Source organism: Anas platyrhynchos, chromosome 1 (genome assembly GCF_047663525.1).
Source record: "Anas platyrhynchos isolate ZD024472 breed Pekin duck chromosome 1, IASCAAS_PekinDuck_T2T, whole genome shotgun sequence".
In the NCBI taxonomy this organism is placed as follows: domain Eukaryota; kingdom Metazoa; phylum Chordata; class Aves; order Anseriformes; family Anatidae; genus Anas; species Anas platyrhynchos.
In genome coordinates, this window is record NC_092587.1 from 123,932,658 (window position 1) to 124,076,836 (window position 144,179).

Consider the following 144,179-nt stretch of genomic DNA (forward strand, 5'->3'; position numbering starts at 1 on the left):
ATGGATAAGAGTTGATGCCAGATCCCTTGTCACATCCTACAATTTATCTAGCCCCCTCAGGCTTGCCCAGGTTCCTGACCTTCATCTCTGCTGGTCCCTGATGCACTCACACCATCTTTCCACACTGCAAAAAGTCTGCTCAGGGGTAGTCCATCCATTATGGATGATATATTCCTTCCTGCGCTGTGCCTAAGAGCCTCAGCGTTCACTGCTCAGGAAAGCTCGATACATGACCCCGTGCCCTTCTGTGACTACCCATTAAAGCACTTATCCTTCAAATGAAATTATAAAGTTATGTGGCTCCAAAAATAGGCAGCGTGATCTAGCTTCGAGCTGTGAAGCTTAAAGCATCATCTGAGCAAGCAGCAAGCAGCCTGCTCTTCTCTATCAGCATGAAAAAACAATGCCCAGGGTGGAAGCATACGCAGAGCAACTTGGCCCAGAGGAGCCCATGCTGCACTTCTCTTTGAAAAGTAGATGATTCTGTTTTGAGTGTTGCTAACACAGCAAATTTGAGAAGAAGGAAGTAACAACATGTTGTTTCATCCCTTTTTTTATGTTGCTGATAGAACAGATTTTCAAATTACTATAGCAACTGGCTCAAACAATGCTCTGGAACTTGTGGGTATTTATCCCATAATCTAACAGCACGGTGTTGACTGTGCTACTCAGCAAGGCGAAGACATTAAATCAGGACTTTATTCGTTTAACATACGGTCCCCAGAAAAGAGATTTTCTCTTGTGCTTTGTACTATGCTCTACAGTTAAGTGCACTGACAGTACGATTCATAAAGAGAGGCATTAGTTACCCGTGAGTAAACCCCAAAGCCTAGGTGTGGATTTAAAATTTATGGAAATAAAATTATAGACATAAAAACGAGGTTGCATAGATCCAGATGAGTGTTAACAAGTGTGAAGGCCTGCAGGAGTAATGTGCTATTTTACTATTATTATAACATATGTTTATCTTTAAAGAAGGCGGCTGTAAAAGGTATCGCACGGGACTTTAAGTCAGGTGGGTAGGTGCAAGTAGCCCTGGATTAGGTGTCTGGGGGACCAGGCAAAGATCAAGGAAATTACGTCATTCCCAAATTCTGAAAACTCAGCAGTGAATCTCAAGGGGGCTTGGGAGAATTCCACCAGAAGACATTTTAGGAGAGGTGAAGAGGAGAAGGCTGCACTGTGTGGTTTTTATATTTTGGAGGAGCTAGCTCTCTATGACATGTCTCACAAACATGGCAAGAGACAGCAGTCCTTCTGGCCAGGACAGGCATCGTTCCCTTCTGAATCAGTGTCCGGAGATCCTCCTGCTGTTGGACAAATTCAGCTCCCATAATTAAACAGCAGATTTTGGTTTATTTGCAGCAGCCTTTCTTCCCGTGACACCATGCTTACTGTGTGCTGGAGTTCAAAGAAAATTGATTAAATTAAAAAAACCTGACCTGAAATCAAGAGGATGAGACTCAGTGAGAGGCACGTTGAGCACAACATTTGGGAAGGAGAGCGCTGATACACGTCAGACGGACAAGCTGGCAAGACAGACAGCGCTGCTGTGCAAAGCGATCTGGGGCTTGGAGCAAACCAGGGAGCGAGTATGAATCAACAATGTGATACTGTTGTAAAAAAGGCAAATGTCATTCTGGGACATATCAGCCGGCCCTGTAAACAATCGCTCCGCTCTGCTCAGCATCGATGGGGCCGAAGCAGCCGCGCTGCGCCCAGGGCTTGGCACCAGGCCTCGCAGGGGAGCGCGCACCGAGGAGGGGCGAGAGGAACCGCAAGGGACTGACACACATGATTTATGAGGAAAAGCTGAAGGAATAATTTGTTTAGGCTAGAAAAAGAGTTCCGCCATAAATGCTCGGCAGAACAATATTAAATGCTGAAATTCACGAGCTTGCTGGCACGGGGCGGATATGCTGGGGAGCGCTGAGAGGATTCAAGCACTGAAATGAGGAGCTGGTCCAACACGCCTGGGAGCCAGCAGGCTGCCAGGGGTGATCCAGATACACTCGGGCTTACTTCAGAGCCTGGAATAACCCTGATGGCCTTCCGGGCTGCCCCCAGTGTTTAAGGCCCTGCGTGTCCCACTCTTTCCTTGACTGAGATCCAAATGTATCAGAGCCACCAGCTTCCATCAAACCACTGCTCTGAGCTCGTGTCACCAGTGGAAGGAGCAAAAGGTGCTGTGCATTGTGCCGTGCCATGTGCTTCCATGCGTGACGCTTGCTGGCAGCACTAAGGGTGCTGTCGGAGCGGGCTTTGGTCATGCAGAGTAGGAAGGAGAGGACCCAGCTGTCTGTCCAGTACTCTGGGGGGCCGAGTAGGCGTGGAGCAGACGTAGTGTACCATAAAACAAAACCCAAATGAGCAAAACATCAACAGCAACAAAGACAGAAAATCACTTCTGGCTGTAGGGAAGTCTGCGGATGGGTTAGCACTACAAAAAGAGTGAATCCATGCAGTTGAGAAGGGTTGGGGCCAGGAGTGGGGGTGGTTGCCGATGGTGTTCAGGGCATTCTTCATACAGATGGAAACCAGTCGGGAGCGTGGGGAGAGGGGGGTTATTAACTTCCCCCACCCCAGCACTGGCTGCTATCCATAGTGGCTGGGGATGCCTCTGCTGAGTCCCACTTGTTTCAGGGGTTAGGAGGAGGAGGTGGCATAGCAGTTGCCAAAATCGTGCTTGCTTGTCTTCCCTGTGCTTCACATGGGTGTGCCTCTCTGCCTGGGTCTTCTTTTTTATTTATTTATTTATTTTTTTTTAATTGCACATTAGTTGACAGGGAATTCTGTTTATTTTGTTGCAGCTAATAAAAAATGCATGGTGTAGTAGTATGGCTGGGTGCTGTGCTGTACAGGCTGAAATGTCCAGTGATTTGTTACTTGCACACTGCACCTTGGCTGCTTTCTTAATGTCCGTCATGCCTCCCTTACCCACACACTTCTTCCCCTTATTCTTATGGAAGAAGTATTTTGCTAAAGCACGTCAAGACTTCAGACACACTGAGAGGTGAGAGGCCACAGTCCCCAGAGATATCCAGCATACACATTACAGTGCCACAGGTCCTGCTTACAGGCACAGGGCTTCATTCCGCACAATGGTACCCATGAAATTAAGAAAACAATCCTTGCACAACACGTTGTCAGGCATGGTCTCCCTCAGCCAGGGTGAAAACAACATGCCAAAGCTGTACCTTGAGCAATTTTATGCCATGGTACTTTACTGTAAAACTGCAAAAGCTTACACTAGTAGAAACTGCCTCTCTGCAACTATTTTCTGTACCCTCTGCTCGACTACTGGCCTGGTCACTGTCACTAGTTCTACCACTAGTGTGCCAACCACATTGCCACGCTGCCCTCCAATACCTGTCCAGCCTAAGTCAGGTGTATACGTTCCCCACCTCCGTAACGCCATTCATACCAGAATACTCAGGCCTTTCCACAAGTAAATCTGCAAAACCTAAGAGATTATTTTATCCAGGGCAGAAATGTCCTGTCCATCAATGGTCATGATTTAATGCATGTGCCTGCTATGTGTCTTCAGTTGTGCAAGGCAGCGTATTTTACCAACAATACATCCCTCTGGAACTATGTGTCCTTTCAGATCTCCTCAGAGTGTTCCCATTCCTACATGGAGAAGAAAGAAGAGAGAAATTATTTCCTGAGTGTGCTCAAAGACCTTCCCCTGCCCTCTCCCCCATGACTGCTTCCTTGCAGAGAACAGGCAGTGCACGCTACCAGGGTTTCTGAGAATGTAAAGGGAGCATGTGATAGTACTTTCAATGTCTGCTGCTTTTCCGTGCCCTCCTCTGTGTTTGTTTCCTGGGGCTGTACACAAGCCAAGCCAAGAAAAGACTTTGAGCAACCCTCTGAAAATCCTCCTCCACTGTGTCCAGGGAGCTGGTCCTGTGGGACAATGCGGAGAAAAAAAAAAAAGCACTATGGGCCTCCTACTCAAAGGAATGCTCTTAGCTTGAACACACGTATCCATGGATGATAGAGATGAAAAGAAAAGGCAGACAAGCATCTCAGTTATTCTAATTAGCACAAATGCTGACATTCACAAAGACCTTATCTCCATTGACTGAGGTGCAACCTCAAACTCTGGGGGGGTGAGAGGGAGGGGATCCTGCACAGCTCTTTTGACAGCCCTGGCACCACCACAGTGTTCATATTCTGAGTTACGAAACATTGTCTTTGCTCCAGGCTTAGTGGGTTTGCTTTGTTGTTGCATTACAACTATTGGACTTCACAGTATGCCATGCAGAGGAAACACACAGGGCCCAATCTTCAGTGAGGTAGCAATTGAGGATCTCACCCTGTGAACTGTATTAAAATGCCAGAAAGAAATGAGAAGCTGACAGATACATTCATTCCCCATTATATGAGTCTTCAGTTCCTGTACTGGCTCTCAAATGCCAGACTGTCATAGATAGGAAAGCACTGTCTCTTCAACAATCGTATACACTGCAAATTAAAATAATAAAAAAGGGGAATGTTGCTAAGGTTGACTTGCATTTTCACATATGTTTTTGCAGAGCAAATACCTTAGAATATATGCTGCACTTAAAACATAAACATTCATAAACATTATTATGTAAAATAATATTTTATGCATTTTCAATATATTTCTGCATAACTTCAGGATTGGATAGTAAAAGTCTGTTGAATGACATATTTCAGATAAGAGCTCATTCAGAGATGAAGGTTTTCCAACCATTAAAAACACTAGCTAATTACAGCATTCAATAACTTGTTCACTTGGGTTTTACAGGCTTCTTGGTGTTGTGAAGCTGTAGTAGGTCCCACAATTCACATAGGTGCATGGGAGATGGAGGTGACACTTCAGAGAAAAACTTTTCTGTGCCTGGAATCCCCCAAGGAGATAGCAGAGCCCAACATTTCTTTCTTAGTTTAGTGCAAGATTACCCTGAAAGAATGAAAAACAGAGTTTGCTGCAAGACTGAGAGTTCTTGGTAATTTCACAACAGTTGCATGTTATTGGTGAATCTCATTTATCACGCAAATTAGAAGTGGGTAGCACATAATGCTTTCTGGCCTGACAGAAAAATGACATTTATGGCTATAGTCCTTTTCCCAGAAAATGCATATTAACAAAAACAAGAACTATCTTGTTTTACTTATTTTCTACATTGCTTGGTTGGACTGGTCAGAAAAAGAAAAAAAAAAAAAAAAAAAAAAAACCACAATTAATGAAAAAGAACTTAAAGTCCCTGACAAAGGGAGAAAAGAGAAAAAACAAACAATCAAACAAAAAAACAACATCATTCAAATGTTCATATTTTTAAGATAAAATGCCACAATTTTTTGAATGAAAGCAGGGTTCCAACATTCATTTAAATATTCAAAACACTTGTTTTTAGACACAATAAGCCATTTTATTCAGATACAAATGATTTTTTTCACTCTTCTGTTCATCCAAAACACTTCGAATATTCTCATTTGGGGACAACTTGAAACAAAGTGTGTTGTGGTTCTTTCAGTACTGCCAATGAACTGAAAAAAAAACCCTTACTAGCCAATCTCTATTTGCAGGTTCCATGCCCTGTTTTAATCCTTCAAAGCCTCTCTGTGTTTTTGAATAATTGCAGGTGCTTCAGGCAGAACATACATATATATCTATCTGTAAAATTAATTCTGGCATGAAGCCTTAGTACGATGGGAAAAGCTTTTTGATTTATGACACTGAAAAACTTAGTTTTGCTTCTTCATTACCTGAAGACTAACTTAAAGAGGAATTAAGAAGGATATTTTATTTTAATCTAGGATTATCGTCCCTTTAGCTAATGGCATATAAGATCAATGTTTAAAGACGCCTTTTCTGTTTCCATCTAAAATACAAAAAACAACTAAATTAAAAACAAAAACAACAACAACAACAAAAAAAAAAAAAAACAAAAAAAAAAACAATCCTCTTGTTGTTGTCCTAGAAGTGTTAGTGATGTCATGGACTTTTTTTATTTGTCATTTCTTACACCTTCCTTTGTAGGGTCAGATGGTTTGAGTCTTTAGTAGTTACTTTTTTGTATCTTCAAGTAGTCATCGAGGTATAGGGGAGATGATGGAAACCAAAACCAAAATTCTGTCACCTTAATGGAATACACTTTTAGTTAATATTGAGATACATGTTCAGCTGGGGAGAAATTGTGGCCCAGAGAAGCACAAACCATCTGACTAAGCATATCCTTCCTTCCCACATGTCCCTTAGTCACTCCCTGCCCTTTGTAACATCACCACTTTCCTAGCTGTCCCCAAATTGTAATATCTTCCAGGAAAGTAGGACATAAGCAATTATTTTTTTTTTCAGCCCTGGCACTGCCAAACCACAGCTCTGTGCTGCAGCTCTTCTTGGTCTCCTACATTTGGGCTGATGCTCCAAAGAGCTTAGAAGAAACAGAAAAATGGTGGTGCAGGGCACTGTAAAACTTGGCCACAGAGAAAAACACAATGTATAAACCAAATCACGGATGATGTTAAGAGCCTTGGAGGATGTCTTTTGTAAGTAGGGAAGGTTAAAAGAGAAATTAGGTATGACTATGTCTCACCTAACTCTTGACCCATCCAGGCCATGGACTTTCTGCAGGATATTTTGTATGCAGTAAAAGAAGGACACAAAAATGGAAGGTAGAAAATAAAGTTTTAAAGCACTGGTGCCCAGCAGCATCTGCAAGGACATCTGTATGGGACATGCATCCCACCCAGGCAGCTCTGCTGGGAGCATAGATTAATTCACTCATCTCTTTCACTAACAGATAAAGAAAAAAAGAGTGCTGAAAAACATAGTGATATTTCCTAAATGGTTATCCCGACATGGAAAATATCTGATGTGTCTGTCAGTTAATCTCAAACACACCTCACATTCCTTGAAATCGCCAGCTGAAGAAAAGGAGTAGATTAAAATGTGATTAAAACCCACACACATATGTATGTTTTGTCCAGCCATCACATTTTAATGTGATGTGTGTATATATATATATAGGTGTGTATATGTTTTATACATGTATGCATATATATATATATATAAACATATTTTTCTTTATCTTTTTACAAAGATACTTTCATAGAACTTATTTGTACTAATTCCCTACAAACTAATACTCTGTGTATTCATACTGTGGATTAACATTTTCCTTTCTCTCCATCACAATTCAATGATTGTAAGAGCAGCAAGAATGTATTTTCTTTTAATCCAGTTCTTCCTCCAGTTTGACTCCAAGGTTTACAGAACTAAATCTCCTGCATCTGTCTTCCAAGTACTTCTGCCTTGGCAACATCAGCTGCTGCATAAGAGCACAGGCTCTTCAGTGAAACGTGGTTGTGGCTCTGAATTTACTGTCTTTACTCTGTCTTTACTGTCCAAGAACCCATTTCAGTTACTACTGAAGTCAATGGAAAACGTATGGGACCTATTGGGTGAAAAAAATTTGCTTAATTTGTGTTTAAGTTTTGTGAGTTTAATCCTGGTTTTACAAAAGTCAGCAGGAAACCTCTTACTGTCTTCTGAGGGGCCAAGCTTTCTTTCACTGTGGTTTTTCTGATGAGCAGATTGGCAGCATCGCTCAAACCTTTCTGCCCTTCGCTAACTCCCCCCCTAGGAAAAGTCCTCCGCATGCCCTCAGAGTGCTACACAGCCAGCCAAAGACAGGGAGCTTACTTGCCATTTCTTTTGACGAGGCACAAACTCAGCTATAACTCATTTCACTGCCTCCCAGTTGTGCTGGCTGCTGGGAGGTGGCTGAAGGAACAGCCACACGGTCCCCCAGCTCAGCAGGCATGGCTCTGAACCGACATCGCCAGCATGGGGTGACTGCTGGGAGAAGAGCTGCACATTACCCTCCAGCCGGACGAACACACGAGGCAGAAAAGTTGTTCTTGATTAAAAACAAATATCGAGCATGGCAAGAAAATGAGTAAGGATAAACACATTAAGTGTGATATGTCTGAAGGCTTCCCACAGTATAAAAGCCATATGTGGGAGGCATGAGCCTAAAATTAAACTCCTAGCAGTGTGAGTTAAGGTTTTTAAAAGAGGCACCTGACATCAGAGGGGGAAAGTCTGAGTAATTGGCTTCTCTAGGGAGGCTCTCACTAGCTTTTCCCATGATCTGCACCTTCTTTCTGCTGCTGTGCTCATCCAAACAGAAAAACACCACTGGAAGTGAGACCAGACAAGCTGACCTACGGGGCCATCCCGCCCTGCTCAGCCCAGGGCGTCCCCATATGAGATAGCAAGGCCAACACGGGCGGCCCAGGCCAAGTCATGGCCCCTCCAGCACCCTCCCAGGCCCACACAGGCTGGAGCCAGCATGAAGGCAAACGCACTAGCAGCCTCCGTCTCCCATGCCCCAAGGCCCTGCACCACAAGCTGAAGTGTGAGAAAAGGGGCCTTTTTTTAGAAACAGGCAACAGATTATTTTTTTTTTTACCAGTCAATAAACCACAGCAAACAGTAACACGAGGCCTCCCTCACAAACAATGAGTGGCTGATGGCTGTCCTGGTGGCAGTCATCACGGACCATAACCTCAACGTACGCACAAGCAGAAGTGCCAAGTGGCACGTTTCTGAGGAACATAAATCTTGTACAATTTCATTCTGCTCACCAAATGGTTTTCATTTGAGGTTGTCACTTTGTGTTCACTTGGCCATGTTGCAGGCTTGGCTTCCGTGGGGTGGCTGGCACCCTTGGTGTCCTCGTCACCCACCACCCTTCACCACATAGTCGCCTGCTCTCCTGGCTAGATTTGCATGCCTTCCCCACGCAGATGGGGTTGGCCAAACTTTCCATCCCTAGGTCCCCAGCTCTCACACAGGCCTCCCCACAGGCTCTCTACTCATCTGTGAGCATGAGCAAGCTAGCAGAAAGCCAGCATCTCCCAAGGCTTTATGACAAAGTGCTTGCGCTGCCAGCGAAGCCACTCAAACCACATGTTTTCCAGTAACTGTGCAATCAAGCGGTCATTCCACCAGACCAAGCTCAATAACTCTGTCTTGCTTTAGATTGCAAGCTGCTCAGCTCTGATGGTTTCCTCCTGGTCTGTCTTCTTTATGGACCCTGTCAACCGTGTCTTCTCTTATCTTCACTGAGGAAAACATAAACCAGATCCAGTCAAGGTATGTTTGTGACTAGGAAAACCTGAAGCAGTGGTTTGCAGCTACTCCACTGAGAAAAAAACAGTGGTGAGACCTCTCCCAAGGGGGCAGCTACGGCTCCCAGAAAATGAGCAGCACTTGCCAGCCTTCTGTCACAAAACCCTTTTCCAGTTGTATAACATTTTCATATTTTTGAGAGACTGTATACACAGGGTGCACTGTACTCAGCCCATATGCCTCTCTGCTGGTTTGGTAGTCCAAGGACCAAGCTCTGCACCTCTCCTGGTGCTCAGAGGCCACGGGAAATGCACACAGCATCTCAGCCCCTGCTCTGTGACAAGTTCTTCCATCAGCTCCCACCAGCAAACAAAATAAATTAATTTGCTAGTTAAAGCTATCAGCCACTCCGTGTCAGGCACAAGATTAATAAATGGTTGGGAAGGGGAGCTTTTCCTCTTCTCCCTCTGTGGAGGAGCTGTTTTCATCCAACTCTGCACTGCTCCAAGACAAAAGTAATTTTGGCTCTCTTTGTTTTAGCTATTTGATATAACAAACTCAAATTTCTTAGACACCCAAAGGCAAAACTATCTTTACCTCTTTGCTGGTGTTATGGCTTCATTTTCACTGCAACCTCTGCTCTGGGTGCAAGCATGTGAATCAGCAAGACACAGAAGCTGCTTTTTATTAGTCAAGTTTTTTCTAAATGAGAATCCATCTAGTATGAAATGACCTGGAGCAGTGAGAAATAACTAGCTCTGAATTTTAGAAGTGCAAGAGGTGAAATTCGACCATTATCAATATCATTTCTGTGCAGTGTTCACACAACTGTTCATGGAAGGCTGTAATTTTTGAAAGGATAACCAAAAAAGCCTGATGAAAGGAGTGCCAGGTTTGGCATAGTTGCTCAAAGGCTTCACTATAAACACCATGGGCCTGAAATAACCATGTGTACCCATGTTTCCTCCCAGGAGTTACACAAGATTCACACCTGAGGGTGCACCTGTATGTTAGTAACAGCCAGGAGACAGTCTTCCCAAGAGTGCCCCAAGAGTCACTCTGCAGGGTAACATGTTTTCGAAGCACTTTTAAATGCTAAAAATTGAACTCTTGGCGGCATGTTGTTCACCTCTATGGATTTATTTATTTATTTATTTTAAATTTCCAATGCAGGGCAAAACTTGTCTCCAGAATAAATGCTTAATCATAAGATAAGAGTATGTGGGTACTTCTGACTGGACTAAATGTTAAGTGGAAAAAGCACTAGCTGAAAGCTACACCTGTGTAAAATGGCCATGCTCTGCACTGCTTGGAGCTGGAAACCAGTGGCTCATTACAAGGGCTTCCTTTTAGTTTATTTATTTGTTTAGAGCACAGTCAAATGTTAGGGATATGCAGACAAGTCATTGTGGAGGCAAGAGTTATTTCACACACCTCCCTTAACTACATCTGCTTATAGACAATGGCCACAGCAAGGAGACTAAGGGAAAATGTTTTCCAAGATTTATCTTCTACTAAAAACAAAGAACACCATCATGCTCCCAAAGCCAAAGGGGCATGTTTTTCACCATCTATGTTGCACGTAAAATTTTCTTATACAGGTGAATGTAACTTCCTCTATGCCAGATCATAGATAGAGCCGGGAAATAGATATAGTTACTAGAAACCTCATTCTTTAGTTTGCACTTCCCTAGGCACAGACAGCAGAAGCATGTTAAATGGCTAAGCATGTAACCAAAGCATCATAAATATCTGTTACTCACCATGACCTGCTCCAGGCCAAGAGATTAAGGAATATTTTTCAAAAGTTATCCAGAAAGTATTGTTGATTAATGAACACATTCAAAATAATGAGCTCTCTTGGAAACACGTTAAAAAAGAAAAATAGAGATGAAATTAATCAGATTGATTTTTGCTGACGAGTTATTAACCCCACTTTGTTAAGTAGCAGTCTAACCAAAAAAGGATTGTATAATCTACTTTCCTTTAATTGTCCATTTATTGTCTCTCTTTTTTTTTTTTTTTCCAACTATATAGAGACTCTTTTCTCTTCATGTAGACTTCCAAGACTCCTTTTCCTTCGAAATCAATACATAAATAAATAATGGGTGTGATTTGGCTGGTGTGAGGATGACTAATTTCTGTCTAACTAACCTTTCTTGATCACAGTGGTCAGCCAAAATTTGAGCTCCGCAGACTGTCTCAAATTAAGAAGATAACAATCCCAGTCAATTCATTGATGGTATCCCGTTTATTTACCAAATTAAGGAAAAAAAAAAAAAAAAAGTGTACAGACCTATTCTTTTGGAGTCAGAAATAGTTAATATTGGGAAAGGAGCTCCTTGCAGGTACCCTTCACAACCTTTCTGGCCAGCAGCTGTTCCTAAAGCTCTTGGTAAGAGCTGCACTACCTTTCCATCCTCATCACCTCCTTCTAGGATGGTGTCCTGGTAGCCTCTCTCATATACTTCAGTTCACCCAGAAAAGTCCATGTATGTATGAAATTCACATTCTAGATAGCTATGGTTCCTCTGTGTGTCATAATTGATATATCCATTGTATCCTAAAGAAATGATACCATACAAAACATATCTTGCTATTTCACCAAAAAGTTGGCAGGCTTGGCTTTATGGAGATCTACAAAGTCACTTATCTAAGATATCAACAAAGACAGGGGTGTAGTTAGATGTCAGGTCAGGCAAACTGAATTTACTTAGATTTATTTTACTCATATGAATGTGCACTAAACTGTGTGTGTATACACACATGCACACCCACACCCACAAATGCACAGAACCTATATGCATACTTAAATGAACACATATATCGTGTTTTCCTACAGATACACCCATATACACAAAACAGATGAGTTCATCACTTTCTTCTTTACTATATTACCACCAGTTAGAAGTTTGTTGAAATCTGTTAAACCCAGACAAGAAGAAAATGATGGATACTGAGCAGATGCCTATAGTTGGCAAAGAAGGTGAAGGTTTGTGAGGATGCTGCTGCCACTCAGTCTGTTTGGCGGAACAGAGAGGGTGGGAGATCATACATAGGTGTGACCCATCACAGGAACATCATCTGAAAGAGAAAATTATTCTTCCAACTGAACAAGATAACCATCCACCAATAATCTTTTAACCAATACTCTCTTCTGGGGAAAGTTCTTCAATTTCCCAATCTGAGATCTCCTGTTATGAGATAGCTACAGGGTTTTATGACCAGCAAATATAGTCCAGGATGGTAAATGCCCATGTTCCTCACTTTCCCACCATTTCATTTCTCTGTCCTAAGGAATCAGAGCATGGACAAATCCCATTGACGTAAATGCTGTGGGGTAGAAAGAATGTTTGCCACCAGGCCATGCTCTGGAATGGCAAGTATGCAAGAATTAGCATCTATAACTCTCCATAAACATTGGGGTTAATCTCTAGGGTTTACAAGACTCTTTAAATGTGTTTTAATAGGACAATATGCTTTACACAGGACCCATCCAACACTTCGCATATCAGCAAAGTTTACAAGAAGGTAAACTGAGCTGGGGTAATAGTTCAGATTTGCAGCCAGGGCTCTAATGAGAATGCCAAAGTCAAAGTAATAAATGGATTTGCAAGTATAATATCTTCCCAAATGGCCGAAGAGCATTCCAGTCTGGCAGAACAGTCAGAAGGGAAGAGCTGCGAGAATTGCATTGTTCTCTCTCAAGCTCTGAAATCTAAATAAATGGATCAAATTACTGCACATTCAGTGCAAAACGACGGGCCTGCATTCTGCCAGCCTCACTCAGCGTGGGTAGGACATCGTTCCTGGGGCAGTCTGGCTGAGGGAACCAGTGCTGCCCACAGAGTTTGATGCTGATGAGAATGAGTAAATGCTGTTAATCAAAACTGAAGACTGTAAAGAACCAAAGGAGCTCAGTGGGGTTTATACCGTGTTTCCTTCAATCAGCTACCAGGCAGCATGTTCCAGAGCTTATCAATATCCTCTCATTTACACCAGCCCTTCATTAAGCTGATAGTTGCTAAAGATTTCTTCAAGTGTTTGTGGATTATGTGCAAACTGTTATCCCAAGTGAGAATTCAGGTACTATTTAAAAATAATAATAGTCATGAAAATGGAGGATACACTTTTAAAGGAGTTAGAGTAGCATCCTGGCAATCAGCAAGACAATGTTGGCACATCACAGATAAACTGAATGGACACGGCCTGTTCTACTACCCTGATACTGGAGAGAAAAAAGCATCATGAATTATTTGGACACCTAATTTCGGAAGAGAAGACTGAGGTCTGACAAACCCGCTCTTCTCCACTGATGACAACAGCAGCCTGCATACATCACCAGCTTGCACATGGGTACCTTCTAGCTACCTAAAGCCAGGTGAGATGAATACTGTCCTGGGTTTATGAGAGCCTTGAGTGACCACTTCATACAGACTCTACCTCTGGGGTCAGAGAAAGCCATCAGCCCCAAGGACAACTTGTTTCTGTTTTGGAGAATGGTGTTTAAGATGGCTGGCCTGAGCCTCACAATTATCCAACACACTCATACAAAAGGCCACATCAGACCCTGTTAGCAGTTGACCAGTTTCTTTCTAACTAACTTATTCTTTCTGTGATTTTTCACCCAAAACCAAATATCAAAGAAAATGAAGATGGAAATCTTAAGAAGTGACAGATTTCCATTAAATCAATATGAAAACCAGCCAGACTGTCCTAATAAATGTAATGAATGAATTAAGCATTCAAAGAAGAATGACATCATGTTTCACCTCTTTATCCTCATCCTAATAATCAGGGAACATTTGCCCAACCTAGGCTCTATTTCCGTGCTTCCATAAAGACCTGAGGGGACTTTCTGGATGGAGTCAGCCAATATCTTAGCTTCATTTTGCTATTGTCTGTGTTTATCACTTGGTGCAAGCTCATCAGAGTATGGGTAGATTGGCAGTAAAAGGATGATTGCTTCATTATAATAATTCAATCTGCACTGAGACAGGCTGTCTCCCTTGCTACATGAGAAACAGCTAGAAACTTTATTTCATAAGCAAAATTACCACTGGCCATTTGAAATGCCAAGAGCAGCTATCATTAGATTGTGGTTCGGCTGGCTCTGCTCTCTGGTGCAGGCTGGAGAGCTTCCATCTCAGGAAGGAACCAACCTTCCTGACATGCTGGAGGAAAGGGGTGTCACACAAGAGAAGATCTGACCATTTCTTTAGCACAAAATCAGAAAGTTCAGGAAAAAACATGTCTATAGACCAGGAGAAGAAATTCTGTAATTGCCTGTATAGTGAATTGGAAACATTGTTTTCACCTTTAGAAACAAGCTTGACCTGATCAGTATCACTGAAATCTGGTGGAAAGATTCCCATATCTGGAATGTTTAAATCAATCATCATTGATCAGTTGTGTATTTCAGGAGGATCAGCTGTGCAAAAACTAAGGACTTGCACTGTTTGTGAAAAAGGCTTTGTCCTTCTTCCAAGTAACTCCACAACAAACATTCTCGTATTGTTAGAAACGGGGTCTGAGATGGGTGCAAGCAACATCAACTCTAAAGCCAACAGGAAGACTGAGTTTCATTCACTGAATTATGATGTGTAGGGACAAAAAATTGCATTTTGTGGATGCTGCAGCCTGTGCAGTAAAAGCGAGAGATCTCCCATTGCACCTACCAACCCATCTATGGAATATCCAGACACACAGAAGACACAACACAGCTTCAATAAATGTGATGTATAACATGCAGTGAGTAAAATCTGGTGTGTAACATAATATCTACTAGATTTTTTCTTTACAGGTTATCAGCTGGTCATACATTTTAAAATAGCGACTGTGTAGATAATAGCCATCATGGCTGGATAACGTTTATTGGGATCATCACTATATACCCCAGGACTGGGTGTTTTGAAGAGCCTAGTTTCAGAGAGCTGAATATGTCAGAATGAAGAATTTAAAAACAGAAATGTGAAGGATTGAAAACAGCTTAATGGTAGCAGATCAGTAATCAGTAGGATTAATGAACCCTTGTTTGTGAGAACTCTTCCACCACCAGGTGACTCTTTGTGTCACATAAGGCTTGAGTTTAGCCAGAACTTTGCTCATTGCCAGCTACTCATGTGGACTCTTCCTGGAATGGGTCCTCTGATGTCTAGTAAGTAGCAAACCTGTACAAAAGACTTTCATCCAGAGAAGTCACTAACTGAAAAAGGGTAAATTGATAGCAATGAAAAAGAATTACAGGCTGTAAATTGTAGCCGTATGGTAAGGAAAGGACACAAGTAGAAATCTAGGGTCAGTAGGAGTGTTAAAGATATGTTAGCTACAAATAAGATTGTCACAAAGGTATCGCGTTGCTACTAAATGGACATGATAAGCCTGCCAATAATATACCCAAAGGAAGTAAAAAATGTCAAGTAAATATTTCCCACCTATGTTTAGGAAAAAAAAGCCAGATAATGTATTGCAACTTATGGAAGAAAAACAACCTTTTTTTTTTTCTAACAATAATTTCTAAAGTTAGAAATTTTTAATTAGCGGTTCCTGGATAACTTGTATCCAAGAGGGAAAGATGTTCACTGGACCCCTGCTGCTGATTTTGAATAAGTCTTGGAACACTAGAGAAGTTAGAGATGTGAAGGAAAGATAATGTTGTGCCAGCACTTAAAGAGAGTAACTAGGATAACATGAATAAATATAGCCTGTCAGTCTGACATCAATCTGAACAAAATAATAGAATTGTTATTTGGGGACTCTATTAAGAACTACTGGGAAAATAAATAAATAAATAAATTTTGAAATTATCGGGAACTTTTTAAAAATAGATCCTATCCAAAAAAAATGTATAATGCTGGAGCATGTACAAGTTCAGTTGGTAAACCTAATAGCACTGGTCTAAACACTATTGTTGATCTAAAGTCCATGACTTTGAGTCATCCCAAATCTATTTAAAAAAAATAAAAAATAAAATAATAATAATAATAATTTTAAAAAATTATTCAGACTTAAAATGGTCTATTTTACCAACAAAAATGTCCTTAAATAAGACTGTCTTTGGAGTGTCAGCCAATCTCATGTGTTGTGTTCCTGGCCCTTTACTCTATATCAAACGTTCCCTGCAGATGTAATTGGAAGATAACACAAACACTCAGGGAGGTCTGGTGAATGGTGAAGACATAACAGCTAATCTGGGAGACCGTTCTCATTTGCTCCATAACTGTGACACAGCACGAGTAAGGGACAGCAAAGGAGGCAAGATATACCAACTGAGGACATCAGTGATTTTGAAGAGACTTCCAAGGCCTCGTAGAAAGTCAGCCAAATATGAGCTCCTCATGCATCTCAATAGCTAAAGATACCATGAGTCTTTGGTTGTGCAAAGTAGGGTCCAATAAAGGGTGAGGTACCCTCTGTGTTTCACAATGGTGTGGTGGCTCCTACAATTGTTTTGGTGTTCAGAAGAAGGATCTTAAAAAAAAATAATTGGACAGGATTCAGAAAAAATACATGAACTTGATTAAAGGACAGGAAAGCATGCCTTATTCTGAGAGACTCAGAAGTTGAATTTTTGTGGCATGTCAAAAGGAGGATTTGAGGATGATTTGATACTAATGCATTACAGCCAGAGAGCAGAGGAGAAAGATTAGCTGCCAGAGTTACTAACCAAAAGGCTCCTTGCTATTGATCAGTTTCTCATAAAGATTGGAGGTTTCCAGAGAGAGAGAGAGAGAGAGAAAGAGAAAGAGAGAAAGAGAGAAAGAAAGAGAGAGAGAGAAAGAGAGAGAGAAAGAGAAAGAGAACGAGAGAGAGAATGAGAGAATGAGAGAGAGAGAAAGAGAGAGAGAAAGAGAGAGAGAAAGAGAGAGAGAAAGAGAGAGAGAGAGAAAGAGAGAGAGAAAGAGAAAGGAAGGAAGGAAGGAAGGAAGGAAGGAAGGAAGGAAGGAAGGAAGGAAGGAAGGAAGGAAGGAAGGAAGGAAGGAAGGAAGGAAGGAAGGAAGGAAGGAAGGAAAAGAAAGAAGGAAATTTAGTTCTATAAAACATTGAAAGCTGGAAATTTCAAGCAGGAGATACCCAGGTAGTCCCATGGGCTGTGTAACCATGAAGAACTGTTTAGAGGAACCTCGGGTCTATTCTAAGCTTAAAAATATGCGAAAAGAAATTGTCAGTGATATCATGTATTTTTGGTGAACATCTTAGCACTGAGACACCCAGGAAGACCTCCCTTTACACAATAGAGCATTCAAACATTCCCAGAGTTATTGTTTATTTTTACCAACTAGATGTTCTTACAGATACACAAAAAAAGACATCTTGGCTAATCCCGTCACCAATTTTAGTCACTGTCAAGCTTTCCCACAGTAGTTCTTTTAACAAAATCTTGAGAGTGTAGCAATTTCTCCATCCTAAAAGGACTTTCAGATCTGCAAAATACTGAACATTTAATACAAGAAAACTAGAGATTCAAAACCGTTTATCTCTTTTCCTCATACTCCTCCATTCCTTTTGTGGCACTGCAGAACTTCTTGCAGACTGAGTTTACAAAGAAGCTGAATGCATCTCTTGCTGTTTATCAGCTGAAGAGCTGATACAATGGGAAGTATCTCTCTCTGCAGTCTTGGTATATTCAGTGGGAAAGTTTCTATTTGCAGGACTTGTTCCTTTAGCCCAGCACCCCATCAGTTTGACCACTTCCAAAGTTTTAAATTAAGACTTCAGCAAAATCACCATGGTTTTCCCCCTTTTCCCATTAAAAATTTGTGAAACTACCAAGTTTTCCATGTCTTTTGCCAAAAACCACAACCTGCTGCAAATTCATTCAAAAGCAATTCCAAACTTAACCCAGATTAATAACACTTCCAATTAATATGGCCAAGTTTTTAAGTTCAACAGATTAAAAATTGTCAAGTTTCGTGTCTTTTTGTGAACATTTTGTTCCACTCAAATCACGATCCCACAACAGCTTATTGCTGCCAAGTTAAAGCCATTAAAAAAAAATCTACCTTTGCATTTTGAAAACTCTGTATTTTGTTGGAGTTCAGATTTGCAGTTTAATTTTGTCCTATTGTATAAAGATGGGAGGAACCAGCTTCTAGATCCAGAACAGTTTCCAAGTCATAGCCCTACCCAGATTGGGATAGTTGGAGCCATATGCTTTTGTTTGGATTGATCGCTACTTTTTGCTTAAAATGGAGGACGTGCTCAGATCATCTGCAACTGTTTCAAGCTAACATGTTTTCAGACATCACCTCCCTTTAACTGAAAATCATCACCCCTTGACTGAAGTGTAACAAGTAGCCATAGTTCCCCACCAATGCGCAGCCAAACAGGTTTGCTGGCCCACCTTCATGAGGAAGGAGATGAGAAGGGTGAACACCTATGAAGATGCTAACTCAATTGTTTGTAATCACATTAACTACCCTCTATGATTTCCAGAGGTTGGTTTCTTCCCTTGGCTTCTGCATTCTTTTCCATAGGTACGATATTTGGAGACAGAAACATGGGCTGATGGTGACTGAAACCACACTCCCTTGAACAGGATGGCCCTTGCACTTTCTAGACCAAAGCACTCTCTGGGACCATGCTGAAAAAAAGATTTATAGTTTTTAATCTCCTCATGAGGTATGACTGTTAAGTATGTTATAATATATAGGACAGGAATTAATCCTGAATTTATTTAGATTTTTTTATTATTTCATCTGTCAGAGGATTGCCATTTCAATTATTTATTAAGAAAATTATGTTTTTCAAGGTAAATGCATTACTTTTGTTATCTGCTTTCAATTAGCTGGGAATTCACTATGTTCAGCCAAATGTCCATTCATCAACAAATTCCAGATTCCTGGCAGTCTGAACAAATTCCCAATTTTCTTCTTTTATGGTTAAAATAAGTGAAGATATTCATGCCTCATGCTAAATTATAGCTGGGCTTAGATTTGCCTGGAGGGAGGAGAAAACAAGTATGGAAGGTCTCAAAATATATTACTAGATGTTTTGATAGGAATAGAGCTAAAATATTTCATGATCTTTTTTTTCTCCAGGTGCTTTGATAAGTGTCTAGGTGCTCTCCTTCATGGGCCACTTACTGAACCGATCTGGTCATCCTCCAAAATGCATGCAACAGGTTGATGAGGCCATGTGTAGCTGCAGGGCTCTGTCTTCCACATAGAAATGTGGGAATAAAAGGAAAGTGAAGTGCAATTTGTGCCACTGAAACCCCTCGTGTCCTGTCCAACCCTTCCACTTGGTGAATTCACTTGTTCAGCGCAGTGTGGTGCAAAGGAGCTCCGGTGGGGTGGTGTCATGGGCAGCACCAGGGCCATCAGCACGCCCTGGAGCATCGAGGGAGCAGTGACTACGGAGAAACACAGTGGCCAGCCATGTGCCATGGCAAAATAGGGTCCAGGCTTCTTCCAGGTCCTCCTGTCTCCTCCCACAAAGCAAGGCTGCCTAGCCTGTGGCCAGCCATTGCTGACGTGGCTATGTGGCTTGTGAGACCCCAGCTGGTTTCTCAGCCCAGCACCATGCCATGATGTGTAGCTGCATCCATCGCAGCTGGTTCCCCCTCCAGCCAGCCATCTGCTGGAAAGTGAAAGAGCTGGGCTTCTTGCAGAGAGGCTCTTTATCCCCAGAAGGGAGTATGGGTACTTGTTAAAATGCATGGTGTCAAAGGCACTTCTGCTTGCAATTGACACTTCATATGTTGCTGAACCAAAGGCGTTTACTAGGAATCTCCTGGACAAAGCAGAGAGAAAGGCTTGACCTCTGCTAGATGTGGGGATTGAGGGCAACCAGAAACGCTGCCCCAGTCTGGGTGCTCACTACAGCTCTGAGCGTTATTCTAGGCATGGCTTTGTGTACTATGCATGATGAGACTGGCCCCAAGCTCTGCAGACAGCAGAGGAGCCAGGATGAAGCGATCCCACTGTCCTGTATGGCTTTATCAGCCTCCTTCATCTCTGCAGGGCATCAGGCTGCATGCCTAAGGTCTGCTTTATGTCTTGGGCTCGCCACGGCTCCCTGCTGGCCCCCGTGGCCACGTTTCCTTCCCAGCGGGCAAGGAGACAAGGAGGAGACTAAGTTCCCAACAGGGAGTTAGGGCCTAGCAGAGATGTTCAGTTGGTCCCAGGAGCTTTAGTTTGAGATAGGCACAGGCTTTAAATACAAGCAGTATCTAAAGCTCAACTTTTTCCTTCCAAAGTAGTAGAGATTTTCAGTAATTTTAGTCATCCATGTTATCTTCTCCTCCCTTTGTTATGAAACTGCTGTCTCCCTTGGCTGTCTCAATTGATGTTCTCAAAATTCCTCTGTCCTGATCATCTCCTCTGGGTCATACTAAGTTATCTGGGTCTTGTGCTGCCCTTCCATTTCCCAGATTAGTCATCACTGGCTCTGATTATGTTTTCTTGGTCACCTCTTCCTTCCTCCTTTGCACTCACACTGGGTACTTGTTTGTTTTCTCTTTCCCATGATTTTTGGCCAGTAACGCTTTCATTGCACTGTGAAGCAGGACTCTTCTTCCTTTTTTCATCATATTCAGGTGTTCATAGGTGTTCATGGTTTTTATCATGTCAGTAAAGACACAGAGTCATCACTGTCTCTCATTTCCCGGGCTGTGCAGAAAGCTAACAACCCTTACATGTGCTGCTGCTTTCCCAACCAGACAACAAGAGGCAGGAGGATGGGATTTTTTTCCTGATATCATCTGTGTGCATCTCAGCCATACACCACTCTCAGTGTGGCAAGGTGATCAGGCTGAGGTTTTGGGGTATGTCCAGTGTCACCTTCACTTCTTGGTGACACAGAGCCCTGAGAGCCACCCTGCCATCTGGCAGCCTGGCCAGTGGTGTGTGCTCATTGTGAGGGCTCTCCCAACAGATGAAATCATCACGATCTCTTCAGCATCTGTCTATCTTCCTATAGCACAGGCAACTGTGAACTCATGTGTTTATTTTTCTAGTAGAATACACCTGCAACTTAAATATTGTATGATAAGCAGATGTTCGCTCCTATAAATTGAGCAGTGCACAAAGATTTATAGACCCCAGAGATTCGGATTTAGTGAGCAAGAGCCAAGGTCACAACTGGACCTTCAGATTCAATAAATCTTGACATTACTGGGGCACTGGGGGAGGGGAGGAAGGCGTCATCATAGACGTATCACAATTTTTGAAGGAAGCCAGTGATGATCTGTGAAGCAGATGTAAGTCAAGCTGATTTTGATACGTTACACTGACCCTGACAGGCAAGAGATGAAATAACTCAGGGTTTGATTTGGAGTCACATACGGAACATAGGAGTGGAAATTAAGATAATAAGTCCTTGCTCACATGAGAAGCGGGGGTGGGGGGAGGGGAGGGAATTCCATTAAAAAGAGTAAATGCTTTTCTTCTTTTTTTTTTTCTTTTTTTTTTTTTTTCTCAAGATATAATTAAGCTGTCATTTATACCATCAGTGGCAAATTTATTCCAACTAAGGTATTTTAAATGACATCTATGTGCTATACTTTTCTTTCAGTAATGAAAACCAGTGGTTTAGCAACAGGGGAACCAAAGTCCTGTGGTCCTGTGTGAGCAGAGTAAGTACTAGAAACACTCCAGTGGTATCTCCAGCTCTGCTGGTTGGATATGGAGAGCTGGAGAAGAGAACAGGTTATTGGAAGTAATTTGGTCTCTAATATCCCTTTTGACCTTGATCTCTTTGCTCGAACTTTAAACACAGGCTGGCAGCAAGGATGGAGGGGAATGGAGGTGAGGAAAACTTGTATGGACAGTCAGTGCCAACGTCACCGCAGAAGAAATAGAAGCTGGAAATTGAGAGGGTTGAGTAAGAGGAAAGGAGGAATGTTTTTAATGAGCACCAAAATATCCCAAGGGCTGTGTTTAAAGGCCTTCATATGTGCAAGCGAGTTGCCATTGACTCGTGATGCCTGCAATGAAATAGCAGAAGTAGATAAAGCCCGAAACACCAGAGGCAGCCTGGACATGCCTCTGTCCACCCACGACTCAGCCTGGGCTGTGAAGCCTTACAGAGAGGTATCAGAAACCCATGCACTCCCAACCCCATGCCATACCCATTGGCTCCAATGTTTCTAGGCTCAAAGCTGCCTTCTTCCCATCCTCACAGGGCCACAGCCAGGGCTCAGTGAAGAAAACCTGTGCCAGGCGGGTGAATGTGGCCACCCCATCCCTGCAGGCACCAGGCCCCTTCCACACCTGCAGTTTTGCAACCCTCCGCGCCGTTTTTAAACAAACAGCTCAAATGGCCCATTGAGCAATTCACGGCTGCAAAAAAAAAAAAAAAAAAAACAAAAAAAAAACAACACATGAAGGTTGCGAAGGTTTCCAACGAGCGATTATAAATTACACTGGTGTTTCTGCCTTTCTGTTTAGACTAGCTCGTAGCGGTTTAAGAGAATCATCTACCCAGCAATTTTTAGGGACTTCCAAAACATGTAGTTCAGCCAAGAGCAAAACAGAAGAAAAAAACACCACCAGTAAGGAATTCCCCAGTTACTGAATTATAACAAATAAACGCATATACCTGTTAGAGCAGAAAATGGAGGCAGATGCAAACACAAGAAAGCAAATGTGAAAATGTTGTACTGATTTTTTTCTCATTGAGGTAAATACCCATGTGAATACCTTTCTCAAACTCATGTATCTGAAAGCAGAGCTGACTGAAACAGAAGTAGCCAGGAAGACGCAGCATTTGATGGCTTCTGTGGCAACTGAAATGAAAATCTGGAGCCAAAGTGAAGTTATTACTAGCTGTCAGATACAATCTATGCAAATGACTGTGCTCCCAAATAAGACTGTGGGTTATATGCTGGCTGCCAGCTGCAATACAGACAAATAGTCAAAAAAAAAAAAAAAAAAAAAAAAAAAAAAAAAAAAAACACGAAATCATTCAGAAAGCACAGCAGACTGTAGCACTACTTCAGGATTTCAAAAGTGCTTGCATCGTTCTAGATGTCCATGCACAAGTACTGGCATTGGTGGCTCAGCCCTCCTGCAAGGAAATACATTGGGAAGAGCTGGAGGCAAGCAGGGGCAGGAAAGACCCAGGGCACTGTCCTCACTTGCTCTCATTCTGGCTCCAGTTTTTCACCTTTGGGGACATTTTAACACTCACACTCATGTATGGAGGACACGGGAAAGTTTTCCTTCAGAGGATGTAGTGAAGATCACCATGCTTAGTAAAGGGTGTCATAACTATCCAATTTGCAACAGAATTTTTTCTTTGCCAACTGGTCTTTCATGATGCTCTGCTCCAGCCCCCAGGTAGCCCCAGGGAGGCACAGTTACTTGCTGTAGGGCCACCCTGCAGCCCCAGCCAAGAGCCCACTGCTGTGACCCCTCTCATCACACCCCCACATTCAGAGAATTTCCACTCTGGCCACAGGCTCTGGAATCATTACAAAAAGGTATTTAACAATGTTTTCTCCACTGCTCTATGTACAGCAAAAATCCTACACCATCAGGGCAATCAAGAGGTGTTTGCATTACCCGGCCTTTGTTCCAGTATCTGTTAACACTGTCTCAAAATCATTCCTGTTTCCATACCAGACAGGCACATTGTAGATTCTTTACTGGTAAGGCACAGATTGTGAATTTTCCTGCCTTGGAAGTTGGGAAATACAGCTCTGGTATTAGCAACATCTTTTAAGGGAGTTGCTGGCGTCATTAGTGAAAAAAAAAAAAAATCATTTAAGGGAAATCAATTTTCTGCCTCCCTGTCATCCTGTGTCAGATCGGGCTACAGGTGAAAGTCAGTTTGGTGGTTACTATTTATTCCCAGACGAATACTAATCCCATTTCCCACTGCTGAAATAAGGCGTTAAAATCAGTGTACTCTTTCGTTGAAAGGAAGACATTCCAAACAGCTGTATCCTTCAAAAGCTTCGGCCTTTTCTTTCCCCTTACCATCTCCCTAGGTAGCCCTCTGAGACACACTGTTATGTGGGATGCCAACTGCTCACTATTCATCACGGCCCTATTCTCCAAGGACCCATTGATTCTGAATAATTTATCACCCGATGTTTCATGTGTTGCTGCAGAAATAAATCAGAACTGGGACCGCCAGATGCTCCTGGGTCCCATCGTACTAAGTTAATTTATTAAAGAGGGGTTTTCTCAGCACAGCCATGGGGTGCAGGAATCTCCTCCGCAAGGAGCACTGAGGATCGGGGTTTTGCCCTGAGCCAAGTGTGAAGAGCACTGAGAGAGAGAAAGACTTCAGTGTGGAAGCACACGAGCCTGGAAACCCTCACAGGGTGAGCAGGCGGTCGGCTTTCCAAGTAGAGCTAGTGGTGACAGCGCTCCAAGAAAAATACATTTAGTCCTTAAGCGTGTAGCTTTTGTTCTGGGCTCACAGTCTCTTTTTTGTTTCTTGGACTAGGTCTCGCACCCGGATATGGCAAGTAAATATCAAGCCATAAATCACAGATGTGATGCTTGCTTTTCTTTCTTCAAGGTTGTATAATATAATGAAAAAGATCAAGCAAACGCAAAGCTGTTTTACACTGCACATGCACAGAGTGCAAAAGGCCTTGGGCTTCTTCCAATGACCGCGCAAGAATGATAGGCCTCCTGCTAACACGAAGATCTATTTTTCTGAGGCATGGTACAAATCCTCTCATGGATTGAAGTATTTCTCCTGTTCTTGTTTTCTTTAATGGTCTTGCAATACAGTTAATTGAACATATAATGACCCTTCATTCAAACCTTCTGCACATCTATATTGTGGTAGTTTCATCAAATGTGCCTCTGGCAGAACAGGAAACTCAAATTTCCTATGTTCCTTCCCAGAGTCCTGAATGCATGTCAACAGCTTTTTGGTACTTACTACCCTTCGTTGTTTCTCTTCCCCATGTCAGAGCCTTTGAACCATTGCTGCTCAGGCAAAATTTTGCCTCTGATGTTACTGTTGGAGCACCAGGCTGACCCTACCTGGAGGACGGGAAGCTTCTGGAACTTCTCCTTGAACTTCTGGGGCCTTGTCCTTGAAGTCACTCAGTTCCAACACTTCCTAATTCACCCATGCCTGAAGTCACACTACTGGTGCTCTTCTAAAATCAGTTTCTCATCACCTGCAAGGGGAAGAAAACACCTAGATTGTATCATTCCACGTCCCCAGACACTCTTCAGGGTAATTCCTTCTCTATGTCTGTGCCCCCCGCGCAGGAACTACCTCACAGGGCAGCAGGATTTCCAGCACTGCTGACACATTAGCAACCTCTCTGCTAATCTCCAAGCATGTAAAAACGGGACTTCAGAGCATCATATATCTTAGCTAACTGACAGCCCGTGGTGACAGCAATAAAATGCGCTTTCCTGACACCCGTTCCTCTGCCAGGCTCCAGAGCTTTGCCACACCTCCAAGGGGATTTAGCAACCTTCAACAGAGCGAGTTGGCAGGTGGGTTCAAGTCCCCATTTCTGTCTCCACTCTCTTCTCCTGGTCATAAGTTTCCATTTGTTTTGACATTTTCCCAAATTTGTAAGCTAGGGAAAGATATCCTATGTGCATAATTCTAGCCCAAACAGCTAATGTTTGCCAATGTTATGAGAAAGCATAAGCAACAGCTTATAATGGGAAGTGTTGGGCAATTCCGTCTTCGCTGAAGGCAAAAATCCCCGCTGTGCTGCCACCAAGATTAGTTCCAGATTTCCCCAGGTCCTGTGACGTGCCGAGAGCCTGTGTGAGGGGCTGCTAAGTGCGGTCAGGTCTAATGCCCTCTTGCAAATCTCTCATGAGCAATATTCTGAGGAGATTGTATCCTAAAATCTTCAGGAGACCACTATGGGAAACCCTGATTAGTCAGTAAGACTGTTGTTTATCCTTCTGGTGGAACACAGCTTCCACTAAACCAGAGCCATTCTCTCCTTAAAGATAAGCAAATGCTAGCAAAATTACTGTAAATCATGGGATTACTGGGTAAGGTTGCAGCAAAACATAATTTGCATCTTAACCCTGTTTTCTCTCATTTACAGCCATCTTCAAATGTCTTCTTTGGCACTGATAACATTTGTCTCAACCTAAAAGTGAACTTTGGAGGAGTGGGAGTCTGAATAAAACCTCTACAGCTGTTTCTGAATTAGCCAGGAGGAAAAAAATGCACGTTTCCCAGCATAAACATTATCTTGGTTTTATTTTTGTTTCTTTTCTGTTGTTTTCTTTTTTTTTTTTTTTTCTTTTTTCTTTAGTTCAAGGAGAACATTTGGTTTATTTAGAGTTAGATTATTTTATGTTATTTAGATGTCAGCACGGCACATCTGTAGTTCTCAGTGAGACAGAGGAACATCAGAGCAGCTCTACCAGGTCAGACCAAAGGTTCATCCAACCTCGTATCCTGCCTCCAGCAGCGGCCAGTAGCAGATGCTCAGAGCAGAGGAGCAGAGGGAACAGGACCAGTGCCAGGAGCCCTCCCTGGTGTGCCTCCTGTGTTCCCCAAGATCAGCAGTTCGGGGACTTCCTGAGCTGGGAGCTACAGCTGGAACAAGGCGGTTGACGGCCACCAATGGCCCTATCCTCTCTGAATTTGTCTAACCCCTTTTCAACCCCTCTATCCCCCTGGCCTTCACAGCTCCCTGTGGTAAAGACTTCCACGAGGCAGCTATGCTGTGCATGAAATCAATACTTCCTTGCCCTCATTTTAAACCTGGTAATGTCCTTGGAAGGCTCATAGTTCTTGTGTTATGAGAAACACTGAATAGACTTGTCCCAGATCACTGTTGGTGTTCCTGCCTTTTCACATAGGCTATTTATTTCATCACTCCTTTTGTACAAGCTTGCTCATAGCCCTCGTCGTTCTTATTTTTCTTGTCTGTACCTCTGCCTCTCCTGGATCCATTTTAGGAGGGTTAGAGCATGCAACATCTTGGTCTTGGGATTTATGATGACTTCCTTTCCAGGTAGGATCTAGTACTCGATCTACCTTTTTTATTTATTTTTTCCTCCATTGCTGAGTACCAGGACAATGTTTTAAGAGAATTTTCCATCATTATTCCAAACCTCTTTCTAAAAGGCAATAGCTTGCCAAAAGCCAACTGTTGGGTAAACACTGGTAGCTTTGTTAATTTCTCTTTGTTTGATTACCTTGCTTCATTACCAGTGCCGAATTTTTTATTTTTTTTTTTCTCCCAGTCACTGAGTTGTGTGAGATGTTCCTGTGACTGTTTCATATTGGCTCTTCTGAATAATTCTGTATCATCTGCAAACTCGATTAACCCACTGTTTATCCCCCCTTGCCAGATTTTTGGTGAATGCATTGGATTATACCACTTAAATCTACACTGTTTTCTAGACTAGAGGAGCTCTGAGAAAGGTCTTGGGCCTTTTTCTCTCTGCAGCTTGGCTTTCCAACGAGCTGGGTGTGAAAACCACTTTTAGGAATCTGGATCCACTTATTGGTGACGCCTTGATTAGTCACATACCTAATGACTTCTGCAAAGGCTGCCAACAAATTTGCAAAGCATGGCTTTTCCTTACAGAAGCAACATTTATCTTCTTCTACTACCCCATGCTTATGGGATCCATCCGTATCTATTAGTTCTACCCTGTGAGACAATTTTCAACACTTTGCCTGGTATGGAAGGCCAGCATACTAGTTCATAGTTCTAGGGCTCGTTCTTGAATTATTTCTACCTACAGTTAATATATCTGGAATTAAAGTTTCAAACATGAGTTTTAATTAATAATTAGAAGGACAACAAATATCCCCTATAGGTTCATTCAATTATCCCTATTGTTTTTCCTTCTAAAAGCATTATTTTCTCCCACAAACCGGTCCAAAGCATGCCCAAAACAGGGGATTTTCCAAGTTACTCTTTTCCTTGAATAAAGTGTTGATACAGTTTTTGCACTACAAAATGCAATAGCAGGTTCTTCCCTAAGAAACTCCATTTTTTTGCATCCACAGTTTTGCTCCTATAGTCTCATGTGAGTCAGACATTGTACAACAGTGACGGTAAATGCATCAACAGAGGCACATGTATGGGAATTGTGCCTTATTTCAAAAACAAACAAACAAAATAAACAAGAACCAGAGAGGTAGAAGTTACCTATAGCAGTGAAAGCAAGCCATCGAGTATTTAATCATGAACATAATTACAAGCATGAAAGCACCGCCTGTGAAATCAATGCAACCCATCAGGTGCTTTAGAAATAGGCTCACCTAAATCTTTTGCCCACCTAGAATTTCAAGGGGTATCATCGTGGTACCACCTAGGCACACAAATGCAGATTTGTGGAGGGAGTCGGGGTGCTCTCACCTCTCTCCCTCAAAATTAGCAGCACTGCTGCCCCGTGCAGTCCCACATGGTAATACACTGGGGCTGTGCAGCCCTGCCTCCACCCCCGAGTCAGATCAGGGCTGTGTTTGCCTCTGGGTAATCTTAATTTTGGGCCTGCGTTTCAGAACTACTCTTCTTCACTTCGCAGCCCTCTCAGCTGCAGTATATCACTCGCAGACCAATATCCTTAGCACACAGGGGGGTATCCCCCGTGGCACACACTAATTTATAAATGAGAATGATATCTGAGTACGTCACATTTCACTGAAGAAAAACAAACCTTATGGACTCTTTTAAGGCTGTGATAAATTAGAATGTGCACGGTACAAATATTTATCTTGCACCCTTATTACAAGTATTTCCTTTCCACTGGTTAATTTAATTAAGAGGTGTCCCTTTGGACCTAAAACTTTGTAAGATGGATATATTTCTCTCCAAAACATAATTCATTTTGAATGAAGAGGGGAAAACTCATAGCTCCTGAACTTATTAATAATGATCTGAATTAAAATACATTCCTGGCTTCCTTGAACACTTACGTATGTTAAGGGATAGCTGGGAGGGGAGGCAACAGGGATTATTTTTGTTTTCATGAGAAGGCCCTGATCCCAGAAACACTGTCAAACACATATGACGAGGAGTTAGTCACAGTGATTTCTTTGGCAAGGGGGGAAAGAAACAGAAACAAAAACAACACTAACCCAGCTTTCTGTCAGGGGTGGGGGGCTATCAAGGGAGCCAGTGAGGGACCATTCTTCTTCTATCCCAAAACCAGCAACATTCAAAAAATAAAAATAAAAAATAAAAATAAAAAGGCCTCCATATGCTTGGCAAGTTCTGCCTTTGAAGCAGCCCAAGAACACAAGCAGGGGAAGCAGTGAAGCATGTCTGGGGCATCCCACAGCCCAGAGCTGGTCACCCTCCTGTGCAGCCCTGGGGTCCATGGGGGCCTCCCTCGCATGACCCAAAAACCATCACCCAGCGCAGCACACTAGGCCCCCAGCAAAGGCAAAGCCCACAGAAGACACCACCCCTGATTGAGCTCACAAGTTCTGGGCAAGAGCAGCCACTCTGAAGAAGTTACATGGGCTGTAAATTAAACGAGAAAAATATTGAGCCTGCTGGAGAGAAGAACCCCAACCTACCTGGGGATTCAGGACGGCAGGATTTTGACTCGAGTCTGCTGTGCTGATTTTGGATGTGTCATTTCGCTTCACATCTTGGGTCCCCTTCCCAACTTTTGTCTTATCCACATCAAGGGAGGTATCTCTGGGTCATGACCTGACTCCTGCTGTGTTTCTGCAATGAGACACTGGGGCTTCAACTTTGCTGAAATGCAGGCATTACGGAGAGATAGCGACAGAACTGCAATTGTTTTCCCAAAATATCTGTTTTGCCTCTGCTCACAGAGTAATTCTTGGAATTGTCCATTAGAAAATCAGTCCTCAGCTCAGTCCCCAGATAGGGTGAGAGATTTTGTGCCCGATTGTTTCTTCAGGGGAGCATTTGGGCATACAAATGCCTGGGAGATGCACCTATTCTGAGATGCCTCTTCTTCCACAAAGGTTGGTGCGTACAACTCCCATCCTTGCCTCTGTAGCACACTGATAAGAGATGATTTTAATGATGTTCAAGGTTGAAGGATACTGAAATACTTATAATTTCATTTCCTTTTTAGAGGAGATTTTTTTTTTTGTCAGTTTTTGAGTATTGTGTCAATACTCCTATTTTCTTTCATTACAGAGCCTACCAATACAGTGCTAGCAGGCTCCCTAACAAAACAAGGGACACCACTGCCAGCAGAAAAGGATATTGAATCATTGCTGGAGGCATAACCAAATAAGTTTCTCGGAACATTATTCAAATTCGTATCAATGCTGTTTTGATTTTGCAGCACCAGCACCTGCAGAAACCTCTCTGCTGGCCTTAAAAGCCTTGGTAAGATTCAAGCCAGAGCGCTTGGTCAGTGCCAGCTCTTACATCAGTGATTGGCACCCCTTCATGGCTCACTTGTCCCACTTTTAAAAGAACAATTGCAGCCATGCTGCGAGTTGAATGACAAAACTCAAAGGAAAATGAACCTGAAGATGTTTCCCTAGCAACTACATGCAACAGAACAGTGTTCCCATCAGCCCAACATTACAGCATCATGCTTCATATAAAATAAAAAAAAAAAAAATACACACTGAAATCCTTAACACCTGAATGGGGAGCACTGCCTGGCAGAGACAGCAACCTGTGCCTAGCTAACAACGAGAGCACTCACCTTGGGGGGAAAGCCACTGTGGCCACTCAAGGTGAGGAAAAGGAACAGAGGCTCAGGGAGAATATCAACCTCAAGAGATGGCCCTGAAATATAAAAAAAGCTTAATTGCACTATTGTTAAAAGAAAATGGGTGTTGACCGCCCTTTTGTCCCCACCTTCCTGACCCTTCTCACTACAACTCTAGTACAATTTTAGCATATGCTGTTTAATGTGTCGCCTTCAGCCATCTGACATACGTTGGCTGTCTCGAAGCAAAAGCCAGGAGCTCCCAGTGGGCAAAGGGAGGTTTACACGCCTAACTGCAATGATCTGGCAAGTCTTTCCCAGTCCTCCCTGCTCATCCTTCCTAAAATGGCTGGACTCTCAGAAACGACGTGCCCTGGTGCAACCTGCCCTTTTTCTCCCCACAGAACTCCCTTCCTCTCCATCATATTCCACATGAATAAATAAATAAATAAATAAGCTATTGTGGTATGAATATTTAGGCACACAGATGAAAGGCTGCTACAGCGTCACAGTGTAAAATCAGTTTGCAATGGTATACTATCTGTGAGCTGCACCACTAAATGTAGCACTGTACCACATTGCTCCAAGAATGATTTCCACTCACCTGTGCTGGAAACTTCCTGCTCTATAAAAGCAGGTTCCACCTTTTGAGCCTGAAAATACTCTGAAGCTGTTCCACAGAGATGGCCAACAAAGTGCTTTCCTTAGCTGATGCATGCTAAGCGTCACTAACGTGGATTCAATTAGCAGTATTAAATCCCAATAATTGTAACTCACACTGTGATTTACGGTTTACCTCCCACAATATGAGAGGCCTTTGGCACACTGAGGCAGAGAGACCTCAAACGCCACCAATGGGACATTTTCATACAAAGAAGGTGAGAGGAGGGAAGCGTTCAGCAGCAGCCACGTGTTGGTGGTGCAGCTCTTCCTCCTGCTGGTTGGGTGCTAACACTCATCCCATTCAGTTTTCAATAACCCTGCACATGCCACCGGTAAGGGAAGCTTGGACAGGGGCTTTGCAGAGCAGGGCTGAGCAGCCTCAGGATGCCTGAGAGCCTCTGCTGGCCAAGCAGGAGGAAGGCTGTAGCTGCCCTGAGCCCGGAGAAAGGTGGCACTGCTTCTTACTGAGGGAAGGCCGAAGGTTTGTGTGACTGAGCTGAGCAATCCAGCAAGGAAAACAGCTCTCCAAAAGCTGAAACTTCTCCTTAGTGAGGAGGCAATCCTGCAGTCTCTGGGCCTATTTAGGGAAAGAAGCCTTCCCATTGCCTTCCCAGCTACACCTGGGGAGATGGGTGGCTCACAAGGCTCACAGTCACCATCAACTTCAAATAACATCTCCAACCTGAGAGAAGGGCCTGAGACTGCTCACCCTGAATCCCCAGTGATCTGTCAGGAGGCTTTGGAGCATTTCCTTACCGTATACAATGGGGGTCAAAGACTGGGAAGCCCAGTTGGCTCCTCCATAATTCAAGTAACAGCCCAGCAGCACACTTGGATTAAGCTGTACTTTAGGATCAGTCACAGATTCTGTTCTTGTGAGTATCTCAGTCCCTGTCCTACTCATCACCGTACCCACAAGCCATTAGGGACATTACCTCACACCCAGGAATTGTTCAGCTCCCTCAGCTGTCTTGCTAGCAGCATTTGCAAAACCTCCCTGGAGCCAGCACTAGAATCGGGATCTGTCCTTCCTGACTGCACATGGCCTTGATCCAGCCTCTTTCCTTGCTGGGAGCCAGGGCATGGCTGCTCCATCCCAGCAGGGGCTGGGGGCCAGACCCGCTAACACTGCGGCCCCAGAGGTGGCGGCACGAGGCACCTACACACGTACCCGCAGGGCTGCGTTGTGAGGAGCTGGTCCAGTACAGGACCTGGCTGCTGAAACACACGGACTTACCCTGAGGAGAGCTGAAGATTTTGCATGCAGGGGTAAGAAAGCAGTAGAGCACATTCTCTTTCCCCTAAAATAAAATCAAACCCTGCTCCCGCAGAAATCAGTGGTAAAACTGCCGTGACTACAGCAGTGCTGGTTCAGGCACTTCGTGATTGTTGCCTCTTAAAAGTTTTGCTTCATTAACGTGCCGAGGCTTTCTAATTGGAATATTTAATTTCCTCCATATATTGGGTTGTCTTCACAATGTAGTTGCCAACAGGGAAGTGAAAGGGAACCTGCTGAGAGACCATGAAACATCACATGCAGGGAGGCAGCGGATATACAGGCATGTTCCCGGAGGGATGCCTCCTGTGCGCTGCTGTTGTTATTGAAACTCCAAACTTGAGGATGAACCAGGAAGGCTAGTGAAATGCAAATGGCCCGAAGCCCAGCGGAGACCGTATTTGCTCACTACGTGCTTCCTGAAGGCCAAGCCTCCTTGTGGGCGTAAGGGTCACGGATCCGACAGCAGAGAGGTGAAAGACGTGGATCTCAACAGGCCCTTGAGGTGCTTCCTCTGGAAACAAGCTCTCCCACAGAAGTGGCAGAACAGAAGACGTGATGCAATGGTGAAACAAACGCACACAATGTGCTTTGTCCTCGGGATGCGTTACTGAATGCGAGAGGGAGGGTGAGAGCAGCTGCCCCGCTGCACACCTCTGGCTCTTCACGTCCACGGGAACACAGCTGGCTAGCAAGGACAAAAGCTTCGAGCGTTGCAGTGCACTCAAAAAAATATGATTTTAGCAACACAGGAAGAAACGTCCTTCAGCAGAAAAGTCAGTGAGCAGACAGAGGTGGTTTATTGTGCAACTATCTGCTGAACAGAGCGGAGCCCTACCACACTGCAAAACAAAGCTTTTAGGCAAAGAAAAGGGTCGATTTTTGTTGCAAATGGCTTAATTAATCATTTTCCTCAGCTCCAGAAGGAAAGAGACTTGAGCTACAGCTACAAACGCTCTGCTTGCATTAACCTCCAGGCACAGAGACGTCCTTTCCCAGAATTCATTTAGCTGTCAAAATGGGGAAAAATAATGCCAGCAGCAGAGAGGTTCAAAAATTGTGAAGTCCAGGCACTTTGATGGTGGTTTTTTTTGTGTTTTGTTTTTTTTTCCTTAAAATAAAAATAAAATAATAACACTAATAGAAAACTACACTGAAACCTAACTCTAGAGAAGATTGCTCCAGAAGGGAAAGGCGGGGTGAGGATCCCACCAGCACTTTTATATGCAATCCTTTCATGTAAATTATTTCAAATGGGAGTTCTTTCTCTTGCCTGCAGACAAAAGCAGAATGCATCGCTGCTGCCAGACCACCTGGGACATGGGGAGGATAGGAAATTTCCAGATGGGTTTTAAGACAATTCAGTTATATTTATACAGCCAGAATAAATGTTTTTTTTTTCTGAGATAGCTTTTCCTTTGCTCTATCTAGACCACCAAGAAATGAGGGAGGCACAGAAATCCCATTGCATTAATAGTCTCGGTGTTTATGGTTTGGGCTTTTATTAACTTGTGGGAGCTGTTTATTGAGCCATAAACTCTACTAATGGGGATATTATCTCTAAATTATATAAGTGCTACAGTATTTTGGTTAGTTAAAAGAAAGGTTTAAAACAGTTACACACTTACAGTTTATCTCAATTACCAACATGATCCCATAATGGGAATTTAATTGCTAATTGCTAGCTTATATTGCAAAAGAACTACAGTAACAACACACAATATATAGCCTGCGTAAACATGTCCAGACAATTCCATATTACCTCCTTTCGCTGCTACCTTCTCATACGGTGGTGGGGGGGGGGAGGGTTATTATCGTGATTTAATTCCTAACTGCCTCAAATTCGGAATCCCTCTTTGTCAGGAAGCATTCCCACCCGTGCTTCGTTAGACCGATTCTGGCAAGCCTCCTGCACGCCCTTGACTGGCTTTACACAAAAGGGGCAGACCTATGCATACGCTGAAATATCTCACTAAATTAGATTCTCGGAGAGCTCTAACCAGAGAAATCCCATTTTCATTGAAATCAACCCAAGTTTTCCTGTTTACGTAACTGGAGCGAAATCCGACCGAGGCCCACTGGCCAGAGCCAAGCTCACTGAGGACAGTGGGGTCAGCTTAAACCCCGCTTAAACCTCATACTAATACAGGGGAGGCTGCAATCCAATTGTTGTAGCAGTTCTGTAAAAGGTCTTCCTTGTGTCTCTCAAGAAGATTACAGTCTTCTAAAAGATTTGTCTTTGAAAGTGGGAGCTCTCTGAAGCAGGGTTAAGCAATATGATTAATTTATGCTGTTACAGATCATCCTACCCTGTTCCTTGTCTGAGATCAGCATCAGGTTTCAGAGTTCATGAATCAGCTCCTTCGCTTCTCTTTGTTCGTAGGACATATTATGAATCTAGTCTGATGGAAGAGGAGAGCAAAGAGGATGGATGGCTAGGCTGAAGAGCAGATGAGGATAGCTAGTTTATGTATGCGTGATACAGACCAGAAGAAAACTCCAGGTGATTCAGAAATGCCCAACTGTGCAGAGAAAGAGTTTATACGATCAATCTATAACACATTATACCTACTAACTTCATCTTCTTGGTTATTGCTTGGTCATTGGCTTTAAACTTTACTTTGGAAATAGGCAGGGATATGGACTTGTGCCCAAAACTCTGGCTGGCTTGTTTGGCCACTGCCTAAAACCAGAGTACTGCTTCTGTCTGGGTTAAATTAAACCAACCAAATTAAACAACATCAAGAAATTAATTAAGAGAAAATAGTAACTTGCAAAAGTTTTTGGTTTTGTTTTTCAAGACATTCTTTCTCAAGCATTATCTATTCTGTCCTCTAAAATCTAAAAAAAAAAATAATAATAAAAAAAAAATCAAAGTCAGATTGAGCTCAGATCACAGCATTTTCTTCCTCCTGATATTCTCACTTCTTTCTTCCCAAACATGCTACTGTTTTGTTGTTCCCATTGTATTTGGGCTTGCTGCACCCTTGGCTGAGCCAGAAGAGGCAGAAACATCCTGTAAGCATGCAGTGGATACATTGCTGAGGGAACGGGACATTACTACTTAAAGAACTAATCTGTCTCTCCACACCACTGAATAACTTATACTGGACTACGAGATATTCAAGCACTGGTAATTTTTTCTCGTCTCAAACCATGGGAACATACAGAAGGCTCCAGAAGTCAAGAGGCTAGTGAATTTTTATGAGTGGTATATGGACTGCTGTTCTCTGAATACTGCCAAGTGATTGAAAACTCCCATTATTTTGGTTATTGTGGAATTGGGATCCCTGCAGTTTGCACAAGGAAAATCAGCCTTTTGGGAGGGAGCAGAAGCATTTCCTGGGCTACAACAGTGAGAGCAGACTTAGTATTCAGCAGAGCCTTTTTTTTTTTTTTTTTTTTTTTCTGAAGAGCTTTCCTGCTGTGAAGTAGGATCAAATCCCATCGACACACGAGGTACAAATGCAGAAGTAGGCTTTCAGCATCTTTTCATTCATGTAAATGAAAAAGACTTGATCTGTCTGATGCCAGTATGAATGACTCTGTCTAGGAGAATATACTTGGGGCAGGACACAGACAAATATTGCTTGCTGAGGAACTTTATTTCTGTCTGCAGTAGGTTCTGTTGTCTGTTGCCTGTATGATTGTCTGTTGGCTGCTTGGATCTACCATGTCTGAGGGACCCACCTGCTGGTGAGCCGAGCAGGTTCTCTTACTTGGACACGAGCAGAAGCTGGTGCAAGGCTGCAGGCTAACTGCACCACCTGCACACAAGGACAGGTCCTCATTGCTGTTCACAGCCAGTCACTTGCTTGTTGCAGCAGCTATTCCAGAGAAGTTTAAGCTTTTTATTCTCAAACGCCAAGTTGAGGAAATAAAAATTAACATCAAACACATCCCAGTAGTTAGATGGGGAGCCAGTACCGTAACGTGAATCTCTTCGCTCCTGCCATGGACAGCACAGATACTTGTGGAAAGAAGATATCTTTGGCTCCCCTACAGAGATCGAGGGCTGAGATTAATGGCAACTGTGAGGGCTGCCTTCCCCTTTATGCGATGCATGCTTTAAAGCTGTGGCCTCCTGCCATCTTGAAACATAATCTTGCGGTATTGTCTTCATTCAGGCCCCTCATCAGCAATGTGAAAAGAGAGAAGAAGCTGGTGGCAGGATTAGAAGAGAGGCTGAAATATTCTGGGCAGCACATGCTGCAAGTCACATTATACAAAGAGTATTATTGGACTGATCATTGGATGGGGCTTTTCCTTCTGGAAGCACTGCTGCTTGTAAAAAAGAAACCCTGGTGAAATGTGTTTATTACACATCAGATCACAGCATATGACACTTTGTGAGCACAGTGACAAGCACTGAAAATATTTTTCAGGTCCTGTCTGCTCCACTTGAGATCCTTTTGTACTCCTCAGGGTTATGAGAAAAGAGGAGATGAGAAGTAGGAAGAAGAATTCAGAAGGGTATGAATAAAACTGAGTATCAACAGCAAATACTGAAACAACATAAATCAGATAATCCTCTATTCTTTAAAAAAAAATAAAATGCTTTGCCTCATTCCATGGGCTCAGACCAGGAGGAGTTTTTTGATACCAGATACAGTCCTCACTCTTACAGGCAACACACCCTATAATTAGTCTTATCAGATTATCCACCTCAATGTTAAAACTAACTGGGTATTTTGCTCCTGGAAGATTGTTTGAGACTCTTACTATATTAGAAGGTAGAAACCTTCTTTTGTTGTCCAGTTTAAAATTATTTGTGGCAAACCATAACTAGGTTTTTCTTAGGCGATCCAAGTCCGTAACTGAAAGATTATTTTCCTTGCCTGGCATACACACCCATAATGAATACACAAAGAACAGCCATATTCTTTTTGAGCCTTCATTTCATTTGCCTAAATAATCCATACTCCTTCAGTCTTCTTTCTTATTTCCATTTTACTGGTCACCTGTCTAGTTCTTCTCTGCGCTGGTTCCAGTTTGCAATTGCCTTTCTTGGCCATGACCAGATCAGACTAGACCATGATTGACAAAACCTATACACAGGGTTCCAAACAAAATGATATGAAATTATATTTGTTATGCTATTTTTTTGTTTTAAATCCAAAAGGGCTCCTCTTCATACTATGCATATTAAGAAAAACAAAGTAAAGTAAATTTGCTGCTTCTAAAAGCCACTTGGGAAGTTCTAAATGTTCAGGGTCATTCTTCCTTGGAAACCATCAGCTGAGCAAGTTTTCTACAACTGAAAGATATCCTTCTGAAGTCTGGTGAACACTACAAATTTACAAGGGCAATAGCATTCATTTAAAGTGTCAAGCTCAGTTGTGGTGGCATGTTTAAAAAACCTTCAGCTTTCATCAAACTGGCTTCAAACACAAGTTGTTATTATTTTGGCTCCTGATACTATCTCCATGGTCAGATGATTTTCTTGTCATGTAAGTAACTATTTTCCTCTTTTGGATCAAAAGCAGTACACGGTTGTCTACAAAAGCTTGTCTACAGCTTGGAACAAAATTTCACAGTTTTCTTTTTGACCCTCTGGACACAGACCATCACTAATTCATTTTATTGCAAACACCTTCCTAAGTAGCAGCAACACACATAATTAGGCCTTGTCTCAAGTCCTTTTTTGCTAACAGAAAAGGTAAGAAGCTGCCAAAAGCTTCTTGTGTTGCCATATGGCGTGAAAAAAATTTCTTCTCAGGAACTGAAGGGCTAGAGAGAAGACATACAATTAGAAACTTCATTTACACAGCCACACAAAAGTGCAGCAAGATGTTTCTAAAATGGAATCATAAATCTAAAAAGGATCTCAAGTTTCAAAAAAACATACAGACTGACTGAATTAAATTATTATTTGAACTAGTGTCTTGCCCTCGGTTTGGGGATTTAAATACGCTCAGTTCTCATCTTCTTAAATCAAACACTTTCTCACCAAATTGCTATTTCAGATTACAGAAAGCACAGGCTTCTCGGTCTAGTGAGTCTGTGAGCTTCCCAGCAGCGGGCAGAGGTACACTATCTCATGCCTCTTCCCCTTCACCTATGGAATCACCATGGATGAATCAGCTCCCCCCTTCACCGCAGCTCTTGCATTCTTTAAACGGAGGTAATTACTTCTCTTGCAAGCACACGCAGTAAATTGAGATCTAACCACAGCTTTGAGCTGGCACAAGCTTAGAAAAGATATAAAAATGGTAACTGGAGCTCCATTTAGTCTTCACAATTTTGAGCAAAGAGAAAGCTATCGATATTCAAAGGGCAAGTCCAGTGCTACCAGAGGAAAGATGCTGATGATACCAAAATACATGTACCTTCTCCTCACTCATTTCACCTGAGTAAAATTGGATGGTTGCTAATCTGAGTCATATTTAAGACAAAAAGCAAGAGTTGATAGCTTCTTGCCTGCCAGATATTTACTTCCACATTGGTAGGTTATAATTATCTCTGATAATAGAGCAACTTCATACCGTGCTAAAACTACACAACTATGTCCACCATAAAATAATAAACTTTGACACAAACAGCACTTAAACATCACCATAGAGATATAGGAAAACAGATTGGTATAAGCTAAAATGCAAGAGAGGAAATTTGAACAGAATTATATAATTGTGCTAATTTTAGGCTAATTGGCCGAATATTATATGAGGTCACCCAACAACCTGTTTTGTTTGCAGAACAAAATAGGGTCAGTCGTATTTTGCTGTGTTTGACTCATATATTCCTTGGTATTTGCATGTTCTCCATATGACCAGGCACAAAGTTCACAGGATAGTTTTAACCACGCTTGTATGAGTACAAAAGAGTACCGTTGATTTAGGAGTTAAAAAATACACAAAGATACATATATGTTAGAATAAGAAACTAAGTGTAATAAAACCTACAGCCAATCTATTTTTGTTTTACAAGAAATATCTTCAGCAGCTAATAAGTTTTGGAGCTGAAACAGTAATCCAAAAGCTGTAACTTGTGCAAATCAAGTCATTCTTCCTTGCCAAACAGATCATCCAGAAGAGGCAAGTATTTGATTTTTTTAAAAGGAAGGGATGGTGGCTGTCCATTCCAGTCATCTTCATTCTGAAATCAGTAATACAGAGAACATCTTAGAATATAATATTGAAAACAGCAACAAATAAAAGCCGGTCAACATAAGATTGAATGTGCTGCTTAACTTGCAATTACAATCATTCTGTGAACACGTGGACCTATATAATATAGTGCATCTATATAATAATAATAATATAATAATAATATATAATAATATAGTGCACTATATAATATAGTGCATCCTCCTAAAACATTACTACATGCACATTTTTATCAATCTTGCAGAATATTTTATTGAACATATTGAGCACTTCTGCAGATATTTTCAAATCAAAGAACACTGTATTTTCTTCATTAAGACATTTATACTTGAAAACCTTACAAGTCAGCTATGCTTCAACACCAAAACCATACAAAATAATGACAGAGAGAAAGAAGAAAAGTCACCTAAGCAAGCACAATTCTGCTACTGGAATCTATTGATGAAATACAGATACTATAGCCTCAAAATATCACCATTAATTCAAAGTAAGTTAGGAACAGAATGACAATTGGGTTCTAAAGCTGGAAGATTCAACAAGATTTAAATCCTTTCCTTTCACTGATCTTTTCCAAGTCTTAGTATTTCTTCATTAAAATACTCGTGTATTGTACCGAAGACAGTCTAGGTATTGCAGCTACTAACAGAATAATAAAGTCGATAAAAATGAATAAACAATACCGAAACCAATTTGGATGCAGTTCATTAAAAACAGCACTACATGTCACTGTGACAGTCAGAGCAAGGCTCTGGAGCCAACAAGGAACTGATTATCCCAGCATGCTGATGAATGATTATAATTACTCTTGATGCACCTTCTTCCTTTCTGGCCTCAGCTGTAACCTTCCTCCCCTAACTCCCATGTTCTGCTCTCAACTGGGGCTCTTAAGGATCAGCCACTCCCTGAAAGCCCATCCACTGACAATCTCCCAAGGTAAGATAACATCTCCTTCATACCCAAAGAAAACCACGTCTCTTACACTGATCAGAACATACATTTCACCACAGATGTCCACTCAACCTCCAGCTTGTTTCACAAGCACCTTGTCCTCTGTGCCTTCAACTTGTGAAGACCACTTTTTGTGCCACCACCACTTGCACCCCACCTTCCCTGCATAGGAACCATCTCCTTCCCTCGCCTGCCAGAAAGCAGCTCATGCTCAATGGCTAGATAAGCCATGCAGCTGTGAGGAGAAAAATGGTCAAACAGATTAAACAGCAACCATATCTGTGCAGATATCTGCTTCTTTCAGCCTTGATTTTTTGGTGCGGAGCTTAGCACCATCTTCAAGGCAAAAATCCTCAGGGCACAGGCTCTGACCTTTTTTTGCTTGCATAGTACTATAGTACTGAGGCCCATGAGGATCCTTATCCTGGCAGACTCTCCTGAGAGAAGGCACTGGTTAAATACCAAGTTATACATGTAGCTTAAAGATGGAATTACTCTGTAAAAACAAAGAATAGCCACTGAACACAACCTACTCTGTAAGAACCACAGGACTGCTGCATAAAACACGTGAAAGGGCTTTGATTTGATCTGATTTGTGCAAGGAAGAAAAAATTGTCTCAATCACAGAGTGAAAAAGAAACCACCAGAGAAAGCAGAGTGAAGCAGCAGCACAGGGCCCTGGTTAGACATCCCAGACAGTTTGAGATGCTTCAGAAGAAAGAGCTCGTAAGCCAATAAGAGAGAGCAGTCAGGTTAATAGCACAGTACTTGAGGAATATTGATTTAAAATATGTCACTGCTGAACTCAAATTCAAGGGAATGCCATGTTTCTAAGTGGTCTGAACACAATCAAACACATTCTGTACAAGCACAGCAACACATGGACTAGGCCAGAACAGCGAAACTACACGTTGGCAGAAGGGCTTCATATTTATCTGTTACAAGATTTTTAAAAATCAGCGTAATTGCCTTATGTACCATCTATTTTAAAATGTTCCGTTCAGCACAAGATGGCGAGATCAGATTAATCTCTGCAGTTTGTTGACACCACATTTTTATTTACCCTAAGTAGCAGGCTGGTGGAGATATACAAAGTTGATCCCTCAATACTGCTCCTGATTTACGCCTACCAGTGATGTGTTGTATTAAATACAAGTTTCCACAGAGTTATAAAATATATGTAGCTATTTTCTGTGGTGCCAGTGGTGTTTTAAGAATTTCTTGGCTATCCCAGCAACCAAACAGATCATCTGACATGTGGCAGAAATATTTGTGGGTGGCATGGTATTCACACCTATTGTTCAAGGACAAATACACCTGTTTTCCCCTCTTTTTTTTTTTTTTTTTCTTTCAGAAAAATGTCACAGAGATGTAACACCTACTAGGCACAGGTGGGTAGTGGATCTTCTATTCCCTGTGTGACTTCTCTGGTTCATTCTAAACCTCCCAGAAAAAGATAATTACGTAAAGAAAATAGTCACAAATATACTAAGATGAAAGCTGTTATTGGCTTTGTTGGACGAAGCACTCATGTTACAGTTGGCCAAAATGCAGGAGTATCTGAGGTGGTTGGCTGTGCTGTTCCTTTGCTCAAATATAGTGGTTTTACCTTGAGAGGAAGCCTTATTGTCTGGAATGCAGGTATTTGATTCTCTCTCCAGTTCAGCCCATCCAGAAATTTTTTATACTCCACTTGCTTATTGTCATCTTCAAACCTAAGCAGAACATCCACAAGATGACTCATGGTTAAATGAAAATCTTAACACAGTTATATCATGTTATCTACGACATACTAATACATTGTGATTTTTTTGGACTTCAGCAAGGCTTTTGACACGGTTTCCCATAGGATCCTACTGGACAAAATGTCCAGCATACAGCTAAATAAAAACATCATACGATGGGTGAGCAATTGGCTAATGGGCAGGGCCCAAAGGGTTATGGTGAATGGGGCTGCGTCAGGCTGGCGGGCGGTCACCAGTGGGGTCCCTCAAGGCTCCATTTTAGGGCCGGTACTTTTCAATATTTTTATAAACGATCTGGATGTAGGAATAGAAGGCATTTTGAGCAAGTTTGCTGATGACACCAAACTTGGAGGAGTTGTGGACTTGAATGAGGGTGGAAAGGCCTTGCAGAGGGATCTGGATAGGTTGGAGAGCTGGGCGATCGCCAACCGCATGAAGTTCAATAAGAGCAAGTGCCGGGTCCTGCACCTGGGACGGGGAAACCCTGGCTGCACGTACAGACTGGGCGATGAGACGCTGGAGAGCAGCCTAGAAGAGAGGGATCTGGGGGTCGTGGTAGACAACAAGTTGAATATGAGCCGGCAGTGTGCCCTGGCAGCCAGGAGGGCCAACCGTGTCCTGGGGTGCATCAAGCACGGCATCGCTAGTAGGTCAAGGGAGGTGATTGTCCCGCTCTACTCTGCGCTGGTGCGGCCTCACCTCGAGTACTGTGTGCAGTTCTGGGCACCACAGTATAAAAAGGACATGAAACTGTTGGAGAGTGTCCAGAGGAGGGCTACGAAGATGGTGAAAGGCCTGGAGGGGAAGACGTACGAGGAACGGCTGAGGGCACTGGGCCTGTTCAGCCTGGAGAAGAGGAGGCTGAGGGGAGACCTCATCGCAGTCTACAACTTCCTCGTAAGGGGGTGTCGAGAGGCAGGAGACCTTTTCTCCATTAACACCAGCGACAGGACCCGCGGGAATGGAGTTAAGCTGAGGCAGGGGAAGTTTAGGCTGGACATCAGGAAGGGGTTCTTCACAGAGAGAGTGGTTGCACACTGGAACAGGCTCCCCAGGGAAGTGGTCACTGCACCGAGCCTGACTGAATTTAAGAAGAGATTGGACTGTGCACTTAGTCACATGGTCTGAACTTGGGTAGACCTGTGCGGTGTCAAGAGTTGGACTTGATGATCCTTAGGGGTCCCTTCCAACTCAGGATATTCTATGATTCTATGATTCTATGATTACTTTTTGGATAATCATTTTTCATTCCTTTAGAACCAAAGCCTGGTAAGAGTATGGAGAAACACTGCCAAACTGCCAGGCCTTGGTATTGTATGTTACATTCCATATACTTACTGCTCAATATTGTCTCTCATACTAGTATTCAATTCCTTTAAGGTTTAATTTTTAACCATTGCCCAACTTTTTCCAGAACTAGGATCCCACAGTTGGTGACAACCATGGAGCTAGGATGGTCGGTGTGTAATTCCTTTATGTAGAAAAGAAGCTGATAGTATGATACAAGAGAGATGTGCTTTAACACAATTGACCTGCTTTATACAGTTTCTATAATCATTTCCTGAAAATAAGCAATCTCTCAAATATGCTGTTTGTACACACCTTGGGATCAATTTACAATTGACAAACGTGCAGCTCTCTAACCTATAATTTAATAGCTAGATTTAACAATATCAATCCTTGTCATTTGGTAGTTGTTTTATGGTATTATTCTTCGTTTCCATGGAATAAATATATATGTTTGTGTCTGTTAGAAAGGTTCCCTAACTGAATGAAGAGATATAACCTGCCAGTTAGGTTCTACAGCTACTATTACACATGGAACATGCTACCTTCCTCCCTCAGATTTCTAAAATCATTACCCTGCCCTAATAAATGCATTGGAAGCATCTCTGTAAGCCATGCCATCCTTCTGCCATTTTTTTGAATGAAGGAGCTTCAGAAAAAAGAAAAAAAAGTCCTCGGTTCAGCAAAACACTTACTTGATTAAGGCATGCAGAAATGTGCTGTTATATGAGTGGGTCTTGTCAAATGCTTGAAAGATACTTGAATTCTGCAAGCTGAAGCACCTTGCAGAATTGACACTACCACGCAAATTGTTCTTGAAATGAACATCTTAACTGCTCTGCTATACATACATACTGCCTTAGCAGCTTCTGTGAATGACATCTGTCTCACTTAGCACTACCCACATGGAAAAGGGATCTGGTTTAGGCATCTAAGCACACACTGGGAGCATCTGTGCTTCACTGCTGTCCATGGAGAGACATATATGACTAGCTAGATTCAGTAAGTATTTTTTGGTGGCAAACATCAGGTTAAATAATTCTACCATGTAAGCCGGTGAGACAAATACTTCTGCACATGTAGGAGCCAGATCAATTACACATTGTCATCTCTGGAGAAACATGTTTTTTAGAAAATCATTTTATTCCGTTCTTGGAGAAATAGAACTGCACAAAATACAGGCCTCAAATCCCCTCGGTTCTCCAAATTACTGGAGAGGGTTCTGGTGAAAATTAAGCATGAAGGTACTTGAAGGAAGACTTTATAACACAAACTGGGAAAACAACACTGGGGAAGAGGAGAAATAAATCTAGTGACAAAAATAAACTGCAATAAACTGCAGCTCATCCTCTCCCTCTCCTCCCCCCACACCTTTCATTTAACAGTCAGCAGGAGAGATAATAATAAAATATACTGAGAGCCATAAACAGAGATGCTAGTGATAAACTGAAATGTTAAGTACAATGAGTTATGCTGAAGATGAAAGCACAGTCAGAGAAGAATGCTACTGTTACTAGAATTAAAGAGGAGCCTGAAACATTGCCATGAGAAAACCTATTGTGGCTTTCTTCTTTTTAATACCTCACATGCGAGTTAACATTTTCACAAAGCCTCACTTTTTTCTTTTTTTTTTTTACTTTTTTTTTTTCAGGTGGCAATTGGGGAAACAGGAGTTTTGCATTGGAAGTAAGAAGACAAAAAAAAGCTCTTGTAAGAACAACTGGTGCACAGATTTTGAATTTCAGTACAATCATGACTATTTATTATTATTATTATTATTATATTATCATTATCATTATCATTATCATTATTATATGCACTAGTGTATATGCATTTAGCTTTTGCTGGTTGCGAGAAGTCAAAAGATAAGGTCTACTGTCAAGATGCAGAGCTGTACAAGTAGGAGTTTTAAATAAAGAATAAGTGAAGGCGTGTAATTACTTCAGCATCAATTTTATGTTGAGGCAATGAAGTCATGGAAAAACATTGCTTCTGCATTTGACGAGCATTAACAAGGAGAAAAGTCCTTTGAACTGACAGCACTAGCAGACCGAGGCAACAACATGGACATGAAGTTAACTATAACCAAAGATTTTAAGGTGGGCATGGGAAATGGGACTCCTAAATCCCATATTTAAATAGCTACAGAAAGCAGCTTAATGTATTACACCAAAATAATCCAGAGGAGAAAAATCCACTCTTTAGATATTTTTCCTACTGTGTCTTATTGTGCTAATCTACTAAATGCACATACTTATAATTCGGTACAGAGTATCCAGATGGAATGAAGAGATGTTATCAAGTTCTGCATTATTAGGACAGAGATGTCATACATTTCAGAGGCTGGAATTAATATGACTGGAACTGACAGTGCTCTTCAGCAAAGGAAATTAGATTTGCCTTATCAAGAAGATGCAACAAAGATCTCTTGAAACTATGTTTCTCTTCAGTTTTGCCCTATGACTTCACCATTGCGTACAATTTTAGACTGTGGAAATCACTCCCTCATTCTTACCATTGTTTGCAGAGCTTCTTTTCCTTTTTGACATTACAGAGATAATCACACAGTTTTTCTCGTAAAAATATATTCATAATGGAGTATTTACTCCAGATACATGAAAAATCTATTTAATTCACATTAAGATTGTTCCTGAGGATGCTTCACTGAGTAAAGGCTACTTATAAATATATTTTCTTTCCCATCAAGAAATCTGCAACCCAAACATTCATGTAAAAAGATAATGTACATATGCAGATTTTTACTTCCTTAGTTTTGAATAGCATTTGCTAAGTAGTTAATCTGATAACAGTAGAGGAGAGGCACTATGCTGCTTTAAGCTTAGAGAAAATGCTGCAATTCTTCAGCTGTTTGACAGTCCCTGTGTAACACTGGTATATATAAACACCTAAATTTTCATAAACTGTTCTTATGAAAAGATTTAAAATAGCAAACACAGACCAGTTTATGCAGCTGATCATTATCAGTTAAGTAATGGCTACCATCTTGTGCATCCATTTATTCTTGTCTTGAACAACTATAAATTGAACCATCACTTCCTCAAGATACTGAATAACAGAAATAATGTCTTTTAAGAGATCCGTATATTCATGCTGGAGTCTTTTAATCATAAATGGCAAAGTGAGTCTCAGGCATCAAAGGCAACAAGCAGAATAGAGAGTGTAGGAGAACGATCTCATGGCCGTTTCCAATTGCTGCTGCTACAAGGGCACTTGCCGGAGTAGGAAAAGAGGGTTACCTTCCTGAAAGAAACAGGTCAACCCTAAAAAATGTTAAAGGTTGGCAAGTAGGTAAAAAAATACATATATTACAGTGCCACAAGTCAGGGAAAAGCTGGACAGGGAGAAAAGGCTACCTGAGGCACTAGGAATTACCTTTAAAAAAAATAATATATATATATATTTGTATATATATATATATATATATATATATATATATATATATATTATTTTTCATTTATATTTTATATATTATATTTATATTTATATTTTATTATATATATATATTATATATATATATATATATATATATATATATATATATATATATATATATATAGTACTTCTTCCCCACTGGCTGTGCTTCTACAGCTTAAAAACCATAAATGCCAGACTCTGAGACTCCACGGTCTAATAGACTGACCCTGCTCCTGTCAAGAGGAGAACTACAGAGCCAGTTTCAATAGAAATTAAAAGACTTTTTTTAAAGTAGGGACATATGCTGAACAACTAAACTAAATTAATGCAGGATCATCCACATGCAATACTTGTAAACTTGTCATCCATGCCTTCTTCACACCATTTTTTCTTTTGTTATCTGCCAGCTGTTTATATACCCTCTGGGGAAAGGCTGTATCTTTTTAAGTTCTTGTTAGCACACATTTAGCATTGTAATAAATAAAAATATCGGGAAGGGGGGGAATCTAAATTCATTATTTCTGCATTTTTACAACATGTATTTATTAAACAAACCATAATTGTTCATTATACTTGCATAAATTAGAAGAAATGCTTATAATAAGCTACCTCAGTTTACTGGCAGAAGCAAGTGTGTACCATATGTATTGCTTAATACATTGTGATTAAAAATCTGTATTGTCCTGTAATTGAAAAACTATGTGAAATAATGCTGATGGAGAGAGGAAATATCTTTTAATAAGACAGCTCAGTGAACTGCAATAGTGGACACCCTGTTAGGTACCCAAATCCTACTATTTCACCATCCCACAATTGAAAATATAAATTTTCTCTAGACAGACAATTTAAAAGGGTCTTGCAAAATCTCACAGTCTTTGTGCTAATTCTCCCTGTTCTTTATGGAAACTGAATGCTCCTCTGTTAGAGTAAACAAAGTCCTGGATCATCTAGAGGTGACTGCAAAATTAGACAGTAACTTCTAGTTCTGTCCTGTGCTTTTAATAAGTGACAGATCATTGTGGTGTAATTTGAAAATGTAAATAGTAAATATTTTAAGGACATTACCTTTTAAAATGGAAAAATAGAACCATTAACTCCTACTGAAAGTCTTTGCCACCTAATCTCAGATAGCAAAGCTGAATAAACATATAGGTCCAGTCTTCAACCATTATCTGATCCACATCGTCTACGATCATTTTATAGCTGAATAGGGTCCAGCTAGTGCATTAGCTATATATACTGATTCTGTGGGAATCAGTCCAACAACTTTTATTGTACTGCTTTCTTCCATCATAAATTTGGATACATACATTAGGAATGCTACCACTGCTTCCTTCAGAAGGCATCAATGGACACAAAGGGGACAAAATTACAAACTTTGTCATCAAAAAAAAAAAAAAAAAAAAGCAGAAAAATAATACTGTTGTCAAACTTTGCCCACACTGACTTGCATAATCCCCAGGAGCCAGACTATTCTGCACTAACAATAAACCTGCCTGCTTCTTGATTCTTCAGTCTCAAAGAGAACCAGAAAAGAAGGATGAATGGAAAAGTCTAAATCTCATTCAGCCAACTCTATTTTTCCATTTCCAGATTACTGTAAATTAACTCTTCTAAAATACACTTCACAAAATCCTTGACTCTGCACCTTCCTGCAACGATACTCTTCCAAGGCACTGCCAACTGCACACATCATTAAGAAAGCAACGTTCTTTCTTATCTGCAGCACAGTGACTCACCACAAAAAACACCATCTTTCAAAGCAGCTGCTACTGTAACTTCGAACCAGCATTATGCATAATGCTCTGTACTTCTCCCATCTCCCACTGTACACACAGTACACACACAGTACTTCTCCCACTGATTTCTGAGGCACAGCTTCACACCATTTAACTTTATCATACAGAAATCTGGAATAAAAGTTGGCCACAAACCCTTTTACAGGAAAATGGAAGGTAATTCTGAAATCCAGCTCTTTCACGCGTTGAGATGACTGCCTCTCCTTCTCCATCGCCTACAGAAAGAACCTACAGTGGCTGAATCCTAAACTGGCTGTCATGTTTTCTGCTGGGTGAAATCCAGGCCTTAGCTTCTTCTTTGTCTTCTAAGCTCATATCTAATTCTTTAGAATTAGACCCTTTAAGAGAAAATGTTCATCTTGCAAAAGCTAGTATAAATTCACAAACAATAAACATGTCTCTGGAGCCTATGATTTGTCAGGCCTGTCTGTTTTTCATCAGCATTGAGTTAGTACTTAAAGGAAAACCTTCAGTCCCTTGTCTGTGCATCTATTCAATTTCAGCCTTTATGAAATGGAAACTATGAGAACTCCTTGTTTAGTCCAGGATGCCAACTGTCCTCCAACACTCTTTGTGTTGGGCAGCTTAGCAGGAGTTCTAAAAATGAGTTTTAGATTAATGCTAAAATTCAGACATGTTTCTGATGACTAACACTTGTAACCTAATTGTCAGAATTGATTAATAGCCAACCAATTACCAAAGACATCTATCTGGCTACTACAGGGAACTATTCTGAAAGATTTTGGTTTGGGGAGAACAGGGCTTTGTAGAAAATATCCCTTTAGGCTTCTAAAAGCAGTCTTGTTGATACTGATTGAAGTAGGAAGCCTTGCTTGCTGTATATAAATGTTTTAATAAAATGGATTCCACCTTTCTGCTTGACAAGAATCTTTTCATTATTTGATAAATCCAAATGTTTAGTTTGAATTTCCTCTTGAAATCAAGAAGCATATCTACATGAAAACACCCAAGCATGACAAGACCTGCTCCTGCATTTTATACAGTGTGAAGGCACAGACAAAGTATTTAATGATTTCCCCCAAGAGAAAGAAAAGACCAATGAGCATGTACTTTATCTGTTACCAGGAAAGCTGGTCATGAAAACCAAACTCATAATGATATGAGCATTCAAAACACCTTGGGTTACTCTGAACTTTAGCCTTTTATACAAGTGCATTGAATACTAGTTCTTTTTGCTCCTGTTCCCTTAAATACAACTAGCCAAACAATTTGCCTCAAAAAAGCTAAATGTGCTATGGGAAAATACCAAAATCATGCAATATTCCTTTTTCTTTTTAATAATTACAATAGAATAAGTGTTGCAGATGAGGTTAATAAGAGTAGGAAACCGCTTTTTTTTGTAGAGTAGTACTAATGCTGTTGACTTGATTCAAAGATACTTCATTGTATTCATCTAGGTATTGTATTCATCACGTGCTTCTATGAGATTAGTGTTTTTACCTTATATATCTTATATGCACTGGAACAACTAATGCAAATAAAGTGAATCTCATTGATAATGGTAGGTATCATTAGCTGATTACCATGAGACTAAATCCACGGAATTCTGGCAAACCCCAGATGATCTATTGTGCCAGACAAAAAAGAAGATACATTGCTAAGATGGATGCACCACGGTTGACTATAAATATTCTATAAATAGGAAAATCTGCACCTGTACATGGACAAAATCAGCACTATGTAATGACTGAAATTACAAAGATGACAAGTTCTTAAAAAATGCATCTGTAGTAAATATTTAACACTGCTTTGCACCCATTCATGCAGGTCATACTATCTGCCTTTAACTTACACGGTCAGTACAGCTTCCAGAAGGTCATCAGCCAGTGGCAACTTAAAAGACTTGCAAATAGTCCTGCACATCTGATAGGGCAGCACCCCACATCTACACAAACAGAAAGAGAGAGGGGAAGTGTACATTAGGTATTAGCCAGATTTATTTCAAGTTAATGTTAATGTGTACAAGAAAATGTGTCAGAGGCAATTAAAATATATTTTATGAAATTTCACTGTTACACAGCTTAGAAACTCGAAATGCATGTAGTAGCCTGTCTCCACCATTCTGAGGTCCTTAGTGATTCTGTTATTCTGTGACATCACGAACAAAAAGGGAAAATGATTAACATAAAGGATCAACAATAAATCCATTTTTTGTTAAATAACTATTTTAGTCTTTCATTTAATATACTGTTTTGCCTGTGAACAGACATCTGATTATGTCAGTGAATACTCAGTATGGCAGCTATTAACAAAAAGTACATGAACAAAATGAAACGGACACAAAAAGACTATCCTTTTCTTGTCCACTGTCAAGTGCTGAGAGTGGCTTAAGATTCGAAAAAATATTCTTTGACTGTAATATATCATTATATATCATCAGCAACAAACAGAAACTAGGTAGGTTTGGAAGTAGATTTTACTAGAAAGCAGCTTAGGATAAATAGAGGAAACTTACTTTTCACGATCATTGTATACAAATACTGCAGACAGTTGTCCAAAATCCTCAAAGCTATTTTTCTTCAGTTGTTCTTGAGCCACTGCAAGGAGGAGGTGGAGGTCTGTTTCATATTCTTCTTTCACACCGTAATAGCGCCCAATAGTCATAATTTCATGTTCTGAAAATGCTCCATCCGTGATACTGACTATCAAATTTCTGTTTACAAAAACAACAGACTACATTAGTTTAAGTAAAATAGTTAAAAAGTTAATAATTGCTAAATTTCCGTGAAAACAAATATTAAAATGCTGTATTTATTTATATTTACAATCTTTAAAGAAAGTATTCAGTTAAATCTGAAATCCAGGTCTGTTCAAGGAGGTTTAACAGGAAGTACCTGAACTCTTAACTTTTGGAAGATGTCCATGTTTCCTCTGTAGCTGACTACTCATAACAAAATACATAATCATTATAGAAACCTTTTACCTGGAAATGCTGTACTAGCATGGAACATTAGTAGAGATTAGCTTTGTCCAACAATACAGTGAATTATACAGGCTATTATCCTGTTTTGTTCCTAATTGTATTTTGTATTCTGCAATGTATGATTAATTATCTATAAACACAAAGCACATACAGCAGTTGCATAAAACATCATCGGAAGAGAAGTGGGGCAGAAGATACCAACAGAGGATGATGGTATTAATCAAGCGTCAAGCCACACTCCACAAATCACTGTGAAAACTGGCCCTGTTGGGCAGCTTTCATGGAAAAGCTGGGGGAAGGGAAACACAAATCAGCCGCACAGAAAGGGCAGAAAATTACACCCAACTTGTAATCACAAGCCCTCCTGACAACAAAGAAATAAAGGACACAGCAGCAAGACCAGCTGATGCTTGGGTACTGTCAGTGGGGAATCAGATCCCACAGGGAAAAGTCTGAGATGCGCTCTCCCAAGGTTGCTCGTGCTGCTCAGAAGAACCAGCCCAACCCAAGGAAGAAGAAATGTTCCTAAGATCCATCTGATGGGCCAGTACTGGCATTGAATGACTAATCATTCCTGTTAATATCAAGGATTTGTTGCTGGTAATAGTACTGGAGTAATTTAGAGTAAGCTCCTGAAGACACTTATTGTGTACCAGCAAATGGAAACAAGCACTGAGACTAAATTATAGTTTTGTTATACGTAAAACCTTGGTTTATATTTTTGGGAGAGGGAAGAGAAGGACTGAGTGAGAAGATGGTACAAGCTTTGCATTAGGGATTGTGCCACCTCCAGTGATTACAGAGTTCCTCCTACTATGTCCTGTGTGTTGACACAACAGGAAGGAAGAAAAATGCCAGTAGCAAGCAAATGTAGGAAGCTTCCAGCTTTCCTGAGAAAACTGAACTGTAGTTTACCTCAATAGCTACAAGACCACTTGTCAGACAAACCTGGGTTAGTGTAACTATACCTTGGCATTATGATTCCAAATCTGTCTCAGGTGAATACATAATCAGCAGGATCTTTTAACAGCAAGCATGAACACCGGCCTGTGTGTCTCAGTCAAAATTAGATTACCTATTTATGATGCAACTGGATAAACTGCACTAGGAATAAACTTCACCATAATGGCTTCCGTAGTTAGAACTGTACCCCAATGTGGGGTACTGCATCACTGTGATGCAATTTCAAGGATCACCAATCCTTGCAAAGAAATTGAAGAAATTGTTAGTGATAGAAAAAGATCAGACGCGAGACTCAAATGGCTGGCTGAAGAGCAGTTAAATTCCTGAACAATTCTGACAGTGGATCTTTTAGCATCCACATCTGAACTGAAAGCACAGAAATTTAGTACCCCTTCAAATTAGAAAACTTTATTAACAAATATAAATTTTCACTCACTTTGTCTCAGTAGCTTGTGTGGCCCTGCTCAAATGAAGATATTGCTACAGAGAATAGGATTGCGCTCACACAGCTATTCAAAAAAGGATACTAAACACCATATAGTGTCTACAATGACTAAACCGCTGTTTTTTCATTGTTTGTTTTGTTTTGTTTGTTTGTTTGTTGTTTTTTATTAAATAAATAAGCAAGATTTCTTGTATTCTTTTGTATTAAATTTCTTTTGTATTAAATAAATAAGCAAGATATTTGCGAAGACAGGAGATAAATATAAGGAAAAGACAAGCTGGTGATAGTACCAAACCTTATTTTGAGTTCATGCAAGCTCAATGACCAAAACTTGGTCCATTTAGTAATATTATCTTACCACACACACTGAATATTATTATTTATGTTGTAGCAGCATACAGAGACCCAGTCAAAATCAGATCCTCTTTTTTCGGTATTACTGCAAACATGAAATAGTATTGTCTTGTAAGACTAGCACTAAATGCTTGGGTTGGCAAAGCTGAAAGCATGTAGCTAGCTTTACCCATGTGAACATGAAATCCACAGGCTGGATTTCCACACATGGCATGAAATTTTCCATAGTCAGTATTTTTTAAGTCTTATCTTTTTTCAAGCCAGTTGGTGACAATTAAGTCATCAAAACCCTACAGAAAATTGTCTCGTTTGGGAATTAAGGAATTTTCTTGTGATTCCTAGGGACTAACAAGTAAGACCCAAGATTCACACATTGAATACAACTGAACTCTTCCCGACAAAAATAAACAAGCTGCAACTATTGTTCCCACAAGTTAGTTATCTTTTTTTTGTTGTTGTTGTTCCAGAAGAATAATAGAGATTGCAATCTGAATTTGGTAGAGAAAGAACAAATAATAATTAACTGCTTAAGAGAGCTATTTCTCAAGCTAAATTAAAGATAGGCATCTTTGCTAAACTCACATGGTTCTTTGTTTCTAACAGCAAATGGTCTTGCCAGCAGCTTCTGAGAAAAAGCAGTCTGGATAGAACCATGCGATATACAGACTTCTAAGTTATAGTTATTTTCTCTTCCTCTCTCTTTAACAAAGCTTTCAATAGTTCTAACAATAGCATTGGGGATTGCTTCTGTACGCACCATATATTTATTTCCTGGATGATGTCCCATTGATGTGGGTTTTGAGAATACTTCAAGTAAATTGTATAATTATAATTCTGCTTCACTACATCATACTTACAGGTGTATTTTTAAATTTAACTTGTATGAAATTATACAGGTAGAAAGGAAGAAACCTGAACTGCAAAATTTAGAGCACAGCAAAGCTTTAGCTGTATTTAAGATAAGAGGATTATTACGCTGGTTGAAGCTGTCACACAGATAATTGCCTGTATTAAAAATAATCATTTGTAGTTAGTTTTAGTCATGAAATGCCATGACAGATTTAAAATAAGCAGTGATGTTAACATGAAAAATATAAAACTCAAGGAGAAATACATATTCTTTTTGTAGAAAAATATCCGTGATTTATCATAGATGCAAAGAAGGGCTCTCTTGCCTTTGTCATTAAAAATGTTTCTTTCCTAAAATATGTGGATTTTAAAAAAAGAAAGTAAAAAAAAAAAAAAAAACATTAAATATGAACAGAAACAAAATCTACTCTTCACTATAAAGCATGGAAGTCAAATTTGCCTTAGAGGCAAATCCTTCCTGTGGCAGTGTGTGAATGATTCCTGTTAAACCGCCTTAGATCCCACCAGAGGAGGGATGTGGACCATTAGTAGGTGCTCAGACTCGCCTATGTGAGCACTGAGGCTAAAAAACATCATTATGTGGATTCCCCTGTTTTCTGTCTTGCTCATGGAGAGAGCTACTGTATTTTTATTGCTGAAACCAAGTGCCTCCATACATGCCAAGAAACAGCACCAACCTAAATTAAACAGCTGGGCTGTAATTAAATTTACGTGCAACCGAACCTCTGCTTGATAAAATAAATTTAAAAAAAAAACAAAACAAAACAAAAAAAAACCTGCTGTAAACATGGAACGCACAATCAACCCTTCTAAAAGTGTGCTCCACCAATTTTGTCATGCAAATGTTCTGAAGCCTTGATCTGTTCTTAGTACATGTAAGAAGACAATTTTGCAAATAATTATTTCATAATTTTAATTAAAACCATAATTGTTCGATTTTAAACAGTTACTTGACATGTAAATTAAAACCCTTTTACAAGTGCCATAAAGCTTCTCCACATACACATGAACTTCCAATTTTCTACTCTTCTTACTCTAGAAATAACATTTTCCCTCTTAATGCAGTTAACAATTCAAAATCTTGCTTTTGTTGAGTAAAACATCAAGGAGTTTAAGAATATTTTGACCAAAAACTTCCACTAGCTCTGGCTTCTCTTAGATTGAATCCTACTTTTTAAACACTCTTTTTTGATTTCTGAATACCAGCTTGTTTTCATCTGTCACTACTTTCACTTTGAATCACTGGAAAAACCTTCTTCAGATCTATATTTCCTCTGAGATATTTCACAAGGATTTTTCTGCATTGGTTAACATTTCTATAGGGATGACATTCCATGCAATATACATCTACTTACGCACTTCAGTTATTATGACAATTCCTAAATATATAGTTTATTACCACCGTGAAGAACAAAATGTTTCTAGGTAAAATCTCCTCCTCTGTTCCACATCATTAATAAGCATTGCTCTCACTACTGCTTTCCAGTATGTTTTCAAGATGCTTATCACTGTATCCTGTAATTTCAGTACACCTTGGTTCATTTATCAATGATTCATTCATTTACCAATCATTCATTTATCAATGATTCAAAACCCAAATAACACCATTTCAGAAGGCAACTCAAACCTTCTTTCTCAAATTTCAAAACTACAATTAATTTGTTTCACTTTCTCATGGTGGGCTTTTCTTTATCCTTCGGTTAATATATTACTACTTACTTGCCCTTCTTCATAATACCCTGCGCCAGCTCCATAAAAAGTAGGCAGATTTTAGTTGTGCTTTCCAGATTACTTGAAAAGCTCTCTCATTTCTGTTTTTCCCGGGCATGGGTTCGCCTTCTTTTCCCACAAAGTCTCCAAGTAAATGTAAAGAAACATACACCATTTGTCAGCTAACATGTGCAAAAGGTGTCAATAGTAATTCATGCCCTATACTTTCTGGAGGAACGTGCCTCCATTAAATATTAAAAATCAAAACCCACTGTCTTACCTGAAAGGCTCATACGCGATCACCTTGGTATGCTCCGGGTCTGTGGCTGCAAACACCTGTCTGATTTCTCGTGAACGAGGTTCAGCTATGTCTTTCAGTTTCTTGAGGATGAAACCAGTATCAGCCACAGAGAACTTAACAAAGGAACACAGAACACAGAGATAAAAGAGAAAAGCTCTATGCGACTTATGTAACAGCAAGAGTTATCAGGATGCAGGGCAATGCTGAACTGTTAGTTTCTTCATTGTTTCATTTCAAATGCATAAATCTGCAACATGTTAACTCTGGAGGGAAGCTTGCTACTGAAAAAAACTTGCTTTCTACTGAGAATTAAATAACAAAACAAAAATCATCAGATCATGCATTCTCAGAGAGCTTATTGCAGACACATGAAAGGACATTCACTTTTGCTTCAAGCATTGTATTGTTAAAACTGAAGCAGTAACATTTGAATTCTAGATCTAATAACTTTGTCCTCATTTTGTGTTGGTGCATGTGACTGAATTCTCAATAAATTTTACCAGGTTAAAACTAATCTTTTCACCATTGGCTCTGATCAACTGTTCCAACAGATACACTCATTCATATTATGTAAAACATACTCAGAATTAGCAGATTGGAAATCAGTTAGGAAACAATTTTCCCTGTCATGTAACAAGAATGCTTATTTCTTCCTAAATAGACCATTAAAATAAAATTGGATTCAGATAAATAGAAATGGAGCACTTAGGCTTTCACCTTATAGTCGAATTACTGTATAAGAGCTCTACCAAAGATTTATTTGCTATGTTCACCTTTACCATTAAAGTCTATGTATTTAGTCATTAAACTGCAGCTGAGTCCAGATATTAATATCAGATATGCCCTTACATCTATCATGCTCTACCTCCTTTATAAAGCACAATGAATGGTCTGAAAATAGTTTTCTCTCACTTCTTCCAGTAAGAAGTGTACTTTTAACAAGCAATCACTTAAAATTTGGTATGACTGGTATTGAGGACTTCATCACAGAAGAGATGAGGCCTCATTCCCTATCCTGCTAAAGTCTGTTCACAGAATTGTATCTGTTCAAAGAGATCTAGAAAAGTACTTGAAGTATTGGAAGTCCTTTTGGCACTGCCAGAGCAGTATAAATTGATCCACGTTTAATTAATAAATCAGTGGTTGTGGGTAACGCGCTCAAATTTAGAGAAGACTGCCACTGCATATGCAAAAACTGCTCCAAGTACAACACTGGCATGCAGTGCCACACAAGCCAGTGGTGTGGAACAGCTTGACCAGCAATCAAAAAGACTTAGAGACAGCAACTTTTTCAGTCCTCTTGTCAAGACTTTATTGTCTGGTCCATAAGCCCACAGCATTTTACTGAAAAAGAAAGGAGCAGAGATTATGAAAAGGTTGGGCAGTTGGAATAGATCTGCAGAGTATTTACAGATGGGCAAAGTGTCCTGGCTACTTAAAAAAACTGCCCTTTACATTGTCAAAGCAGTTGCTTTTACATCTTTTTTCTGAACTATATATTGCAAACAGCTATGTAAACATCTAGTATCCGAGTAGCCTGATGATAACTCCTCACTCAATTACCCCACGTCTCTTGTAGCTGTTGACATTTCAGTAGTCACAATCTAGTTTTGTTTGGTTATCTTGCTTATGCCTGAGTCAGACTTCATTATGTTGGATTCAATGCAAGTAAAATCAACCTTCGTGCCTGTGCCACAGAAGACTATGAAGTTTAAGCAACTGAAACTGCTTCAGAGTTGATGAATCCATTTCCAAGGAGGCACAGCAATGCCTTGTTTGAAAGAACCCTCTTCAGACCTTGATAATACCATTAGAGCTGTGCACAATGCAAATGTTCTGTTCAGAAGCAAATTCAAGGTTTCCAAATACATCTTTTTTCATCAAATTGGAAAAGAAACTAAGGGTTGAAATGTTTTGAAAATTAGATTCTTCAAGTTACTTTCATTGCAGGCTGTGATCAAAACAAAAAGATTTATTGATTTCTTTTTGCCCCTTAATTTAAGTGCAATACAACAAATACATCTTTGAAACAGAAAATGTATCTCATTTTCCAAAAGAAAAATATTCCGTCTAGATTTCTTTCACCAGTGTTCAGAAAAGGTACTGATGTGTTGTTCCAAAAGGAAACCTCTGTTGATTCAGAAGGAAAAAGATTTCTAATGCTAGAAATAACTGAAATATAGTATTTTTCCCCTCTTCTAACCATCTTCTGTCTCTGCTTTTCTCTGATAATTGCTGAAGTTCTTGTGGGTTGAGTATGCAGTGCCAATGAACTGAGGTAAACAAGGTGTATCCTTACTTCTGGAACTGTTGCCAAAGGATCTGAATAAAACATGTGTCCTTGGGAGAATAAAATGGTTTTTCCTACCAGCTGTTTTGAACTCTTCACTATGCAAAGAACATTTCAAAATTCACTTCAGATAAGTGTTTTTAGCGCTGTTTCTTCCCATTTTGCAGATTTTATTTTGGTAATATACAATCATTCAGTCTGGAAAACTACGATTGCATTTATTTGCTTGAAGACAATCAATGCAAACAGCAGTTCCAAAGACCATTTACAACCTAAAGATGCAGACTGCATTTTGGAGAATAGCTTTGATTTTTATTCTACCAGGAGTAAAAACAGTCCATCAGTAAGAAAACATAAAGTATATAGCTTTGTATTTTACTGCTTAAAGCATTTAGCAGTAGTAACATTTTACATCAACAAGCATTTGTAGACCTTCCTCATTACTTCAGGGAAGGCAGGGTGGTGCTGACTCCACGCTGAAAAGGAACTGCGCTGTGTTCTGCTATTTGCAACAGAGCAAGCACAGTACGTGTGGCCAAAAGGCAATAATGCAGAGTCAGACTGAATTTACCTCTACCCTGGCAGCACAATGATGGCAAGTCTACTGGCATGTGGGGAATCCTGCAGGTTCACTCACTGTGGTGAGCCAGCAGGTAGGGAACAACTAAAACCTGCACTAAACCTTCTCCCTTCCCCACTCACAGAGGGTGTGGATTAAAAGGCAGAGAACATCATCTCATAGCTCGATAAACCCTCCTGGGTATTCTAACAAGCCTGAATAATGGGCAGCTCTGCAGAAGATCTGCTGAAGGCACAATTCAGGCTGTGACCCCACCACGGGCTATGAAGCATATACAGTGCTCCAAAGGCTTCAAAACACTTTCTAGTCTGAAGGGTGATGTTCAAGATCATATGGTGCTGAAACAACTATCAGAAGAGGGATTGGGATGCTGAAATGCCTTGGCTCCTGAGCTGCTGCATTGTTAAGATGCATCTCAAACCAACTGGTTCAGGACTGCACACAATAGGAATTCCCAAGTAAACTGGGGTAATTTTCTTCAAATATTTCAGCACGAAGTTCATCATTTAAAAAAAATCTGCATTTTTTACCAAATGAACATAAAATCCCACAAAATGCTCTGGCACTCTTCTTTCTTTTGATTTTCCATCCCTGTATCCGTTCGTTTTTTGACCTTTGTGGCAATTGCTGGAGGACAATCTATTTCTTCCTATTGGATATATTTCAGGTTTTAATGAATGAGGGCTTTTTACCAAACATCTGTGTAATGACTGGTAGCAAAATGTACACATAAACAGAAGCAGTCCAGCTCTTTCTTTATTACTGCTCTCCCCTCTGCAGGCAACTCTAAAAGACAGTGAAACTCAGTACAAACTGTAAGCCCCAATTCCTGACTGTGATTTGAATTTCTAATATTAAAATGGAAATGCTCAGTAAAATAAATATGTATGAACACAAATAAATCAAATTAGGAAATTCTCATCAGTAAGATTCTAAAGCTCTCCCTAGCTAGCATCTCCTACATCCACTGCTAGAGACAGAGCACTGGGCCATGAACTTTGGGTGAAGAAATTAGGTATAACCAATTCTGACAAATATAATATAGATAAGATATAGTTCTTAAAGCCAACAGAAAATAACGAGAGCCTGCTTCACCTCATTTGCATGCTTCTCCATATAGTTGATAGTGTACTCATCAGCATCCACCAAAAGAAAGTTGTGGCCATGGAAACAAACTCTGGCTCCAACAAACAGATCCTGAGCCTTGAAGTATTCAGATGGCTCACTCTTAAAGAGCTCCTGCCCAGGCTTCTTAATGCGACCTCTTTCCAAAAACTTCCCACCGAGTATCCCTATGGGAATAGAATTGTAAATAATTAATAGTGGCTTTGCTCAGGAAAAAAATAAAAAATAAAAAATGAAATAAAATAAAATAAAATAAAATAAAATAAAATAAATAAAATAAAATAAAATAAAATAAAATAAAATAAAATAAAATAAAATAAAATAAATAAAATAAATAAAATAAAATAAAATAAAATAAAATAAAATAAAATAAAATAAAATAAAATAAACAAAAAAAATGACTCCAAACCAGTCAGTTTATATTTATATATTAGTTTTCATCCTTGAGTTTCGTGTCTCAAAATGTGTCCCCCCTCCTTCTCATTGCTAAAAGAACAGCCTCTACCAGTGTCCACAGCAACAGTTACACTGTGCATATTCTGTGACATGTCTCATCTGAATGCCTGCCAAACACCTTCCCTTTTTTCTTTTCTCTAAAATGTGAGAGAAATTTGCCTCTTCAAATGGTTCCCATAACCCTGCTGCCAGCCTTGGGACTGACCCGTGAGAAAAGTAAGATGCGAAATGCAGGCAATTATCCTCGAACTGTTAAAGTAAAAAAAATAATAAAAAATAATAAAAAAAAAAATCCACAGCTTAGTATAATACAGTCCTACTAAGATCACGAATTCTGGTGCACTGTAATTCTAACTTGCTTTTAAGGGCTTTTGAATATGAAAAAGGAAGGAGTGACATGACACTATCTTCTACGTACTCTTCTGCCAATGCAACTTACCTGTGATCTGTTATTTCCTTTCTGAGCACAGTATGTCACATTATTTCTTCTCACATTATAATGATTTGATTCATGCCACTGGAAACTGTACATTGTGCTCAAGGGTGTGTAAGATACTAAAAGGAACATTTTTCTTTCCATTAGTATCTTCTGGTGCACCACAAGATTACATCACATTTACCAAGCTTTCTAGAAAACAGTCTGTTAAATGTTTAGTTTCATCAGGGTATGTGTCCTACAACAACTCTGGAGTGCCTGGGGTTTGTTTCCTGTTTATATTTGAGCTTCCAAGCCAAAAGCCAAAAAGCATACTTCAGTAACATTTAATGATGCTTCACATATTAGGTAGTGATGCGAGTCCAATAAAAGGCTGATGAACAGTGTAATAAAATGCCATTTATAGTCAAAATTATAAATGAATGTGAAACCCAAACTACTTATTAAACCAGAGTTTGGATCAGATGTCTTACTTAATTGCTTTACTTGTACCATAAAGGCAAAAGACAAAAAAATACACTAGGGCAATGGTCAGGTCTAGCTTAAATCAAAAAACGATTCTAATCACTAATGTAACTCTAATCTTAACACATTCCTTTTTACCTAGCTATTAAAACAAATATGAAATTTTACATTGTAAAATCCTGGCAACTGTTTGCAATATTTAAACAAAATCGATCACTGTAAGACTGAAATTTCACTCCTGTCTCTGTTTTTCCCTGCAACTACGCATTTGGATTGTAAACTTACCTTAATACCTCTGTCTGATAATTGTTTTTTAAATATTATGGGTGAGTACATTTCAAGTGGTATAAAGAAAAACAACCCCCCAAAAAACTCATTAGGTTAGAGATTTTACACTGAAACCTGATGAGAAGTTTCGATGGAAATCTACAAGAGTCGGGCTCAAAGCACAAAATAAACACCACAACCAAAGACCCTCTTCCATTAAGATCAGATCAGACTTTGCAGGTGTTTGTACAGCTGCTGGTTTGGTCTGGGGTAAAAAAGGGGTTGTGATCTCCTACATGGGGAGACAAAGTTCTCTTGCTTTGACCCCCACCTCAGCAAGTGCTTCAAGATGTCCAACCCTGTGTATTTCAATTAGTGTTTCACACTGTTACTAACAGTACGAAGTACTTCTCAGCAACCTTCTGGTCCCTGGACTTAGAAAAGCAAGAGCAACTGAGGTCTGAAACATTTTTATTTGCCAATGTGTATCAACTCATACAAATAAAACAGGAAGAGATAGCCATTTGAACCTGTGCACTGGCCAAAATGTTATTCTGGGAGCCATTTACCATTTTAACTCATTCACTTTCTAAGCAGTGCCCAGCCTTACTCTTCTCACACCCTGTTCACTTCAACAGCACTTCTGCTCCTCGCAAGAATGTTCCTCTCACTCCCATTTTGCACGCCTTACCCTTTTTCCTAGCCTCTCATACCTGACCTCTGCAAAGCCTTCTCATCCTTAACCTCAAAGAAACTTGGTCTCTCCTCCTTCAGACGTGACTAAAATGAGGGAAGAGGAAAGCAAAAGGAATAAATGAAGGGAATGGGAACAAAGAAACTTCTGCAGTCCCAGACCTCTTTCTGCTCTATCCCTTCATCTCTATTTCTTATCCTGCCCCTTCACGGCTGCTATCGCTAAATGCTCCAGAGGGCACTTCTTAGTCATATCCTTCCACATAGTTCATCTTTCTGCCCTCTCTGAAACAGGCAGCTTCTCCATCCTCCTTAACAACACAGGAAAGTTGAAAACCAATTTGCTGACACTTGCCTTTCGTACGTGTCTGAAGGCATTTCTTACTCTTGGTGTGCAAACTTGCTCATTTAGTTTCGTGTTCTGTTCAACTAGCAATAATTAATGGGGCCCCAGCTGCAAACCTAGCATATATTCTTACTCCAAAATAAAAGGAAGCCAGGGAGTAATCTCTGACCTTGCAACCACGCTGCTGCCAACCCGAGTGACTCACCACAGCTGCACTGCACAGCGCGTGGGTCTGCTCCGGGTCCTATGTGATAAACTTGGGGTCTTAAGACACAGATAGCACTTTTGTGTGTTCAAACTGCTTGGAGGTATGCGAGGGCTGTGCTGTGGTCTAAAGGAGCAGCGTTTTACAGCAGAAAACCAAGGGCATGTCTTGCAGCACCTGGGTGTGGCAGAAGAGCCTGGGAAGGGTTTTTGAGTGTGCAAAACCTCCTGGGACAGTGTTAGATAACGGATAAGGGTGGAGTGAGCCAAACCTGATGCAGCCTTGTCCTCACTGCCTTGCAGACGGGTTTTCTGGAGCTAAGCATCCTCCAGGAGGGACCTTGGGCTCTGTGGGACCATGTCTAGTTGGAATGGTGCAAAGGAGATCCCAGAGTGACTGACAGGCAATACAGATGACAGGGATCCAAGGTTCAAACTCTTCCCTGGCCTCAATTTAACAGTGCAGCTGTACCCTTAGCATCCTTTGTGTCTCCAGACATGAAGCACACCAATCAAACATATCATGCTCTAGTGCAGAACTGAGCTGCTCTTGAGCCTCTCGGCAGCATCACTTAACAAATACACATACATGTGTGTATAGCTTTAGCTGTATAAAAGAAGTTGTATACATTAAAAGCTACTGCATGGAAGAAAAGTAGTTAAATAACAATGACAGGACACTGCTGCCATAAAGCAGCGTTAGATCTTTAAGCTACTCTTGAGCAGGGCGACCTGCAAAAGGTCAGTGAAGCCTATTCAAGGGCTCTGCATATTTTCAAAACATTCCTCAGAGTACTGCTTGTATTTAAATGGTGGGTGGGGTCTCTGTTTATGCATTCATAATATAGTTTGATACAAGCAAATATGCAATCAGAAGTTCTTGCATTGGAAAGGCTCAGGTCTTGCCTGAGAGAGGGCACCCTAAATGACTTAGTAGCACCACTGGCATAGAAAAAGTTGTCTAGGAATACAGAAGGATCTACATATTCACCACACCTTCACTTTTCACTAATGTGATGTTCATCACAGGTCTGACATGGATTAATATTAAAAAAAAACACAAACATTTTCAGTAAAGGCTTAGAAGTAAGGATGCAAGGACACTCAGCCCTTAACTACAAGCTGAATAACTTAACCTCAGCAAGTCAACTGCTGCCACCGGAGCCTGAAGCTAAGGAGAATGAAGAGCCCTCCCTGAGACAGTCTTTGCTGTAGACAGTGAGCTGTACCCCCTCTCAGGGCACAAAGCAGGTACCACTAAGTGCAGTGAGCTGGTCACCATTGCAGAGTGTACCTGAAATAACAAACTAAGGCTCTCTGTGCCAAGAAGGTGGTAGAGAACAATTCAGACAGTATCAAAAGAGCCAGTCAGGAGGTTTCACAAGAGCCTTACAAGGTAACAAAGGAAACCTTCTATTACTGTTTTTGTCTCATCTTTGAGAGAACATGACTTCCTGACTTTTTTCTCCCAAGGATTTTATCAGTGGCTGACAGCAATCACTTCTTCAGCTGCACATCTTGAGAATGGCCAGAGCTCTTCTGGATGTTAACTGATGTAAAACTGTTGCTACAGATGTTTTGTGGTCTTCACAGAAATAGGCTCATCTCTCTAACAGAAATCCACGTAGCCAAGGCTCCCCCACATCTCTGAGGTACAGCTTGACTTCCTGCCATCCTTCCCAGTGCTGTGCCAAAAACATACCCACAAACACACACACGCTCTTGTACCACAGGGCAACATTCACTCTTTAGATGCTCAACACTGCATGATTAATGATAATGCATATTAGAAGTTGTCACAGCAGCTTTGCCTTCGTGAGCTGATTCTATATGAAGGATGTTATATAGGTGTCATAACACCATAACACTGCCTTGCAAAACAAACGATTTACTCTTTCATTCTTTATGTCTTAAATTTCCTGTTCCTTTTTCACATCAATTACAATACAATTCCTGTATGTTATCTACAACAAAAGCAAATGCTTAAAGGCCAAATTTGCAAATTAAAATGTAATAAAAGTCCTAATACATTAAACTTCCAGTTCCCAAAGGACATTGTGAAGTGCTGTCATACCATGAACAGCATTATTCTGAGCGATGAAGATTATAAATTATTATGACATACAGCTATGCAAGATAATGCAGAAGAGCTGCTGATGTAATTCCCAGTGCATTTAAAAAGCCACATCCCTGCTTCTGCTAGTGCTGACTCCAGCCACAACGTTTACTGTAAACTGTAATCAAATGAGCAGGGCAACTGAGACCGACTGCAAGCTTACCTGAGTTTCGTTGTGTATATTCATAGACTGAAATGGTGTCATCACTCAGGAAGTAGCAAATAATGAATTTCCGATCCTTGTCGACAGGACTATCCATAACAAATTTTGCAAGAAAGCGCAGTATGTTACTTTCCAGACCACTTCTAAAAAAGATGTAAGAAATTAAAAGCAGAGTGTGAGAAAAGTTTTCAACACTTAGAGATGCATTCCCCTGAGATTTTAAAAATATATTAATTGTGTTTTTCCTGGACCAAGGAGGGAAATGGCATAAGGTTCCCTATTTTTCTAAAAAATAATTTTCAGCTTAAATTAACTGAACCAACAAGACTCAGCCAGATAGAAAGGAATTATTTTCAGGGAAAATTGCTTGTCTGCCAAAGCTCTGAAATGAATTTGTATTCAAATTCAGTTGCAAATGAAGCTTCAAGTTTCTTTCCAGAGCATTTTTGGAGGAAAAAATGTATTTAATGTGTATATTTTCGAATCAAACTCTGAATGGCAATACATATGAGGACCTATCTCCATGAAATCAGGCCTATCAGATGATCTTACTAGTTGGATATTCGTTATGTTTTACATGATGTACAGTACCACTGTATGCACTACTAAGTCTTTTCCTAATAGCTTTCTTTTTTTTATGGAGGTTTTATGTGTGGTTACTGTTTCTCTAGCATGTCAATTTGCTGTTTTGTGGTCTTCACAGAAATATGCTAATCTCCCCCACAGGAATCCACTTAGCCAAGGCTCACCTACCTCTCTGAGTTACAGAATGACTTCCTGCCATCCTTCCCAGTGCTGTGCCACATAGCCACGTTTCCACTTTGGCCTTAACAACCGTTGCCTGACAAGGCATTTCATTATGGAAAGTAAAGGGTTAATGCTTTAAAACATTGTTGTAGCAGAGAACAAAGCAAATGCCAGATAGTCAAACAGAAAAAACAAATCAGTGTTGGACTGCTGTAGCATTAAAAATTCCTGGCTAATTCCTGGACTACTACTTCCATGAAACTGCCACTGAAGACTTTTGCTGCGGTCCAAGAAAACTGGAGTTCCATGTCAGTAAACTAGTCCTCATGCACCTGTCCCTTAAAACTCATATGAACTCCATATTTTGCCAAAAAAAAAAAAAAAAAAAAAAGATATCTGCACTTAACATCCGTTGCCTTCTCAAAAATAAATAACAACAAAAAAAAAAGAATTATTTTTCTTCAAAATACCTGTCTTTCTCCAGGAATTTCTTGAAATCTTTTTGGGGAGGCTTGGGAAGCAGACCCTTACAGGAGCATAACGAATCTTCTTCAGAACCAAATCCGGTATATGGTGGAAACGTTTTTTCTGGTTTTGGTGGTGGTGGAGTTTTATATGCAACTGGGGTAAAATCCTCTGCAACAAAGACAGCAAGAGTTATTTATTATTGTGCTTATGAAGCTGTTCTACTAAGGATTTAAACTTCCAGCATGAATACTTATTTCTGTGTTTATTTCTGCCTATTTCTGTAACAGAGCACTAATCAAAGTCTAACCAGGATCCCTCCTACTGCTACAGAGCAGAAAAAGACCACAGAAGCCAACAGCGAAATTATTGTTTCTTCATGGGTTGCAGAATTTTACCTATAATCTTAAAATGTTTTACAAAAATCATTAACATACACAGGCAAAAGAAATGACAGATGTAGTTTCAAAATGGGATAGAACAATAAATTAGCAATTCTAAAATTATTTTTTAGTTTTATCCTTTGAGACCAGATTAGTGAGTAAATACTTGGCTTATGAGTTTCTTGCCCTCTGCTTATCCCAGGAGGAAAATAAATACATAAATAAATAACATTTTATTCATTGTTCATATCATGCATATATGAGAAGAATTTTTAAAGTTTATGGACATCTTGGTACACTGACGCCAATAGCTTCAGTCCACATCTCAACTTCATCCAGAGTTGGGGAAGGTTCGTTTTCACTCATTTTCCCCACTCTCAAAACTTTTTTCACTTATTTCTTCCCTGAGCTGCTTCATAACATAACCTCCAGCTTCCAATGAGGTCTGCATAAAAATTCAACAGAGTAAATATAGAGTCTTCTGGTTAAATATAGTGAATGGAAAATGGAAAAGGTGAGAGGAGAAAAGTAACTGATAGATAGAGGAAAACAGATGGGCAGACTTGAAGCAAACGAAACCATAAATCAAAGGACCTCAGTACAAATCAGGCTGGATGAGACCTCAGGAGTGTGGTCTCCTACTCAGGACAGGGTCAGCCCCAGGCTGGACCAGGCTGCTCAGGGTTATGTCCAGGTGGGGCATGAAACATCCCCGGATGGAGCCTGTGCAGCCTGCCCTGGGCCCAGCTGACCTTGGAGGGGAATTTTTTTAATACCCACTCTGACCCTCCCTGGTTTACCATTTATGCCCATTGTCTCATGCCCTCCTGCCAGCAATATCTCCATGGTTGGGTACAGGTGGCTGTTTGTGCCCTGTGTCTGTTCCCCAGGCTGAGGAACCATGATCCCTTGGCTGTTCCTCCACCCTGACCATCCTAGGGCTTCTCCCAAACTCACCTTGGCTGCTCCATGCCTTTCCTGTACTGGCCAACACAAAAGAGAACACATTATTTTGATGAGGTGCAACAAGAGCAGAGCAGAGAGGGATAGTCACCTTCCTTGATTTTCAGACAGTTGCTGTCCATGCTACCACAGCTCTGGTGCCCACCACAACCTTCAGGGCCTTTCCTGCCCCAGCACGGGTGCAAAGAGAAGGTTGGAGAGCTTGCTGCGGTCCAGCCAGTGCAGTATTGCCCACGTGGAGCAGTGCCACCTCCACGTCTGGGCTGGCCAGAGGCGCTGCCCCAAGGAACCAAGAGCTACCAGGGCTGCCAAGCATAGGATAAACACATGGGATAAAGTGGAGAGGAAGCTGGATCGCAATTTGTAGCCCAGGAGGCAAAGAGTGATGTTAACTGACCAGTGTGTTAAACTTCAACCCACAAAATAAAGTTGTTTTTTTCTCTAAAACTTAAATTTGCAACAGAGAACTGAAGAGAGATTAAAAACTTACACTTGTAGCTTGGGTTTCAGTACAGTCGAGGGGAATGATAAAACTGGTGTTGCTTTAAATGTTTTCTGAAGTGGTTTGTTATTAAAATGTTTTAAACAGAAATATATCAGCAGATCAAAGCAACCTACTCTTTTAAACTCTGACTTGCCTAGCAGCAGTATGAAGCTGAAAAATACAAAAAGAATTCAGATGCCAGAGTTTTTCTTGAACTTGAAACACAATGTGATTTTCTTTGGCCTTTACCTGTTACAATATGGTCTAATGGAAATGCCAATACCTTTCCCTGAATCAGGAAACAGGGGGGGTTGCAAAAACATGCCAACTTTTTTTTTTTTTTCCATGAAAACTATGTGTGCCCTTTCTGTCACTCAGAAGTACAAAGGCCAAGCCCATATGCAAAATTCCACTCAGAAATTTTCAAAGCTTCAGAGGCAAACAATAAACGTATGTGTAAACATGCAGCAAAATACGATTTTCTCAATATTGGTCGTGACAAAACTGCTTCTCAAGACATTCTCAGTGTGCCGGGTTACGTAACCTATACACGCAGCTCTTGGTACGATAAATGTTACGTATGTAAATCAACATATTGAGACAGAAAATAAAAACTATACCCACTGGTATTGATTCTGCATGCCCAGTTGGCGCATGTTGAGTTACTCCAAAACTACCCATGTAGTTACCAACAGAAATATATATAGAGAGAGATATAGATATTGGTTTCATAATACAGGTTTTCTTCTGGGATGTGGCACACGCACAAACCCGAAACCTCGATGAAGATCACTCTTGCACTCCAACAGTGCCACCTAGTGCGTGTGCGGCAGATGGGACAGGGAGAGCCACGCAGTGTCACTCGCTTCTCTTGCTCGGGTGGCACGAAGGCGGCAATAAAAGCTGTGATCTGTAGGCAATGCAGCCGTACTAATAAGGCGTGATGCAAAGAAATGCAATGGCTTTTAGCTGTGTCAGACTGCAGCTGGCTCCTTTACCACCTCCCAAGTCTCTTCAGGTGGTTGCAGGACGTCGGTAAGCCAGCTCTCCTGATCAGCTCATAACTTAGGCTCTTCGTGTTATTTAGAAATATAAACAATATTTTCTATTACGCACTATGTTAAGCTGCATTACTATTTCCCCCCTCGGGGTCTCGATGCTGGGAACACCGTGTTTTTAGCAAAAAACAGAAACTCCACTTCGTGCAGCTCTAAATAACACGCTGCCTGCCAGCACCGTTTGGAAAGGCAGGATGTCCAGTTGAAACTGTAAACTTAAAAGACAAGCAAATGCATTTACATGCAGGTCACAGTATATGCACATTAACACTCATGCATAAGGCATTCGTTAAGAAATGCTAAAGCATTTCCCTTTACATGCATTTTAGCATATATTGATGAAAAGTAGACGGATAAACAGAAAGGAAACTACAAATTAAGAGGAATATTGTGTTAGTCCCAGAGAGTATGTTAAACAATCCCAACCCAAGCATGGGGTAAACTAAATCCAGAGAGAAATTCAGTGCTTTGTTTCTCATCCTTTCCCCAGCGTAAAACAATCTTACTTCATTCAGATTCACTAAAGAGAATAATGCAAACATCTAGTCTTGTGCCACCTACAGCTTCCATGATTTTAAAGGCTTATGTATGCAGATTCTCTCCTGTGAACGAGGAAATTCAGAAAGAATTTTACATAGAGAAACACAGTTTAGCAGACTAGTTAAAAACTTGTTTCTGCAACTCTTGAACAGCCAGGAAGGTGCATTAGACTAAGAGCTATGAACACGTTCCAGACTGTTTTCATCTTTGCCCTGCCATGCACCATGAGCGTAGTATCAGACAGACAACTTGCACTTACAGACAAAATGCACCCCTCTCAAGGTTATCACTGTTTCTTAAGAAAATGACTTACGTCCATTCTGGAAAAGAAATCAATGCTCTTTTCTTCTAGGCTGTAACATTTTCAATGTGAATTTACAGCGGGTAGCTGGTAAATTGAAAGTCTTGGGTTACAAATTTCTAGTTCCAGAAAGAATAGTAGAGATATTTTCCCCATGGACTGTTTCACCCCTTATCACTGCCTCAATTGATACCCAGCAGGAGAGATGCTGCCACTGTGGTGTTTATTTCACCTAGTATATCAAATATTTATCACACACTACTAACTTTTTCTCATGGCATCAAAACCTGTGTGAGAGTTGAACAGGCACAGGAAACACCAAGAACCAAAACCAAATCCAGTCTCTTCTTTAGCATACAATTTGAGGATGACACAGCCTCCTCAGTAAGAAAAACTAAATTCCTCAAAAATGATTTGTTGCCACAGAGGCAGCATTAAGCTGGCTTGAATGAGATTTTGTCTGCTTTCAGTTTCAATAGACACTGTGAGATCATAATATACACTGTAAGATTACCTTCTGCCCTCGGCTGATGAACCGTAGGAAAACCCTCACATGTTAGATAAAAACACATTTCAAGGAAGAGTAAAGTGATATATATTTTGGATCACAGTGATAACCATATTGAATATCAGCATATAACTGGCAGGCAAGAAATTCTACCTTCAGAGGAACAGGACAGTCACATCTAAGCATTACAGCCAGGGACAGGAGAGAAAAATCCCACTAGCCTTGGACAACAGAGGTGGAGTTAACCTGGGGAGCTGACATTGCTAACATGATGTTCCCTATACATAAGGGGTATAAGAAACAGCCGACACTTGGTTTTCATGAATGTTTCATGACTTAGGTAAATTAAGAAAGCAGAACCAACATCTTAACAACTTTTACATGCAGCAATGAAAGCGAATCCAGTCTTTGCAAAATCATGTGTGCAGCTAAAACATTAGAGTGTTTGTTTTGCTTCAAAGAAAAACTCCTCTTCGGGAGTCCTACTTCAAGATTATTCCGGTTACCTGAGGGAAAAAAAAGGCATCTGCAAATGCCTGTAGCACTCCCTGTGTATATTTAGATCCTGCAGCTCAGCCTCAACCACACTTAATGGAGAGGTTAGACGCCGGAGAGATTCTGATCTCCAACGAGTTCACTGAAAATTGGCAGCAGGCTTTAATGCCCCCACTGAGGGAAAAGCAAGAAGTCAGCTGTTATCCAGCAGCAGCTGCCTGGCCAAAAGCACACATGTACTGGCCAGCCGCTCACGCTGCTCTGCCCAGGCAGCAGGTCAGAGAGGGAGCCTGAGAAATGAGGGGGTGGGAGGGCGAGGAGAACCGGGACACGAGAGGGATCACAGGGTGCCGCGAGAAGGCGTAACAGGCAGGCCTGGGAGGTGCTGGGACGTTGAATAAAAATCAGCAGGAAACCAGATTTCACTGGTTTTGTTCCTGAAGGAACAATCTGTTGTTTAAGAAAGGACAATTTATACTCAACTCAGTGCTGAGATAATGTATTTGGTTAGAAGAGCGAGTATCAGCTTCCCACCATTGCACTTCAGTATATTTCACGTTTCAGCTGAGTGACCACAACATCTATATGTTGGCCACAACACATGGCTATAGAATATTTTTCTCCTTCTCTGCAGCTTCACTAACAGATCTAGACAGATAGTATCACGCATTAAGCTATTTTTTTCCTTGAATTCACAGCACTGTTACATGACAGTAATGGCATTAGCTTCCTACTGAAGGGCATTAGCCATGTTTACCCATGGAAAAGCTCTCCTTCACTTTTCACAAACAGTACGAAGAGCAAAACAGGCAGAAACAACATTGGAAATACATCAGATACCATAATCATGCACTTCAAGGGAAATCCAAACTGTCCTTAATTCTCCTAAAGGGCAAATTCCATTGGCAAGCAACTGATGCTGAAACTGCAGAGTCAAAAATAAATGTCAGCCTCTTTAATGACTTTGGCAGAAGAGTATAAATTGAAAGGGGAGTAACGTGAAAACACAGTAACAAACAGCTGGATTGATGCTGCGAGGTGCTGAGAACTGCGCCTTGATGTAAGAACTCATTTATCCTCTTGCTTACTCTTACCCAAGTAAATGGTCTCTCCGGATTCAAACTGCAATTAAGTATGTTTCAGTGTTTAATTGGACTGGGGCAGATTGCTGGGCACTTTGTGGGATCAAGCCCAGTGAGAGTACCTTGTATGTCCACCAGAAGCAAACAAAATCGGTAACACACTAAGAATAAAGGGCCATCTCTTTTACCCTCGAAATCTAACTGCTTCTAAGACAAAAAACTACCCCGATTCCACTCCCAGATCCTACTAACTAAAAAATCGTGCCAACATTTTCTTTAACCCTGATGGGGAAAACAAGAAATAACTTCACAGCAAATCATGAGAATCTCTTAGCTCTAGAAAGTGTGTATTTTCTGTGAACACGACAGGCATCAAGACTGATTTTTTTTTTTGTTAGCCACACTCTCTGCCACCATATATCTTTAAAGTTATGTGCAAAACACTACCCAGTGTTGTGAAAGTTTCAGCTAGTGCATGTCTTTTTATGTCACATATTGAGGAGACAGAAAACCTAGAGGGAGCACTGAAAAAAAAATGATCACAGAAAAAGATGAATGGACTATGGAGACACTGAAAGAATTGGGTTTCCCCAAACAGCATGGGAATAGATAAAATATGTACAAGGTTTTTATAAAAGAGGATATTGATCAGTTGTTCTCCATGTCCAGCAAAGATAAGGCAAAAAATGTTACTCTCTCAGTTTACACAAACCAGCTTCAGAGTAGTTATTAAGCATCTTTTCTAACTATGAATTTAAGACAAGGTACCTCAGGAGGCAGATGAATCTCCCCCGCTGGAGGATGTTGATGAAAGGCTATACAAATATCAGTCAGTGACTGTCTAATATACGCTGTCCTGCCTCAAAACAAAGGGAAAGGACTAGATCACCTACAGTCCCAATTTTCAATAACTCTTCATATCAGCAACTTCTGACTTCTCCTAACTTGCAAAGCACCTAACTGTAATATCCAGAGCCATAACCAGTAACTCATGAGCCAGCATTATAGCAGAGGAAGGGCCTTTGGGTTTGGTAGCACTGCTTGGTTGATACAGAATGATCAGCTGCATTTCATTTATCACTCTGCTGTGAACAAGAAATCCCCATTCACTGTTCCAGGATATTTCACTCAGACAGCTGATACGGCTGCCAAACAGAGGCAGCGGTCTTGGCTGAAAAAATTACGAGGCAAGAAGCCCCTGTTTTGCATCTCCAGTGTTAGACTCATTGTTATTATAGATAATACTATGGTTATTGAACGTGGTTTCTTCACACACTGGCTAGTGTACGAAGAGATTTATTTTGGCACAGACATTCGAAGCTATTATTTAAAAAGTTATGAAACATGTTTTGCCAATTATGAAATTTAGCATTGCAATGGCAGCACTACATTATCTAATTCCCTCAATGCAGCAAAGAGGCCCTGATCGAAACACTGCATCCTATCAGATCATAAGTCAAGCTAAAAGAAATAGTCTACCAATGTATTTTGTTTCTCAATGTCAGAGAAAGACCACAGTAGGATTCTTTCAATCATCCCTGAACAGTCAGACACTTAGCTATATTTATTGAATGAATAAACTGCCAGAAATTAAGTTATTTTTGCAGAAAGATGTCTACAATAGAACCATTAGCAAGTCCGACTGAGGGAATTCAGATATAGATAAGCGAAAGACCCTATTGTTACACATTTCCAAAATGATTTTTCATTATGGACATAGTTGCTAAATGCTTCCAGAATTCAGCACTGAAACCTCACAGAATAAATACTCTGATGATTCAGAATACATAAAACAACACTGTAAAAAACAATAATGTAATAGACTACTACTGTTGTGTCAGGAAATCTTATTATGTGACAATTGTGACATCCATATTAAATGAAACATAGTATAATGGGGAATAATTGAGCCTACTCACCCACTCACCGCTTGCTCTTTATTATCTTCTGACTGCAAACATGGCTATTGGAATGGAGGGGGAAGTAGAGGAGAAGAAATGGCAGTCTATTCATATGACTATTTTGTCATTCTAGTTTTAAAATAGAGGCAGTTACGAACAGAACATGTACATTATGTATTGTTTTTCAGCAGAGCAACATACAAGAAAGCACTTCTGGATCACCTGAAAAATTACCGCTTTGCTGTTCACAGCCTACAACAGATTATTATTGCTAAAGGTTTTAATGAACAAGTTTTGTCAGTAATAAAATTCAACGACAGTTCTGTCAAACTCAGAGGTATAAAAATGCTTGTAAGGAAAGGATAAGTATCACAACTTACCAATTCCATACTTTGTTCTGTAATAATCTTTAGTGAATTCATCACAATCACAGAGTAATATCTTCCTTCCCCAAACATTAATTACTTCCCCTATTTTCAGGTCACTGTCTCTGTAAAATTCCTGATGCACTGCTCCTGTCTAATAAAATTGGGAACATTTATATAGCAACTCTATAAACCCAGAATCATACAACTTTTCTTAAAATCCGGATCATTTAGTGTGTGTGCTTTAAAATATAAAAATATAATCTTCATACTTCATTTGCACTCCATGCTAAGGTACCTCACCTTCACATTAAACCTCAGTAGTTTTGATTTGAGCTACTCTCCAGTGTCAACACTATTTTATAAGCTCTCCTTGTTGTAGAGGATAACAACAACAGAAGTTACAAAAACTACTATAAGGACATTCCGCTGCTTGAGGTGTTCAATAATATCTGACCTTACGATTATCCAGAATGTAACGGCCTCTGTTTCCTACTAAATTTCCAAACACGTTGAGAACAGTGCGAGCGGTGATTGTGCCCGGCTGATACAACCCGGTTGGAGCATACTGCAAGGAAGGAGACAGGCTGTTAACAAATGCAGTTAACAGTGAAGAAAGAGAACAGGAACTAACATTTTTTTTAAAGACTGACTATTATTACAGTGTTTTCTTGGGAGAATTTTTAGTAAATTCTGAGGTAACTTTATGCCACTGAACCTAAAACCCTGCGTGTAGGTAAAAAGAAGCATTCAGGATCTCACTGCATATCCAAGAGTAAAGTTTTCTTTTTTCTTGGAAGCAAATAGAAAGCAAAGATTAGCACACCCAAAGTAGCACGTCCTTGTCAACATCTGCTCTCAAGGCTACCATTTTGACTGGTAATAATAACAAAAGCATGCCAAGAAAACACTCGGGGCTAGTCCTCCTGGGCTGAACACTGTGCAAATACAGGGGATTCAAGTCAGCATAATTCTATTGGGAGAAAAGTTATTTTTTGTTTGTTTCTATTGTAAGCTTCAAAATTAAAATAGAAATTTCTACCAATAATATCAAGTTATTGTACATTGAAACATGCACTTCTCTAGTAGAAGGGGTCTGTCAGCACAGAGTCATTGCTAAATTTCCCTGAGATGAGCCTTCGCTGATAAGCACCTGATTAATGCCTGACAAAGCCACTTCGTGAATTCTTATTGACTTTAACTAGCTTTCCATAAGGTCCCAAATTTAGGAATTCAAATTTAAGAAATCACCCTTGATTTGCTACAAAGAAGTAATATTACTGAATACTTAAACTGGACTTTTCCAAAAGTTCCAAATATTAAGTCCTATGAATCAAACCTGAATTCATCTCAGTTTTATTTTAGTTTATCTACCAATATTAATTAATTTTCTGAACTTACTCTACTGCATAGCTTTATTTGTGCATTTACATTAAGACACTAATATGGGAGAAGGGAAATTTTAGGATATCTTTCTACCTAAATACTATCTCCTTTTAATTTAAGCACAACAAGCCTAAACTTAATTTTTTCCATTCCTTAAAGTTATATGAATATTGCATAGAAACTAAATCATGCAATTATGATTTATGTTCTGATAATACTTTCTAAATATAATTACAATCCTAGTGGAGGATTTTCAAGAAAAAGGCATTTAATATCTCTTTATTAGGAAAAAAAAATTGAAATAAGATGAATTTTTCATTTCTTACCTTTGGAAGTTTATCTCTTCTGAGAAAAAGTGGAACTGCATCCCGACCTGAATTTGCTGGTGTAATTTCTTTCATATCAATTGTATCATCAGACAAGTAATAGTGCAGAACCAGTTCCCGCGGGTCATGAAACATGGATTCTGGGTCATCCCACACACAGAAAAAACGTAAAACATGTCCATCATGCTCCAGGAATTGTTTCAAAGTGTCAATGCGCTCATAAGGGCGCAAAGGGTTCATACTATCAAGAATCTGTAGATGAAGGAGAAATCAAGAAAATCACCTTTTTAATGACTTGCTCTTAAAGAGAAGATACCAAACTGCATGGTACTACCTGATCTTAGAACAGCCTTTTTGGATTTTCAAATGAAACTACACAATTACAATATATGAAATTATTTATGCCATTAGCAAAGAGCTATTCACAGTGTTGTTGTGCCCTCAGAAAATAAAGGAGAACAATTTTGGATTGGTTTTGACCCTTATTTTTCTTGCAGTAAGGTCCCTTAGATCAGGAAATTGTTAAATTATTTTTGGCATAGAGTATTTGTTGCTTTCAGTGTACTAAGCTAGATCTACCCCAACTGGATACATTCACCAACAGTCCTAAAAAGTCAGGAGAAAAATTCAGTGCCATCTGCCCTCAGATTAATCAAGAAAAACAGAAGCAAAAGGCGCTGTCATTATCCCCTGTATAAAATAAAATTATACTCTCCCTACTACTCATGGAGAAAAAAACCCAAACCCTGCAAAGAGGTTTGCAAATCCTTATAGCATCCAGCAGCTCAACAATGGGGATTTTGGGAGGAGGTATGCATTTTGTATTATGCATACTCATAAAAGTGGGAAGAGTTTTTATTCAAATAAAAACTCACGTGTATAAAATAACAGCTGTAGAGTATTGGGTTCTGTGTGGCAGAAGAATTTGCTTTACACATGCAAAACACTGTTGATGACATGGGGTAGAGATGCAAGATGACATATGAAGAGACCAAGTAAACAAGTCTGCAGGAAGCCAGAGACATGTTTGAACCACAACTCCAATTGTATCTCCCTTTAAACACTTGCTTGTTGTCATTCATTCAGCTCGAGCAAAATTGTAAGTAGAACATGTAAGAGTTTGATTTTTTCTTTTAATACTGTGTGTATCCCCAGCAGCTGGCACTGACAAATTCAGCCATAAAGGAGAGCAGCTCAAGTGCTCATTTAAATTAGTTTAGCATCTTAACCAAACTAGGTCAGGAATATCCCTAAACCTCCCTGTTTTCAAGTGGCTAGAGAATGCCATTTCCACCCTATTTTATTTTTTTTTAAATTATGTGATGACCATTGACTCTTGGGGAGTTTTGTCCAACAGAGATCACAGAGTCTGACGTGCTTAAGGAAATGATATAATTGTAGTCACAGAATCTGTAGCAATACAATTTTTGTTTTCAGCAGATTTCCTGTGAGAATAAAGATTGCCATTCTAGCTCAAAGATCATTTATTTGATGCATTTTCTCTATTGTGTAGCATTTATTTTCACTGATCCACCAACTAATGTTTACAGATGAAAGTCATTTGTCTATAGTAGACATCAAGTAATATATAAAAATCCATGACAGCGCTATGCCCAGTCAATACTGCTGGTTAAAGTCTGAGGTGACATGAGAAAACACAGATCAACATTGATTATTACAAACCTGATTCATGTATCTAAGGCTGAAAGTAACTCATTCTATATAGATCGTAAATTTAACATTGTACAGCTATACTAGACACAAAATTTAGGGACAATTTTAATTTTGTGGGGTTTTTTTTGTGTGTTCTTTTTGCTATGAGAGACAAGAAGCTCCATCAGTTTTATCAAATTGATGTACAGACACACACAAGGCAAAGATTATTTTATTTTTACCTTATTTGTTTATTTGAAAAGGTGTGTGAACACATCAGGCGAAAATCAGTTATATTTGAGCCTTCACTATGTTTGTACAATGAACCATGTAATGGAATTTAAAAAGCAAGTATTTTCTTGTGATTCATTACATTGAAATAGCTACCTCTACATTCTTTCTGTTTGCCATTAGAGAAATATTTTATATTACTAATAGCAACAGCACTCTTATTAAAACTACGTATTCACCATTACAGCCTCATCTGACCTTTTGCCGCTCTTTGGTATATGGGTCATCTGGACGACTTGCTGGAGGATTCAATCTAACTCCCATCTTCCTCAGGAAATTTTTTGTGAACTGGTCACAATCGGTAATCTTATATCTTTGGGCATAAAAGATTACTTCTGTGTTGATGTTGAAATGATGTATAGTGTAGTACTCATCTTCGTTAGGAGGTGGGAGAGGAATCCGGTGACGTCGAACAATAGTTCCTGTACAACAGTTACAATACATTCATAGAGTGAATATCCTTTGCTCTGATGATCGTTTCACTCACTTGCTAATTTCCTATGCTGGTATGACCGAGGCAGATGAAGCCATATGGGACAAGCAAAATTATCCTTCATTCAAAAACAGAACTACGAGGTAGGGCGATCCTGCTTTGGTAAGTGCACTACATCGCATTGATCACTTTCTAGAACCTCGAATTCTACACTCAAGTTAATACAGGAAGTTACCACCTTCTGAAACCAACATAAAACTACAGAAAAAAAAAACAAAAAACTATTTGTTGGAACAAATGGAACAGGTCAGTACTTTTTCCAACAAGAACAGCAAAAACCTTTGCTTTCGTTAAGAAAAGGGATGTTTTCCACTTTTACTGAAAAGCAGTCTCCAGTACTCATTAGTAAAATTATTTTTCTTTTAAAAAAAAACGAACACAAAAGGTTGTGCAAAACAAATGTGGCAGGAGCATATGGGACAGCCAAGGTTTGTCTGTACACCCTGCAGGGTGAGAAGAGTCATACATAATTAAGGGTAGAGAAAAAGCTTGCCCTACTAAAGGAAAGGGTCTGAACTATCAAGCTTGAAGACAGGGGCATTCAACCAAGTTTCCTTAAAAAGTGGAGAAAAAAAAAAAAGTAGAATAAAAAAGAGAGAAAAAAATTTTAACTTCATTAAAGTCAGCATACATTTAAGTTTTCTTCTTTAGAATATTTAAATGAAAGGAAGCACTGTTGTTCTGTGCACGTTGCATTTGTTTATATTCACCATATTAAAAGAGAAGGAAACTGCTATATGTCTATGAGCTGAAAACTCACATCGATGAATTGGTTAATGCTTCAAAAGTACTCATTGCTGATAATGAAGGGACTGGAGCATCTTTCCTATGAGGAAAGGCTGAGAGAGCTGGGACTGTTTACCCTGGAGCAGTAAAAGCTCAGGGGGGATCTCAGCAACACCTATAAATTAACCTAGATGATTCTGTGACCCTTTACTGAAGTGCTAGATACCTCTGGTTGCAAGAAGCTCAGCAGTATCAGCCAGGGGAGGTTTAGGTTGGATATTAGGAAGAACTTCTTTACCGAAAGGGTTGTTAGACATTGGAATGGGCTGCCCAAGGAACTGGTTGAGTCACCATCCCTGGAGGTCTTTAAAAAATGTTTAGATGTAGGGATATGGTTTAGTGGAGGACTTGTTAGTGTTAGGTCAGAGGTTGGACTGGGTGATCTTGGAGGTCTCTTCCAACCTAGATGATTCTGTGATTCTGTGAAATATGTGATGGGAGGGAATGAAGAAGACAGTGCCAAGCTCTTCTCAGTGGTGCCTGGAGACAGGACAAGAAGCAGTATGCACAAATTAAAAGATTTGACATTTCATCCAAGCACAAAGAAATGCTTTTTTATTGTGAGGGTGGACAGATACTGCAATAGGCTTCCCAAAGAGGTTGTGGAGTCTCCATCCTTGGACATATTGAAAACCAACTGGACATGGCTCTGGACAACCTTCCCAAGCTGTTCCTGCTTCAAGCAGGATCAGATAATTTTACGAGGTCCCTTACAACCTCAACCATTCTGTGATTCTGAGACACCACAATTATTTCAAAAATAACCCGTAAGCTACAGCCTAAGTAGCTCAAACAAATACATAACACACACATTAAAGGAAAGCTATGCAGCTGCACATACAACAAGCTATGATTTATTCTGAGCAAAGTTAAGAGTTCACAAAGAACTGCAGACTGTCAAAGCTGGGACTACTGTTTTTTTCACTATGAGAGAATGAAGAGGACAACAGTGAAAGCTTTGCCACATCAATACATTAGTATAGTTGTGTGAAAATAACCCACAGAGAATAAAAAGATGGTCCAGTCTTCAAACTCAGCATCTTTGCTATGCTTACCAACTTAGATGTCCCTGTAACAACAGCTTTATAACGCAGATACCCTCTGGCTAAAACCATGCAGAAACCACCAAGCCATGCTATTAGAATAATCCCTTGCCACCATAGGTTCCTAACAACTTTACAATTACAGTAATTATAAAAGGTGCAACTTTAAAACAAGTGCAGTAAACACACAAAAATTCCAAAACTAAAAATAGTTCCCGTACTAACCTACCACGACAATAGTTTATTAGACACAATTATCTGAAAGGTCTATCTCATTAGCTCTCATTACAGAACTGGATCTCTTTCCAGTGCCCTTCAGCTGTGCATCTGGTAGTGCTTCCCACTGAGTCCCTTTTGATGATTCTCCAGCGCTGCTTTTTTTGTTTTGGGGGTAAATGGGAGTGGAGGGGGGATGAAAAGAGGCAGAGGAGGAGGGAGAAATATATTGCTGTGTATTTTTGTTTGGTGTTTGCGTGGCCTCATTTCCGAGTTAGCCCATGGAAATTCTTTATTGTTCACTTTATTTCCCTAGGGACTAATCTGTATGAAGTATTATCAGAGTTGTTTGTTACATTCTAACTCCTATAATGAGTAGTCTCCTATAATATAACTCTTGTAATTAGTCTAACTACCTTTTATTTTACTTTTTTTCTTTCTTTTTTTTTTTTTTTTTGCAAGTGTGGGGAAGAGGAGAGGGCAACAAAGAAAATTTACTTTATATCCCTGTTAAAATACTTATTGAAGAGCTGTTCAATATCTTGATGTTTCACATGTACCAAATCGGCCGTTCTTGTTACTGACCTTTGACTGTAAAATAAATGTGAGCTTGTATCTGCTTAAACATACATACAGTTAAGATGCATCTTCATGGAAATATTAGTTAGAAAACATGGCAATTAGCACATTTTCACATGATGCAGCACTGCCTAACGCTACCATTAACAAAACCATGTATTTTGAAAATATATTACCTAATTTTGTCTAATCCTTGGGTTGCTCCCACAAAACTCAACAGACAATGTGCTGAATTGGAACAGCCCTCCACATTAATACAAATGCTGTTGAATCATCCTTTTAATTACAATATAATGGTTAACAATTTTCTGATAGGAGGTGCTATCTGAGGGTATATCCACCTCAGAAGTGGTAAATAAGCCTTCAGCTAGCATTTCCTATCACTTTTCAAAGTACAATACACGTGCCCATTTTGTTTTGAGGGGATAAGAATTTCTTTCCTAATGTAAAATGTCTTGTACAGATAATATCAAGCCTAGCACTCCTTTATTTTTACTAGGTATCACTGTGCCCAACCTACACGTGTAGAGAAGGTATTTTATATTGTTGAACTTGAAATTTAATAAAATGTGATCAGCTCCGGTTAGGTCTCAGCATTTTTTAAGTTGTCCCTTCTTCTGGAAAATAATTACTTTTCTCCTTATAGAACTGTGCTAGAAATCATTAGAGGAGGATCTGTGCACCTGCAACAATCCTGTTTCTGAGAAGGGATGGATATTCTTGATGTTTCATTTGTCTTCTGTCAGTGTCTTGAGCAGGCTATCCTACTACACTACCAACAAGGATTTTAAATATTTGCATCTGGTAAGTAAGGACAAAGTTTTTCTACGCTGTGTTCTTGTAAAGGGAGTTAGTGTATTGCTTCTCTCTGACAATGGCGGTGCCAGCAAGTTTCCACGTCACAATTTTTATCTTCTCTTTTCTCAGGGTTTCTGGTTATTTGACAACTACAGTAGCAGCTTAAGGAGACCTTAATTGTAGTGGAGGACTTCTGCCTATGGGGTAGCTCGTGCAGCTGGGCACCACATGGTTTCGGCTTATGCTGCTATGCTGCTCTGCGGAAGAAATAAAGCGGTATCAAGAATTTCCTCAGCACAGTTTACTGACTCCCTCTGCACTACTTAGGAGTGCATCAGAGAGGAGAGGAATGGGTAGCACCTAGATTTTGCACACTCTCTGCTTGTGCAGAAAGCAGAAGCAGCCACCACCATTCCTACAACACAAAGAGTTCACCCCAAGAAAGAAGGGGGGCTTCTTCATTCACTTATTCGCCCGCCTCAGAACGTAGCAAGGTCAAGCTTTGGCCACCATCAAACATGGCAAAATCACAATTATTTCAAGGTCTCGGGGGAGGCCTCAAACTCTTAGATAATCAGTTATATTGGAGAAGCTGACTGCAGCTTCGCTTTCCTGATTGTGCTTTCCTCTTCAGCCAGCCAGCCTTGGGAGCCCCGCCAGCAGGCAGCCCCACTCTCTTTTTCATCTGGCTGACCTTGGGGAAACCAGCCAGCTGCTCTGCTCTGCTCCAGCTCTCAAGGCCTGGGTTGCACTGGAAGCTTCAGTTAACCTCATGGGACAAAAATGACCTTTAGATAAGACAGTATCAGCCAGATACAGTCCTTTTAACTGGGAGTTAGAGCTACAAACCACTTGCACCGCCCTATCTAGCTTGGCAACCTAAGGGGAGAATTTCTTTTTATACTGGGAGAATAATTATCATCTTGGCTTCAGAAAAACATTGTGCAGTTTGTTATGTGGTCGAGTTTACTGTCCTCCCCCCACTCTGTACTCCCTTATCTTTAATTAGTTCTCATGCACTGTGACTGTCCTGGTATTTTTTGCTTTGATTCTGGTTTCTCAAGTTCAGGTTGGCCTCTGCATTCCTTTGTGTTTTGCATTTTGAAATTTCTACAGTTTTCTTCTAATGCTTCTAATAATTTCCACAATATTTGTCAAACTATAGCAAGGCAGTTTCCAAAATTAAGTGTACTTTAAATTTTGGTTATTTAGTAGCAACCTTAACTGTCCAAAACAGTGTCCAAGTACAGCAGCCAATTCCATAAAGCATTTTTCTTTTTTCAACTCACTGAAATATGTTTCCCACACATCATTTACTTTGTCACTCTGAGATTTTGATCCCTGGTAAAAGTACATTTTCTGGCTTTTTTTTTTTTAAAGCCAATTTGTTTCAGCTTTGTAAAATCCTAATTGAATTTAGAAATTCTAACTTCTTTGCCAGGTGTTTCTTCACCAAATCTTCCCGCAGTCTGTAAGCCTCTCCAAGTTTTTCCCTGCAAAGCAGCAAGTACTACCCATGGGGGAGATTACAGTAGGAAACTACTACATTTCCCTAATCCAACCGTGCCCACAAAGACCTGTACAGACCATCAAGCTCTCACGTGTGGGATAAAGCACAAGAACTGGTAAACCAGTGGCCTCGAGGCATTAAGCAGCCAAGTGAAGACCTACCTTTGATCTACCCCACCACTTCTGTATTTACTCTTCAAGACGACTCCTGAGAACAGCTGTCTCTTTTACAGCTTTCCCACCTGGGTATATGTCCAAGTCAGGGTAACCCACCGTCTTCTGCAGATTAATTCCAAAACTTCAGCTCTTTTTCCATCACGGTTTTTTGCTTTTCCTCCTTTACGCAACCCCTTTCCTGCCACTGCAACGCTCCAAGTGTCCACGCAGACCGAGCCTGTCCTGCTCTTCAAATTCCCACACGTTTTCCATCATCCACATCCCCACATCTGTGCTCTTTTCTTCAGCACAGTTTGCACTTCCTTCAACAAGCCAAGTTCTGCTACAGTTGAACTCTCCTCTACAAAACCCGGACATTTTAATTAACTGAAATGTTTGATTTCAGCAGAGGTGCGGAGGACAGCATTATGGTTAAGACCCTGAACTTCAGCTCAGTTCAGTTCCTCTTCCTGTTACAACCTTTTCTTTTTTTTTTATATGATCATGGGCAAGACTCATTCCTTTGTGATTCAGCCTAACAGCCTCACTATGCAGACAGCTGGGCTTCTGCTCCTTTCAGGCCTGAAGTATTCCTAGTCAGGACAGGGAATTTGAATAATATAAGAGATATAAGAGGCAATGGGCGAATTTTTAATCGAAAACTGAGTTAAGCTGGCAGTTAAGGGTTTAAGCGCTTCCTATATGTATACATATACACATATCAAGCACTTTATAGATTAAGCATTATATATATATGCTTATTTAAATAAGCACTATAAGACTGCTTCTATATATATTTAAGAACAATTATTTATCACCCTTAAGATAACAATTTTGTGGCTGTTCTTCATGTATGAAGCATATAGTCACTACCCAAGTGCTTAGGAGTAAAGAATTTGCTGACATTGGCAAATTGGCATTGGCAAATTATCATGAGAATTGGCATCTCATCTCTTTTTCTCCCCTACATCACACATTTATCTCCAGCATAAGCAGAGTTATTAATGTGGATGCTTATGACAAAGCATAGGCCCAAGATCTTCTCATTGGCTGTGAAGCCTAAACACATGAAGAACAGTTTGGGGGCCTTTCAATCTACACTATCTCTTCCTTCCTACATACATTCAATATACTGAGCTTCCTTACCAGCCCAACTGTCAGCAACAAATAAATTAAATGCTCTGTTAAGATCCCAGAATACTTCTTTTTAATCCATCCAGTTAGTGTTTTCTACACACTCATTTATCCCACAAAAAGTGCTCATGCAAAGCCGTAGAGGCCTTCAAAACATCCACACACAGAACACAGAAAATTCCTGTTTCTCTCTAATACAATCCAGTTCATTTTAGATCCAGTACCAAAGATGACTTCAACAGCCATTAACACAAGATACAACCAAGGAAACGGGGGGAAATTGTAGCCTTCCTGTCACCACAGGAACACGACTAGACTGCCAGGAACATCAAGCCGAAGAAGCAGCCTGCACAACCCATACTGCAATGACAATGACTCATTTCTGTAGCCAGTTTCAAAGCCATCAGCTTTGAATTTGCTTTCCTGCTGTAATAAACCTGGCTTCCACCTTCCCTTTCAGAGGCGTCACCTCTGCCTCTTAGGTTAACTGTGCTTCCTTTGCTGATGATCATCTGTTCAAAGCCACATAATCCAGAAACAGCCACTCCCATGACACACAAGTCAAGGAAAACCTACATCTGAGGGCACCTCCAGCCTCAGACAGATGGCTGCAGGGGGGGTAAGTGTCTTGTAAATTCCCAGGTGAAGAGATCCAATGTGCTTTTCTTCGGGTCGTGAAAAAGCACTCACCCAGGCAGGAGTATGAGTAGGAGACGAGGTTCCTCTGAATTCAAAATCAGTTCCTACTGAACAGCCAGCAAGATTTCTGGCAAGAAGAACTAATCAACAGAGGAAAAGCCAGGTTTGAAGTACTAGTTTAAGACGATAAGATTCCCAGGCAATTTTATCCCAAATATACCTGTGATGATGAGCATAACACTTTCAAATATTGTCCTACACTGTAGATAGGTATATTTATGGATCATACCTGATCACCTTGGAAAAGAATAGGGCAGTTAAAAGGTTAATATTTTTTTAATTGCTTTGCAGCGATCCACCAGAATGTACAGAATATCTTCTGGGATTGGGAGGCGCGGTCATCCCAAGATACTCATCCCAAAGACATCCTGCTTATCTGGACTACATCCCTTGCAAAACTTTTTAATTCTGGCAGTGACCCATAAACACCAAGAAGCAGCAGCTGTGCTCCTCTTCTGCAACAGGATGTTGACCGCCAGCTCACATTTTCTTTATGTAAACCAACTTCATTAATACTCCAGTAAGTCAGTTTACTAAACCTTTCTCCAAAAGGTCCTCAGGCTGGCTCAAGCACAGTAATACAACTCTGAAGCAAGGCAGAATCTTAACTTAAAGGTGTCAAGAAAAAATTACTGACCAAGGGCATTTAATCATAACCAACAGCCAGAGGCACAAAAGGTGCTCTGCTTTAGTAATTGCAGAGAAACCTGAAGCATCTAAGGAACAATTACAAAGATGCAGCTAGAGAACTTATTATCAGTGCCAGGACAGGAGGATCCAGGCTCAGGAATGGAAATCTAGAACACAAATCGCTTTTGCAGAAGTGACAGTATATCAACAAAAGACCAACTATCATTTGACTTCTAACTGCTACATTAGAGAAAAAAAAAATGTATGTGTGTGTAGGAGGGGATTCTGCCTTATAAAACCTACTTCTTCAAAATCTAAGGCAATAAAAGAGTTCACATTGTGATCCGTAACAAGAAAAGATAATTATAGCCATTCACGTTACTGCCCATTTTAAGTATAAGAACTCACGTTATGTATCCTTAAAAGGGACCGAGAATGTGCTGAAGATATATAAAGGGAAAAAAAAAAAAAGGTGATATTAAAAATACGTACCTTGCACTATGCCACTGTTTTTCACTCGGGGTTCAATCACTTGAATTGTATCATCTTCAAGGTAGAAGTATATTTTACAGTGTCTTATTCTATATAGCTCTTGATTTTTGTCAGGCACTTCTTCTTCTACATAGGCATCAAAAGACAATACCTATTAAAAACAATAAATATACATAAAGCAGCAAAATCTTCAATGCTTTTGCAAAATGCATCAATAAAATAAACTTATATAGACTATAAGCTAACTAAATGTATGGATTTCGGGAGGTAGATTTATTTCTCAGAAATGTAAGAATGGAAATCGACATTAAATCACATAAATTTAAAATTCTTTGCTTGGCATTTTTATTATCACAACATCTAAGCAGAGATAGAACCCTACAGTAAAGAAATAAATCAAATATAAAACTACCAGCAGGCTGCTTGGAAAATCTTCTGAACAAAGCACTTTTGATAGTACAATGAGCTACCTAGGTCATGAAGAGAATTTTAGACTTCTATTCAATGAATTGCTGGAAAATAAAGCACATTCTGACAGTAATGGCTTTACCATTGAGGTAAGTGGAAAGGAGAGTTCTTTTTAAGCAGATCATGCAAGCTGTCTAATGAATGCTATGGAAGACTATGAGAAAGGAATGATATTTTTTCAGGAGTCACTTAGAGCTGTGCAATACTAGCATTTCAAAATTTACCTGGTTCTGCAATTCAGCCTTCATGGTCTCTTGTAATGACAATAATGCAAGAAAAAAACCTCCATAGGTGAGGTGCTCAGTGGTTTGTTCGAGTGGCCTTAATATCTGGAGAGCCTAGATCAAACCACGCAAACCATTACGCAAGTTTTGTACTTCTTGGTGTCATTTATGGACTTCAATCACCAAAACCAAGCTTAAGGGAAGGCGTAAGAAGTATATATTTATTTGTGCATTATCTACCAGGATGCTTGATGTGGTAAGGATACACAAGACAGTATTAATAAAAAATAGGTTTCCACTAGCAGAACATTTGGGTCAAATCAGTGCTAATTCATACTTCATTTTTGTAACGATTAATAAATTCAACAACCTTTATTCTTGATTCATTAGACAAAATGAAGCACTAGAAAAAAAGACAGCTTAGCTGCTCCCTGTTTCAATGAGCATCTGGCAGACCTGGGCTTGAAAACATTAGATACCTAGTCAGCCATCCAAGATCCCTACATGGCACAGAAAAGATCAGTCTGTATTTCTTTAACACATGTTTTTGAGAATCTCAAAGTACTTCCATAAATACTGATGGCAGAGATTTCAGAATGCCCTACTAGAGAAATACAACCTCGTTTTCTACATCTAGAGAGACAGAGCTAGTGGCTCGCTCAAGAGCACACAAGAACGGCAGCCACCCTGTGTTCCAGCCAGATTTCTCAATGGGGCAGTCTCCCTCTCCACCATTAGGGAAATTAAATTAAAATCAAATTACATAACTGTTAACTTTTACATCTGATTGACTGTGATCATACAAAAGAATCTAGACACTACGGATTTTTTTTTTGTTTAAGTAGTAACACATGCATGTTTCTGAACAACCTACAGACAAAATAGTTTAAAATAAATAAAATGCATTCTAGCCACATGTAATTTTTAACTGTGGATTTCACCATTTCATGTATCAAAGGTGAAAATTCTGGATAAAACGATGTATGTCAAATTGAAAAACTGACATACAACGAAGGCAACACAAACAACTTCATCACGAAGCTGGTGAGGGGCCTGGAGAGCAAGTCCTATGAGGAGCGGCTGAAGGAGCTGGGCTTGTTCAGCCTAGAGAAGAGGAGGCTCAGGGGTGACCTTATTGCTCTGTATAAGTACATTAAAGGAGGCTGTAGCGAGGTGGGGGTTGGCCTGTTCTCCCATGTGCCTGGTGACAGGACGAGGGGGAATGGGCTAAAGTTACGCCAGGGGAGTTTTAGGTTGGATGTTAGGAAGAATTTCTTTACTGAAAGGGTTGTTAGGCACTGGAACGGGCTGCCCAGGGAGGTGGTGGAGTCACCATCCCTGGAAGTCTTCAAAAGACGTTTAGATGTAGAGCTTAGGGATATGGTTTAGTGGGGACTGTTAGTGTTAGGTTAGAGGTTGGACTCGATGATCTTGAGGTCTCTTCCAACCTAGAAATTCTGTGATTCTGTGATTCTGTGATCTCTTCGTCCTTCTGCTTGTCTAAACATAGCTGTATAATGCCATCGATGGTGACCAAGCTGTCTTACCTGGTGCCTGGCTGATACCCTAGAAGGACCAGGAGGCCTGTGTAAATCTCTTGAATACTCCAGGGGACTTAGAAGGTATGAAATATATCTGGTGGAACCACTGTTTCCTACCTAGTCTGAGCAACCTGGGGCTCAACTAACAGGGAAGCTGAGTTTCACCCCTTGCCCAGCTGTTGCTAAGCCATGCAACCACAGGATGCACGTACCCTCTTCTCCCCATTCTGACAGTCCCACTACAATTGGTTGACAAACATTGTTCAACTATTTGATTATTAATTCTTTTTAGTTCTGTTACTGCTCTTTTCTGTCTCCTGACACCAGCCAGGTGAAAGGGTCTGTTTGCACACACCTCCCAGCACAATCACGTCCTAAATACACCATATTTATTCCTTTCACTGACCGTATACTTTTGTCGTGGTTTACTTCATTGGACGAGTTTGTACAAACTATTTTGCACTTAAACTTTATTCTCTGTATACCCTTCATTATGAGCATGCTAGTGTACAACTACAATACATTCAGCAGCCAACCGCAATGTTGTAGATCGAAACAGATAATTCAGGAAGGGTGAAGAGGTGAAGGAAGGAACATAAAAGATGACAACTTATTTTTCATGTTAAAGCAAAGTTAATTTTAGAAATAGTCAAAGTTCAGCACTTCCTAACTTGTGTGTCATCCGTAGTATATTGCTGTGTACAAAGTGCCCACTTTTTAAAAAAAACTTGGAGTTAGGCATGAAAATAAAAAGTAACAAATATTGAATAAACTCAGTGGCATATTGTAAAGTTGGCACAAGGTTTCCCAAGGTAGTCAAATTATAAACATCTTTTCAAGCCCAGGAGGCCTTGTGTGTGTACTTAATCATTGAAGAAATTAAATTTACACCTGCTTCCTATTAGGCATATGAAGTTGCAAAAACTATTTCGTAACCCACTTAATAAGATGTATTAAGCCTGTCCTTCCTCCAACAAACTGGCATTGCTGAAAGCTAGAAACCAAAGAAAAATGGGTAAGAAAATAGACTACATTTAAGAAGATAAACATCTCTTCAAGCTATGTTTCTTAGGGTCCACTTTGCTGAGTCACAAACTGCAGCACTGGCAGGCACAGCTGCATTCAAGGCTCTTACCAGGGGAGGCTAAATTAGCTGGGCAGTATCCTTTAACTGTCTGCAATTAATACAAAGGCATGAGCCCTCCAGGAGCCAATTCCAAACCTGTGAACTCCTGCCCTGTATTGATTGCCCTGTGGAGGAAGGAATACAGTGACTAGACGAGGAGAGTAGGAAGGCCAGCTAGATCATCTCACCGGCCAAGTTCAGTGCCTGATGTTCAGAGGCAGGTCCCCACTGCCTCCTGTACGACCCCTTTATGTCATAAACCTGGCTCCAAACCCTACAGACCCGTACTGTGTACGTCCCCAGGATGCCAGTGCACACCTCCCCATTGAAAGAAGGGTGCAGATAAAGCATGTGCAGGACTGGCTGAGGCCTTCACGCTTTGTCACATTATACAAATTTATATTCCAGCACATTGCTGAAAAATTGGTGAGCAATACTAGGCCCTTCAGAGACAATGCTAACCAAAATCACGTGCATCTGTATCAAGTCTTACATTTTCTTGTAGTAGTTCTGGTCTGCCAAGGAGGCAATAACTGCACTGAAATTACCTGCATGACTTTCATTTTAAAACAAAAATTATGATTAGTCATTCCTCCCAATATTTAAATACCTTAATCATTTTGTCATGCAATATTTCTGCAATCTGCTGAATGATTTCTTTTTCTGTATCTTTTTCCTTCTCTGATTGTAGGCTTTTTGCTTTAGAAATACACCATCGCCAAGTAGCACTTAATGTAAATTTAAAAATGGAAAGTAATGACAGCATGCTACAAAATTCATATCATCCTAGATCACATTTATTTGTTAACTCTCTAACTTCACAGGTGTCACTACACACCTACAAAATAAATATATATATATATAATATTAATTTTAAATTCCTGTGCTTGTAACAGGCACAATCTACCTATATCCCTACACGTGAACAGTTCACATAAAAGTCAACAGGACTTTGAGCAAGCAAACATGACTGGATAAGTGAGTTCTGAGCCTCGAGCACTGCACTGCGGTTAGTGGTTCCCGTGTGCCCATGCAAATTTTCTCCTGGATTGGGGCCCACCTTACATTCTTGTAGCTACACATTTCCTTGTTTGGCCATTTGAAAAGCAATGAAAAAAACTGGCAAAGGAGCACATTTGTTCTTAACAGGTTGCCAATTAATCACTTGCTGTCACCATTTACACACACACACACACACAAAATAACCACCCTCTTACTTTTATTATCTCCTGGAGGAGATGTACTCCAATACATAAATGTTTTGTTCCTATATAGCATGATGTATGTTTACATTAATTGTACAATATATCAATACTACCAAAAAATAGTAGTTATCCCTCTTTAACTAGGAGCTTTTTTGGATGCATAAAGTAATCTTCCCAAGTAACCTTCCCAAGACTGACTGAATTTCACTTTCTTAAGTGCAGATACAGATTTGTATGTACTTACCTGTTTGTCAAATGCTACCCAAGCAGGAGCATCACTCCCCATCCCTGCAGGAAACACGCTGTATTTAGGTTTCAGCTTCTGTCCAGGTAATGGTTCACCTCCTATTCCAGGTTTATCTTCTCCGACCAGCATAGCAACATTATTGCAGAAACCCCAGTGCTGTGATTTGTGGAACTTTTCTTTCCCTAACTGTTAAAAGTTTGGAAGAAAAGAGAGGAAACAACATCTGTGTGTTTGTTTTTAAATCCTTAAGAGTTAAATAAAGAGTTACCTAGCTACACAATAGAGGTTAATCACATAAAAGTTTCTCTATAATTACTTTTAATAGAGTCTAAAACCCTGAAGCAACTGGAATGCAGCAAGTGAAGCGATACATTTCAGTGGTCAATGTGCTGGCCCATCTTAAAAATCAAATCAGAAAGGTTCCAGTAATGCATCCACACTAAGAAACGGGGTGATATTGGCTGCTTTACCCTACCTGTTCCCAGTAATAAGGACTGAGGCACGTGGTGGAAGGAAGCAAGTCACCCACAAGATCTTCTGCAAAAGGCCGAGGGGAAAAACCTCCAGAGGACAACCTGAAAGGTTCAGGAGTACCCCGAGAGCAGCTTGCTCTCGTTACCTACATCAAATATCTTATTTACATTCACAAAGCAGAGTGCTAAATAAATGCTAGTGAATATCAGAACTGATGCCATGCATGAGCACAGGGCAGGCCATGAGGAGATGCAAAGGCTGGACAGCAGCACTTTGAGAGCAGCAAGGGTGTCGGTAATGCTGCAGAGGGACACAACTGCCTCTCCTGCTGAATTTGGAAGACTGAGCAATGCTAATTATAGCACAAGTACTTAAACTGATCCTCCCAAAAAAGGTGTAGACAGCATGAAGTCGAATCAAAAATTCAGTGACGCTTTTCACTTAGAAAATATGAAGTGAATGAAAAATTGGCCAAGAGTACCAGCAAAGGGACAAATCACTACTTGTCAGGTTACAACCGCAGCTGTTTGCACACCCTGCAGAGCTCTAAATCCAATGCCATGGGTAGGAGAGCTGCCCTTTGCACCAACAACTCAACCCCTACCTTAGTCTAATTTCTGCTTAAAATGCAAGGAGAGTGGTATGCAAAAGAATACATGACTTAGTATTTTTACAACTGCTTGTTTTTAATACCATAATAATAAATTGCCATTCCTTGCTTACGCTGACGAAGGCTGAGCTAGCCAGCACCCTTCAAAACAAGAAGCCCTGAACCACATCATTTTTATAAGCCAAGAATAAGGGTAACCAAATAAAAGAGAAAATTGATGCAAGGAAAGACTTGTTTGTGTAGCAAACAGTCAGCTCGTGGGCCCCCCTGCCACGCAGCACCGCTCAAGCCAAGAATTTAACAAGATTAAAAGAAGAGCTGTGGATTTGCAGGAGTAATTCCCAAAACAAAATATGTAATGTCAGCATATTTTTTTGAGCTGGGATATAAAATTTTGTGCTTCTGTGCACAGCGTAAGCACTGACCTGTGGGCATTAGGAGGTGGTCATCCTACCCATCCTTGAAGACCCCACCACAGGTGCCCACTGGCCCAGACAGGCACCGGCTGGATCTGGCACCAGCTCTACAAAACATTTGCAACTGGGATGGGTTTCTCCCTTTCTTTTGGACACTACTGAGCTGCCCTTTCCTGTTCTGTTCCTTTATTATTATTGTTATTAATTTCGTTCCTCGGTAATTTGATAAAGAGCTGGGGAGAAGTCAGAATGGGAGGGAGCTTTCTGCATGTATTAGGCCAAATGTGGAACAGCTAGAGTCAGGCTGGGTTATAAAAGGGAAATTTGTAGGCGGAAACATCTGGTTTACACTGAAGGCTCTATCCAGCAGATTCACCTTTTGGCACCACAAGTATTTAATTATTTTCCCCCTACTACCAAAGCATGAGTTAGGGAGAAAGGCACAGTTATCAAAGCACAGTGAGCGAGAGTGACAGTTATCCTGAGGAAAGCTCTTCATGTCCTCAGAGCATCTTCTAGAGGCATTTTCTGTTCATCCATTACTGGGTTTTGGTGAGTTACAGCGTGGCAAAGTGTTTGTTAAAGAAATCCAGGTTTGATCCTGCTGGAAATTTTCCAGAACTGAGTGATCACAACACAATTCATGATTTCATACGAAAATTAAGTGGTCCAACAGCTGCAATTCTATTAAGATTCTTTTGTGGAGTTCCTGTAACTTTTTAGGGTTTGACAGAAAGATAATTTTAGATCATTCATCTCTGAACTACTTATAAAAACCCCTTCTCTGGGAACATCACCTAAATCTATATGCAAAACAATCTCTTCCAAAAATCTGAGCGAGTTATTTCTTTTAAGCAAAAACGTAATTGTAATTGAAGATCACAGAAGAGAAAAATGACATTTTGGAAACCTCAGCTAATGAGCTCAGACCTCATTCGGCCCTAAACAGTGACAGACCATCACATTACATCCACAGTAATACCAAAGGATTTCTAAAAGGAATCTGTGGCAGTGCAGGGAAGGAGCTTTACTGTGTCTGCCGTGTGAACGCAGGCTGTAGATCTGCTGAGCAAAGCTGGCCATCTTCTGCGAGGTGAGCCTGAAATAAATATTGGGGATACACCGAGCAGTGATGAATGCAAAGGTCAGGATTCTCTGACTGCAGCTTTTGGCTTTGTGAGCTCAGCCACTGCAGTCCCTGGGGAGCACTGCCTCGTGCTCTCTGCATCTTGCTCCGGCCCAGAGTCACAGCGAGCTCACCAGGGAGCTGCACAGCTCTGCTGAACCAAACAACTGGAAATCTCTCACCGCAGCCGTTGTCTCGGGGGCCACAGCTTGTTAACCAAGTCCCACAGGGAGTTAGGGCTGCAGCCACTGGCAGCACTCTGCTGCTCTTTCATACCCATTTTTCATGACCACCTTGAGAACAACAGCTGCACCGTGGAGGTCCGGCTCAAATCCTGTGTCAGGATGAACTGTGACACTTCTGAACTACCCAGGACTGCTGAGAGCATCCTGGTTGCTTCAGCTACACCATGGAAATGCGTGCAAATGCTGCAAACTCTGCCAGTGAAATGCATGCGACCTCCTTCCCCATGGAAAGCACAGGTCACCAGCAGACAGAGCCGAGACAGGTAGCAGAAGTTCCCACAATATTTACGAGTAGCATGTCTCACAAAGCTAGCACTCGGTTCCTAGAGGAAAGCCACATTTAGTCACTGATTTTCCAGTCGTGTTTCATCCCCGGCTGGCTGCAGAGGTTTCAGTATTGTCCCCAGCAGCCGTGGTGCCCCTCTAACACACCCCACCCAGGACAATATGCACCAACATCAGCCACCTGGAGCAGAACGAGGAGCTTGCTCTTACTGCTGGAGCTGGTACAGCCTGGAGACAACAGGAGGATAGAAAGGAGAGAGGCCAAAACGCAACCCTGATGGGAAGCTGCAGGGAGGTTTGGGATGGGGGCTGTGAAGAGGCAGAGGTTGGAAAGCTGTCTGCCAAGAAAAACTAATGCCCCGTTTTGGCACCGATGATTACAGAGCAGCGGGAAGTAGTTAAGGCAGGAAACCCAGACCCGGCAACAGCAGCACAGCTGAGGGTGATCCCAAGCTGCTGCAATAAAGGAGAGGGGGAATTTGCGCTGCGCCGCCAGAGATTGCAGCAGAAGCTGATACTTTCAAGTACAGACTTTCCCCCCCGAGATCTATAAACTCATTGTCTGAGCCTCCAAGAAATACCACGCAGAACTGCTGGAACGAATCCTCCCTCTGAGGGGGATCTCCAACCTCAGCTCTTAAATGCTCACTACAGCTTAGCTGTGGGCTCCTAAAGAGGAATTTAAAGAGGTGAAGGTGGTTGATTGATGGGTGGCTGTGCCCGTACCCCAGCTGCTGTGGTTTTGATTCCAAAGAGATCTGAAAAAAATGGGCGCAGTTCCTTTTCATCTTTTTGTGGACTGTCAATATTTTATGCTTCTGACGCCTTCTGCTAGCAATCGCCCTTCTCCCCCCCCATCAAGCCAACCATCAAACATGGCATTGCTGGGCTAGGCCTGTCGCTTTCATCCCTGCTCTTCGTTCAGCACAGAGGAAAACACGGTGTTACGTTACCGTAGGAACCACTCCAGCTATTTTGAAAGCGTCTGTCACCTTGCTGTATTACCCTCGACTCCAATTAGCTGATGCCCGAGCAGTTAGACTTTGTCACAGCTAAACAGAGCCGCAGCGGCAGCAGCGGTCTTGGGGAAGCTGCTGAATTGGAAAGAGGCGCCAGTCACTTACGTTTACGGGGAAAAACAACAAGTGGAAACCAGACAAGGGTTGCTGCCCTTTGCAGCGCCAGCTGCAAGCTGCCTGGCCTCACAATTCGTTGTCTTCAGCAGCAAGGGGAAGATGCGCTCAGCTTGAGGTGAAGCTTTGCCATTTGTAGGCTGGAGAGGAAGCAAACAGTCTTGGTAGAGCTGTCGATGTGTAATAATAATCATAACGGAGCGTAATGCAAGGGCCACTGACTCTTAGATAGGAGGCTCTAAGCGCTGTGAAGGGATGTCTTAATTCCCACTTGCCAAGGGCAATCAATCCAGGGAGTTTGGCTGTGTTCCGGACCACCTCAAAGCCCTGATTTGGTGGAGTCAGCTCAGCCTCCTTGTTAGACACATGCAAGCCAGATGAAATGGGTAAGCACACCTCTGTCATTGCCTTCCATTGGCCTTTATATGCAGCAGGTAGCACTGGGGGCCAAGAAGAGAGGATTGCAGCAGTAACTTGAACAGTGCTAAGAGCAGGAGCGGGATTAATACCCGTAACTATAACTGAAGGACTGACAGGAACAGCAGTCCCCCATCCCCTGCTCATCCTTCTCCAGGGAACGCTTTGCTCCTGTTGTTTCTGTGCGATAAGATGCCCTGATGGCAATGTTCAGAGCACTAGCATGAAAATACCTGCTTTCTTTTCCGTGTACAGTAGTCAAACCCTTTTTTTTTTTTCCCTTTAACATATTCTCCTTGGCCTCTCATTTGTATGAAAATTAAATTACACCTAATTACACGCTGTATGTACTTCAGCATGGGGTGCTCAATGCTGTCTACACGTAGCTTGTGCAAACTTGTGTAGCCAAGCACTGTGCCTTATCTCTGAGAGAGGAGACATCATGTCTCTATCACAAAGCCTCTTCACTGCTGCTGTGGGGCTCTGGAGACAGCTCCATCATACTCCAAACACAATAATCTCCATCAATTAAGGTAAATGAAATCTGGAGAACAATAAAGTCCTGCATAACCCCAAGCTGAGCTATTCTATTTCCATCTCGCAGACAGGAATGGCGCACCCCTATTTCAATGCTGCTGATGTGCTCACTGTGGGGTGTTATATACACAACCAACTCTTTATAGGACAAATTTGAATGTAGCAAGACAGACTGAGTGTTCAGCAGCCCATCTTTCCTTTCTGCCCTTCTAAAACAACGGCACCCAGCCTGTTGTTCGCAGGGAAAAAATTGCCTGAATTATCCTCAGTGCCGTAGGCTGGGCTCCTCCTGCAAGAGGTCCTGTGTTGGCACAAACCCACACACCAAACGAGGCTGGGGAGTCCAGGTATTTCTGCACAATTTTGCTCCCTGTAGGGCCACCTGGGCAGCTGCACCTGCCTCCACCAGCCCTTGTTCTTTGGAGAGAGCTTCCTGGAGGCTTTCCACCAGATTGCACCTCATGCAGGCTGACTTACTGCTCGGAGCGGGCTCCCAGGAGACAGCAGGGAGCAGCCTCACCTTGAAGGGCTTCCGATGCTTGTGGTGTCACTGGCATCAACGCAGGCAGCTTGACAAATGATGTGGAAACCCTGCCCGAGCTATGCTATCACCTCACCTCCTGGACCAGACTCGGGAGCAGCCAGGCGGCAGCAACCAGGGCTCTGACGGCCACGACTTGTCCCCAGCACGATACAGGACCCCCTTGCAGGCACTGTGGGGTTATTAATGAAATCCCACAGCTTTCCCTGCCTCCTGAAGGCTTCCCAAACCCTTCCTTACCTCCTGCCCCACGTCAATACACGGTACTGTGGTCATACACAGAAAATTATCGCTGCTGAGCGAGCTTGAAGAGGCTTGGCTTTTGTCAGCTACGGTAGCTGACGATAAAAATGTTTTTTTTTGGTACATTCCCGGCCTGCCCCGGGTACCTCACAGCCCTCGCCCTACGAAACCGTTGCGGCTCTCCCCTGCCAGAGACCCAACCCGCCCGAGGGCGGCTGCCAGGTCCCTCCTCCCGGCCTTGCTGGCGAGGCATCCCCGCTGTTAATTTGCTAATGACGGCGGGGCTCCCCCCTCACTCACGGTGCGGCCGAGGGACAGCCCCGGCGGCAGCGGCTGCGGCGGCGGCGGCGGCGCCATGGCCCGGCCCGGCCCGGCCCCTCCGCGGCGGCCGCCGTTGCCTGGAGACGGGCCGAGCGGCGCCGAAAAGAGCCGAGAGGTTCCGGAAAGAGCCGAACGGCGCTGGTGAGGGGCCGAGAGGTGACGGAAAGAGCCGAGCGGCGCTGTTAAGGGGCTCCGGAAAGAGCCGAGCGGCGTCAGCGAGGGGCCGAGATGTGACGGAAAGAGCCGAGCGGTGACGGAAAGAGCCGAGTGCAGCAGTGCCTCAGGGGTTGGGGGGGGGACTTCTTCCACATCATGTCTGACTTGGGGGCCCTGGTGGGCTTGGGGGAAGCGTGTTTGGGGAGGTTTCACGTCTTTTTGTGTATTTTTTTTCATGTTACCCCAACGAGATCGTGAAACTAGTGACCTAGCGTTAGGTTACGCACCTCGCTGCGGCGAGGTGAACGTTTAAAAGGTGTTTTAAAACCAAAATGAAAGGAGCCCTCGTTGCACTCGTGCTCATTTCGTGTGGTGGGTGGCGTTAACGCCGCCATTTAAATTGCAAACAGGAGGCGCAGTGAGAGTTTCTCACGGGTGGCTTGGGAGAGGAAAGCTTATTCCCTTCATTAAAGCTCACATTTTCCTGGTTAACAAGGCAGGACGCCTCCCAGGTCGCCTCCGGAGCCCAGCACCCTACGTGCTGCTCCTCCATTTTGTACAGGGCTCTTCACGAGCGTATTTTTTTATTATTTTTTTTTTTAATTGGAACTGTTTCTAATAAAATAAACAAATGGATAAAGTAGTTAGCCGAAACCCAAATATTTACATTCTGTCACGGCTCTCGTGCTGTCTCGGAGGAGCTGCACTTCAGCTGCTCGACGTCCTCCTTCTCGTGGATGGAGTGGATCTCCCCTGCCGTATTTCGTACTCCGTGGTGCATCAGACCATGAAATTCCCACAGCACATCGTTTCTCCTCCCTGAAACAGGCTCGGGGAGCAGCACGGGCGATGTTTTCAGTCTAAATGAGACCAGGAGGCATTCCCCGCGCAGCTCCCGTGGAACGCTCTTGTGGCACTTGCTGTCAGTTTTATTTTGTCAAAACGTTCTGGTTTCAAAAACTCTTTAATTTCAACAAAAAAAAATCCTTCATTTTTAATTGTTTCCAGAAATTTGAAAGGGGGAAGGGAAGGAGGAAAAGAAAGCTGTGCAAATTCTGGAAGGCTATTGCCAGGCATGCAAGACTTTGCTGTTCTCCAGCTCTTCAGCATCACCTGTTTTTTTTACATCCGTGTGATCCTTTTAATACATCTTTGTGTATCTGACAAGCATTGCACAGGAGACGGCAGTGTACTCATAAAACATACCTTTAGGTTTTCACAGCTTTCATTAGTGAGGATCTTCAGGAAGAGGCTCCAAAGCATTTCTACATGCCAATATGCCTCTCCGAAATCACTGAGCCAGCGTAGCTGCTGCTGCTTTGTACCCAATTTCCACGAGCCCCATGCAGCTGGTGGCACAACTTCTTATTTGGAATAGCATCCGTCGTGAAAGCACGGCAGTGAAGAATTAGGGTCTCTTTTCACTGTGTTTATCCTCTGGTATCTCCTCTTCGGTTTTTGTGGCTCATTACAGAGCGGGGCAGTTGGAATGTTTTAGTACCCTCTCAGTGTCGATAATAAGCTGGTGCTCCACGGTTTCGGGCAGTACAGGCAGAGGCTACACAGGTGAAAAACGTGCGAGGCAAACAGCAGCAGCACTTACTTTGGAAGGTGAGTGAAGTGGATGGAGACTACAATCCATTTCCAACAGAAAATCCGGTGAATCCTCCTTGACCTTTGGGTCAAGTCGTTCTGCTTAGGATTATTACCTTCTGCCTCATCCCATAAAGAAGCCGCAGGGAGCTGTGGAGAAGGAAAGGAAGCATCTGCCCAGTATACCAGAAGCACAGTTGCAATATGATGTGTTCTGCCAGTCCTATTTTTTTTTTTTCTTTCAAATGTGGAAATATAAAAAGAATATGTTCTACTTAGAGCAGAGTTTCTTCTTTCTACAATACCTTCTCTTTGGGGTTTCTCTCACATGTTTATTTTTTTTTGTTCCTTGCTGTATTCACTCAAGAATACAGACCAAGTGAAAACAAATTAATTTTAATGCCTTTTCTGGGAAAAATAAAAGTACTACAGGAAAACCATTTTTGATAAAAGCTTTTTATTAAATGAAGATTGCTAATGACAACAAAGGCAAGCGGTAGGCAGTATAAATTAACTATATTCTGACAGTACTCCAAGGATAATCGTGGTGAATGTACATAGGACTGCATTAGTTGTACAGTTCAAAGGAGGAAGAAAGCGAGGGAAGCTAAAACTGGGGAAAGCACGGAAAAGATTTTGGAGTTAAAAAGACATAGATGCTAATCTCTTTTTATTGGGATTGAGTTTTACTAGCAAACTTGAAATCAGTAAGGATATTCAAACTGTAATCTCAGCAAACTTTCCAGAAACAGCCTTGTGTTTTTTTGTTTTTTTTTTTTATATTGCTTTGAATCTGACCAAATGGCTCCAGGGTCCATTTGTCTGAGTGGAGGACCACGTCCAACCTATGCACTTCATCCCTCTCCCTGTCTCTCTTTTGCAAAATCTTTGGAGAACTGAAACTTCTCTTCCAGTCATGTTTTGAGCACTTTGTTTTCCAGCTGGGATCACATCATAGTTCAGAACCTGACTCCTGGTTTGTTCTGTCTTCAGATCAGAACGAAAAGCTGCCTGCACTCACAAGAGGAAGCAGTCAGACATCATTCAGCGGTGTGAGGGGGAAGCCTTGCCTTAGCCAAAGTTATGTCAGTTCAAAATTCACCAGGAAAATGGGACTGAAACTGGCATAACTTAATGCCACTTCACTGTAAATACAAGTCCGTGCTTCAGTCATACATATTTCTCCATCCTGTTTCTGGGAGTGGTTTTACAGGCCGTGTTAGGATTGGGTCGTCCAAAATTAGATTATTCCCAGATTGCCTAGTTTAAAGTGAATTATGGCACTATGTGGATCATCATGCAAGCACGCTAAGACCTGAACATAACTAAAACTCATGCACAGAAATTAACAGCAGAAAATTATTGCCTGCTAGTACCTACTTCCTTAGGTCTAAGAAAAATATGAAACGCTGTTACAGTCACCACAGAAATCACAGGGAGGATACAAACAGAGGAATTAGGCACACATACTCACAGAGAACTGCTGCCTTACCTGTAGCTGGTTAACTTTGGGGAAAAAAAGGGGCAAATTCTGAAGTGGCTGTGCATTGTAGTGCAATATGGGTCAAATGATATCATCCTTCCTTCAACAGCACCATCACAATCAGTGACGGATCCTTAGAAATATTGATTCCTTATGTTTTCTCATGCCTTTTATGCCCTCATTCATTTTGTTTTCACCAGTCAATGAACATGTAGCACTTGACAATACCTCTTCAGTGGCCAGAAAACAATGTTCTGATTGTAATCTTCGGCTGCAGCTGTGGAGTGCTCCAGACAACCCACAGAGGAAAAAATCTGGCATTTCTGTGGCCATGTGTACCTGTGCTGACCACGTACCACCTGGTCACTTAGCACAGTCTTGCTGCAGCTGCCCACAGCCCCAACAAGACAAGGTATTAAGCATGAATTTCCACAGTTTGTGGCCCATAATCTCCTTCTCCTGGCCATGATGTGGGGAATACAAGAATAGAAATGGTTACATCCAGTGGAAGGTCTCATTATCTGGAATGACTTTTCCATGCCTAATTGCTCCAATTCAGTATTCTCTAATAAGGCACATCTGCACAAGTGACTTTGTTCAGATCTGTAATGCCCTTTGGGGAAGCAAAATGTAGGGCAGAGAAGAAGAGTGGGAACTGCAGGACCCCCTTGGTACTCCCTCTGCAGTCTGGCCCCCTGCTAGAGGCTATGCATCCGGCTGCCTTTCCTCCCCATCACATGATCTTGCAAATTCTTCCACCTCTGAAAACTTGATGGAAATAGTTTACCACCTCACAGAATAAGCCTGTAAGGCGTGTTTCTCTTTGTCATGCCTGTTGAAAGCATTTTGAAGTTCCTAGTCATCTGATACCCAGCTCCTTTACATAAGGTGTGAGCTTTGCTGGGATGTTTGTTATCAGCCTGACTTCCCTCTCATCAAAGTCGGGGGGACCTTTCTGGGTACCCCACACTTCGGAAAGCAGCAGCAGAAGAGGCACTCCGAGCTTTTGCATTACAAGTCTCGAGTTGCCCCTGCTGCATATATTCAGTGAGACCTGCCATGGAGAGCAGCTCTTCGGTTCCTCTGCACCCGCATGATGTGGGCTGATTTGAGATGCAGCCATGCTAGTAAAACGAACCCAACAGAAAAGCCTCTAATTGAATTCAGGGGTGGAATGCAGATCTGGGCAATTAAACCACGGGCACACGTTTAGTGCGGCACGCAGCCGTCGCTGGGGCGCGTAGGCAAGCGCGATGTTATGTGAGAGACCGACCAAAAAGAAAAGTATGGCAAGGGAAGAAAGTATGAACGCAGCACTCGGCAGCCACACAGCCCCTCATCAACATGCAGCCGAGGCCTCCAAGTTACGTTGTCACCTGCACAAAGAGCAAAGCACACATTCCTCTGTCTAGATAACAGCTATCTCAGAGCGAGGACAAATCCCCTGGAAATGCAAAGGCCCCATGGCAGAGAGGCACCGTGGCTCTAACACGAGCAGCCTGAAGTGGCAGCCATCCCTAGGCGGTCCCACAAGAGTCAGGGAAACGCTCACATGCAGCATCCAGAAACCTAACGATGGTATCAGACGCGGCAGAACAGCGGGTCACACTTGTGGCCACGATAAGGAAGAGATGCAGCTATTTCCCTCCTGACTTTCGTTGGGTTTCCTTCCTTTAATTCCTGACCAGTTTGTGATGCGAGTGGGACTGGAGCTGTTTGCAGCACAAACGTTTCCTGGCTTTCCTCTTTTTGCATTCACACTGTCTTGCTGACAAAAACGAGGGGTTCGGCTCAGTAGGAGCATCAATACACATCCTTCGTTCTTGTACCAGTGGCCTAACTTGCCTGTGGCCTGAATATCAGTATCTATTGTAAAAGCTCTCACATCTACCCAAGGAGTCACTGCAAGACATACGCAAGCAGTAGCACTGGCTCTGTTCAGCAAGACTTGCCAGTCTGCTTCCTTCTGCCTAGGAAAATTGTGTCGGCATTTCTCCAAGTCTTGCAAGTTGCCTTGAGGATACGCCATCAGTTGAGGCTGCATGACTGATCAATTCCTCCCTCTCCTCCCGTTCTCCATGTTCCAGCTTAATCTTTTCAACTGTTGGATAAAATAAAAAATAAACAACATTTTTTATTTATTTTTTTTAATTCTCATGGCAATAAATAGATATTTTACAGACAATTACAAGGAACTGCTATTGATCCAGGTTGTTTCAGAAGTATGCTTTCTTTCTGCTATCAAGCTCATGATACAATTTGCCCTACATTCAGCATCTATTTCAATTAAAAAGAGAGGGAGGAAATGCCACTTATTTTAAATAAAAAGCTTTCAAGCCATCCTCTCAGGCTGCTTTGAGGAGCTAGTACAGATCAAAGCAGCTTTGAGGACTCATCCGTTCTGCTTCAAATATAATAGCACATTGTCCATAGAAATATTAAGGCAGCGCAAGATACCAAAGGCAGAAGGACATTTTGGGTTTCCAAGCAGTGGTCTCAAAACTGGTGAAGTCTGCCAGAATAACAACAGAACGGGAGTGACAGTAATCCCCTCGGTCCCAGAGCCCAATACGTTGGCAGTTACTGGAACTATACCAGAAATTGTTTCTTAAACTAATCAAGCTCTGGCTTAATGATCCTGAGGTCATCCGTATGGATCAAAAGTCTTGGTCAATACCAGCTTCTCAAAACTGACTGAAATTTGTCAATTATGAATGAGTTAGGAATTGAGCTTTGCCCCAGATTTAATTCCTTCACTGATTAAGACTCTATTCTAACTTCCAGCACAGCCTAAATACATTCCAGCCAGGAATACATTTAGGCTCCTAAAGTTAGGAGCCTAAATGTATTCCTGGGAAACTTATCCTTTTCATCCTTGTTTTGACATTGTCCTTTAAATACCGTGTCTCTTTTTTCTGCCATTCGATGCCTGATCCTTATGCAATTATAGATAGCAATCACATTTCCTTTCAGCTTTTTGCTAAGTTTAGCAAACCAGACTTTTTGGCACGCCATTTGCATGATAGTTCATCTTTCTTCTGCACAACCTGGTATGCTTTTCTCTCTGCCTGTTCCAGTCTGAGTGCATCTGGCTTGAATAAAGGTGACTATTCACAGCGATATAAAAGAAGTCTCACCGAGGTGCAGTACAGCTCTATTCACTCTTAACTCTGCTGTATCTCTGCTGTATCTTCTCTGTATTTCCTTCTTCTCTCTTTCTGTTTTCTTGGTTTTTCACTTCCTCCTACAACTTCTCATTTCCACTTTTACTGCTTTTGGTTCTGCTTCTTTTCTTCACGGCTGCTTTTCTCATCTAAGGCCAAAATAAGTGAGAAAAGTGTCAGGGCCCCCTTTCCGCACTTGTTGATCGAAGGTGCTGAAGAACAAGCGGTCTGCAGGGAATTGGATTTATTGGGTTGTTAGCTTGAATGGAGCCGTCTGGTTCAGCCTGTCGAGTCTCTGAGCACGATTTCTTACTGCCCAGCTCCATTGCTGCTGTTCGGACTTCTGTATCAGTGTGTGCGGAGTATGGGGAAGGCCTAATTTAGGGCATGGGAGAAGCAGACTTTACTGTCCGTCAGAAGTGGTTTCATGCCCTTCAAATGTAGTTTTCAAGGCAACTGGTGCTGATGTTGCACGGCTAACTCGTCTTCCATGTGCTGAAATTAAAGCTGCTGTCCAAAGGGGGCTTCATTTGTTTGTTTGTTCGGAGGTAACCTGTGCTTGCAGAGAAATAAATTTATTGCCCTAACTTGAAGTTTGGTTGAATTTCTGTTTCAGCTCAGTTCGTTTTATGAAGAAGGAAATTTTATGAAGAAGGAAATGTTTGCTGTGTTTCTACCTTGAAGATGGGTCAAACTCCAGATCTTGTTGATAAAAAGGGTGAAGAATGTACAAATAAAGATGAAACCTTTCCATCATCCTCAGACATGAAATTATCCGATCACTAGCACGTTCCACGCCACAGCAAGACCGTAGTTATTTTGGTGTGTTAAATATTTGAACAAGGATACTTGCAAGTAAACAAGTGGGTTGAGGTTGGATCCTCGAAGGAATTGCAAGTGGAACAAAAATTAATGTGAAAGTTGAGGCTAACAGCCTTGACAGTGTCCCCTTAAATTACGCTTATTAAATATGATGGAGCTGAAGTGTTCTGTGGTTGTGCATATATTTGTAACAAATGGTTGCACAAATATTTGGCTCGTAACGATGAACTAAATGGTATGACATTTGCCTGGGAAAATTAATTACTTTAACATGTGTTGTATAAAATATGAGGTAATCATGTAATATATGTGTATACTGTAGAGCATTGCCGAGTGACTAAGTTATTACCAAAGGAAATTTATGAGAAATAAACAAGAAATACTCATAGATGCTGTAAATGTCATGTTATGCTCAAGGGCCTTTTGCGGCTGAATAATTTTTATTTCGATGAGGAGGACGGGATCATGCAGTGAAAAGTCAAGTTGGAATGAGTTAATCTTTGTATCTGCGTGTAATTTTATTGATATTTGATGTAGCTATAATGTTTCTGTTTCAGGTTATTGAGTCAGTTCGTGATGAAGACGGCAAGATCAAACCATCAGACTAAACTTAGTGATCCAGTACGGTCTCGGTACCAAATTTTAAGTTGTCGAGATTAAGAAGAAGAGCTGCCTATTAAAGACATCGGGAATAAAGCAGTCTTGGTTTTGGCTGCGGGGCTGGGCAAAATCTTACTGCCTAATTTATGTATCTTGAGTTTTTTAAAGGGTGAAAGAGTGTCCCTTAGAGGTCTTGCCTGCAAAGAGGTGCTTCTCTCTCCCTCCCCTCCCATTAGGATGCCCTGCATTGCCTACACGAGACTACACACAGGAGGAAGAAATGGGAAGCAGTGAGCTGGAGAAATATGAACTAGCAAGGGAAAAACAGATACATGCATTTCTTTCAGACACAGAACGTAGAACAAGATAGACCTGATCTCTAAATAGCACCAGGAAATAATACAGTAAAAAATTACATCCATTACACTCATCTCCTTTCCCCTAACTAAGAAACTCAGACAGATGATGCTCTTTTGTGAGCAGCTAGCAGAATGATTTTAAAAAACAGGGCCGATTGGCTTTTGGGGTCTTTAGCTACTCCAGCAGTTTTGAAGAAAGTGATTAACCAGGGCACAGTGTGCTCGGTGAGTGTGGCACCGGTGTTTTCTCATGCAGCAGTAAAGAAAGCAGCTTCCCGGGTGGCATTGCCACTGTCAGCTCCAACCGAGAGAAAGGAACTGCTGGGGAGTGTGGAGGTGGTGGGCAGTGCCAAGGAGGGAGATACAGGGTTTGTAAGCCTCAGGAAGGAAAACATACACCTGAAGGCGAAGGACTTGAAGACAGCAGGCTTTCATGAACAGAGGATACTAGCAGGTAAACTCTCTGGGAATCGATCCTGTGGAAGAAAAGAGCTCCAGAAAGAATTGATGTTTGGTTAAAAAAAAAAATAAAATAAATAAAGTCACTAGGAGCAAAATTACAAAATATCCCAGCGTATAGAAAGGGTAGAAAACGCAGTAAGAAATTTCTGTGAAATCACAAGCTCTTCAATGATTTCAAGTGCAAGAGGGGAGTGTGCAGAACACAGAAACTAGGTCAAATATCTGAAAATGAATGGTGAAAAAAAAAAAAAAAAACTCAGCATGAGCATACAGGGACAAAATCAGGAGGTCTAAGGCACAAAATAAAATACTTTGCCTATTCTTTGTTTATACTAATATGGCATTTTAAGTGTATTTCTGATAGTAATGAAAGGGAAACTGAGGGAAGAATTAACCCATGGATAGGGAAATTGGCAGATGATGCTGAGAAGCTCAGAGAACCTAGAGCCTTTTTTGAAGAAGACTAGAACAAACACACTGTTAAAACTAGGGACAAATCTCCAGTTGTGGAGACACGGAACTAGAAATAATCACCATTAACTTAATTCCTGAGAAAGGACTAAAACAAATAGTCGTGTGATTTATAACTCCATAAAGTGAGATGTGGCTTGGTGTGATTTGCCATTTACCAAATCCACCAAATTTCCTTTCATGACAAGGAAATCAGTGTTGTAGGTCTAAGAGAAAGAATATGGACCATACATAGGCAGTGGTGTGTGTGTATGTGCTTGGGGTGAGTGGGGGGCTGGAAAGACCTACCACAAATGCAATTGGAGGCAAAATGTGAGATCCCCTCTGGTTCCTGCTACTGATGCTTATACAGCCACCTAGCCGCAAGATTGCATTGTCCATGCTTGTGGCAATGCCAGAAGGAGATCACCTAATGTGGGGAAAAGGGCTACACATAAAAAAGCCCAAGGCCCAGAGTACCTCTTTGGAGCTATGTTTTTTTGCTTGTTTGTTTGTTTTATGGCCATAGTGGATAAGACAATGCAAGAAGCAATCCAGTTACAGTAGAAAAATGTTCTAGTGGCAAGGATGGTGAAGGAGAAGGGTGGCACACCCCTGCTGAGCAGAGCATCCTCGTATTCCAGAGCTTGTAACAACAGGTTAGACAGATTTCTGCTAGGTATGGCTTGGGTCTTGCTGATCCACCTCCGGCTTGGTGGGATGTTGTACATGCATTTGAGCAGTCTCTTTTCACCACCGTTTTTCAGGATATTATGGTGCTTCTCTGCAATCTGCCTGCTAGGAGCCCCACTGGAAAGGTGAGGGGGTGGGTGAGCTTTCACTCGCAGCAGTCTGGCTGTTGGCTTGCTCCAAGGTGCACGCTCAGGCGTGTCCCCGTGCTCTGTTTCCTTGTGCACAGCCAGCCATGGTGTAGTTAGAAATGGCTTGGGATCACAAGGCTAATTTGGCTGGTGGGACACTTCGTCTCCAGGACAGCTGTGCTAGACACCTCACGGAGAAAAGCAAAACCATTATGAGCAGGCAAACGGTGAACAAACTGCTCATCACTGGAAGAAGTGCAAATATGAGAATCCAGCTTTCCACAAAATTGTAATCTGAAGCACAGCTACATGAGGGATTGCATTTTAACCCTTTCTGGTGTAATTGCTCGTGTTCTCATCCCCTGCAGAGTGTGTGACATTTCTTTAATCTTGAAAAGCTCTCAGGCAATGAAGCTTCATCCCCACGCTGGGTGGAGCAGCCTTCCTCAACTTGCCTCCCAATGTCACCGATGGGTTTTGCCCTCATATTATCAAAAAGTCAGAAGTGCCAGATCTACCTGCTCTTGACTTCCTTAACTTGTACTCTTCTGATTGTTCCCTATGTAAATCAAACAACTTCCTCAAACTTACTTTTTTTTTTTTTTTTCTCAACTTCCCTAATGATTTTCATTAACTGTGCTTTGCATTTCTGTGTGTCTTGATAGAGAAAGAGCTAATGTTGACCTCAGATTTAATGGAGAAAACCAGATTATTCTGAAGTATGGAGAATGATAGCCACCTGCTAGATGCTTGAAGTGCCTCTGAGGAGAGCCCTAAGCTCTCTCTTTTCTGCAGAGGGGTCTTAGGAAGGGTAAGCTCCTTAAACTAAATCATCCTTTCTGAATACATCTTTGCAGTGTCATGCTGACCCCAAACAAATGCAATATTCCAGGTGTATCACTGCATTGCAACGGCACTGTGATATCATAATTTTATGTATATTTTCCACCCCATTCCTTATGTACCCCAACACCATGTTGGTGATGTGACTTGGTTGACACTGAGCTTCCAAGTGAGCATCCCAGTCTTGCCTTGACTTTGGTGGTGGCAATTTAGGACCAAGCACTGTGCCGAGTGCTTCAGGCTTTTTCATCTGCTGGACATAATTTGCTTTTGTGAGCACCAACATAGCTTTATCACCCCACATCCCACACACTTGGGCAGGAGAGAGCACTTGGGCATTTTCTCTTCACTGGTTCTACCTAACCTAAATAATTTTTTGTCACCTTCAGATCTCACTACCCCCACCTCTTTTTTAGGTCACAAAAAAGCGATGCAAATCCACTCATCATGTTATACAATTCATTGGCATATTAATGTGAATAAGGGATTAAAATATACATGTATATATATATATCAGAGTTAAGATATGGAAAGCCAGAATTAAGACTTCTTCTGTAGTTGTGATCCAACTCCCTCTGCTCAGCAAAGCAGGCTTTAGCCATGGGTATACAGTCTATTATTTAGAGGGCCCCTTCTTATTCAAGAAGCTACATAGATTCTGGACAAGATGGAGTATTTTTTTTCTGACCAAGGATGCAGTCTCTGGGTAAATGTACTGTCACTACATGGGCAGAGGAAATGCAGCACCATTTCTGACTGATGCTGGCTGAGCAGACGACATGAAACAGACTTGAGATGCAGTATAAGATTGTCTCTTACTTTTATGTCTATTTGTTTTGAAGAAAAGGGGACAGAGGCCATCTTTCGAAGACATTTTCATTTAGGACATGTTTAGATGGCTGAAGCTGACTTCTTTAATAAAGTAGGAACATATTAATTATGTTCTGTGCCTGCCTCATCGTAGCCGTAATTGGAAAATGTAAACATTTGGAGTTCTTGGTACCCATCACAGCTAAACTACTGTGATATACTGGACAGTCTTGAATAATTTCAAGAAGACAATCCGTAGAGTTTAGTAAATTAAAATGGTTAAGTGGGTTAAAATGGTACAAATGTATGCTCTATGTAAAGCAAAATATTTTATAAAAGTGTAGTTTCTTAGGAGAGGTTTCTTATTTTTCGATCATCTGCTCTTCAAGGAAAACGAGGTGTGAAAACACAGTCAATTGGAGATAAATGTTATGTACTCCTAAGTGGCATCAAGACTTCCATTGCTACTCTGAAGGAAAGTACTGAACCTAATCAAAGGCTATTTTTGTTAATAATCAGTTCTCCTGTTTCTGCAGAAGCAGTTCCACTATATATTCAGTAGTGTGACTGACACGAGGGAATTACCTCCACAGATGACAGTCAGGACTTGGAAAACATCCAGTAACAGAGCCTGCCCAACATTTCTGTGCAACGTGCTCTGCCTCTGGCTTGTTCTTGTGGGGAAGAAGACTCCCTATGTCTACCCTGAACCTCTCTTGTCCCAACGTATCTGCTGTCTCTTGCCATCGTGCTGTGCACCCCTGTGAAGAGCCTGGATCTTTCATCTCAGTGACCTCTCCGTAGATGTGCAAAGGTGACTGCTAAATCCCTCCAAAGCTTCCCTCTGCATCAGCTGTCTGCAGCTGGACAGACAAATGTCAAGAAGCAGTAATCTGTGCACTGTAACCACTGCCACTTCCCCTTTTTATTCAAACAAGGAATTGATAAGGGTCAGTGAGACTCCCATGCTCACATATCAATTCAGAATTAATTAAGCAGTCCTTTTCCTCAATGCCATGTCATATAGAAATCAAATAACAGCCAGTTGGGTATATGCACAGATAGGACCCTGTGCTTGCTAGCAAGGGGTTTATTTGTGCAGAGCCTTCAATGTTCCAGCTGTGGATATGTCCACCACTGTCCATTGGTCTTCTCCCAGCTGTGGTGGGCAAGAGATGGGGTGGTGGAGATGGAAGGAGTCTTCCTCCCTCAGCACGCAGACCTCCAAAGCTAACACCCCAACAGAGGTACCCTTCCCTCTGCACATATCCTTGTTCCTTAAGTTCCCTTCCCACCAGGCTTCTAACAAAGTTCTGTTTTCAGGCTATTGCCATCTCACACATTTCTTCTCTGCTGGGAAGTCTCCTAATTGAATGCAAGTAAGTATTTGAGGCAGAAGTGTCATGGGCATCACACGGCTTGGGCAATGGGTTGACATCTATACATAGATAATGTGTACTCCTGCTTTCTTGTTCCCTGGTTATAGATCAAGAGTCTTAAAGTCTCTTTTACATCTGTAAACAGCTGGGAAAGACTGAGCCTTAAGCTATGTCCCTGTTGCCTTTTTCTGGATCCAGCAGTTTGGAAGATTTCCATGGTTTTGGACTCCATGATCTTTGTAGGTCCCTTCCAACTGAAGCTATTCTATTCTGTTCTGAGCTTGCTTTGGGACAAAATCAGATTCACTAAAATGATTAGTAATTTATTAAGTGTTAAACATGCAGCTGTATTAAATAAGTAAAAACAATTTAACTGTAACTAAGAGCCAAAACTCAGTATAATCAGATTAATACAGTGAACTATAATAACATCTATTGAAACAGAATGACGTAACCTCAACTGCATTTGCAATTTGTACTGATCTGAAAACAAAACAAAAAATGTACCTGGGAAGATTTGTCATCAGAGTATTACTGAGAGATTTTTCTGTTGCATAATTTTTTAAGAACCAGACCTATTTAGTTGTCAATCGAAAATTAAACCAGTGAGACTCAATTAATGCATGACACTATTCCCTTTGAGTATAAACATGACTCACAAGCAGTTCATAAAGAAGACAAGCTCTTGCTTAGTTTAGCTACATGACCTGCTTAGTTCTCAACGGGGCCCATCAAGCTGAAATTAGGCAGTTAAAAAAATAATTCTAAATAAATTCAGGAACTAACAGATCCTGGGATCCCTCTGCTAATTTATAGAGCTGTACAATCACATTTTCCAATTTTTGTCAAGTTTCTCTCTTATGTGAGAACATGAAGGTGAGGGGAGGTGGTTTTTATATAACATTAATCGCAACTTTGCAGCCTGCACATCAAGTGACAAGTCACGCAAAGCCTGGTGTCAGCCCATTACCAAAAAAACACGTCACGTTCAGTCCTCTGCTGTCACTGACTGCAGTTTTCTACATTTTCAGTACTTGGTCAGCCATGGCAAAGATTGCTATGGTGGCACCGGTAATTTAATACAAGAAGATGTCTGTAGGGCCAAGCAGCCAGCAAGATCTGGGCACGGAAAGCCCTGCCCTTCAGATCAGATCAGATCAACTCAAGGTCCTGGGAAGGGGAAGTGGCATCATTTCATCTGGAGCACAGTTGTTCTGGCCAGGATTCTTCTCCCAGCTGAGAGAATCCTTTGGGGTGCAACATTTGTGCTATTTTGCTTCAGATTATTTACAGGAGGTTTGAGTAACTATGGCAATATTTGGAAAAACAACCCAACCCACTTTTGAAAAATCGTTTCCAGCTCAGCAGTTTTGTGTTTAGGGAAGGAGATAGTTCAGGCATTTGTAGCATGCTTTCAGGCACCTGAGTCTGCTCCCTCTGTTCCCCCACCAGAGGTTATATGGCACACACCAGAGATTATATGGCAGCCAGCTCTACAATAGCCTGGACAAATAATTGCATGCATGCAGGGAAGCACTCGTTACAAAAGAGGTCCAACAAGATGCAATTTAGGATGCTTAAGAGGGCAAAATGTCTGAAGGACTTATTTACTCTTCTACGAATCCGTCAGCAGCACTAGGCTACCAGCAAAGCCTCTGGCTGTGCTAGATTAGCACATCGAGAGTCAGAGGAATTCACTGGGAGGTGAATCCCAACCCTCTCAACCTGCACTACCTCATGCACTGAGACAGGGTTGAGCATTGCTGAACCATCCATGCTAGGTGTTTGCTTAATCTTCTCTTTGAAAAGTTGGGGAAAAAAAAAAAAAAAAAAAAAAAAACTTGGTTATGTCTCCCAGTGCCGCGTGGCTCCTGTCGTTACAAAGTTTTCTCTATTGCCTAGCCTAAATCTTCTTTACTTCAGTTTAAGCTGATTCCTTCTTGTCCTTCCTTTGGTGGACATGATGAGTGGTTGATCATAATCCTCTTTATAACAACCTCATATGTACTAGAAGGCTAGGAGACAGATTTTCTGAGAACTTGTTTTTGGCTTCAAAATAACTCTTACAAATTATTTTGCTTTTGTTCCACTTCACCACAAAATAGGCAGCTTTCATAAAGGAAAGAGACAGGCAAGATCATTTGATAACCATCTCTATCCCTCTGCAAACGCAAGTTTTAGTCCTCTGAGAGGTGACCTGTCAGACATTAAACTGATACTCTATTTATCAGTGCCATGTGTAATCTGTAAATCCTTCTAGTGAGATAAATGTTTGCAATTTTGCTCCAACAAAAATGTTTGGAGAATTTAACTGACTGGTGCCTCTGATCCCTTATTGAACTTGCAGTGGCCTATGTGACTGGTTGCTGAGCCAAGGGAAGTTATATTAGGTAATCTGGATATTAACACAATAGACTTCCCACTTCTTACAAAGCTGGAGATTAGGAAAGGCAGCACAGATAATCAGCACAATCAAAATACGCTGATCTGAGAAGTCACTCAGGAGTATTTTCTCGCTGATGCTGCCACTTCATCGCTGCCTGTTTGGCTCCTGGTATGAAGCCTGAGCGATGTATACACATGTGCAAGGAAGGGTGTCTGTCCTCCTCATCTCAGAAAGAAACCTTGCACAAAACTTGATTTGCCTCTTCTGAAAAGATGAAACCTGTTTGTCAAAGAACAGAGGACATGTCTGAAATCTAGAAGATGTTGGCACTGCCACCATGCACCCATGAGAAGCACTGACAGCCTTGAGAAGGGAACACCAAACCCGTGGGTTTCCAACACCCCCATTCTCACTGAGGTTGTTGAGCTGGGGAGACCAAGGCCATCCCTGCCAGTTGTCCTGAAGAGGGTCTATTTGAGGAAGAAGAAAGCGGCATGCGAGGCTGTGTGTCTTCTGATGCTGAGTGGGCCACCTTCATCTTTTTCTAAGTTCTGTGGGAAAAGAGCTGAGCCTCTCCAGCAGCACAGCTGGTGAGCAAGAGCTGCAGCTCCATCGCTGTGGCTGGTGGGGCATTGCCAGCAGAAACCAAAGCATGGTTGGAAGCAGCCCCTTCACTTGCTCTCCAGGGTGCAGTGGTCTGGAAGAAACTCAAACACAGAATGAAGAATAATAGGTGTTATACGGGGAAGGGGGGGGCATCACCTTTAGCAATTGGTAGAAGTACTTGTGTTCAAGTTTCACTCAGAAATGCCAGTTTTCCATGTCGCATAGTTCCTGGGTGGTGTGACACAATAGGGAGGAATGAAAGTGAGGGGTGGCAGTGACAGGGGCTGCCTTGTAACCCCATAGTCCATAGGACTGGGGGCAATGACCATCCATCACATGACCTGAGGAGTAAGGCATGCTTTTGTAGGCTTGGTTGTCATTCCCCAGATACCCACACCATAATGCCAGCAGTGACCTCCCCTGTGAAGCTCAGCTGCCCCTGCATGGAGAACCCAGGGCCCAGCAAAGGCTCTTCAGGTGCCTCTCATGGGCAAGGGGATGCTAATGCCTGTAAGCTTGTTAAATCCTGTATGTCTTTTGTATGTGATAGGCAACCAACAATTTCTTAAAGCTTTTAGGCTGCGTATGGCCTTCCTACAGTCTTTTTGTACCCGGTTGAAAATGTGCAAACAGACTGACCCAAAGAGAGGTTGGAAATACAACAATCCCATACACAGTATCCCAGGGCGGCATCACCCAGGGAGGTCACCCTAAATGCAAGAAAATGGCAATTGCTAGTGGTGGACCAGGGCTGACATAAACCCTGGGGAGGGCCTTCCGCGAGGAGCAGGCAATGGGGACCACCTGAGGTCCTGGCCCTGCTCAGTGGATGGAGGATGGGCCATGCCCCAGGTGTCCCAGCATGGCTGGCCTCCACAGCTCCTTGGCCTCAGCAGTGCAGCTGCGTGGGGGCCCTGTGAGGTTGCTTGGCCTCCTGCATGTGCCTGAATCATGCAAGAACAGCAAGTGGCTAATGAGGGTCTGTCAGCCACCCCGTGGTGGTGGCCATGTCCTGGGAACTGAGTGCAGTTTAGGATTTGGGCCTGCGCGAGTCCTGGAGCAGGAAGCCCTCATGGTGGGTACTACGAAAGTGTGCTGGGCATGGCAGCTGCTGTAGATTGGGAAGACCTGAAGGATGCCATTGTATCCCTGAACTCTCCCCTCATTGCCCCATCCCTGGAGGTGCTCAAGGCCAGGCTGGATTGGGCCCTGGGCAACCTGATCTAGTGGGAGGTGTCCCTGCCCATGGCAGGGGGTGCAGAACTGTATGGTCTTTAACGCCCCTTCCAGCCCAAACCATGCTATGCTATGATTCTGGGATTTTCCTGGTGGTGTGGGCTACTCTAACACCGCATGTTGCTCCCACTGCTCTCACCTCTCTGGTTTTGCTCTGCCAGCCCAGTGAGAGCTGGTGCAGGGTGCTGTGGAAACCTTGTGCAGTGCATCTGAAAAACCCAGAGCCCCCCATGTCTGAAAATGCAGATTTGCATTTCTATTTGCATAGAAATGCTCAAGATGTAGTTCTTAAATTCCCTAATGCTGTGTTGCTTTAAATCACATCTGTCTCCTTAATGAATGATGTGGACATGACTGTGCAGGGAAACTTACTCCAGCATATCCTTGCAAGGTATTTTTGTTATGTGAAAAGAAAAATACTGCATGCTGCTACACTATTCCTTTGTGCTGCTGTAGCTGTAACCACATGGGGATCAGTATCAGTTAAACTATTTCATTAAAGAATTACATGCCTGTCTAAAATAGATTAAATAATGAAGAGGTGTGGAGGCCAGACCTGGAAGTTGTGTGGACATAGAACATTCATTAAACCTGCAGACGATAAATTGTGCGTAGTTCACATATTTACAGAGCTTTGTGAAAGATTAACAGTTACCTCCTCTATAATATACAGTAATGTAGGGGGAAAAAAGCATTTGAAACTGCAGAAACATCTGAAACCCTCTGGGAAGGTAAACCATGACTGTAACATTGCCAAGACCTCTTCTTACATTGACAACAAAGGATTTGCACTGATAAATCCTATTAATGGAGATTATTTGCATAAATCTTCCATGCAACGGACTCCAAACCGTTTGTATGATATATATTTCTGCAGCATGTGTGTTAGAACAATAGATTTTTAATAACATGTTTCTGTTGCCACTTACAGGTGTACGCGGTCAGGATCCACCAGTGTTTAGTTTCTCTTGTAGAGGTGATGTGAAACTTAGAAACTAATTAATGCCAGTCACCAGTGCTCCTCCTTGGTATTCAGTGTAGACTTCAGGAAGTACCCACCAGCTCTCGGTAATTCTGTCCCTGGTAAGTTATCACAACCATTTGACACAAGCTTTCCAACATCTCCCACTCCCTTTACTATCGTAGGATGTGATTTATCATTGCAGTCCAGGTGATCCGACAACTTTTAAGAGTACTAATTGCCTTATTATCCACTCCGGTGCAAGAGTAAAACCTTTTGACATTTTACTTCCTTCCCTGAGGAAAACAAATCCTGCTTCCTGGGACATTACCTTCTGCTGCCTCTGTGATTACTGGGGCGAAGAATTTCTCTAGGCCATTTGCCTTATCAGCCTCATCTGTCACCAACTTGCCAGTCCCTGCTCTCAGTGCTCCCTCAGTGCTTTGCATCCTCCATTATTTCATGTATTTCTGTATTTTTTTCCTTTTCTTTTTTATTTGTCATGTCAATGTTCATCACATATTCCATTCCTTTTTTTCTATCAATGTGCTTTTTCACATCAGGCTCTGTGATACCTTGCTTCAGTTTTTACTATTTTTATATTAGTGTAGGAGTGCCTATTAAAGAAAGAAAAAAAAAATTATATGATACATTTTTCTCGCTGTTCCACATATGAACTCCAAGCCAATCAATAAAGAAATATGCTTTTTTGTTTTGTTTTAAAGCAGAAAGCTGGAATTAGATGCTAAGGAGATGTGGTACTGCAATTATTTTTCCTGCTCAATAGGAATAGCCAGAAGAGACCAGCCGAAGAAGAACAAAGAAGAACATTTACTACATGTGTTCAGAAGTACTGGAACACAAGGCTAAACCCAGGAAAAAGACAGAGGAGATAAGTGGGTTAAAACTTAAATTTCACAATCCTATTGATGTGCTGCTTGGATGGGACCACTGGAGCCTTTTGCTGGAGCAGGATGTTCTCCAACACTGGATCAGGTCACCTGTGACTCTGTTCAGCCCAACCCTGAAAACACCTGAGGACAAAGCACCCACATCCTCCCTGAGTGACCAATCCAGTGCTGCACCAACCTCCTGCTGAGAGTGTTTTTCCTAATGTCCAGTGTGAACCTTCCAAGCCATCACTTGTAGCTTCTTTTTGAGGGGGGATTTGGCTTCATCATCTTTGTTGTTCCCCTTCAAGTAGTTGTAGGCAGCCTCAGAGTGCCGTTTGGCCTCCTCTTCTTCAGTCTAAACAACTTCAGCTTCCCTTGTAGGAAGTAAGCTTTGGGCCTCTCCACATCCCCCTTGAAGCAGAGGGCCCAAAAATGAACACAGTATTCCACGTGTGGTCTCACCAGTGCTGAGTACAGACAAGATGGTTCATAGCTATCCATAACTTATGCCCATGCTCCTCGTCAGCTACTTCAGCATGTGATTTCCTTTATTTGCAGTGAAAATGGAGGGCTTAAATTCAGTCTGGGGTCCACCATAACCTCCACGCCCTTTCCAGCGGAGCTGCTGGCTGTGTATGGGGTTAATCTGCCACAGGCACAGAACTTGCTTCTTAAACTGTGTGAGATTTCTCTTGGTGCAATGCTCAACTTCCCCAAGGTTGCCTTTGAATTTAAGCTCTACCGTTTAGCGTGTGCCAAATGCCTCTCCTAATTTGGTGTCATCCACAGATTTGTTATGGGGCTGCGCTGCAGACATTGAACAATATTCATGCAGCAGCAGTGCCTGAAATGCCCTGCCTGTTACCACCGTGCCAGACAGACACCAAGGAGGCATTGACCACTACCCTCAAAACCTGGCAGTTTGGGCAGTTTTCAGCCTCCCCGTGAGCCCACTCCAATAGGCTGCAGGTCCCACACCCACTGGTGGGCATTCTGTGGGGCAATAAGATTTACAGAAATCACGGCATCATCCTTTCTCCCCTCCTCCCTATAGCCAGGCGCTTCATCAGAGGAGGCAGGCAGGCTGGTCAAGCAAGATTTGCCCTTGGTAAGTTATCTTCTCATCCTTCATGAGCTTGGAAGTTCAGACTACTTCCTGGGCTTCATCTCACCCAGCCTTCAGTACCTACAGGTGAGCAGGTCATCTTCTGCACTTCCTGAAAAAACATGGGAAAAAGTGGGTGCTTTTAGGTCAGATTCATCTGAGCCACCCTAGATGTCACTTTTAGACCAAGGTAAAATTGCTGCAGAAATGCCCATTTCCCTTCATTTACATAGGCAGACAGTGTGGTATCTAGCCTGACAATCACACTCAAATTCCACTTCGTGTCCCTACTTTTAGCTCCTATATATTGTGCAGCACATGGTTTTCTGGTATCTGTAGCTCTGAAAGCCTAGCCAGAGATTGCTGTAACATCATGAAAAGAAAAGAAAACGTGTAGCTCTGGTATTATCAGTTCCAGCATTTGCTCTGCCTTTGCTTTCATTCATATACAAACCAATTAAGCAGTCAAGCATACGTGTAGCTTGCACAAGCACAAGCAGCCTCAAAACAAAGCTCCTACAGGAGCCAGCACACAATTTGCCCATCTGGCACAAGAAGCTTTTAAGTTTGGAAAAGAAGTATCATATTTAATGCTATAGAAACATTAAAGATTATATTATTAATATTTTAGAAACAAAATTTCTCAGTATTTTTTGACCTCAATCATACATTGTTATAGGAGCATTAAGAATATGGAGTTCCTTGCTGCTGTTAAGATTCACTTCTCTTTATTTTCCCAAGTGGTTTCTGAAACAATAGTTGGCAACGCTTGATTTTCATACATCTCTTTCATGCATCTGTAGGTTTTTCTTACATCAACAGCTTTGTTCAGATGTATTCTGGCTTGTGTTTCTGTCTGAGCAGCATCTAACTATTAAAACTGGTTCACTGGAGAGAATTTGAAACCTGAAGATAAAAATTGTGTATTTGGCTGCAGTATGAGTTTGTTGTCTGTTAAACACATGAAAAAAAAAAAAAAAATCTAACCTTAACTTCACAATTTATACTTCAAGAAGTAAGATGTTTAATTAAAAATCATACTAGATATATTGGTTGTTAATTCTCTAGGTCCCATGAGTGCACATTTGGACGTGTATGTAGATAACCTCTTGGTGAGATGAAATTTCAAAGTGTTAAATAGGAATTGTATGGCTCAATACTCATTAATTTACTTAGCAGATGCTAACATATTCTATTAAGTATTTTCTAAATATGCAGTGCAGATATGCAGAAAGGTGGATTTTTATTGTTTAATTATTTTTTTTTAGGTTATATGAGCAATTGATTTTATGGGGTTTTGATAGTGAATCCAAAAGCCTTCTGTCAAGGATTAGATGTGTTACAGCTTGCAGGTAAGCCTTCTACCAAAGAGGCAGCAAAATACCCTGAGAGTAACTCCTGCCTTCCTTCCTTTTTTCCTTGCATTTCCACTGCAAGAAGCGTATTTAACAACGATTTATGGTAAACTTCGAGGAAACAAGACTGCAGTTTCTGTCCCCACTCCCACAAATGCTGAGGTATGTCTACAGAACAGAATGCAGCAGAAGAGACCAGCTCATGCCAAAATGCCTTCTGGTTCAGTGGGTCGGGTACTACTCTGGGAAGCGGGAGAAGTTTCTCTAGAAGAGGTAACTGAATGTGGTCTCTGTTTTCCTTGAGCTCTCTGACCCTGAGCTGTTAGCTGGCAGGCAGTCCAACAGCAGAATTGGCTTGTGGGGTTTATTCCCCAACTTCACAGCAATTTCAGGCAGTGCATTCCCTCTTTCTCACAGATCAGCAACACTATGCCACTATGCACTGTTCTGTACAGCTGTGAAAAAAGAAGGAAGATGGGAAAAATAAAAGCAGGGAGATGAGAACAAGCAGTGAACAGAGATCCTGGGGTCACAGCAGTCAGGGGACAAGGCAAGAGGTGATGGAGGCAGAGCAGCTCCAGGTCCTGAAACTGTGAACTAATCACAAGCGTTACAATGCATTGGTTTAGCCAAGCTGTAAGCTGGAGCCAGCTTGGGTCCAGCAAGGTGACCTTCCTGGTGAAGGTCAGCTCTCGGTACCAGGAGATCCCCACCCTGCATCAGCCCTGCCTCCTGGTAGGGCGAAGACCAAAGCTGATCATTCCTGTCTCATTTTTGAACTATAACACAAAAGACAAGGGAGGATGGCATCTACTACTCCTGACTGATTTAGGACTTCAATCCTTCTCCCCTACCACCTGTCCACCCAGTCTTAGGGTGACCAAAACCCCACGTTTTCTTATGATCCTTCCAAAATGTCACCTGGATCTCATCATGCTGAGTTTGGGCAAGCTGTATCTTTTTCCACCAGCCCACACGACCTCACACAGGCAGCTGCAAACTACAGAAGTTTGATGCTAAAGTCCTTCTTTCAGATTTGGAACAGTTTTCAAAAGGTTAGGAGGAGGTGTTATCGGTGCTTCTCTGCATTCCTGCATGCTATTATGAAACATTCGCATGAACCGTCACCGAGGCACTAATTGTGAATTATAGGTTTGAATTCTGCACTTTGTTCTGCATGCATCCTGCCTTTTAAGACCTCCTGACAAATGCCTTGAACCTAGAACACAGCTCCATCATTAACTGCAGTATTTTCATTTTCACTTTGGCTGCTACAACAGAAACAGCCTTCAAGGATTTAACAAAATTCTGGCCCCATAAAGTTTTGCAATAAAATCACACTGATTTTGGCCAAGCAGCCATTTCACTTTAAATTAAAACCTGATGCTGCTTTAACTAAGTAATTTTTTTAAAATTGGATTATCCCATTGAGATAATGCAAAATGAATAGATGATTTATCAGCAGGCTCTTCCAGAACTCATTATTCGGTAAACTTTCAACAGATGTTCCCTGCATTACAGAGGGCTACATGGCATGCCTTAGTGAATCATTTTGCTTCGCATTCAATTTTGAAGTGACTGATAACAACTGCTTGAGGGAAAAAAAAAAAATACACAAGCCTGTAGAAAGCAAAGGTAGACAAACTTACCACTAGGATGGTTTTACCATGAGCTTCACCAAGCAGTATTAGCTATGGCCAGAGATGATAAAGTTGCTTTTCTTGCATCTTTAAATGTAACTGAGCACTCCTGAGCACTCCGCTAGGTTCAAGATGACCACTTTTGTTTTCTTGAAGTTCTTCCGTGACACAATGAAAAGCTCAGAAATGCCAGTCCAGCCTTTCATTACTCCACACGTTTCTAATGCTCTGCTTCTTAATCATCTGCCTCCTAAAATGGACACAGTTTTTCCCCCCAAATGGTCTTCAGAATAAAATTTTCTTCAGTCTTCATTTCACCTTCCTCTGGATCTTCTTAGCCTCCATTATTTTTTGGCAGAGGGGATGACAGTATCTTTGGAGTCATTCCAGAAGAGACCTTACCACCAGAAACATCATGCTCCTCTTATGCTCCACTCCATTTCTGATGCTGTCATTTCTATTTTATTTTTTTTTGACTGTAATGTTACAGAGCATTTTGTTGGGTGCAGGTATACACAAGTCCCCACTCTGAGCTCACGCAAATAGAAACTCAGGTATTTGCAAGAAAAAAAAAATCAGTTACATATCTTTATTCAGTTACATAAACTTTGTGTTTATCCAAAAGTCTGCTGCTCCATCATCTCCTCACCCCGCCAGTTCTGCCTGCAGCTGGAGCACCCCCCAGAGCTAACCAGGACCCAAGGAACAGCTTCAAAGCACCCTGCAAACTGCAACCCCTATGTCAGCAACCATTCCTCAAGTCATTAAGGCATGAATTAAAGCCAATCCTCACACAACCAACCATGCTCACCTTCTCAGTGCTTTACTGAAAGGGTTGTTAGGCACTGGAACAGGCTGCCCAGGGAGGTGGTGGAGTCACCATCCCTGGAAGTCTTCAAAAGACGTTTAGATGTAGAACTTAGGGATATGGTTTAGTGGGGACTGTTAGCGTTAGGTCAGAGGTTGGACTCGATGATCTTGAGGTCTCTTCCAACCTAGAAATTCTGTGATTCTGTGATTCTCAGTTATACCACTGCTCCTTATTTTTCTCTCACACCACATTATGCTTCTTGTTCCAAAGCCTTTGAGAAAAAAATTAAAAAAAAACACTAGTAAAATATATATTTAGTTCGATCAGTTCTTTATTCATCATCATCGTACTGAGTATCCCAGATAACAGTAACAGGACAGCAGAACAACTTTCCCCTGCAGAAACCGGGCTTGCAGACTGCTATAAAAGTTGTTTTAAATTCTACTTTTAACTATGAAGCATATTTCTTGCTCACAGCAGCCCTTTTAGAAACGGCACTACATGATGTTCCCTTGAAGCTCTTTCAGAGTAGGCTCCTTTTTAGATGCAACTTTATGGGCTCACGTTATCGAGGTGCTCACTTCACTCCTGGAGACCTTCAGAACATCTGAGTTCACCTGTGTGCATGGGTGACTGGTAGCAGCTGGCTTTGGTAAATCTGATGACATGCCAAAAATCCATTAGCTTCCCCAGCAGAAAAGAACATAGTGGTTACCTTCTCAACATCCTTTAGATGAATACTAAGGAAAAGAAATTTTCATACAAAGTTTTATTCAATGTTTTTCTTTAATTCCAGATGACCCAACCTCTTCCTTGGCTTCCCATTTCCAATGAACTGCAACAATTGTTCTTACACAGCTTTACAAATTCACCTTTTTAGAAAAACCCAAAACCTTAGGATGATAACATGCAGTATGTTTTCCTTGTTGCCTTTTTTTTTAATTCAAGTTTTGATATCCAAAGTTCTAAATGGGTTTTAGCTTGACTAAACCTTTACTTAAACCTGGCAGGCATGCATGATGTGCTTCTTGACTTACCCCAGCCAGATGAAGTTCACCAACAACATGGTAGGGCCCCTGAAGTTCACACATGCCCTGATCTAACTATATACTGGGTTACGATGTCAAAGGCCTCTCACGTACAGTCCATCTGATGGAGGTTCATCATGTGTCCTGCTCATCAGGAGTTCACATTCAGCCATGGGATGCTGATGCATCATTCCTGCTGTTCAGGTGTGGGAACGAGAACCCAACAGAACCTGTATGAGGCAGGCTCGGTTTCACATTAACTTACGGGTAGAGAATTAAAGCAGGGAAAGGAGGGCAGAGCAAACATCCCATTTTCTTAGGTAAAAGGTTACACAAGTTTGAAAAACAGAAAAATGTACGAAGCATGCATTTGGATTCCCAGCTTCTTGAGAATAATTTCGTAAGAAATGACCAAAACCACCTTAAAAATCTGCTTCAGAATCAGCTGTAGATAGGCTGGAAAATTATATCTCCACTCTCCTTTAGGATCTGCCTCCTGCTTTGATTTGTCAAAGACAGAGGCAACAACCACATCCCACAGATGAAGCCTCATTTGCTTTCCCAGACATCAGAGGCAATAGGCACTCTTCCAATGAGCCTACTGAGGCCAAACTGTACCCTAGATTTTCCATAGCTGACGCCCTAGATAGAGAAAGCCAAATTAACAGTGAAAGTCAAATTAAGTGACAACTGTTTTTCTTTTTTGAAGTCTAAGTCAAGCAGAACATAGTGGCAATAGAGGTGAACATGGAAGTGAGCATTACCTCATGATTTCCAGCTAAAATGGACTACAAAAGAAGCCTTCAGTCGATCCAAGGTACATCATACTATCACGGCATCAAGCCATGCAAAGCATGAGCCCTTGCAAAGTGCTCAGGGAGAAGTCTCAGTGCTTCGTTTCACCATCTACTGAAGCCTGAGAGGGGCTCCATGGCTCACTGAGTGTAAAACAGCGATACTTGCCACAATTATCTGCGTAGTACAGTTTTATCAATGAATTTATGCATGTCTACACATCTGGGAAAAGTAAAATATACATTCGCTTAGCACACAAACTTGTGCGCACAAATATTTGTACCAGATGCCTGCAGGACATGAAAGTGAGACTTCTTCCCTATGTATATGAGGCCGGAGTCAAAGTCAATTTTCACTTTTAATGAGCTGATGATTCTTTGTTATTTAATACTCTGTAAAAAGGTATTACAGATTTATAGATTATTGCAGTGACTTCTAAAGAACACAGGCAGCCACGAGGCTGAAACTACAGTATCATGTACAGTACATAGTCATTAATACTATCTACTACTGCATGAAGAAAAATACTTTTAAAATTAACAGTATTTACTTGAAAACATAGAAATGGAGCTTCCTTTCTTACAGTATGCTTACATATCTATATTCCAAGAATAACATTTTAAAAATGCTAGATCTTGAAAGGTCATAGATAAAAAGAGTCATGATGAAGATGAACCAGTTTTGCCCAGAAATGCTATAATGAGCACACTGCGTTTTTTCAGCAAATTCTAGTTTTGCCAAGCTTCAAGAGGCAAAAGCCTAAAATGTGAAAGCTTCCAAATTTTCTATCTATTCCACTCGTCTTGCTCTGGAGGGCACGGTGACCCACACTGCTTTCTGACAGTGTGTCACCACAACTGTTCTTTGACACGAATGCCATCAGGAAGAGATGATTCAGGTCCTTACGATGCAAGGCCTAACAAAAAGCCTCCAACAAATCCACTGGAGACCACGATGTTCTGTTTGATAAATTCTGTTGACTGAGAAGAAAAAGAAGATGTGTAAAGAACTGAGTCAATCGTGCCTGACTATAACATTTAATACTCTTATCACAATTGCCTGGAAACAAGCACACTGGAATTGGGGAGGGGGTAGTAATCCATCTGAAAACCAACAAAGTTGGGTGCCAACTGCTGGCACCAACGGAGTGAAACCCATCTCTCTACTGTCTTTAATAATGGGTTTGCAAAACAGTCGGCATTTTGACTCAAAATTCAGAGGAATTGTCATAGTAATTCCATGTCAATACTACTATTTTGGATTAAAACCAATGTACAACTTTTGTATATAATATTTCATGAAATATTATCACAGAGTATAATACGTATCCAACACGCTATTTCATAAATCCTTTACTTTGAAAACTTGAAATTAGCTATTGGGACACAATTAGTAAAAATAAATAAATAAAGTAAGGTAATTTGAAAAAAGGAAAACAAAAAACTTCCTGTCCCATCCATTTCTGCAGCAGAACGGAGAAGGATAGGTTAAGCTATTTGGGGTAGAGAAGAAGGTAGAAAATCCTCTCTCGGCTTTCCACTTTAAATTCACATTAAAAGGTAAGGCAATTTTTAGCAACTTAACTATAATTCCATCAGGTTAAGTATAAGATGTCAGAACTCTTTATTACAAAGCACCAGTGTGGCTGCTGTAACACTGTTAGTCTGTAGTACATTCCCAGTCAGGATTCACAGTTGCACAAAAACTTATAGGGCCTACATAACATTTTAAAAGTGTGTTAAAACGTGCCAAACACGCCTTTTTTCAAAAGATAAAATGATAAAAAAGGTCTTCAAATGTCAGAACAAAATGGCCTCTGACACTGATCAGTGTAAGTCTTTTTAACACAGCACGTAACAGCGGCTGTAGACATGTTTTTCATGTGTAAAAATTAGATTTAAAAAATACACATATCTAGTTACAAAGTGGTTATTGCTTTTCTCCAGAAAGAGAGGTTTATCTTTCCTAATCAAGTTAATACTGTGATCAGCAGACTAACCTTTTTGGGTCTTTGAGCTACCATGTTTTAACCACAAACCCTCCCCTTTTTTCTAAAACCAAGCCATCAGCACATCAGCTCTCTTGATGGCCAAGAGGGTGCACAGACCAACTGGCAAAGCCCATGACAGTCCCTAGGCCACATCAAAGTTAATGCTTTTCCAACAACAAAAGCCCATGTGTGATCCTGCAAGAGTGAGCAAAACACCAAGTTAAATAACTTAATAACCGATAGCTTTTAATAAAGCATACAGCCAGGCTATTTCTGATGCCTACCCATTCTAATCAGACTCACGGTTCAGTTTTGCATGACGTTTCCAACTAAGCACTACGTAAGGTGGAAAGCAAGAAAAGGTGGCTGGTAGAAAAGTTTATCTGCTTAGACTTACCTCTTCGATTAGAGTATTGATTTCAGGTGCTGCCTTATTTGCACGCTTTTTTAACTGTTTTTTTGCTTTGTTTACATCTTTTTCAACTCTCTTCCAATCAACTTGTACGTATCCACTATGACTAGCAATCTAGGAAAATAAAGTAAATTTAGTACAGTTGAAGTTAACATTTTATGAGTCAAAGTGCAATATATTAGTGCCTACAAATTATCTTTTGTTTAAATGTTGTTTCTACGTATTACAGATACAGGAAAAGACATTGCTCCAATTACAACACTTATTCTGCGTCAAACACTATTTTCCCTGCAGTAACACTGATGTGAAATAAGAACAATGAATTGCAAAGTTCATTAGGCTCTTGGTAATTTTACCACTTTTCTACTGCTTAGTTATAAAAGTTTTAAAACATTTTTTTCCTTCAGAATTTACTGTAACTAATTGCAAGGGAAGAAAAGTACATTCACAGAATAACAATGAAAAAACTGCTCCATTTTAGCTCCTTTCAAAATTGTGGAATTCTGATTTGTGACTGGGCATTTGGGGCTAATAAGAATCACCCTTGGAAATACCAACAACTTTCATTCTATCTTATATCATTTAAACTATCCAACAAGAAGTATATGAAAACAGAATTCTCATAGCTTCTAGAAAAACCCAGTAAGTAGAAAAATAACATGGCTCATGTACAGCACAAGTACTGGGACGTATGCAAAATATTTTGGGTGACTGTTCCTACCAATTTCCACTCAAACTCACAAATGCTTAATTATCATTCATAAGATTGTTAGCACATTTAACCACTATCCCAACCCTTTCCCTTACTTCTCTAACTCAGATTTGATCCTGGAAAAAGGACGTTCATTTACTCAACAACATTGACAGTCCCACCAACTCACAAAAGAAATGCATATTTAAATGTTTGTAAGATAACAGACTAAAAAAAAAAAAGTAATTACTGTATACTCCAGGTAATAATTAAGGGAAAAAAACTCAGTCATAAAAAGAAGAAAATCAAAACTAAGGATTCCTGCTCATCTTAACTGCTATGACAAATACAGACAACTAGTTTTAAATGATTTATACCAAAACAAAAATGTTTGTGAAGAGTGAGATTTCTCAGATCCTTCTTAAAGTTGTGTTTGCCAATTTCACATAACTTACGTAAGTGCTTTCTATACAAATGGTATAACTTGTAAATAAAACTCACAGATAACGAAGTTCTGTGGAGTAGATATTTAAACACAGGATTTATTAGGTTTGGGATACAATAAATCCATTGACCTTGCCTGTCTAATGTAAACCATTTATGCAGACAGGTGCTGGTGTTAGGCAGGGATAAGTAATTAAGGACTGCCTGTACACTGTGAAGACATAAAACAACTTTTAAACTGTACTGGTTGCACATCCAGTCTCGGGATGACACGCCAAGAGAAAAACCAATTAGGCGTTGGGCTAATTTTCATTTTACGGAGTTAACATTACCACAAGAATTTCAAAGAGGCCTTAGTGTTGAACTGATGCCTTCTGACTCACAAACCTAAAAACTAAGTGTGGATTTAATATATTAAATCCAGCACAACAACAGAAATACAACTTTTAGGTAAGCAAATTCATTAATAAAATAGAAAGTGGACTCTAAGAGAAACGAGATTAAGACTAGTTCAATTAGCTCAGTTATCCTTACAGTACAGGCATGAGGCAGAAGTTTTTAATTAAGCTCTGTTTTTAATTAAGCTCCTAACCATAGAAGTTATACATTTTGCCCCGAACTTAGTAGCAGAGCTCTTAAGTTCTGCTTTCAAATTTTAGTATACAGCTATGAAATAAATAGACAATGTTTAGAATATGAAATGTATAATGGAGGAAAAAGATACCTTTTGTACTTCACTGCAGTGATAGTCAGAGCTTATGTCATATCTGCTTTGGCTGCAGTCCTACAAAATATATTGTCTAACCACAGAAAAAAATCCCACTGAAGTCTTATGCTGGTGAGACAGACTTCAATTTTTAAACCCTAATTAATCTTAAAAAAATATATATCTTAACTATTAGTTTATGGTCAACGTTCCTATAGTAAATTTATTTAAATGCAAATTCTGTAAATTCAGTAGCATTTTTAAAGCCAGTCCCTATGATAATGGAGATAAAACATTAATATGCCATTATCAATTATATCCATTATATATATTATATATATTAATACAATATATTATATATATTAATATAATTATATATAATATGTATATTAATGTCAGATACTTGTTCAAGATCTTCGAAATCTATAAAAAAAATGTTTTCTAAAAACGCAATTAAAAAATACATTAACGCATGATTAATAAAAATGCTTCCATCCTTCTCTACACTAACCAAAATGAGAAGGGAACCTAAAGGGAAGGCCTCATTTTGGGGGTGCTATTGGATAGGCACACAAGCACTTTGTTATTATGAAGCATCATTAAGGGTAATGAGCAAACGATGCACAAGAGCAAAAAAAAAATGCTGTCCCATCTTCCTGTATGCAAGATGGCAGTTGTAATTTCCTCAAAACCAGGCTTTCTCTCGTACTAAAAAGGCCTAACCAAGCCCAGAAACTGCACACAAGCTCCCCATGCTCAGCATAGAGAAGCAGTGTGAAGTTCTTAGTGTTTACTGGTATTTGCCTAGGCAGCAACCCTCTCTGCTCCTGACCAGGACAGACCTGACAAGGCTCTAACTTCAATATACAGAGATAAGGAGGGACTGAGAAATGATACAGTATTTTTTTTCTGTAAGAGCTGAGCTCCAGAGGCTGTATCTGCAGCCACCATCTACTGGCACAGCTCCCCTGTGACCATAAAACTCCTCCAGTTTACAAAAGCAGAAGAACGATGCCCCTCCACTTCATGTAAACACCTGCCAGAAGCAGGGCATTTCTTTATAAGGCAAACTTCCAGATACTGTTTGCTTTGGCTCTTCCACTGAATAGTCCCTCTAAATCTGCACGAATCATCTGTCAAGTGAGGTACCCAGTGCAAAACCAAATGCGACTCTCCCTCTGAACAAGTCCCTGCCCCAGAAGCGTGCTGCTCTCCCACCACTCCGCTGAGATCCCACAGCATCAGCGTGGCACTACCAGACCCCTGCACAACACACAGCTGAGGCTGTCTTAGGGTTTATCTTGCTTCTTGCATCGCTTTCTAAGCTCTTTCTCCAGGCAGAAGGTATTTTAATGAGGAGTTGAATTGAATCTATCAATGGCATGTTAATGGAACGAGGCAAAATTTATTACTGAAAGCACAAATAACTACACAAATACAGCATTTTATGATTAAATAGTAGTCAACACAAAATGGAAAAAGCCACAATTTATATGTTGACTGCAGAGCAAGAAGTAATGAGACCATTACTAAGGATACAGGAATTTAAAAACACCGAGAACAGGCACTCATTAAGAACAATTGTTTTAAGTAACTTATTACAGCAGAACCACACCAAGTTCACACTTCTTTGCTCTTCAGGATCTTACGAAGCTGTGCGCTATGTAACCTGTAAGTTTGACAAGGGAAATCCCTTAAGCTGATACCCGATAGGAGAAATTAATTGTATTTTTCTTGCTATAGAGCATGGGTATTGACCATATGAAGAATCACAACTCCTTCAATAAAAAATTGATCAAGTTAAGCTGTTGAAATATCCAGCACAGAGATGTGAGAACAGGTCTTAATTCTGAAGAACAATGCAGATTCCTTCATGTCATTTTTATTCTCCTTAGGCTACTTTTTATTTAATCTGCATTGAGACTGACATATTTATAGATCATTTACAGTAATTTGAAAGATCTTTTCACTTCTTGTACGAACTGACACTCCAAAATGTATTGCTTTCTGTTTCCTACTAGATTTCTTCAGATGAAGTCGTCATATGCTATAGAAAAAACGCACTTTTTAAATTCCAGGACTGAAGTGTTTCAGTGAATGGGCTTTATCCAAGAATCTCGCCTTCTGTAGTTCTTTGTCTTGTTTGAGCAGGTAATTACAACATCAATATTGCAATCAGGAGCTGGAATTAAATCTGCAATTTCAGAAAAATTTGCAGATAAAAATGAATTTTTTAGTCACGTGCTGAAACGTTCCTCTGCCCACACAGGGGAAGCGTTGAACATATATTCATAAGGAAATTAAAAACATAATGTGTGATCTTTAAATGAAAAAATTAAAGACTACAGAAATGTAATTACACTATAGAATTTATGACTCAGCTTTAAAAATGCAAAGCATTTTGAATTAAAATGAAAGACCGAGGCATTTACTTTATTCCCTTTCAAGAGAATCTGATCTTTCTTAATTAACGATATAGACAACTCAATCAAAATATGCAACTTGTTTTTCTTCTTAGATAATAATCCTTTTCAAATACACTCTAAATAAGATCAACTAAGAAATCAGACACACTATCACATGGCAAACGGATTTTACATATAGGAAAGCTCCCCAAACTTCATAGCTCAACAAGCAAAAATACCTGCATAAGTAACATGTTTTTAAGCAAGCTCTATTCTTCACTATTTATAGGTTTTAGTTTTAACTTTTTAGCTTTGTGTGGTAAGAAGCACTAATGGGGACTTCCAGGCAACGTTCTGCCTACTGCCCCTGGATTCCAGGCCTCTGTTTGGCAGGCTCGACAGCCAAATTTGGATAAAAATCGTCATTTAGTGAATTAAGACCAACACTACTCTAAATGAGAAGAGATTTTGGTCATGCTTAACTTAACTTTGGTCTGGTTAACTTAAAGACAAGTAGTTTAAAGATCCTATATATATATATATATAAAATGTAAAGATTTCAGTGTTCCCTCATCATCCAGAAATACACACTGTGGGCTAAAGTACTGCAGTGTTCTCAATTTGATTCATTTGGTGGCTTTGCACATTTTGCCAAAAATTTACATCTGGATGATTCTAAACCTTTTCTGATTCAATACATTTGTAAAATCCATCCCAAAGGTTAGGTACAAACCCAATAACCAGTGCTTTCCAGAAGATTTGAAGAGGTCAGCAATGTACCATGGTGAAGTGGAACAAAGAATAGTGCTATAAAGCTTCATGAGAAAAATACTTCATTTTGACTATTTACATTGTTGTTGATGCTTGCCTTTGAGTAATTCGGAGTAAGGTAGGTGTTATACTTGTTGAAAACAAGTTAAACCAAATAGTTTTGAAAAGCCTACATTCTCACATGTAACTGAACTACAGTGCTTATGTTTAACAACGGCCTTGGAGGCTTAAAAAAAAACAAAAAAAAAAAACAGCGGAGAGGATGATGGTTTCTCCCCCAGAAACCATCCAGGGCCATGTCGGCAATAATAAAAAGAAACTATCTTCATCCCTGTCTCAAAAAAGAAAAAAAAAAAAAACCACAGCCGGTGTATTATTTGAATGAACCTAAACAGCCACCAGTCTATTTCCTCTAGAGTAATTTGAAGAAAAAAAATAAAATAAACAAGCTCACAGATATTAAGACATGGGAAACACTAGCCAAGTAATTTTAATTCATTTACATCTCAGAAGGATATGTGAAATTCTCCTTTGCTTAAAGCCTTTTAATTTATTTGAAGGCATTTTGGAAATCTGTCCTCCTCTAACACAATACCTGATGAAAAATTTAAATAGCCATGCTAGATAACACCATTAAATTTTTTGTTAGAGTTGAAATCTGGTTGAACAGAGGAATGCAATGAAGCCATCAGAAGTCAGGAGAGCTTCAGAGGTTCAACAGATATAACTAGCAAAGACAGCATGGGGAGAAACGGGAAATGAGTGGCTTCATAATTGGACCAAAGCACATCTTCCAAGCAACTGCCAAAGCAGCCCATTTTTTTCAAAGCACTGATAAAAATTCTCAAACCTATTTAAAATAAACACAGCTTTAAATACCCTGATCTCTCTAATAAGTTTACTTGTAGTTCCTCTAAGCTGGCAATATGTATCACACACAGCATCTCAGTTTCTGCACAAAGGTTTCTTTTGGCTTATCGCAACTATTTCACAGGATAAAGAGTAGATTCCAATTTAGGACTGTTATTTTAGAGCTGTCTCTTTTACACGCAATATTCCACCTGAAATTAAGTTTCGGATTGATAACGCTAAAAAGATGAAGTAGATAAGAAGCCTTCCTAATTAAATTTTTAACCCAGCAGCTGAATTTTGCCTACAGTTTAAGTAAATAACATTTGCCAACTTATAAAGCATGAAATTCTACATACTTGAAGCAGAAGAAAGCCACCACCTACTGCAGTTGCTGCAAGCTTTCCGACTTTCTGGAACAAAAATCCCGCACACCTTAGGAGAACAAAACAAAAAACCCAGTCCAATGAAGTTGTCTGCTCAACAATGCCACACTCCAAAATTCCTGACTACAACTATTAAGCTGTTCATTTAACAAAAGCAAACGTATCATTTCACATTTCTTAAATCTTTAGATCAGAATATTTAACACAAACAACGGTTAATGAATAACGTCTAACACAAAACAACACGAGCAACGGCTGCTAGCCGATGACTGATGGCCCCTTTAAAGTAAGCTTCAGCTCTGCGGGCTCTGTCTATACATAAAAGCTGCATGCTGCTATTCAATGCAGCACTTTTAACAAAGCACAGGAGAGCAATACAAAAGTGCCATTAGAACTATTCCCAGATGGAAGGTTAATATATTACACTACCATTGATATTAGCTACATGACCTATAACTTAACTCTCAGGTAAAAAGAAGTTACATCCCTACAGCAAGTGCTAAAAGCTGGAGGGGAGAGGAGAACGAGGCAGGGAAGGACGCTCCTCTGGGACAGGGCCTTGGCCTGTTTTTAGGGGACCAAGGCGATTTAGGATCTTGGTCACAGTCTCCAAACGCTCCCACATCTACCACAGAACCACACAGATATCAGCATCACAGAACAACTGTGGCAGGAAGTCGTCTGGCCCAGACCATGCCCAGAACTGCACCATCGGACCTGAGTGCAACTGGAGTGCTCAGGGCCCTGCTGGGACGGGCGCAGGATGCTTCCCAGGCTGATGGTCCCAAAAATTTTCTTTGGACTCCTCCTCTGGAACTTAACCTGCCCCCTCACAGCCCAATGCATGTGTGTTGTTTTTTTACCCCTTGAATATGGGGGGTGAATTCCTATTGATATGCACAAATACACACACACACATGTACGTACATAGACACAGACACTGCAATACAGTTCCTACATCCTTCATAAGCCACTTCTTGGATGCCAGACCCCATTCACTATTCCCTACAGGTTTCTGAGTTGGTCTATTCACACCTAACTTCTAAAAGCTATTTTAAAGCTACAAAAGCAAATCAAAAATCAGATTGAAAGTTAAGGCTACACCCCCCAAAGCTGCACTAAGCCTGTAAATAACAATTTCATTTTTAGCCTCTTCCATGTTCCAAATCTCATACAATTTAATTTTAAAAGTTCCTACACTACTATAATGTTGCTTTTCACTGAAATTATTATTTATTTTTTTTTTAGAACACTGGAATAAACAAGGACTAGTCAAATACCTTGACACAGCTGCCCATTTTGTGACCACACTTTCCAATTTCTACCTATCACCACAGCATGGTTAGGCTAGAACAATTTATGGTATCTGCTCTCATGTTAACTGTAGAGACTGTTAAACTGTTCAAAATGGCTCCAGTTTAATTTAGAGAAACAAAGACGCCTCTATAAAATGGGGCTCTTAAAGATACATTCTGTCACACATTCATTTCTTAATTTCTTTTACCTATAAAAGGCATCTTAGCTATAATATCATAACTAGGCCTCTAAATCCCCGCTAGTAAGTTAATCTGATTTTCCATAGAAACAAAAATGACATGCAGTAATTTTCCATTTACTCCTTAGACTTTCAGAGTTCTGACATTTATTTCTTCAACTCCTTTTTGCAGTAACTGGTATGGGTTCCTTTAGGTAACTGGTGCATTTTACCAATATTACAAAATGACTTTAGGATGATGAGTCAGAGCAATGAGTTAAGAAATTGCTCACGCATGCATAATTTTGATCAACAATAAAGGAAACCCTATTAGAGAAAATAAACGTATCTGCTTCGTATAGCCTGGAAAAAGATCTAAGAACAGTAGAAGGTCTAGCGCAGTTATGAAAGCGACGTTCTCTCACCAGCCAGTCACTCCGCCCATCACAATCTGTGTGGCCACGGAATATTTTTCTACAATTGGTCCCGAATTGCGGCCAAACACACGATTCCACCAATGGTGACGCCTTGCATATTCTGTCAGATCCAGCACTTCATAGGAATCATCATCGCTTTCACGTTCTTAAAAAGAGCAAAGAAGAAAGTAAGTTATTTTCTGTTATGCAGTAAGCTAACAACCTATCAGAAACATCCACTATCAAAACCCCAAGCATTAGCAGAACTGTATTTGGCATTATCTGGCTAATACAATGGCTTATGATGCCATTTACGGGCTACCTGTGGTCCAGAGGTTCACAGAACGAAGGACTTTGTGATTTTATGCCACAATCTTAAAGAAGAGACTACAGAAAAGTTATTACCTATGAAATCCACACATGGCACAGAAAAACTGAACAGGAATCTCCTCTCTGTTCAAGTAGAGGAACTAAAAGGCCTTGGAGCTAGCATGCATCTGGTTTAACACAATAAAAAAAAAAAAAAAAAAAAAGGAAGTCTTCTCTGCCCCTCTCTGAGATGGGCTCTGGTTAACCTGTAGAGCAGCTTGCTGCAGGATGCTGAAGCTACCAAAAGCTGATGTGGACTCCAAATAACAACAGGGGAAAAAAAAGTACAGGAACAACAACAACAATCCACCAAAGGCTATCAGGAGGTCCAGAGCAGAAAATCCTCAGAAACATTCTGAGAAAGCATCGCTGCTTGCTTACCGTGTTATTCTTTCCTAGCTCACCCCGCAGCCGATGGCTTTCAGACACAACATGCTGGGCTTTCATCTGACATTGCGTGATTGCTTTTATGATCTTCAGCAACGTGAAACGCACCTAACTTAAGAGAAAGCCGATGCTTCTCTTTTAAGAATCCCTGGCTTTGTATTTTCTTCAGAGGGCAGGGCATTAGGTTAAGGTAATAAGGCAAGGACAGCCACGTCTGTTCCCATTCCACCACAGACAAAATAGATGAAGCCGGGACTTCAATTAAGTTCCATAATTTCAGCACAATTCTCTCAACGCTTTCAAACTGGGCCTTCTCCTACCACTCCAAATAAGGCATCCTGAATACCTAAATACCATCCTAAATACCGCTTACCCTCAAACATCAAAGGAAGAGGTGGCCTACTTTCAAAAAGGAGCGTTTTATAAGCACACCATATTTCAGTATACACACACGGAGGGTTAAAGTCCACTTCTGTTTAATATATTTAACCTATTTAGGGTAAGTTCAGCAGGGCTGGGGGGTCACTGCAGAGGAGAAAAGTTTCGTTATTGCCTACAATTGTAAGGAGTTGTGATGTAAATGTTCTGTTCGTATACACAATGTTGTGGGTTTTTTTTTAACCTCTTATTACGAGTGTGAGTGAAAAGCTAGAAAATAGATAGAATATGAAGAGAAAATGGAGAAAATAGTTAAGTAGGTATGATTTATCTCCCTTTATTATCACTTAAGTGATAGTAAATAACAAGGCCCATCACGATAAAGAGTTGCAGGTGAATACTCTCTTTAACTTTGAGGTATCAAAGGCAGTTTATCTTGTTTAAAAAGGGAACAAAGCACTCAGTCACAGCCTGTCAACTGTGTTAAGTTATAATTTATTTTAGGGGCAGAGGCACACCACAGCTCGCACACACGACGCGCTGCGAATAACAACATTTTACCGTTTATTTTTGACAAAACAACCAAACGAACGCCCTTCCTCGTGCGACAACGCTATGTTTGACACCCCCCCGTGCCTACCCAAACCTCCACCGCGGCGTTTTTGGGGTGTTTTTTGCCGAGCCCCGCTGCCGCCCGCCCGCCCCACGCGGCCGCTGGCTGACTGACCTGAGGCGCGGCGGGGCCTCCGCGCCGCCATCTTGGCTGCGGGTCACCACCGAGACGGGGCCGGGGCCGGGGCCGCTCTGCGCTGCCGGCGGCCGCCCCTCTCTATGGTCCGCCCGCCGCGCTCCGCCACGCCCCCTCCCCGCGGGGTGACGTCACGGGCCGCCGAGGCGGCTCGGGCTCCCGGAGGATTGTGGGGGATGTAGTTCCCGGGGAGGGCCGCCATTTTGGGGGTAGCCCCGCTGTAATGTGGGGCTTGGCTTCTCGGCAATCCGCACCCTGCCTCTCATCCCACATTTTAAAGGTCGGGAGAGGGCTCAGAGCCGTGGTACAGAGCCCGATGATCCCCTCCCAGGGTGGGAGACATCAAGCAGCACGGCGCAGATGGAGGCCTGGGTGCCTTGCCCAGTCACCGTGTGGCCAAAATGGTGCCACCCCCATGGCAGTGCCTCCTTCTGCTCCTTGCTACCTGCTGCTTGGGCAAGTTCCCCGTGGCGTGGCAGCATGGCAGAGCCCCTCCAGACAAAAAAGCGTCTGCCGCTTTGTCTGATAAATAACAGACACGTTATTTAGTGTGACAGACCAAAACCCCAGCTTGGTGTCGGTGCCTCGCATTACGAGGTTTCGAGCCATTGCATCCCACAAGCAGCATGCCCAGGAAGATTTAAGGCATCTCCAGTTGATTCCTGTGGCTCTGGCCCACTTAGATAATGGCATTTTTATTTTTTTTTCCCTCATGAAATGAAAATATACAAGACTTACTGCCTTGGCAGTATATACAAGATATACTGCCTTGGTGATTGATACGTCTAAAGTCATCCTATAAGTAGCCATCAGAAAGTCTCTGAATAATTCTTACTGTGGTTTGGAAATAAAATTGTGGCAATAGTCATTGCAACTGGCAACATGCAGCTTTAGCCTTCTGTACACAACTCACACTTCAAAAATTCTCATTGTATTGTCGTAGGTATTAGGCATCCCGTAAAAATTAATAACCAGAAAAGAAAACAAAACGCAACCCCCTTAAAAATTAAAGTAAATGTAAGCCAAGAAGCATTTACCAGAAGTGAAATTCAGAATCACTTGACCTCAGTTTACTCCCTCCTTCATTGCAAAGTTGGGTGCTGTTTGTGTTGCTTTGGTGAGCGAAAAACCACAGAATTTTATTTTACTGCCTTCATTAGTTTTTTATTGTGTGCAGTTCTGTACAGTCTTTATACTCACAACATAGTAGATGGCACAATAAGTATAGCTTCAGGAACTTTGTGGCAATGTGAATATCAAGAAAGCAAGAGAGTTCAAGTATTATAAATAATAAAAGAAAATTGGGGATTTACTATTTTAAAATGTTTATAGTCTCTCATTTGGGCTCTCATGCTGCCAATACACAAGACATTTTCTTCAAAATGGGCAATTATAATAATAAAAACACTCTCCGATGTCATAAAGCTTTTTTTCATAGAGTGAGACAAATCTCTCAACATGTGAACTATGCGTTTAAGATTCTAATTAACCTCTTGATTATACCAGCCTTAACAGACATGCAAAAAATAGAAAAATAAATGTCCTACATGAAGATACTTCTTAAACTAGGTCTGGGATTGAAGTTAGTGTGGCTAAAATAGCGGCTTGCTTATTAACTGATTTTATTACAAACATTTGCCATCATGATGGTCACACAGTAGCATGCCAAGATAGAATTATGTAGTATATATTTTTCTTAATTTTTTAAGAACTGGTAAACAGAAGTTAAAAAAGAACTGTCACAGTTCCCCAAATTAAAAAGATTTTGATGCAACTGCTCAGTACTCAAAACAAAACCCCACAGAACATCATTTGATAAATGGGGGAACTATGCCACTTAAGATTTTCAATAAATCTATTTTCATGCAGAACAGAGATATCTTCAACAATTTGTTTTGACAAAACGATAACATCTTTGGACCTTTCATGTTTAAGCATACACATTTTTTGTTGTTGTTATTCGATTGAATTCCCAATCAATAATGAAATCTTACTGACTTTTGTTCCTAAATTAATTATTTTATTTTATGTCTTTCTAACACTAGCAGGTTGTTGAAAGAATTTGTGTTGCACAGTCCTTATAGTTAGCATATTAACAAGACTAACAAGGCTGCCTTCCCAGATCCTCTCAGAAAGCCAAGAGTGGACAAAAGACAACCCTGCTAATTCTTCCACTGTATCTCTGTAAAAGGCTTCCTTTATCTAGATATTTCAGGTCCTCCTGATTCTTGTCAATTTGTGTTTATACCTGAGCGTATGCGTGCATGATGCTGGTTCTTGTAGCAGATGATCTGGTAATGAGAACAGAGAAGGTGCTTCGACTAACACAGTTAGACCCGGTGGCTATTTTCAGCTTCACAAGTGTTGATGCAGTTGGAAAACCTACAGCAGTTTGTATGACTGGCTTCCATGGCTCCATTTCTCTCTCTCAGGGAGATCCCAGAAGATAAATCTTTACGAGTATTTACTCGTCTGCCTCAGTGCATCCCTGTGGAGCTCCTGCAACCTTTCACTTCCCTTGTTCATTGTGTAGATGAGGCTGTAGAAGGGATAAATGAGAGAAAAGATTTTCAGTATGCTCATCACAGTCAGCTTTATACCTTGTTTTGTGTCTCAGTCAATGCTTTGACATTTCTTAACCAGTGCCTAACAGAGACAATCCTAAGTCTGTGCAATATTTTAATATTTGGTTTCACTCTTTTTAAATGACCATGCAGATGACCTTCCTCATTTTTGTACATACAATTATATTAATTTCTCATCAGAATTCAGAATGGACAGATAATGGACAGATTTATCTGATCAATCCTTTTTTTTTTTTTTTTTTTTTTTGATTCATATTAGCATTATATTCTAAATGCAACTTGTGTTTGCATCAACTTGGAGACTGAAACTAGTCTAGAAAATGGTAATTTGCTTGTTAAATTGAATTTGTCTTGAGCACTTCAGTGTGCCTTGACAAACTTCTGCATGTGTCTGCATTTCACATGGTGTTTGCAGGTACAACACCAAACCCAATGCCACTGTCATCAGGTCCCTCTGACCTTGGGGCTTGCCCTACTCATTGGTACCAATGGCCACATCTACACTCTTCTCTCAGCTGTACCCTATGGTGCTTTACTCTTAAAATACACACAAGTTATACCAAGCGCATTCACATTGTCTGTTCCACAAGCCTTTGGAGCATTTTTGGCAAAACCTTCCTCATATTGCTTTGGATCCTGCTTGTATATCAGACAAGCACACCAGGAAGCCCTGCCTCCTTTTGCCCTGCTCTTGTTTCATGCCAATCCAAATGGATTTGGGGAAGCAGACAGAGAAAGACCTTTGGGCATGTTGGGGGTCTCTGGGACCTCTCTTCTGGGGTCAGGATACATCCACATCCATACACAAGACATTGACAGCTGTGGTGTGGAGATACAGCCAAGTGTACCCGCAGCAAGTTTGCTGATAACACCAAGCTGTGTGGTGTCGTGGACATGCTGGAGGGCAGGGATGCCACCCAGAGGGACCTGGGCAGGCTTGAGAAGTGGGCCTCTGGCAACCATGTTCAGCCAGGTCCTCAACTGCTGCAGGGCAGCTGCTGAGCCTGCTGTATGGCTGCACAGGGTCTCTGGCACTATCTGTGGGATCGGCTTGATGCCAGCACAGAAAACACCCTCAGGATTACTCTTTCCACCTGCAAACTTCACAATCTGTGCAAAGACAGCAGCAAACCTAGTGGCTCCAGCAATGCTGTGTGTTATGAAGGGCTTTTGACCAGCCCCGCCATGATGTTTGCATAATCGTGTTAGACCTTACTGAGGAGATCACATATTATTCAAGCTCTGCAGCTATATAAAGCCCCCCAGTCCAGTCAAATTAAATGCACATAGATGCCTTCTTCAAGCTGTCCACAGGGAAAAAAAAAATCAAGGAAGGGTAAACAATTTACACTCTGACCACATTTTCAGTTCAACCTTAAGGGCTCTTTAGAAACAAGAGTTTCAAAAGAGCATCAGGAGCATCCTGGAGCATCTGGACTGTACAGCAAAATTGCTCTCTTTGCTTTATAGTTCCTGGCTAGAAGTTCAGCCTGTGTATCCACCATTTGACCATGTGCCTGTAACAGGCAAGTTCACTGTCACGGCTTGCAGGAGAACATACATGGGATGCTCGGCTTCCAGACAATTAAAACAATTAAATCAAAACAAAACACAACAGCCAACCCAAAGAGCACAGGCAGAGGAGAGCCCCCCAGCCTTCAGACACCCCTGTGATGCCAATCCTAACAGCTCCTTTGTGTTGCTGGCCAGGCTTCCGAGTTGGGACACATACACTTGAATTTTTAACCACCTTTTGTGGTTAATTATGAAAACTGAAGGCCACACGTGCTGCAGGCCAGGAGCTACCTTCACTGTGGATGTGAATGAAACTTCATTTCTCTGTAGATTTAACCTGGTAAACAACTTTTGGATTGCCTGACAGTAAACAACTTGGAAGGAGGGGATGACCCCTTGCCAAAAACATGACTGGACGTGCTGCTATTCAAAGCTGGATGGCCAGCACGTGGCAGAGAAATGCTTTGTCGAGTATGGGAAGGGGCTTGGTTGCTGCGAGGGGCTGCAGGGGGCAGGCGGTGGAGGAGGTGATGGTGGCTCTTCTGCAACAGCTACCAGCTGGGTTTTGGAGCAGGAGTGAAAGTTTCCCTCAGGAGTTAGCCCAGTGTTTCCTTGGCAGAGTGGTGCTGGGATCTAAACTGTGATGCACTTAGGGAGAGGTTAAAATAGCAATTCTCTTCCCTGCAGGTATTATGCTAAGAAATACTTGTCCTTGTGTCTTGTGCCATCTCCATCAGAGACTCTTGATGGCACTTCTTTGTGTCAGTTGTCTCCGGTCTTCCTTTGTCACTTTTCTTAACTTTGTAAAATGTTACTTATGTGATTTTTTTCTTTGTTTGTTTCTGTATTGGGATCATCATATAAGTTCTGCTTTTCCATTTTGTAATCCTCTATAGCAGTTTCTTTCATTTTAATTTGATTATCGATACTAATGCTGATACTAATACTGATATTAATGAAATACCAGTTAGAAATTCCCACCACAGTCCATGTAGAAGGAGAAGAGGGCAGGGTGGAGAAAGGGTTGTCTGTTGTACAAATTAGGTAGCCGTAGTTTAAATTGTCCCTTGCTGAAAGATCAAATTAACGTGCACAAAACCAGAAACCTTTGAAAGAGTGTGTGGTGAGAGGCTTTTAAGCAAGTAAGAACCAAAGGCATCTCCAAAGCAACATGCGCTGAGTCCACAGCACCTGCAATTTAATTATTAAACAAAACCAATTGTAGGTGGCAGGTCGGGCTGCAGCAGGATACATTCCCATGACCCTAGCCCAGAAAAGTAAGGGAATAAAAATAGAGAGTTAAGGGAGAAGATTGATCTTTCCACTTTCGTTTTATTTGCATTGTTAATAAGGCAAGCTGATTAGCCATTAAGCTTTTGATCTCATCTCTGATCTCTTATCAGACTTGTTCACAAACACAACGCTTTGACCGTGACTTCATGCTACTGTAAAAATCCTATCCAGGTGTTTGGGCCATCGATATGACACACATGTGGCTAGAGGGGAGCTAGCTTCTGCACTGGAGCATGCATCTGGTGAAGCTGAACTCGTTATTGCTTTAGGATATCTCTGGAGGGCAGCTAACACTGAAGCGGTGGGAGCAAGTAGATGATTACGGTGACTCATGAGGGTTTATCTTGCACAGTCAAAATGCTTCATAAAGATCGGAGAGTTGAGCTAAATCTGAGGCTTCCTGTGACTGCCGAGGCAAATAAAGGGCATGCAGGGGAACAGAGACATCTCCAGAAAGCCTTAAAAGGCACTGGAAGGTTGTCTTTAATGTGATATAAGTCTCAATGAGATGCAGTTCTTGTCATGTTCCCGATTTAAATATATATATATATATATATAAAATGCTGTTTATAAAAACAAAACAAAACACTTTTCTCAAAAATAAATATAAAATATCTTTTATTTTATTACTTTTTAAGGTCTCTGCAAAGCTTGTGTTCTTAATCTGTAGCTTTCTTATAAGTAAAAAATAAAAGGTTTTTAACTTCCTGGAGGTAACCTTTGGTTGGCTGCATATCCATAACATGACGTAGAAGAGAAGGGTGCTGACTGTAGTGCTGTATTTTTTTTTAGAGAAATTATTTCAACAGCTCTCAGCACTGATCATGAGTTCAGCGATACATTTTAATTTGAAGTTGTCCTTCGGGGACAGATGTCTGATCCCCTTGCTATGTCTGGCAAGTATTGAGGAGTTACCTACCACCGCTGCTCACGTAGCTCAGACAAAGCAGTGGGGAGAGCAAGAACGTGGGCTGACAGAGGACCTTCCTGGCATTTTCTTCCTGGTGAAGAAAATGTAAGGAGTTACTTCATTAGAGCATCTCTGATGATGAATCAATCACACATACCACTTACGCCATTAACAGATGTTCCCATTAAGTTTCTGTAGCTTAAGTGCACATAAACAATTCAGAGACAAATAAAACTCATTTGAATGGCTTTTTACACAGCTAACACTAATAGGATAATAACTGGGCAGGGCAGATTTAGAAACAATGCACAATGAAAAAGTTGAGGACCCTCCAGAAATGCCATCTGAGTGGCAAAGAGCCCGAACAAATTCAGGCTTTTCTGTCCATGCAACCCTGCACCAAGGAAAAGTTAAAAATCCTAAACTGAAGGGAAAAGTAGTAACAATGTTTTTCATTTTCTTGCAAGAAGTGAAAAGCAATGCAGAACTGTAATGAGTAAGCGCTAGACAATATACACAGATAATTCACGTGAGTCATCTCGGCGGGCAAGGAAAGCTGCTGATCAGATACTGCCCTTTGAGTCCTTGGTGACACCGAAACACCTGGCTGCTCTCCGCTCGCCTCCAGCTTCTGGAGAGTCCTTGCGAAGCTTCTTCTGTGGCTCCTGTTTTTGGCTGAAATAACATGAACTGAATTTCTTCCTGATAACCGAAAAATGCATGCGGCCGGCACAGCCAAACGTGGGAGTCCCGGAGCACAGGCCCGCTGCCAACTGCCCTGCTCCTGGTGGCTGTGTCTCCTTCCTACACACAGACATCAAAACACCATTTCTCAGGCCAAAGGAGTAACTTGCTTTAGCGGCCCTGCGATTAGGGATTTGTTTTTCAAAGGTAATTTTCTTGCAAAGATTGAGGCCCCAGGCAACTGGGCAGACAGGCTGACAAATGAGAGATGCATTCCTCGTGGCACTCATGCAGAGCAATGGCACTTTGTCACCAGGACTTTCCTTAACTTCACAACGGCAACGTCAAGTCAAATTTAACTAATTTCTTTATAACAAAGATTAATTCTTGAGAAAATCCCCACAGGATCAGGCTGCCACTTAGTTACCTTTCAAAGCTCAATAATAATGGAGTAGACTGTATCGCAGCATTGTTTCTGGGAGTGCTGTTAATTTTTCCAGTTTCTGAATACTCAGATCCTTATTTCTGATAAAGTGGTAACACAGCTGGACAAAAATTGAAAGCAGCTATTGCCTCTGATAAAACTGTTCAAAGACAGATAATGCTCATCTTTTCCTCCTGATTTTCATTAACATCTGTTTGGGTGGAAATATTCCCCCCGCCATGACTCACCAGCACCGATCATCTTCAGCACTTGCGGT

At 41.1% G+C, this 144,179-nt stretch overlaps 2 protein-coding genes and 1 long non-coding RNA gene across 6 annotated transcripts in view; all 3 read right to left on the minus strand.

The window, feature by feature from the left end:
* Positions 1–39,333: 39,333 nt before the first annotated feature.
* EFHC2 (EF-hand domain containing 2) lies at positions 39,334–98,715 on the minus strand. 4 transcript variants are annotated; one of them, XM_038171844.2, is made up of 16 exons: positions 98,287–98,715; positions 91,957–92,145; positions 87,841–87,954; positions 87,149–87,299; positions 78,812–79,035; positions 76,670–76,921; positions 75,415–75,525; positions 74,973–75,111; positions 66,883–67,048; positions 65,666–65,808; positions 60,490–60,686; positions 56,504–56,637; positions 51,414–51,611; positions 50,751–50,843; positions 42,281–42,386; positions 39,334–39,712 (listed from the first exon to the last, which is right to left on the minus strand). In XM_038171844.2, the coding sequence occupies exons 1-16, from the start codon at positions 98,698–98,700 to the stop codon at positions 39,617–39,619; spliced, it is 2,727 nt and encodes a 908-aa protein (XP_038027772.2). In that variant the 5' UTR covers positions 98,701–98,715; the 3' UTR covers positions 39,334–39,616. The 4 variants fall into 4 exon arrangements, with proteins under 4 accessions (XP_038027772.2, XP_038027783.2, XP_027304782.3 ...); XM_038171855.2 differs by lacking the exon at positions 98,287–98,715 and adding an exon at positions 97,984–98,179; XM_027448981.3 differs by lacking the exon at positions 87,841–87,954.
* Positions 98,716–124,410: 25,695 nt separating this feature from the next.
* On the minus strand, positions 124,411–136,629 carry FUNDC1 (FUN14 domain containing 1). Its single transcript, XM_027448969.3, has 5 exons — positions 136,471–136,629; positions 134,619–134,775; positions 132,693–132,768; positions 126,453–126,581; positions 124,411–125,045 (listed from the first exon to the last, which is right to left on the minus strand). Exons 1-5 carry the CDS (start codon positions 136,499–136,501, stop codon positions 124,968–124,970), a joined length of 471 nt encoding a protein of 156 aa, XP_027304770.1. The 5' UTR covers positions 136,502–136,629; the 3' UTR covers positions 124,411–124,967.
* Positions 136,630–137,539: 910 nt separating this feature from the next.
* The window catches only part of LOC119714836 (uncharacterized), a 9,495-nt gene continuing 2,855 nt past the window's right edge, over positions 137,540–144,179 (minus strand). The window contains exons 1-3 of the long non-coding RNA XR_011806695.1: positions 144,151–144,179; positions 142,804–142,885; positions 137,540–139,030 (exon numbers count right to left, since the gene is read on the minus strand). The exon at positions 144,151–144,179 is cut by the window's right edge and continues 2,855 nt beyond it. This is a non-coding gene — a long non-coding RNA (uncharacterized lncRNA). The remainder of the gene's footprint in view (positions 139,031–142,803; positions 142,886–144,150) is intronic.

What these genes read in the sequence shown, in the direction of transcription:
- EFHC2 (XM_038171844.2), bottom strand. Translation starts at nt 98,700, where the DNA reads ATGAAAAAAAATACACAAAAAGACGTGAAACCTCCCCAAACACGCTTC. An exon ending in ACATTCTGGATAATCGTAAG is followed by an intron (nt 75,112 to 75,414) that starts GTCAGATATTAT and finishes CAATTTTATTAG; the next exon opens with ACAGGAGCAGTGCATCAGGA. An exon ending in CAGAACAAAGTATGGAATTG is followed by an intron (nt 67,049 to 74,972) that starts GTAAGTTGTGAT and finishes TCTTTGTTGCAG; the next exon opens with AGGATTTTACCCCAGTTGCA.
- FUNDC1 (XM_027448969.3), bottom strand. Translation starts at nt 136,501, where the DNA reads ATGGCGGCGCGGAGGCCCCGCCGCGCCTCAG. An exon ending in ATGGGCGGAGTGACTGGCTG is followed by an intron (nt 132,769 to 134,618) that starts GTGAGAGAACGT and finishes TGTTCTCCTAAG; the next exon opens with GTGTGCGGGATTTTTGTTCC. An exon ending in TCAATACTCTAATCGAAGAG is followed by an intron (nt 125,046 to 126,452) that starts GTAAGTCTAAGC and finishes TTTTCTTCTCAG; the next exon opens with TCAACAGAATTTATCAAACA.